The sequence below is a fragment of the Balaenoptera musculus genome, chromosome 7 (assembly GCF_009873245.2).
Source record: "Balaenoptera musculus isolate JJ_BM4_2016_0621 chromosome 7, mBalMus1.pri.v3, whole genome shotgun sequence".
Lineage (NCBI taxonomy): Eukaryota > Metazoa > Chordata > Mammalia > Artiodactyla > Balaenopteridae > Balaenoptera > Balaenoptera musculus.
In genome coordinates, this window is record NC_045791.1 from 60,507,799 (window position 1) to 60,651,977 (window position 144,179).

The window sequence follows — 144,179 nt, forward strand, 5'->3', positions numbered from 1 at the left end:
TCTTCCTCTGCATAAATGTAGGAGGTTTCTGCATCACCCCTACTCCCATGCTACCCAGTCTGTCACTAGGTTATCACAATCCTACCCTAGTAAAATCTAGAAACCACCCCCTCTTTCCATTCCCATTTCCCCTACACAATTCAGGGCCTCCTTTCCTCCTCATTAGGCAAATGCAAACGTCTTCTGTTTGATCTCCAACACTCCAGTTTCTGCCCCTTCCAATCGTACAAACCGGTATAAGAGTTATCTTCCTTAAACAGAATGGTCCATGCTCAAAACCTTTCCCCAGCTACCTATTGCCAGTTAGGCAAGTTCAGTCTTGTCTTATTTTGCCAAATGCCATAATCCTGGTCTCAAACCATATTTCCAAATACCACAGCAAATTCCCATAGCCTAGGTTTTAGTCCCACAGGACATTTCACAATTCTCTAAAGATGTCTTGTGTTTTCCTGCCTCTGTATTCTTCCTTCAGAAAATTAACCCTCCGTCATTTTTGCCTATCAAAAACTTCCTCATCCTTTAAGGCCAGCCTTAAAAGCTACACTTTCCACAAAGCCTTCTCAGTTAGAACAAATCACTCCACTTGCTTTATACCCATGGAATTTTGTTTAGACATGGCTTTCAGAGCATATCACATTATAAGTTTTAATATGTTATTATTTAGTGTTCCTCACTAGATCATAAACCCCACGAGACTAGAGACTCGGTAATCTCAGCATCTAGCATAGTTGCTAAGAACTCAGTACTTTTGAGTTGAATTGAATAAGCATTATGAAGTAGTTATTGGCTTTCAACCTTTAGCCAAAGAGTCATGTAAAAGGAGAGAGGTTTCCTTCAATACATGTGATTTAATCGCCAGCTTAGAACAAAGGCTCTCATGGGCAGAGATGCTAAAATTCTGCCCCACTCAAATCACTCAGTGGTGTAAATATTAAATTATAGAGGGATATTTTAAAAATATCTAGAAATATCAAGCAAAGCAAGTCTGCATTTTCCCAGATTACCTAGATAATTGCCTTACTTCACCATCTTGTTTTACGTTATCGCTCTAAGATTTATCACTAACTGATGCTCATTAAATTTTAACAACTCTCTGGGATATATGTGACAGTGACACTGCACTTTCACAAGCAACATGCAGATATATAAACATTTCAATTAAGTGTGTCAAATAGTATGCAGATAAATCAATAGGATGGAATAAGGAAATAATGGTAAATACTTCATGTTGTAAGAAGGACATACTTGATTACTCCTTGTAACAACTACAACAAAATTATGCTATGTGCCTGGTGAGCAGCAATTAAGGCTCTATCTCACTTTCAAAAATAGATTTATTCCTAAGATGTATAGATCAATAAATCAGTTCTATTTACCTATCTCCCTATAATTTATTTAACACTCATTTCTCATCCATCTTTGTCTAACAATTCCCAACTTTTGTACATTAGGCTGCTTAACCCACCCATAGAGTCTCTGTCAAGTAGTTAATGGTCTGGAAACAAACAGTAAAGAAATTCCTATTTTAAAGGAATCCTAGGGTGAATGCTTCTGAAAACTGAGTGATTGGATTCTAATTTGTACTTTGAAAATTCAACTTTGCATAAACAGCTCATAAGACAGTTTGATAGTTTCAAAGACAGTGTGAAAATTGATTAATGAAAAATTAGAATAAAATTTTATCTTAAATTTATTTAACAAATCATTTTAGTTAAATTTCCCAAAACGATACATTTTAACTCTAATGCTGGTGACCTGTAGCACATTAGCACCATTCATAAGTAGTTCAATTTCAGGATTCTGGGACCAGAGAGCATTGGATGTCATAGGAAGAAAGAAGAGAATGGAGAAGAGTTTCCTCTTTCAGTCCTGGTTGTTCAAAGCACTATTTCAAACCTGCAAGCTTTGCTATTGGTATTCTTTCACTTCTAATTTTCTTCTTCTTTCCTATCTATTTCTATCCTCAGGGTCTTGCTCTAAGGTTTTTTTTTTTGTAGCCTCCTGCTTGAATGGCATTAAAATGTATATTTCAGGCTTCAAAATGACTTAAACCCATCTTATCTCATCCAAAGTTCTCCCCATCCAGGTGGACCAAGAATGTAGGGAGCAGGGACCCTGACGGGGAGGAGAGAGAGAGAGTGCCAGTCTCATGCAGCCCATCTAAAACAGGCCTAAAGGTGACAGAATTGGGTTCACATTTTTTAAAACAGTATCTGGACATTCCTTGACAGCATTAATAACATAGTGAAACAAGCATGAGAAGGAAATGAGGAGAAGAGATGATGTTACAGCCCCTGCAAAGACAGGAATGGCATAGATCTACCAGCAGCAATGAGTATAAAGGAAAAGGTGGTGGTAGGTGGGGCGGAATCTTTAGTCAGGTCAGACAAGATAGGAGAGCCATTTGTATGTCAGGGACATTCATTAGTTGGAAACTTTGTGCCTTTTAAGAGACCCTCCTATTGGCAGCAAAAGCAAATAAACCACAAGATCAATATTTTCCACTTTTTCAAATATATTAGGAGTAAATAAATACCCAGCTTGGAAACTAAAAGAAAAATAATGAGGTTGAGTACTTTTCTTAACAATCTATGGAAAATCCCCAAAGTTTAGTGTTTTGCTAGTCATATATTTTGTGATTTCTTGACTGTGGAAGTTATTTATAGAAAAACAAAAGTGTTCAACATATTTGCTGATTGAGGAAATTACTAGCTGAATTTTATACCTATAAGTGTAGAGTTTACAAGTGGGAAATGTGGCACTTAACCCAGAATCGTAAAGGCAAAGTTTTATTTCCTAATCATCCATGTGGCTCCTATATTTCCACAGCATTTTGCTTTGCCCAATGTACCATTACAATGAATTAACTGTTCCAGTCTAAGACGAAGCTATCCACCTACCCCATCCCTTCTTACCTAATCAAAGATTGTGCTCCTGCAGTTATCTCCTCTCATCCAGGTTATCCCCATTCGTGTACGAATACGCTTCAATGTATCACATTTAAAATAAAATTTCTTCTCCTTGGAGAAATGGCTGATTCCAACGTAAGATAGAAATTGTACAAGATGAGCCTACAATACCATGTTATACCAGATAGCAAGGAAACTATTAAAAAAAACAAAACTACCAGGGCATGGCAAAAGAATTCTGGGGTCAACTGAAGAACCTCCCCTTGGGTACAAATGGGAACAATTTGAGCATCAATAAGGATAATAACTGCAATGTATTAAAACACATTAAATATATTTAAATCCATGAGTTCATATTATTTTAAAAATTATTCATTGTTAGAGGATACTAAACAACTTATTATATTTAAAACTGTTAAAGAGAAAGAATCAAACATTTATTCTCTTTCCTATACAAACTGTAACAGTAGGTAACCAAATAAGGGATGAGGGAAGTATTCCAGCTAATAAATACAGAAGCAAGGATAGAACTAGAATGTCACCATTTTGCAATCCCTAATGAATTAACAAATCTAGGCACAGAGCATCAATGGCTGCTAACATCACAAAAAGAGACAACCAGGCATTATATTCTTCCTGATGGATAAGCATACTATGAGGTAATCTTGCCAAAAAATTTAAACCCGAATCTGATAAAGCTTTTGGATCTAACTATCAATTTTTGTAAAATACAAAAGAAGAATATGTTAAACAAAACCACAGAAGTTCAATCAAACTGTAGGAAACTCTACAAGACAAACAACCCGGTTTCTTTGAAAATAAATTGCAAGAGGGATAAAAGATGGAGAGAGAATCTTTAGACTAAAAGAAATATAAAAAACATGACAATGCTGAACCAAAAGAAATTGTAAAGTGTGAATCTTGTTTGGAAACTAATTCAAACAAATCATACAAAAATATGACATTCATGACATAATTAGAACTTGGAACACTGGATATTTGATATCTGATATTAAGGGATAATGATCAGTTGTTTTTAGGTATCATAAAGCTATTCTGATTACATTTCTTTGCAAAGTCCTCATCTTTTAGAGATACACTCTCAAATATTATAGATGAAATAATGATATCTAGGATTTGCTTACAAATAATACAGGGGTAGGTAAATACACAGCAGTACAGATTAACAAGATTGTTAATTTTTAAAGCTGTTGATAGGTATAGGAGGTCTATTGCACTATTGGGTTTACCTTTTTATATGTTTAAAATTTTCCATCATAAAAATATTTTTAAAAATTGTCTCTTGAACCTGCATCTCTTTTTAGGTACATTCTCATTCCTCTGCTCCCCATTGGAGCAAAATTCCACATAAGACTCATTTCTACTTCTTTACCTCCTATGCTCTTCTTTCAGCCTTTTAGCTCTTTGCTTCCCACTACTCCACTGAACCTCCTATCATCCAGATGCCCTATGGCCTCCATCTGCCAATCGAACCTTCAACCTCTGTTCTCATCTCACTTGACCTCCTTGACAGTAATGCGACCACCCTTGGTTTCTGGTGCTCTCCCTGTCTCACATGAAATTAGAAGACTAATTTCACTGGTTTCTCTGTCTCCAAATCCCCTCAAACTGTTGCAATGCCTCCGGGCTCCCTATTAACACATTTTGCTAGGTCATCTCACTCAGTTCCACAGCTTTAAACCCAGTCTAAATGCTGGTGATGCCCAACTTGGTGTTCCCATCCCTGAGCCCCAGCTTGTATGTCCAACTCCATCGCAATGTCTAACAGGCAGAGATCTTAAAATTAGTAAGTGTACAATGAAACTCCTGGTCCTGCTTCCTCCCCCTCACATAATCGCCTGGCCCTACTCCAAATTCTCATCTTAACTATTGCATCACCATTCCCCCTAACAAATTCTCCCTCAGGCAAAGAGACCCAAAATTATCTTTGATTTTTTTCCCCTACTCTGTGCATTCAACTTGTCAGGAAGTCCTGTAAGCTCCAATTTAAACTTATCCTAAACATGATGTCTTAGCTTGGGCTGCCATAACAAAATACCATATACTAAGTGGACTAAATGACAGAAATTTATTTCTTCATAGTCCTGGAGGCTGGGAAGTCCAAGATCAAGGTGCTGGCCACTTTGGTTTCTAGTGAGAGTTCTCTTCCTGGCTTACAGAAAACCACCTTCTCACATAGCTGGGAAAGAGAGGGAAAGCATTAATAAGGACACTAACCCCAGCCTATCAGGGCCTCACCCTTATGACTTCACTTAACCGTAATTACCTCCTTCTAGGCCTTGGCTTCAAATTCAGTCACATTGAGGGTTAGGGCTTCAAATATGAATTTGGGGGAGGGAGGGGGCACAATTCAGTCCATATCATCCAACTACAACAATTTCAGGACTCTTACATTTTTCCTTCTGCCTAGAATGCTCTTCTCTCCTATCTTCTCAGGGCTAGCTACTTCCCAAGAAGTCCTTTCCTCCCTAAAATACTCATTTTTCCCTCTTTCTTAATGACTGTATAACTTCCAGCCTTCCAGATCTCAATGATTCTAAAGATGATTTAAAGAGTAAGTGACTAGAAACTTACATTAAAAGTATACGAAAACACGGACTTCCCAGGTGGTCCACTGGTAAAGAATCCGCCTTCCAACGCAGGGGACCGGGGTACGATCCGTTGTCAGGGAACTAAGATCCCACATGTCACAGGGCAACTGAGCCTGCATGACACAACTAGAGAGCCTGCATGCCACGAACTACAGAGCCCACACACCCTGGAGCCCGTGCGCCACAACTAGAGAGAGAAAAAAACCCGCAAGCCACAACTAGAGAGAAGCCCGTGCGCCGCAACAAAGAGCCCGTGTGCTGCAACTAAGACCTGACAAAGCCAAAAAAAGAAAAGAAAGAGAAAAAGTATAAGAAAACATATGATCTTCTAATAATCACTATATCAAATTAGCCATGTGCTCTGAATTATTTCTATTTCTCTAACATCGAAATTGAAAAGTGTAAATAGAGTACTCTAACAAAATAAAAATTGAAAGGAGCTGTACTATCCCAATCTTCCACTGCTTTTCACCTTTATACCTATACACTTACACACACACACACACACACACACACACACACTTATACATATACATGAACACCCTCTTTTTTCTAATAAAAAACAGGATTGTTCTATACACATATTGCTTCATAATTAATTTTCTCACATAGAAGTATACCCTGACCATTCTTTCTGGGCTATGTAGATCTACCTTGTTCTTTAAAGGCTGAATTATATTCCATTGTCTGAACCACAGTTTCCTTATTCGTGCTTCTACAGATAGCATTGAGATTGGTTAAAATTATTCATTAATACAAAGTCCTTTGTACATGTGTATTTACAGACTTGTGCAATTATTTTTGTAGGGTAGATTCCCAATATTGAGATGACTTTCTAAAGTGAAATGAACATTTTCATTCCTGAATTCATGTACCTATTTCAATTCTCATCAACAATGTATGGCATTGCTCTCATCAGCTCAAAATGCTCAAAATGTTATCAGACTTTTACGTGCATGCCAGATAAAATTATCTTGCAGTTTTAATTTGTATTTATTTAATTATCAATGAGATAGAACATCTTTACATGTATTCATTGGTCATTTGTACTCTGCAACTTTTATATTTGTGTTGTTTTGTGTATGTATAACAAAAATACCCTACTAAGATTTGAGAAGGCTTATAATAAAACACATATAGAACTATTAAAAATGGATAAAATAAAATGTTGGGAGAGATTAAACTTCTGTGTTTTATATAAGGCACAAACCCACTTTGCATATGTGCATTTCAATAAACATTTACGGGATACTTACTATGAAGCAGGCACTCCTCTAAGCACTCCAGTGAGGCAAAGATTAATATGATTCTGCCCCTGAACTTGTACTCTTTCTATACAATTAACTAAGCATCCTAACAGGAGAAATTAAAATATAAAAATGACCAGTTTGGTAACTCCATATAAAAAAAACCTTTAGGATACAGACCCACAAATTAGATCATCAATGGATATGTTAAGGCAAAACTGCTAATGAAGAAAAAGGACGAGGTTTTCACCATCATGGGTAAATTAATTGCACGTTAGCATTAAACACAGATTTATATAATAAAAATGTGCTGAGGTTTCAGGAGGTGAAAACAAATTTAATTTCCTTGGCAGTCAGGAGAATATGCATGAAGAGTTGATGAATCACCTCTCTCACTTCTTAAAACCTCTGCTTATAGAATCTCTGACGGTTTTACAAATGGCTGCGTCCACTGGGAGACTGCGTTCGGTTTCTCAGAGGTATTCACTCATAAAGAAGTCATAGCTTATAATAAAATCATTCCAAATATTAAAAGAAAATGAGAGTGAGAACCATGAGTGCAATTCTCTGCAAAGCCGAGAAACATAATGCTTTCACTTTAGACACCTTATCAAATGTGACAAAACTGAAAATAATTCAGCTCAGGATTTTACACTCAACATCCCAGATGCCTGCGCAGTTGGAAAAGTGGGGCTGCCCTGATTCTGGCACGTAGTGGAGGTATTTATGAGACAAAAAGCAACTTTCTTCCTCCCAAACTGCCCAAAGATTATACAGGGTCTGGAGGGATTGACCATTAGGGATGGACCTTTTTGATCCAAACAGGACAGTAAATTAGCTGAAGAGTGAGACAGCCTGGTAAGGAGCCCTCTTATCTTACCACAGGCAGCCACGACCTCTTCCATGAGAAGGAGGCTTATTTTGTTGTTGTTTTCTTTCCAAGAAGACTTGAAATCACCATGCGGCAGTGTGGACCAAGATTAGATGAGGTAAGTTTAAGCAAGGAGACAGGGAGAGAGGACATCATGGAAGCATGGTCAGTTTGGAGCTCTACCCGGGATGCAGTAGGCACTATCAGTAGAGTTACTACTTCCAATGATTGGAGCTTTTTGCCCCAGACACTTCCATCCTAGAGCAGCCTCAGTGCCCTGTGCTCTGGAAGATCCTTTTATCATGGGAGAGAAAACATGCATGTGCTCTACTCTGGGCATCTCTGTGGCATCTTGGAGGGTCTTGGCACTACTTCATTAGCTCCAAGTCAGCCTCAAATCCATCTTAGGGACTAGACTTTGTTCCAGAGTCCATTACAGATGGACTAAAAAGTCAGACAGTCTCTTTGGCCTGAGGCAAGGATTTATGTGGCCACTTTGGTAATCTGATTCCAGTGCAAGTCCAGTTCTAGCCTTCATCCTAACAAATTGAGTTTTGGTATATGCTGAACTCTTAACTCACAGTGGAACTGATTACAATCTGGAAGACCAACAGAAAACTCCCTGTAATGGGATGTATGTGCCCCCGCCTGCCTCCCCACCCCCTGCCAAATATGTCCAACTCCTAACCCTAGGTACCTGTGGATGTGACCTTATTTGAAAAAGGGGTCTTTGCATATATAATAGAGTTAAGATTCTCAAGATGAAATCATCCTGGATTCAGGGTAGGTCCTAAATCAAGTGACCAGTGTCCTTATAGGAGACAGAAGGAGAGAAGACACAAAGACACAGAGGGAAGGGTCATGTGAAGATGGAGGCAGAGACTGGAGTGATGCATCTACAAGCCAAGGAAGGCCAAGGGTTGCCAGCTGCCACCAGGAGCTAAGAGAGGGGCACGGAAGGGATTCTCAGAGCATCCAGGAGGAGCCAACCCTGCAAATGTCTTGATTGTAGACTTCTGTCCTCTAGAAATGTGAGAGACTAAATTTCTATTGTTTTAAGCCATCCAGTTTATGGTAATTTGTTATTACCATAAGAATATGGCAGCCCTAGAAAACTAATATACCCCACAATCCAGATCCAATGAGTCAGTGTGATCTGTTCTGGCAGATTGCATTGAGAATCCTGTGAAAATCACTCTTTAGGGCACAGTTGGGTGACAGTGGACAGAACACAGTGTTTGGAGTTGGACAGACCTTTGTTAATTACTGCTGTGTGTACTTGGCAAGTCCCTCTAGGCTTTTGTCTCTTCGTGTGAGATCAGGAAGGCAGCCTGAGGATATGAGACAGAAGTCAGGTAGCATAAGCCAAGAATGTATTAGAGGTTATCGACCCCGGCTGCATGTTAATATCACCTGGGGAAGTTCTAAAAAATATTGTTTACAAGGCCTCACCTCAATTAAATCAGAATCTCTGGGACTGAGCCATGGGCAATGGTAATTTTTTAAGCTCCCTGGGCACCATTTTACACCCACTAGCATAACTATTGTCAAAAAAAACCCCGGAAAATAATAAGTGTTGGCAAGGATGTGGAGAAACTGGAAACCTTGTGCATTGCTGGCGGGACTGTAAAATGATGCAGCTGCTGTGCAAAACAGTATGGCACTTCTTAAAACTACGACACAGAATTACCACATGATCCAGTGATTCCACTTCTAGTTACATACACAAAAGAACTGAAAGCTGGAACTCAAACAGATATCTGTACACCTATGTTCATAGCAGCATTACTCACAATAGCCAAAAAGGGGAAACAATACAAATGTCCATCAGTGGATAAACAAAATGTGGTAGATACATAGAATGGAATATTACTCAGCCTTAAAAAAGGAAATTCTGACACGTGCTACAACATGGATGGACCTTGAAGACATTATGCTAAGTGAAAAAACACCAGACACAAAAGGACAAATATTGTATGATTCCACTTATATGAGGTACCTACAATAGTCAAATTCATAGAGACAGAAAGTAAAATGGTGGTTTGCAGGGGCTGGGGAGAGGAGAAAAAGAAGAGTTAGTGTTTAATGGGCACAGAATTTCAGTTCGGGAAGATGAAAAAACTCTGGAGATAGGTGCTGGTGATGGTTGCACAACAACGTATTTGATGTCCCTGAATAGTACACTTAAAAGTGGCTAAAATGGTAAATCTTACATTATATACATTGCCATCATAAAAAAAAAAAGGATGTTAATTACATCTATTGTGGTAAATCATTTCACAATATATGTAAATCAAGCCATCATGCTGTACACCTTAAATTTATACAGTGATATATGTCAATTATTTCTCAATAAACCAGGGGGAAAAATACAAAAAGAACAAAAACAAAAACCCTTCCTGGGCAATGCTGATAAGCAACAGAGTTGAGAAACAGGATAAGCAATGTCCAAGTTCAAGAGGCTAAGGCAGGTCAGGCAAGTCATGGAAGAGACCAACTTGTCAGTGGCTGGGCAGGAAACTCTGGGAGACCCAGGACAGAGACTCACACCTAGGACTGAGATGCTGAGACTCCGTGGCGGGAACTCAGTCACTGCAAGGCTGGGTCACTGAACTCAGATAAGGACCAATAGCATCACTGACGTGGTGCTGAGTCAGCATTATTTAAATGGGGTTCCTTCCCAACATTCTGTATAGGACAAAATGGGTCCCACCTGTGGGACAAAGTTTGTTGGGGGGAGGCAGTAAGGGAACACACCTGACAGGGGACTCAGGAAATGGAAAACCCAGAGACTGTTACAGTCCCAGATCTGCTTTGTTTTTTAACATCTCAACTTTATAGATTTTCTTCTGTACAGAGAAACCCTGTGAAACCTCAACTCTTAACCCCTTGGGTAAACTCCCACTCTGCCCACCAGTCTGAGAGTGGTCTGAGAGCCTGTGTGCCTTGCATAAGTCTGACAGAGCAGTCTATTGATCTATTTCCAGTGCAGAGTGGGCTGCAGGGAAGAGTTGAGCAAAGGTGCCTGGTTGTGGGGTGAGGGCGTATGTGAATAGATGCTGATTCTGTTCATTTCAGTCTCAGAGGCAGCCGTTTCTGACCTGGTCCCCGAGTCTGAGCATGCACTCGCTTAGCACTGTCTTTGGACACGCTTCTTTCAAAAAGTGATAATAATACTGTCAAAACCAAATTTCAGTCCTTTCATTTGAAAAGTTTTCAGTAATCTTGTTAGCGACAAAAGAAAACACAGCTTTAGTTTTAGCTATTGTACCCATTTACTCTAACCTAGACCCGTTCCTCCCCAGCATAACGGCTGTATTTGTGGTCTCTCTGCCTTGCCTCTGCTCAGTTATGCTGCATCTCTGAGAGGATGTAGTTCCTTAGCACACCTCAGGAAGGAAGCATATGAGTGGGAAGTGGGGTTTCACCTGTCAAATGCCATCCTGCCAGCTTCCCAATAGCAGCTCGTGTGTAGAAGGAAAGTATTTCACCTCTCGTATTTTAATGGAGTTACTTAGAACGATCAACACTTCCTTCGGATAAACTAAGAGGAAACAAAAGCGTGATATGTAGCCTTCTGTGTTTCCGATACCTTTACAGTTCTGTTTGTTCATAAATGGGTTTAATTCAGTTAGTCCTGTGCTCAGGGGTGGAGTGAGGGCAGACCGCAACAGCTGGTCCAGGTTTGAGGGCTGGGCGAATGCTGACTCAGCCCCATTAAGGCTGTTTTCCCCTTGTTTTAGGAACAAACAAACAGGCTGGGCAAGATGAAAGACGCACGATGGTGTGAGTAGATTTGGCTCCCAGCGCTCCTTTGTTCGTTAGGACGTGTTCCCAAAATCTGGAGTCCTGAGAGCCGTGCAGAGTGAGGAGTCCTCCAGGTCAGAATTTCCCATAGGTGAGCTCACTGCCTTCATACTTTCAATAAAAGGGTGTGGGTTGCGTGGCAGCTGCAGGGCCTAGCAGCCTACATCACCCAGGCCTCATGTCCAGGCTCCGGGGTCAGGGTTTCTGGATGCATTGCAACTGCATTATCACCTATGCGCTCCTTTGCTCCCTGTTAAGCCATAGGGTTACTTGGGACTTCAGTGCAACTGGCCTGGCCACGGCCTATCGTGACTGTGAAGAACAAATAATATGATAAATAACTGACTCCAAATTCTTTGGCATTTCCACCAAAGACATTCTAAGGTGAAGAGTAGCAATCTGTTCAGTAAACACCTTGGTTCAGTGTCCCCTGTGAAAACATTTAGAGGCAAGGCTTATTTGATGGCTAATTCAGAGATGGAATTCAGAGATCTGTCTTGATAATCTAAACACTCTGGTTTTTCTGAAGGCTATTTGATCCCACCACTCCCTCATCTACATCACAAAGTAGGCTTTTTGAGGGACTTTTGGAATAATAATGTATGCCAGAGGGAGCCTTGGCTAGTCCTGGATGACACCTACAATTCTAATTATCTGCCTTATCTTCTTTTCTAGATTCCATGCAGACCCTGGCTCATTTATGTAGCTTCTCACATTCTCCTGAATCAAGACTTCACCCTGTGGTTTGGATATTTTAAATTTATCCCTTGGATCATATTCATTCACATATTTATTAATTCACTTCTTCAAGAACATGTATGAAATGGTTATAATTTACCAAGCAGTGTTCTAGGCACTGAGGAAGACAACAGAGAAAAAAGACATCATTTTTACCTTAAAGGTATCCACATTTCAGTTGGGAAGGTAGACATAGAAATCCTTGATAGACATCTGCAAATGTGTCCAAACCCAACTATATTGTATATTATTTTTAAAATTATGTTTTGAATCACATATCTGTGTAAAACCTGATTTTTCAAATTGTTATATATTTAAAATCATCCTCATTTTGGGTAGTGTTGTATCAATCTCCAAGATGACTTCCAGTGTCCTCACCTCCTGATCTTTATCCTCTTATAAGGCCCCTTCCCACATTAAATCAGTGCCAGTCTGTGTGACCAATACAATATAACAGAAGTGACTTCTGAGGTTATAAAATGTATTACTGCTTCCACCTTGGTCTCTTGGATTGCTCACTAGACAGCCACATATAAAGTGGCCCATGGAAAGACTACTCGAAGAGGAATTAAGAACCCTGGCCATAGCTAGCTAGCATCAACCTACCAGTCACATGATTTGACCACATTGCAAGCAAATATACTTTAGCCCTAGTAAAACCTGCAGGTGAGTGCAACCCTGGCCAGGATGTGACTACAACCTCATGAGAGACCCCAAACCAGAACCAGCCAGCCAAGCCAGTCCCAAGTTCCTCACCCATAAATACCATGAGACATATAAGCAAGTAAGTTTGGGGGAAATTTGTTACACAGCATTAGATAACTAATACAGATAGGCTATACTTTTGTCTTTTGTTATGAGCTTTCCTTCTGTGTAGACAGACTCCCTCTGTATATGTTCTCCCATTGTAGCTCCCTTACATTTTAAGGCACAGCACAAATATCACCTATTCTAATGATTTTCTTAGTTATATCAATCTCAGATCTGTTCCAATTACTTGATACATTTCAAGTATTACAATTACTTGTCTATTTGTCACAATTATTCCTAGATTATGAGCAATTACAACATCATAGCACTAGTCTAGGGTCTTATACATCATATGTGTACAATAAATATTTGTTAAATGAATGATAGAATGTGGTACATACACAAAATGTGCTACATTAATTTTTACATTTTAATGTTTCATTTCAAGAGCTCTTTTGTCTTTTACATTTCCTGTTGAAATTAGACCAGAGAATGAACCTCATCTATGATATCTTTTCTGCCTGCCTACAGTATCTAATATAGTGCTGGATACACGATGTGTGCTCAATAAAGGTTGACTAAGCACTTAATACCTTAAAACAGAAATTCAATAAATGTAGTACCAGTGACCTGAAAGAGTGATGTTTCTCCTTGTGTGTCTAATGGATTACCAAGGAGTATCTTAGAACTAGGATTTTAGAAACAATTGTCAATGCCAAACTCAAGGACACAACTATCACCTGAAAGGGTCTGCCTCAGAGAAAGATAATTCCCAAAGAATAATAAAGAGCTTAAGAAATCAGCCTGTACTTGGTCCATAAAAACTTAGATTCCTTAGATGTAAAAGACTCCCTCTGGGAGACACATAGTTTTTCGAGGCAGAAGCCCGGTGTGTCTCCCTTTGCCTGGCAAAGCAATAAAGCCATCCTTTTCTACTTCACCCAAAACTCTGTCTCTGGGATTTAATTTGGCACCGGTATACAGAGAGGCCGAGCTTTCGAGGGAAGTGTAGCTGTAGATTCAGTGTGTCCACTGAAAGAGGTGAATTCAGGAACCTCCTATGTTGCCATCTTGGACCAGAACTTTGCTTTATATATCTTGAAACTCAGAAATTAGATGTGTATATTTTTAATTTTGAGGAACTATTGATGAGAACGACCTGAAGACTAGCAGAAAAGATATTCCTCAACTGAACATATAAAGAAGGAACTAAAACAAAACAGATTGCTTATTTTTTCATCAACATTTGCATAACATAGTTGGCAGGATATCGGAGATACCCACCAGAGGACACCTGGATTCTACCCTGAACCGGTGTTTGGTACCAGCATGGGCCGTTTGAGCCCCACTGACTTCTCGGTACTCCTCAGATGTTCCGACAGTTGCTTTACTCTGATACCTTTGCAAAAATGCTTCATCTTCAAGAAGATTCATAGAAAGGACTTTTTGACAAGTACAGGTCTCTGATAGCTTTCAGATCGTACTGCTGAAATGGATCAGATACCCCATGACCTGCAACCAGGAGATTATGCATATTGGAAAAGATGTCAAATAAAGATACATTGTATGTTTCTGCCATACAATGAAGTGAATCAGCTATATGTATACCTATGTCTCCTCCCTCTTGGACCTCCCTCCCAACCCACCCCCATCCTACCCATCTAGGTCATCACAGAGCACTGAGCTGAGCTTCCTGTGCTTTATAGCATATTCCTGCTAGCTATTTTATGCATGGTAGTGTATATATGTCAATCCTAGTCTCCCAATTTGTCCCACCCTCCCTTCCCCTGCCCCATGCACACTGTCCATTCTCTATGTCTGTGTCTCTATTCCTGCCCTGCAAATAGGTTCATCTGTACCATTTTTCTAGATTCCATAAATATGCATTAATATATGATATTTGCTTTTTAAAAAAAAAAAAAAAAAAAGACTCCCTCTGACCTATACACCCACACAGAAATCAAAGATTTCCTTTGAGGAGAGTGAATATGCCATCCTAGGTGAGCCTAGAAGTCAACATTAATGATGAGGGTTTTTGAGCTTCAAGATGGCGGAGGAGTAAGACATGGAGATCACCTTCCTCCCCACAAATACATCAAAAATACAACTACATGAGGAATAGCTCCTACAGAACACCTACTGAATGCTGGCAGAAGACCTCAGTCTTCCCAAAAGACACCCTCAGGCAACCTACACGCAGAGGTGGGGCCAAATCCAAAGCTGAACCCCAGGAGCTGTGTGAACAAAGAAGACAAAGGGAAATCTCTCCCAGCAGCCTCAGGAGCAGTGGATTAAATCTCCATAATCAACTGATGTACCCTGCATCTGTGGAATACCTGAAGAGACAACGAATCATCCCAAAATTGAGGCAGTGGACTTTGGGAGCAACTGTAGACTTGGGGTTTGCTTTCTGCATCTAATTTGTTTCTAGTTTTATGTTTATCTTAGTTTAGTATTTAGAGCTTATTATCATTGGTAGATTTGTTTATTGATTTGGTTGCTCTCTTCCTTTTTTTTTTTAATATATATATTTTTCCTTCTTCTCCTTTTGTGAGTGTGTATGTGTATGCTTCTTTGTGTGATTTTTGTCTGTATAGCTTTGCTTTTACCATTTGTCCTAGGGTTCTGTTGGTCCATTTTTGTTGTTGTCGTTGTTGTTTTCTAGTACAGTTTTTAGCACTTGTTATCATTGGTGGATTTGTTTTTTGGTTTGGTTGTTCTCTTCTTTCTTTCTATCTTTTTTCTTATTACTTTTTTATTTTTAATAATATATTTTTTATTTTAATAACTTTTTTTTTTCTTTCTTTTCTTTTCTCCCTTTTCTCCTGAGCTGTGTGGCTGACAGGGTCTTGGTGCTCCAGCCAGGTGTCAGACCTGAGCCTCTGAGGTGGGAGAGCAGAGTTCAGGACATTGGTCCACCAGAGACCTCCCAGCCCCATGTAATATCAAACAGCAAAAGCTCTCTCAGAGATCTCCATCTCAAGGCAAAGACCCAGCTCCACTCAACGACCAGCAACCTACAGTGCTGGACACCCTATGCCAAACAACTAGCAAGACAGGAACACAACACCACCCATTAGCAGAGAGGCTGCCTAAAATCATAATAAGGTCACAGACACCCCGAAACACACCACCGGATGTAGTCCTGCCCACCAGAAAGACAAGATCCAGCCTCATCCACCAGAACACAGGCACCAGTCCACTCTACCAGGAAGCCTACACAACCCATTGAGCCAACATTAGCCACTGGGAGCAGACACCAAAAACAACGGGAACTACGAACCTGCAGCCTGTGAAAAGGAGACCACAAACACAGTAAGTTAAGAAAATGAGAAGACAGAGAAACATACAGCAGATGAAGGAGCAAGGTAAAAACCCACCAAACCAAACAAATGAAGACGAAATAGACAGTATACCTGAAAAAGAATTCAGAGTAATGAGAGTCAAAATGATCCAAAATCTTGGAAACAGAATGCAGAAAATATAAGAAACGTTTAACAAGGACCTGGAAGAACTAAAGAACAAACAAACAATGATGAACAACACAATCAATGAAATTAAAAATTCTCTGGAAGGAATCAATAGCAGAATAACTGAGGCAGAAGAACGGATAAGTGACCTGGAAGGTAAAATAGTGGAAATAACTACTGCAGAGCAGAATAAAGAAAAAAGAATAAAAAGAATTCAGGACAGTCTCAGAGACCTCTGGGACAACATTAAACACACCAACATTCGAAGTATAGGGGTCCCAGAAGAAGAAGAGGAGAAGAAAGGGACTGAGAAAATATTTGAAGAGATTATAGTTGAACACTTCCTTAATATGTCAGAGGAAATAGTCAGTCAAGTCCAGGAAGAACAGAGAGTTCCATACAGGATAAATCCAAGGAGAAACACTCCAAGACACATATTAATGAAGCTATCAAAAATTAAATACAAAGAAAAACTATTAAAAGCAGCAAGGGAAAAACAACAAATAACATACAAGGGAGTCCCCATAAGGTTAACAGCTGATCTTTCAGCAGAAACTCTGCAAGCCAGAAGGGAGCAGCAGGACATATTTAAAGTGATGAAAGGGAAAAACCTACAACCAAGATTACTCCACCCAGCAAGGATCTCATTCAGATTTGACAGAGAAATCAAAACCTTTACAGACAAGCAAAAGCTAAGAGAATTCAGCACCACCAAACCAGCTTTACAACAAATGCTAAAGGAACTTCTCTAGGCAGGAAACACAACAGAAGGAAAACACCTACAATAACAAACGCAAAACAATTAAGAAAATGGAAAGAAGAACATACATATCGATAATTACCTTAAATGTAAATGGATTAAATGATCCAACCAAAAGACATAGACTGGCTGAATGGATACAAAAACAAAACCCATATATATGCGGTCTACAAGAGACCCACTTCAGACCTAGGGAGACATACAGACTGAAAGTGAGGGGATGGAAAAAGATATTCCATGCAAATGGAAATCAAAGGAAAGCTGGAGTAGCAATTCTCATATCAGACAAAATAGACTTTAAAATAAAGACTATTACAAGAGACAAAGAAGAACACTACTAATGACCAAGGGATCAAACCAAGAAGAAGGTATAACAACTGTAAATATTTATGCATCCAACACAGGAGCACCTCAACACATAAGGTAAATGTTAACAGCCATAAAATGGGAAATCAACAGTAACACAATCATAGTAGGGGACTTTAACATCCCACTTTCACCAATAGACAGATCATCCAAAATGAAAATAAATAAGGAAACACAAGCTTTAAATGATACATTAAACAAGATGGACTTAATTGATATTTATAGGACATACCATCCAAAAACAACAGAATACACTTTCTTCTCAAGTGCTCATGGAACATTCTCCAGCATAGGTCATATCTTAGGTCACAAATCAAGCCTTGGTAAATTTAAGAAAATTGAAATCGTATCAAGTATCTTTTCCAACCACAATGTTGTGAGAGTAGATATCAATTACAGGAAAAAATCTGTAAAAAATACAAACACATGGAGGCTAAACAATACACTACTAAATAACCAAGAGATCACTGAAGAAATCAAAGAGGAAATCAAAAACTACCTAGAACAAATGACAATGAAAACATGATGACCCAAAACCTAGGGAATGCAGCAAAAGCAGTTCTAATAGGGAAGTTTATAGCAATACAATCCTACCTCAAGAAACAAGAAACATTTCAAATAAACAACCTGACCTTATACCTAAAGCAATTAGAGAAAGAAGAACAAAAAACCCCAAAGTTAGCAGAAGGAAAGAAATCGTAAAGATCAGATCAGAAATAAATGAAAAAGAAATGAAGGAAACAAGAGCTAAGATCAATAAAACTAAAAGCTGGTTCTTTGAGAAGATAAACAAAATTGATAAACCACTAGCCAGACTCATCAAGAAAAAAAGAGAGAAGACTCAAGTCAACAGAATTAGAAATAAAAAGGAGAAGTAACAATTGACACTGCAGAAATACAAAGGATCATGAGAGATTACTACAAGCAACTATATGCCAATAAAATGGACAACCTGGAAGAAATGGACAAATTCTTAGAAAAACACAACCTCCCAAGATTGAACCAGGAGAAATAGAAAATATAAACATTCACTGAAATTGAAACTGGAGTAAAAGTCTTCCATCAAACAAAAGCTCAGGACCAGATGGCTTCACAGGCAAATTCTATCAAACATTTAGAGAAGAGTTAACACCCATCTTTCTCAAACTCTTCCAAAATATAGCAGAGGGAGGAAAACTCCCAAACGAGGCCACCATCACCTGATACCAAAACCAGACAAAGATGTCACAAAAAAAGAAAACTACAGGCCAATATCACTGATGAACATAGATGCAAAAATCCTCAACAAAATACTAGCAAACAAAATGCAACAGCACATTAAAAGGATCATACACCATGATCAAGTGGGGTTTATCCCAGGAATGCAAGGATTCTTCAATATACGCAAATCAATCAATGTGATACACCATATTAACAAATTGAAGGAGAAAAACCATATGATCATCTCAATAGGTGCAGAAAAAGCTCTCAACAAAATTCAACACTCATTTTTGATAAAAACTCTCCAGAGAGTAGGCATAGAGGGAACTTACCTCAACATAATAAAGGCCATATATGACAAACCCACAGCCAACTTCGTTCTCAGTGGTGAAAAACTGAAACCATTTCCTGTAAGATCAGGAACAAGACAAGGTTGCCCACTCTCACCACTATTATTCAACATAGTTTTGGAAGTTTTAGCCACAGCAATCAGAGAAGAAAAAGAAATAAAAGGAATCCAAATCAGAAAACAACAAGTAAAACTGTCACTGTTTGCAGATGACATGATACTATACATAGAGAATCCCAAAGATGATACCAGAAAACTACTAGAGGTAATCAATGAATTTGGTAAAGTAGCAAGATATAAAATTAATGCACAGAAATCTCTTGCATTCCTATACATTAATGATGAAAAATCTGAAAGAGAAATTAAGGAATCACTCCCGTTTACCACTGCAACAAAAGAATAAAATACCTAGGAATAAACCTACCTAAGGAGACAAAAGACCTGTATGCAGAAAATTATAAGACACTGATGAAGGAAATCAAAGATGATACAAATAGATGGAGAGATATACCATGTTCTTGGATTAGAAGAATCAACATTGTGAAAAAGACTATACTACCCAAAGCAATCTACGGATTCAATGCAATCCCTATCAAACTACCAATGCCATTTTTCACAGAACTAGAACAAAAAAATTCGTAATTTGTATGGAAACACAAAGACCCGGAATAGGCAAAGCAGTCTTGAGGGAAAAAACGGAGCTGGGGGAATCAGACTCCCTGACTTCAGACTATACTACCAAGTTACAGTAATCGAGACAGTATGGTACTGGCACAAAAACAGAAATATAGATCAATGGAACAGGATAGAAAGCCCAGAGATAAATCCACGCACATATGGTCACCTTATGTTTGATAAAGGAGGCAAGAATATACAATGGAGAAAAGACAGCCTCTTCAATAAGTGGTGCTGGGAAAACTGGACAGCTACAGGTAAAAGAATGAAATTAGAACACTCCCTAACACCATACACAAAAATAAACTCAAAATCGATTAAAGACCTAAATGTAAGACCAGACACTATGAAACTCTTAGAGGAAAACATAGGCAGAACACTCTATGACTTAAATCACAGCAAGATCCTTTTTGACCCACCTTCTAGAGAAATGGAAATAAAAACAAAAATAAACAAATGGGACCTAATGAAACTTAAAAGCTTTTGCACAACAAAGGAAACCATAAACAAGATGAAAACACAACCCTCAGAATGGGAGAAAATATTTGCCAACGAAGTAACTGACAAAGGATTAATCTCGAAAATATACAAGCAGCTCATGCAGGTCAATATCAAAAAAACAAACAACCTAATCCAAAAATGGGCAGAAGACCTAAACAGACATGTCTCCACAGAAGATATACAGATTGCCAACAAACACATGAAAGGATGCTCAACATCACTAATCATTAGAGAAATGAATAGCAAAACTACAATGAGGTATCACCTCACACCAGTCAGAATGGCCATCATCAAAAAATCTACAAACAATAAATGCTGGAGAGGGTGTGGAGAAAGGGGAACCCTCTTGCACTGCTGGTGGGAATGTAAAGTGATACAGCCACTATGGAGAACAGTATGGAGGTTCCTTAAAAAACTACAAATAGAACTACCATACAACCCAGCAATCCCACTACTGGGCATATACTCTGAGAAAACCATAATTCAAAAAGAGTCATGTACCACAATGTTCATTGCAGCTCTATTTACAATAGCCAGGACATGGAAGCAACCTAAGTGTCCATCGACAGATGAATGGGTAGAGAAGATGTGGCACATATATACAATGGAATATTACTCAGCCATAAAAAGAAACGAAATTGAGTTATTTGTAGTGAGGTGGATGGACCTAGAGTCTGTCATACAGAGTGAAGTAAGTCAGAAAGAGAAAAACAAATACCGTATGCTAACACATATATATGGGGGAAAAAAATGTTTCTGAAGAACCTAAGGGCAGGGCAGAAATAAAAACGCAGATGTAGAGAATGGACTTGAGGACACAGGGAAGGGGAAGGGGAAGCTGGGATGAAGTGAGAGGATGGCATGGACTTATATATACTACCAAATATAAAATGGATAACTAGTGGGAAGCAGCCACATAGCACAGGGAGATCAGCTCGGTGCTTTGTGACCACCTAGAGCGGTGGGATAGGGAGGGTGGGAGGGAGACGCAAGAGGGAGGACATATGGGGATATATGTCTATGTACAGCTGATTCACTTTGTTATACAGCAGAAACTAACATACCATTGTAAAGCAATTATACTCCAATAAAGATGTTAAAAAAAAAATGATGAGGCTACCTAAAAAATATCTGGACTGCCACAGTGAAAGGGGAGCTCTCCACTGTGAATTCCTGTCGAAGCAACACCTACAAGGTCCAGCTACAGTCTGCTTGATGGTCAGTGCTGACTCTGCTCCCCAAGACGGCTCCATGCATCTTGCTCATGATGTTCCCTGTCTGCACGCTGACGTGAAGAGTGTCACGTGAAGAGTGTCACCTTTACCCTCTAGGATACAAACCTCTTAGCTCCAGCCCTGCCCATGACTGGCTTAATTCTCTTCATTTTCCTTTACCCATGCTGTGTCTTAACCCTGACTGACTGGTTTATGTCTCCTGGATGAATTTCCTTTCATCCATTTAAGTATCACTAATGAACTTGTGATTAATTAATTCCTTCTCAGTTTCCAAAGCAGGAGTTTTATTAGTAGGAAAGTAAATGTTGATATTACCCACACTTTCAAAAGAGGAATTCACTGATTTTTTTTTTTGAGATAAATGTAGCTTTACTTACCACTGTTCTTTTTAAAAGAAAGGAGCCAAAATTCTGATGATGAAATTATTCTTCAAAACTACTTCTTTATGATATTTGATATATCCAGGGTTATGGAAATGATAACATTTTTGTCAAGTGAGAGGAAAATACAAAAGTGGAAGGAATATAATGAATATTCAAGTCTTTTAATACACTAACATTTACCATTTGGATTTTCAATAATTTAATGGAACACCAAAGCAGGTTTTTATTATTCAACATGTTTGCCTCTGGATAATCCATCAGAGATGTAAATGCCTCTAATTCAATCATGTTTATCTTTTAAGTATATTAATAACTGTACTGTTGATGGCTTTTGTGTTCTGTATTCAACTGTATATTTGTTATTATGATAACAATAATTTGAGAAAAGACACAAAATTATATAAAGTAGAATGGTATCTAAAGGGAATGGAATAAAGTAAAAATTAATAGAAACAGAGCTTTAGGAAATAAATTGATTTTAAAATTAACATTATGGTACAGAAGGTTTTTAAAAATTTGTATACCCTACAAAGAATTAAGATGATTCATGGATGGCTTTTGGCTCTGAAACTTATTTAAATTTAATAATTTAGCCTGAAAAACCCTTGGTATTTTATTTAAAAGTTCAATAAAGAATAACAAATAAAGTATGATCATCACAATCTTCAAGTGGTATTTATTAAGCTCCTGTCTTCTTCCTTTAAAATAATATCCAGTACATAAATTAAAAAATAGGGGCTCATTAAAAATTGATCTTCGTGCAGCTTCTATGTTCATTCTCCTGTTTTTATTTACAGCATTTTCTATACCACCACAACATTTATTAGGTACCCACCACAGGTCAAGTACTGAACTCATCACTGTAATGCACAATCTCGCTTACCATACCAGACAATCCTATGGCTAATTACTCAACATGGCACAGAAGGGGAAACCGAGGCACAAAGAAGTTAAGTAATTTGTCCTAGTTCACACAGTTAGAGGTGGTAGAGCCAGAATTCAAATCGTATCTCTTTGACTCCAAAGCCTGAGCTCTTAGCATTCTACTATGAGAGTGATTAAGAAAGTTAAATCTCCTTCAAAAGACCTGCTGCTTCTCCAGCCCACACAAATTTCACTCCCTTTTCTAAGTCAAACTTTTTTCCATGTACACCATGTTTTGATTATATACTGCTTTATATTGTTATGTACATGTTTAAAGTGTGTAAAATTTGTTCTTCAACTAGACTGTAGACTTCATGAAGGTAGGCTTATGTCTAGTATGTGCCATACTACTATCAGAAAACAAAAGACAACAAGTGTTGATGAGGATATGGAGAGAAGAGAACCCTTGTACACTGTTGGTGGGTATGTAAATGGGTAAAGCTATTAAGGAACAGTACGGTAGTTCCTTAAGAAACTAAAATTAGAACTGTCATATGATCCAGCAATCCCTCCTTTGGATATACACCCAAAGGAAATGAAATTGACACCTCAAAGAGATATCTGCACTCCCATGTTCATTGCAGTATAATTCACAATAGGCAAGATATGGAAACAACCTAAGCATCGATGAATGAATGGATAAAGAAATTGAGATTATCTATCCTACTTAACCTAATGAATATTATTCAGCTTTAAAAAAAGAAAGAGAGCCTACCATTTGTAATGAACCTGGAAAATGTTATACTAAGTGAAATAAGCCAGGGATTTACTCATATGCAATCTTAAAAAGTCAAATACATAGAAGCAGTGAATAGGATGGTGTTTACCAGGGACGGTGGGATGGAGAAATAGGGGGACGCTAGTCAGTGAGTACAAAGTTGCAATTATTTAGGATGGATACGTTTAGAAGTCTAATGTACAGAATGATGAGTATAGTTAATAATAATGTATTGAAAATAGAAATTTCTAAGACAGTAGATTTCAGGCACTCTCAACACACACAAAGAGTAACTATGTGAGGGGATATGTTAATTAGCTTGACTGTGGTAATCATTTCACTATGTATGTGTTTACCATCATGTTGTACACCTTCAATGTATACAACTTTTATTAAAAATAAATATATTAAAAATGTGCCCTATACTCTTCCAATTTACCAAATAAGCACTAAATAAGTACTAGATGAATTTAATTGAGTGTGACTATTTAAAGTAGGTGTTGATGGTTAATAAGGTATTTAGCACATTTATCTTAGTATTGTACTAGGTACTTTACATATATTATCTCATTGAATCCTAGAGGTAACCTGGAAAGTAGGCTTCATCATGCCCACTTTACAAATAAAGAAATGGAAAAAATATTAAATAATTTGGCCATGGTCACAAAGATAACTAGTGGTAGTGTGGGATTCAAATCCAAAGCATCTAAAAAAAAAAACTATATTCTTATCATCTACTACACTGTTACATTAGGACTTGGCTAGGGAAAGTGATATTAACAAAATTATTTTTGCTTCTGGGTACAGGTGAACAAGAATTGATCAAATAGACAATATACATCATTTTTACATATTATGTGTCTGAGTACATGGGACTGAATATCAGCGATATGACTGACTGATAATTTAATACTTACTATGGAATAAGGGAGAAGGAGGTGGGTAGAAAGAGAGCATTTCTAGATATCTCACTCACTTGGGGGACAGAAAATTGAATTTAGTCAAAAATATTATCTGTAATCCTTCTAGAACTAAAGCGTGACATTTAAATAGCTTCTGATTTCATGTGAGATTGCCAACTATTTCTATCGGAGAAGTAAATCTACTTTTATTTTATTTCCACAACTTGACTTTTTGAGACAAATTAGCTTTAATATAAGAGATATCCCACAGTCCATTGTTATTGTATTATTAAAGAAAACAATCTCGAATATTCTCCTTTCACCACAAATCTCTTGGGAAACATCACCTGCTTTCCCTACTTCAAGTTTGTGTTATGTTAACTATTTTATTTTCTTAGCAGGGGTCAGTCTGGAGTCGTTCCTTCACTTCCTCTTGCTTTTGTCCTTTCCCGATGGATGATTCATCCAGAAAGAGAGTCAGTTAAAACCAGTATCAGGGCAGCAGGAGAGACAAAGTGTGTTCAGCAAGCAAGCACTGACCTCCATTGTAATTTCTCATCAAGTGATGACTCACTTCTTTTGCGAACACTGGCTTCACTGATTGCTTCTGCTCTGCTGTCTCTATATCTTTGCCAAAGATGGCCATAATAGACTGGCAATATCTTTATGTGCTGGAAAGTAATACTTCTGATAGTTGATAAGGTGGCCATATCAATAGTTAACAGCATCATCAATATCCAGGAGCAAAATTGATTTTAGTGAATACAGAAATAGAAAAAAGATTTAGCAGAGTTTTCCTTCAGCCTTCTTAAAAACTGCATTTAACTATATATCCCTTCATGGTACTATTTTTTTAATGGTTAATATGTTGGCTGACCAAGCAAAAATATAGATCTTTAAAGAATTAGTAATGATGAAGAAGTAGAGATACACTAGGAAAAAGTGAGTCACTGCAGAATGAGGTACACCTGAGGAAGGTAGAAATTAAAAAAAGAGAAAAATGGCTTAACATCACCAACATTGAGAGGAAGATTGTCTCAATTCCAAGATGGGAAAAACAAATTCATTGCCCAGGAGAACTAACCAGAAGCACACCTCTATGTTCACTTCAGCTCTGTTTATAATGGTGAAGATTTAGAAACAACATAAATGATCCACCATTATGGCTCACTCTCATGTGAGAGAACACTATGCAGCCATAAAAATAGATTGCAGAGGTATATTTAAAGACATGAGAAAAATTCATTAAATATTATAAAGAAATAAAAACCAGATGACAAAATGGTAGGTACAGCATGATGGGAATTAGATAGAATCACACAGATATACACATGCTCATACATAATATAAAGACGGGAAAGACAAGCACCAAAATGTTATCAGTACTGAGCTCTGGGTCATGAACTTGTGGATGGTTTTAATATTTTTCTCGGTACTTTTGTATACTTTTCAAATTCTCTATAATTAACATGTGCTATCTTTACAATTCCAGGATAAAAATAATACATTGTATTTTTTAAAAGGAAGAAAACAAAGAGAAGGAATTCTTTTTTGGGCAATAAAGCTGACCAGGTACCCTAAATAGCACTTTTATTGAAAACAAGAAATTCTGGGTTAAAATAAAAATAAAACAAACAAATAAAACCCCTCCTTTTAAAACATATTGCCAAGCTGGTAGAGATACACAGAAGCCTAAAACAAAGTCAAAGAGGAACTCCAAGGAGGTAAGCAATTAATTCAAATGTCTTTCACTTTGAGGGATATGCCAAACTCTGGTGAATTGAGCTTGTTTTCAGAGCCATGTAGCAGTGGTGTGACATAGCTACCTACCACCAGCCCAGAGAACTGACTGTATACACCTCTTCCCAACTTCAATTCAATGATACCACCTTGGTATCTTGACATCGGCCATGTGAGTATTTATAACACAGAAACTAGCAAATGCTACACATCAGGGAACTTTTTTCCAGAAAGCCAGTCCTTAAGCATTTACCAACACATCACTGAGCATAAAGTTCAGGAGACAAATCCCAGGGTCTAGAGAACTTAGGGAATCCAATTGTAGACCCCACGTAAAGCTGGGATCCCAAAGAACAGCATATTTAGCATAAAAGAGAAGTAGAAATAAGCCTATTCCACAGAAGGAATCATCAAGAAAACAAACTTGATGCTAGGTGGGGGATAAAATATCTTCCCTGAAAATTTAACCACAAGCTTACCCTCACAAAAATTTTAGGGCCTGAAACTCATACTACCTATTTTGAACCAAAATTCAAAAGTGGTCCCAGTTGGTAGTATACCCAGGCTTCTGGTTGATACAAATACAAACCCTTTCTGTAGGAATACACTTACAACTAAGTCTCAAAAATTAGCACAAGAAAAAAATATTAGCCCACAATTTTAAACACCCAAGAAAATAAGGCAGAAAGAAACAACAGAGAGCAAAATCAGATCTGCAAAAATTTAAAATATGTAAGCTAGGCACAAAATAGAAAAGAAGTTTAACATTTTAAAGAGATTAAACAGAGAATTGTAAAGATGAGAACAGAGTGAGAGTCTATTAAAATAGAAGAAAGAAAAAGTCTATTAAAATAGAAGAAAGAAACAAATAGAACTTCTAGAAATAAAAAAATCAAGTAATGGAAATCAAAAACCCAGTGAACAAGTTAAACAGAATGTTAGAGCTGAATAAAACATTAGAAAAATCAAAAGGCAGATCTAAAGAAAGTATCCAGAATGCAGCAAGAAGTGTCAAAGAAGTGACAAATATGTAAGAGAGGTTAAGCAATGTGGTAGAATGATGGGGACGGGGAGACACACATGTGGTAAATCCATAAATAAAGGCAGGGGAATAATAAATATTAAATTCAGGATAACAGTTACCTGTGGGATGGAGTGAAGCATTGGTTCATGTGGGGTACATAGGGCTTTAAAAATACAATTGACCCTTGAACAACAGGGGGTTAATTCACATATGAATTATAGTCCGCCCTCCATATCCAGGGTTCTTCTACATCTAGGGTCAACCAACCACCGACTGTGTAGTACTGTAGTATTTACTACTGAAAAATATTTTTGTATAAGTGGACCCCATGCAGTTCAAATCCACATTGTTCAAGGGTTAATTGTGCTAGCAACATTCTATTTCTTAAGATTAGCAGTGGATACACAGGTGTTCCTTTTTATTGTTATTCTTTATGCCTGAAAATACATTATAAGTGCTCTTTTTTATGTTGCCAATATTTAGTACAAATATTTTATTAAGCTATTTTTAAATAGCCTAAAAGGAAATACCCCATGTTGTTAACTATAATTGCATTTGAATCATGCAACTATGGGTATTTTTATTTTCCCAACTTTTCTGATACTTTCATTTTTTTTTTCTTGAAACTGTATTAAATTTATAATAAAAATATAATGATGAACACACTTAATACAAAAAAAGAAGCATATGGTTTCACAACATGATAAATCTCTTTGCATACAATGCCAAGCTCAGATAATCTTATTATCTAGAATCTTGTCTTTTATTTATAGATAAATAGACAAATTTCTAAAATACTATAGAGTGGGAAGGCTCCTTTGGGTTCTGTTTTTTCTGAGTAAAAAACATAATATCAAGTTTCCAATGAATTAAGGAAGCTTTATTATTCTTTGGAACTTATGAAGGTTTTTAAACTGAATTACTTCAGTTTCTTGATTATATTTAATGACAAATTAATTAGAGATCTGGGACTGATAAAATTATGACTGCTGAGAATTAAACTTGTTTCAAACAGTCTGTGACAAAGATAAGATTGATTTAATTTTGACTTAATGTGTTTATAGAAAGAAAATGTTAGAATAAGGCCCATTGGTAAGAGAAGCACTGACACCGGTAGGTTTTTAGATAGAGAATTTGCTTAGGCTTCAAAGCATTTTTAATAACTAGTTGAATAATCAAATCCTAAAGAGAAAAAGACTTTTTTTAATGTGCTGAATTCAACTTACTATAGAAATTACAGTTTGCAAAATCATGTAAGGGAGAAAATGAGATTTTAAAAATCTCAATGGAAGCTGCTTCAGTTTTTCTAACATAAAAAAAAAAACGCTAACTTATGCTTAAGGGTGAATACTGTTTCCTATTTGAAAAGCATAGCTTTGCCTGCAATTTTTATTTTAAGTGGCCTAAATTGTTTTTAGTTCTCTTTTAATTTCCAGCCATATTTATTGAAGTATAATCATATACAGTGAAATGCACAGATATTAAATGTATAGTTCAATCCAATTTAACAAATGAATACACCTGAGTAACCCAAACACCTATATAGACTACTACCATCACCCCAGAACTTTTCCTTGTGCCTATACCCTATCAACTTATAACCCCATGCAACCACTTCCCTGATATCTATTACCACTGACTGGATTTGATTTTTCAAGAATCATGTAGTATTCACTCTTTTGTGTCTGGCTTCTTTTGTTCAGCATAATGTTTTTAAAATTGTTTCATGCTTTTTGTTCTATTGTATACCACAATCTGTTTATCCATTTTCCTGCTGATGGCCACCTGGGTTGTTTCTAGATTTTAGCTATTACAAATAAAGCTGCTATGAATATTTTTGTATAAGGCATTGGTGAACAATATGTTTTAAATTTTGGATTAAATACTTAGGTGTGGGACTGCTGGATTATACAGTAAATATATGTTGCTTTTTTCTTTAACTGCCAAAGCATTCTCCAAAGTAGTTATCCCACATTATACTCCCACCATGAATGTATGAGAGTTTTGGTTGATCCACTCCTTGCCAACTTTGGTATGGCCAGCCACCTTCATTTTAGCCATTCTAGTGGGTGTGTAGTGGACTATAATGTTCTCTTCTTGAATATTCTTGTCTGATCTTGATTGATTTCAGGGAAATCGGGCCTCATAAAACAAGCTGGGAAGCGTTTCCTCTTTCTGTATTTTCTGAAATTTTGGGAAGCTTTATATGATGGTTTTGAGTTCTTTACCAGATATAAGTCTATCAAGATTTTCTTCAAATTGTCATGTTAGTTTTTGTAATTTGTATCTACATTGAATTTGCCTATTTCATCTAAGTTTTAACTTATTGGTGTAAGATTGTTTATAATATCCCTTTAATATCTGCAGAATTTGTAATGATATCCCATCTATCATTCCTAGTATTGGCTATTTGTGCTTTATCTCTTTCTTGATCAGTTCTGTTAGATATTTAACAATTTTATTAATCTTTTAAAAGAACCAAATTTTGACATCATTCATTTTTTGGTTTTTGTCCATTTTCCATTTCACTGATTTCAACTCCTGTTTTATTAGATCATTTCTTTTACTTATATTTGGCTTAATTTGCTCTGATTTTTCAAGCTTCATAAGTTAGAAACCTAGGTCATTTAATCTACAGCTTTCTTTCCTAATATAAGCTTATATTGAAGCTTATATTATAAAAATATAAAAATAAACTATAAAAAATTAAGAAAAAAAATGTAAGCTTATAATACAAAAAATATATCTTACAAGTTTATATTATTTTCTAGTGTAAGAATTTATATTTGAAATATAAATTTACCTCTAGGCACAGCTTTAGCTGCATGCCACACATTTTAAAATGCTGTGTTTTAATTGTTATTCAGTTCTAAATATTTTAAATTTCTCTTGTGATTTCTTCCTTGGTCCATGAGTTGTTTAGAAATGTGTTGTTTATTTTCCAAATATTTGGGGATTTTCTAGACATCTTAATGTTATTAATTTCTAATTTAATTCTAGTGTGAAATAACAAATGTTGGTGAGGATATGGAGAAAAGGGAACCCTTGAAATGTTGATGGAAATATAAATTGGTGTAGCCACTATGGAAATTAGTATGGAGGTTCCTCAAAAAACTAACAATAGAACTACCATATAATCCAGCAATTCCACTCCTGGGTATATATGTGAAAAAAATGAAAACACTAATTCAAAAAGATACATGCACCCCAATGTTCATAGCAGCATTATTTACAATAGCCAAATTATGGAAGCAACTAAGTGTCCAACAACAGATGAATGGATAAAGAATATGTGGTATATATACAAAATGGAACATTACCCAGCCATAAAAAGTTATATTTGGCCATTTGCAACAACATGGATGGATCTAGAGGGTGTTATGCTAAGTGAAATAAGTCAGAAAGAGAAAGTCAAATACTGTATCTTATCACTAATATGTGGAATCTAAAAAATGAACAAACAAATGAATATAACAAAAGGTAAACAAATTTACAGATATAGCGAACAAACTAGTGGTTACCAGTGGGGAGAGGCATGGGGAGAAGGGCAAGACAGGGTAGGAGATTAAGAGATGCAAACTACTATGTGTAAAATAAATGAGCAAAAAGGATATATTATACAGTACAGGGAAATATAGTTATTATTTTGTAATAACTTTAAATGGAGTATAATCTATAAAAATATTGAATCACTATATTGTACACCTGAAACTAATACAATATTGTAAATCAACTATCCTTCAATTAAGAAAAATACTATTGTGGTCAGAAAACATAACCCAAAGATTTCAACCTTTGGAATTTATTGAGACTTGTTTTATGGCCCAATATACAGTCTACCTTGATAAATTTTCCATGTGTAATTGAGAAGAATTTATATTCTCTTGTTTTGGGCTGTACTGTTTTGAAAGGGACAATTAGATCAAGTTAGTTGATCCAGTTTTTCCAGTCTTCTATATCTTTACTGATTTTTATTGTCTACTTGCTGTATCATTTACTGAGGTGCTAAAATCTCCCACTAGGTTTGTCTATTTCATACTAATAACTTCAAGCATTTAAGAGCTTTATTAGATGCATACATATTGTTTTCTGTTTTATTATTAAGAAATGTCCCTCTTCCATCTAGGAATATTCTTTGTCTTGAAGAGTCTGATATTTTAAAGAGTCTCACTCTGATGAGTGAGAGCAAATTGTCTTTGAGTATGAGGATCTCAGGATTTCTGAAACATCACACTAGCCTTTACTCAGATTTTCAAAATGTGTTTAAAAAGCCCAGCCATTTTCTTCTTACCCACTTTTGTGGCATCTTCCTCTTCCTCCAGCTGTTCCACCAAGAATGGAGCATGTGCGGATCTCCTCTCTCACTTTCTGAATTGTAGTTTATTAGGTTTTTTTGCATCCTCAGCTCTCTTCTGTGCTCCCCCAAAACAAAACAAAACTATGAATTTGTACATTATCCAGATTGTTCTTGTTGTTTAGGTAGGAACAATGCTTTCTTGTGACTTTCTATAGCCTACACCATAACTGGATGCAAAAGGGCCAACATAAGTATTTAAATAGCATAGGACTCTCTCTCTTAAATCCTATACAATATTAAGTTCTTCAGATTAGTTTGTTACTTCTCCTTTCCCCAAGCAGGACCATGATTACATTAACCTAGACTTGATAGCAGGGGTCCTCAATCTTTTCTTGATGATGTTACTTTCAATATAATAGAAGTTTCATGTACCATCACAGAGATTATATCTAATATAAGTGAATCTTACCCTAAGCAAGTCCCTCAACTATGGTGTCTCCTCTTATTGGTGCCTCTCCACCATCCTTCTTTGTCACCAAGGCTCCCTCCTCTAATCTTGCTTGTTCTCATGTGCACTCTGTACACTGCTGAGAGATAATTCCTAACACACAGAAGTGGTCCTGTAGCCAGTTTTGAAGCCCTTCAATGGTTCCCCACAGCACAGGTTACAATGCTCCTTATGATCTGGCCCTGCATCAAATCTACAGCCTCTTCATTTTAGATCACAAGAAACGTGGTTTTAGTTTCATCCAACAACCCTCTGTTTTGAACTCTATTTAGTGACAGTAAAGTTAATCTAGCCAATCTGGGGTAAATCCAGTGAAGCCATGGTTTCCTTGTTCCCTCTTTTTTCCCCTAGATTGGGCCTCTCATTCTTTAGTGTTTGGGTCCATCTTGGAACATTGTGGTTATCACCACTCTTCTACACTGGCAAATCCTGTGATGTCTGAGTGCTCATGAACCCACAGTGTGAAACAGTTGTGGGTTTCACAGTGTATCTGCTGCTGTGCCTTCTCCCTCTTATGATGCCCCAAACCACAAATCCACAGGTTCTCAGTGTCATATTCACAAGAAAGTCTTTTGGCTAGTTCCCTCTCCTAGTTGAGTTTTTTGAGGAATCTGTAAGTCTTCCTAAGATTCTTTTGCCTATTTATTGTATTTAGACATTTCTAATGTATTCTCCAGTGCTATGATGATATAAAGAATTCTTCAGGGCTTGTCACCTTCCCAGGAAACCCAAAAGGGCAGCAGGTTACAGGACTCTTTAACTCTGAGAATTTCAAATTTATACCGGGTCATCTGTTCTCCCTTCGGATTCAGAGAATCTTTATCTTAGATGGGAGTGATAAAAAACGAAGTCCTCCTCATCACATATTCTTCCAAATATCTCTGCCTTACTCTTTTGAAATTCAAAAGCGAAGACATCTTTGTTCTCTGATTCTACTGGGGCAACTCCCACTGAGGACAATAAGTCACCTGCCTAATGATTTAAATGCTGAAAAGGGTAATAGAAAGTAGAAATAGCAAGAATAGAGATAGCATTCTCTGCCATACTCCTGAACAGTCGTTTAATGATGGTGTTATTGAGCCCCTATCAGTAGAGCATATACTTGGGGAGGTTTTCTTATTGTGGCCACACAGTTGTGTTAATTATTCACCAGTCTCCCTCATCCTGCACCTCTGATTAGTAATACACATCAGAAAGACAGTGGCTAAGAGATAGGGACTACCATGCACAGCTAAGAGAACTGATTTATTATATAGAAGTCTCCTAAAAACTCAAATTACAAGCCACAAGGCTCTCAGAGTGAGGAAAATTATAAAAATTACTGGCTGTCCTACCACACTGCAAAGAGATGAATGCCAACTTTTCCTGAGCTTGCTTCATGTTGCATTTGTGGCATAAACTAAAATCATGGGTTTGGTAGGGATCAAAAGATTACTTTTAGATATGTCCAAAAAGGAGAGAAGTCTTTCTTTCGAAAGCTTAAAGTAGATTCCACAACCCTCCATGGTAAATTTGTTCAACATTTCTCTGACAGGAAACATATCCCTTTAAAAAAAAAGTCATGTAGTTGCTAAAGAACAGTTTTGACCATTAGTTTCTAAACAGATAGGAAACAGTGATCAGCATGGTTTTGTGGGGAAAACCTTACTATATCTGTAGGTCATTCCTGGAGTTTTCAAAGAGGCTGGTATAGTAAAACAAAATAATGATAAAAACAATGCAATAGATATTTTAAATATTTTAATATTTGTAAAGCTAAATATTGGAGGTTTACGTTGTAAAACTGACCACCTAGGAGAAAAGACTAGAAGAACAAGGAGAAATCTCCATCATTATTAAAACATTTGTTAACTGTGTAATAGTATGTGAAAGGTATTATACTAGTTGCTGTGCGAAAAGTTCAGAGATCATTGTTGTATGTATCTGTTAGGTTTTGTTGTATAGCAAAATACTCTTAAATCAGTGGTTGAAAAGAGCAAACATTTATTAGTTCTTAAAGTTCTGAGGGTTGATTGGGTGGTTCTTCTGGTCTGTGACAGCCAGGTCACGGCTCACTCATGTTTGCTGCTTGGCAGGCTGGTTGGTCTGGGGGCCTCATTTATATGTGTGGCAGTTGTCTCAGTGCAGGCTAGGGAAATGGGACTATTGGGGTACTGGTATTGTTCAAATGGGACAATTGGGGTACTGGTATTGTTCTATTTCCAGACATTAGTTATTAGTTACAAAACTAATTTTGTAATCAGTTTTGTAATTACAAAACTAATCATCACCCAGCAAGCTAGCCTGGGCTCATGCACTTGGTGGGAAAAGGATTTCCAGCATCACGATATGCCATGCCCCAATGACAAGACTACTCAAGCCTCCCTGTGCATGTTTGCTAATAGTCCATCGGCCAAAGCCAGTCACATACCTAGATTTAAACCTCTCACAGAGGTGTAAATTATATATTCTTGTTGTAAAAAGGCTGAAATTCTAACTAGGGTTCAGATAAATACTCAGTTTCAGTATTGGGTATCTCTGTGGGTCCCAACAGTGGAGTGATAGAGTATAACTCAGTGATAAGGGGTGTGCAGAGAGAGATTAGATAAATTTGTGGCCATGAATCTCCTTCATCGTGCATCTTTTTTAATAGTTATCATGAGGCAATAATTCCAGCTGTATTTGAGTTGGAAAGAAGGTCAAAAGCACCTATAGATTTTACACATCTGTATCGTTTTTTTGCTTTGCTACTGAACAGAAAGTGTACAAATCCAAAGCATTTACAAGTCAATGCATTAGCTCAAAATGAAGACAATTTTGTAACTAATACCTGGAATGTATTAGTTTTAGTAAATAGTTTTAGTAACTAGTTACAAAATTAGTTTTGTAACTAATAACTAATGTCTGGAAATAGAACAATACCAGTACCCCAATAGTCCCATTTGTCTCTTCTCCCAACATCATCCCACTCTCCTCCCCAAAGGTAACCACTATCCTGATTAGGTCAGTTTTACTGTTTTCCTATTTCATATAGTTGGGATCATATAGCATGTGTTCCTCTGAGTCCTTTCATCAACATTTATGTTCTTTACATTTATCCATGTTGTTGAACACAGCTGTGGTTTTATCATTTTCATTTCTGTATAGCATTCCACTGCATGAATACATCACAAGTTTATTTATCCATTCTATTGTTGATGAATGTTGGGTTGTTTCCAATTTTTGGCTATTATGAATAATGATATTCTGAATATTCTTGTACTCGTCTTTTGGTGCATATTTGTACACATTTCTGTTGAGAAGAAAGGAGATTGAAATGTTTGTAGTGTTCTTACTGTTCAAGTACCTAAGTACATAACATGTAGTGTTTTGTGTTTTTTTTTAACAGCTTTACTGAGGTATAATTGACAAATAAAATTGTAAGACATTTAAAGTGTACAAAGTGATGATTTGATATACGTTTACATTGTATAAGAATATCCCCCCATGGAGTTATCTCTTACCTCACATATTTATCATTTTTGTTTGTTTGTTTGGTTTGTTTTTTTTGGTGAGAACATTTAAGTTCTGTTCTCTTAGCAAATTTTATTTATATAATACAATGTTATCAACTATAGCCACCATGTTATACATTAGGTTCTTAGACCTTATTCATCTTATAATTGAAAGTTTGTACCCTTTTACCACCCTCCCCCTATTCAACATGCAGTATTCCACTGCCCTGTTGAGCACTTAGGAGTGAAATTACTGGCTCATAGGAAACATGTATGCTCAAATTTAGCTGATATTGTCAAACAATTTTCAAAACTGACTTTACTCATTTACATTCCCATCACTTCTGCACTTTTTTTCCCTTTAACACACTTTTATGCATACATCTTTATCTTCATTTTGGTGTCCTAGGTTTGAAGCTAAGGCATTCTTACCTTCTATTTTCTCTTGCTCTACTACAAAATACTTACATTTGGACTCCAATTAGATTAACAATAATTGATCCTGCATTTAAAATTTCATAAAACCCAGGGGATCCCAAAGTGTATCAAATCATTCTGCCTAGCAATAAACCAAAATAATCTGTTTGCCCATTCACTCATCAAATGCTTATTGACTACCTATAAGAGATAGATTTGAACCTGGGGACACAAAGGAATGTAAAATTGAACATCTGACCTCCAAGGAGTGTCTACAGTAGTAGAAGACTCTTTTTCATTAGTACTGCTTGTTCCTCTCCAGTGCCTCCCGTCTCTCCTATCGATTCTCCAATACTTGCCTCCAGCCTAGGAGAGAAATGCAGCATCTTTCATTAACCACAAACACAACTTTCCCTCCTCTCGCTTTTCCCTCTTTGGACAACTATAATTAAGAATTTTGTTTCTTCCTTTTTGGACAGAAAATAATATTAAGGACATAAGGAAAATTGTTCTCAAAACTTGAGGAATGGCAATATTTACTTTCTGCGTTTTTTCTATATTTTGAGGAAGCATCTCTGTGTATCATGGGGTTTTCAGGCTGCATTTATATTCTGTAAGAAGATTGCAGATGTTTGAAGTCTTCTTACTGTTTACTATTTCATACTGTAAAATGATCAGGAGAATACATTAGTTGTAAAGGTAATGAGCTCAAGTATCTTTGTGGTTTAAAGGAGGCATTACAGCTCCCAAAATAGCTGCAGTTAGTCCTTTTCACTGGTAATATGAAACCAATTTTTGTTTGTGAACTGACTTGTTACATCTGTGCAATACATTTCAAAGCCCAGGAAGAGTGCTGTAGGAAAAGTGAGGTTCTGTTATAAAAATAGAGCACTAGTAATAAAATTAACCTCATTTAAAATCACTCATTTAGATATTTCTGTGAAGTATTAAGAGCCACCCAAAGGTCCTTTTTTATATTTTTCACAGGTTATCTTTATGGAGTGTATATTTATTTTCATCTATACTCAAAAGTAAAGGCTACATGCAGAAGTATGTAAGCAAAAGTGTAGGGTGGTGGGAAGAGCTGTCCTTGTCACCCGAAACTGCCGAACAACAGGAATCACCCTGAATTAATACAGATGCTTTTAGGGCAAGTGGTACAAATCCAAAGCAAAGTAGCTTAAATAGAAAAGCGAATTCATTGGTTCATATAACTTGGAAGTCTAGCGCCAGCCACACTTAAATTTATTTAGGGACTCAAAATTGTTAGGACTCCTCCTCTACCTGGGCACTGCTTGCTTTTGAGCTGTACTCATCCTCTGTACTGCAGATTGGCTTTTTCCATGGGGCGGTGGATGCTCTAGCTTCAATAAACACCTTCCTTGCTCTGTGTGCCCTTAGATATGGCCCTGTGTTTCATGTTCCAAACTGAAAAACTATTGGAGAGGCTCTGAGTGGCCCAGCTTAGATCACATGCTCACTCATGAACCAATGGCATTGCCCAGGGGGATCAGGTACTTTGTATGGCCAGGCCAGGGAGTTCTTTCTTTGGCAGGTTTACCAGAATTATCTGATCAGAGAGAAGGAATAATCCTCATACAAAAACAGTGAATGTTCAGTACAGCCCTCATAAGGCTTTTATGACCATATATCGGTCGTAAAAACAGTGTTAGAGGGCCTTCCCTGGTGGCGCAGTGGTTATGAATCTGCCTGCCAATGCAGGGGACACGGGTTCGAGCCCTGGTCCAGGAAGATCTCACATGACGCGGAGCAACTAAGCCCGTGTGCCACAACTACTGAGCCTGTGCTCCAGAGCCCGTGAGCCACAACTACTGAAGCCTGTGCACCTAGAGCCCGTGCTCCACAATAAGAGAAGCCACTGCAATGAGAAGCCTGCACACCGCAACGAAGAGTAGCCCCCGCTCTCCACAACTAGAGAAAGCCCGCGCGCAGCAATGAAGACCCAACACAGCCAAAAATAAAATAAAATAAATTAAATTTATATTTTAAAAAAAGTGTTAGAGAAGGGTAGCTCTCTGATTAAGCAAAATGGGTGCTATATAAAGTATGGGACTCATAAGGACTCCTAATTCATACCAGATACTGTTCCAGGATTTTTTCTAGGAGGGAAACCGACTCACAGGAGATTCAATCCCATTTGCCCAATCATTTAGGTCTTGTAATGCACGAAATTACTGATTAAATGACTAGTTAATTCACTTTAACAACCATTTGACTGTCACTGAAGTGTTTGATCAAAAATTAAGGTATTTGGATATTGGATAATCGAATTCTCTAATATGGGATTAAAAATAATACAATAGTCACAGCTGGTTGTTTTCCATTCCCAAAATGTGTTGGTTATAATAAACAGCTACGACAGGAAACCAGAACCTATATGAGACAATCATTTTAACAGGCTAATCATGCTTCCATTTGCAGAAAATCTACCTTTTAAAATATCAACCAGAATGTGTTCTGTTCTCTATTAAATGGTGAGTTCCTCATTTAAAACAAATCTCGCCCTCACAAAAACAAGAGGGCTGTATAAGTAGACACAGCTTCATATGAGTGGAAGACAGTGAAGTTCCCACAATAAACACTATCATTGTGATCCACTGAAGAGTATTTCCTAAGTGCTACATCTATGGCCGTGGTCATCAACTAAAGATGATTTTGCCTCCAAGGGCCTGTTTGGCAATGTCTGGAGACATTTTTCATTTTCAGGACTAGGAGGCTGGTACTACTGGCATCTAATAGGTAAGGCCAGGGATACTGCTAAACATTCTACGATGTACAGGACAGGCCCCCAAACCAAAGAATTAACTAACCCAAAATATCAATAGTGCTGAGGTTGAGAAACCCTGGTCTATAGCAAGGTACAGACAGAAAGGCAATGTTTAAGACCAAACTCCTGCCACTGACAAATGTATAATCTACTTAGGTGGGGTAAGACAAAAAATAAAAACGATCTCATTGTATGATATACAAGTGCTAATTACAAGGCGTTTACTATGTGTGCCTTGAATTGCATCAAGCGCTATAGAAGGAAAAGCCATTGTTGGGCTCTACAGCAGAGCAACCTTCAAGTTAGTAGCAAGGTGGATGTGTGTTGAATCTTGAAAGATTTGGATGGGCAAACAGAAAAGGATATTTTAGGAGGAGGGTAGGAGGGAGGCAGAAATCCAGAGAGGAGAAAGGGTAGTTATCTTTCCAGGGCAGTAAATAACCAGCTCAGCTATAGCAGTGTTTGTGTGACAGGGTAACCTTAAGAAAAAACCGATTTCACCTGTCATGTGTGATCACGTGGTGGATAGAGTTCTGGCTTTGCCATGTCTTAGCTGGGCAGACATGAGCGTGTGAGCTGTAAAATTGGGATAGCTCTTACTTTTTGGTTGTCGTTGTAAAAATTAGGTACTCTAAAATGTCTGCCACAAGGTAGTGCTCAAAGGATGGTCAGCTGCTAGAACCAACATTAAGAAAGACAAATGGAACTTGAACTTTAAAGAAATGCTAGAGGAGTCATTGGACTTCAGTGGATAAGGTGAGGACTGGACGAAAATAATGCTTTAGATTAACCTGAATCTAGGTAGATGGTATATAGGTGGTCACTGCACTGATTTTTCTGGATAGCTAACATTTTTCAAAGTATAAGTTTTTATTTTTTAAACTTGATCTGGTTTTCCCACAAAAATTTAGGCTCAATTGAAAACAGGTCCCCTGTTTGTGTGTCCTCTTTGCTATATCCTCAGAACAGTACCTGGCACACAGTAGATGACCAATAAGCTATTGTCCAAGTCCAGCCATAAGTAAAAAGGGCCAAGACTATGGTGGTGTCAGAGTGGGAAGATAGGGACATTCGTAAAGACTTGCAAAAGCAACATGGATAGAATTTGGCAATTTGAGGATAGGGGAACAGCTCTGAAAATGCAAAAGTGACAGGAGATTGGTGGAAGCATTTCAGAGTTAAGTTGGAAAAGATGCAGATATGAGGAAAAATGAATTGTATTTTGGATCCATGACATTATGGCGAATAGGCCAGTGAAATGCAGAACTGAAACTTGACACAAGTTTTGGAGTAATTTAGCTAGAGGGGATTGCTGAGATTAGCAAAGTAAATGAGGTTTCTCAAGAAGGATGAAGGGCCTATTCTCCCACTTATAATGAGAGCAGAAACTAAAGCTAAGATCTTTTGTATAATAAAAGTGTTATTTCAAAATTAAGTGAAAGATCGTTTTTGAGGGTTTAGAGTGGAATCACAAACCAGCTACTCGAAAGCTAATTTACCTGTACAGACTGCTTTCTTTGGACCTTCAATAAACTTTGGGCTGTTTTAAACTTACTCAAAGTCATTGTCAACATTAACCAATCAAAAGCTACATACAAATTCTTATTCTTTAATCCTCTTGAAAACCAGGCAGATTTGTCAACCTCAGCTTACGGCACAATTGGGTGGAGCTGGGCACCTATTGCTGCCTTTAAATGACTCCAGTTTACCGCTGCATTTGATTGTTTCAGCTGTGTGATCCACCTGGCCCCTGTAGGTATTTGAGTTTGCAGTTCTTGGTCTAGTGGCACCATGTCAGTACACTGAGAGTACAAACTGTAACGATGAGCACTTAGCGCCAGGCACTGTTTGAAGCATGCCACAGAGATCATTTACTATTTGAGGGAGTTACAATTATTAAACCATATTACAGATGAGAAAACTGAGACATAGAGGTTAAAGGACCTGTCTGAAAAGTTAAAAAAAAAAAAAAAAAAAAAAAAAAGGACTGCCTGAATGAAGGTCAACAACCAGCAAGTGGTAAAAAGTCAGACTTACATGTGCAGTTAGCCAAATAGTATTCAATTTAAATGGTCATAAATTACTCTATATGAACCTGAGTCTTTTTCTAAAAGAAAGCCTGTGCTCTTCTGTACGTACACACAGACATGCACACCCTATGTGACTTTGGCTAGCTGAGTATCTCCTTTCTTCTTCTACCTGTGCAAAGTTGGCCTAAGGTGAACTCGACAGCTTCATCCCTCCCCACAAAGCATGGTCTTGTGTGGTGAGAAGGTTGAGTCATAGTGGTAAGGAGATGTCCACACATTTATCTGTAGAAAACATACAATGCATAGATAGTACTAACTTCAAGAAACATATGTTCTAACTGGAGATACGCAACGTGCTCAAAAGTTTTTAAGGACATTTAAAAAGAAACACATGGGTGGGTATAAATAGAAGTTGTAGAACATATCCAAGGCTGAAAGGCTGAGGGGACACAAGAGATCAGAATAAGGAGAGCCAGGAAAACCACTTGCAAGTGTTTCAGTTAGGGTTTGGAAGTGTGCACACGAAGATGTCCACATGAAGGGAACAGAGGTTTCCTAAAGGTCACACCAGGCACTCTGGGTTCTCTCCTAAAATATCAGCGGACATTAAAGTTTGCTTGACTGTAGAAACATCCAGTGGAATAAACATGGAACAGAATGAAAGAATTTGAAAGGTCAGAAAGGACATCTGACTACATTGGAAAAAGTGAGAAAGGGATTAGGAAAAAAGGATCAGGGTTCTAAAAGATCTTGATGAATGAAAGCATATAATTATAAGGTAGACATGAATTAGGGGAAATAAAAACACACCAGTTGAGTCAAAATGACAGTGGCATAAACAAAGTATTAAAAACAAGGACAAAAAATTCCCTCATAAAAAAAATTCACTCATAACTATCAAAGATAACGAAAACTTTTTTTCCCCTTTCTGACAACACATTTGGGAAATGTGAAATCAGGGGTATAAGAAGCTGGTCGCTTAAATTAAAAGAATATATACATCTGGAAAAGAAGTACTATAATAGGAGAGAAATGATAGAGAATTACTCTTTGTCACACATTGACTCTAGAAAAATCCATTAATTTTCTGTGTAGCTATTTTAACACAATCCTTTTTTAACACTGTATCACAGATGACATATAACAGAGCAGTCATGAGTCAGTCAATGAACCTCAGTTTTCTCCTAAGTCTTTGCTAGATGCTGGGGAAAAAGAAAACCAGTATTTGTTAAATGCCCACTTTGTGCTATGTATTACTACAGGCCTTTGACTGCTTTATTTCATTTAATCATCACTATAACTGTGTAAGGTGGGCACAGTAAACTTAAAAAAAATTTTTTTTGAGGTATAGTTGATTTACAATGTTGTGTTATCTCTGCTGTACAGCAAAGTGACTCAGTTTTACACATATATACATTCTTTTTTATATATTTTCATTATGGTTTATCCCAGGATATTGAATATAGTTCCCTGTGGGCACAATAAACATTTTAAAGATGAATGTGAAGGTTGGAGAGATGAAATAATTTGCCCAAGCCCACACAGCTGGTAGGTGGCAGAGCTGGTACTCAAATATTACTTCTCTCAAGCTGGAATAAAGCTTATCTGGGTTAAAATCTGGTCCTGCTACATACCAGCTTTGTGGCCTGAACCTAATTAACCTCTCTGGATTTCACTCTTTTCTTCTGCAATACAGGAAGACAAAACCAATTCTCAAAGGGTTATTTTGTGGAAATTAGTTTATTCATTTGTTCATCTATCAAATGATGGACCACAGAACAAGGAAGTGAAGAAATGAGGGAGGGGGTAACATTAGAACAAAGTCAATAGCTCTAAAGTTGTGATGAAGTAGAAAAGATTGCTAGAATAGCAGCATTAAAGCAGATGAGCTGGATGGGCAGGGGTCAAAGTATAGTGCCTGAAGGAGAGTTTTCAGAGGTTGTATGGATTTTGATGTCAACATGAAGGAGATGACCACAGGAGTGGGTGGCTAAGGATGTGAAAGGTAGGGATGGGGGAAGAGAACCTTGGAGGCAAGGAAGTTGCGAAACTGAAAAACAATGAGCAACGCATGCAAAGTATCTAGAACTCAGGTGATCCTTACAAAATGCTAATCCTGAAAAGTAAAAAATTAGACATAGCAAACATATTTCTTGTCTGCATATTAAAAAGGATGAAAGTGAGAAACCTGCCTGAGTGGCAGGCAGTGGACGGGAACACATATTTGATGCTATAGAAATGCATCGAGAAGGCAAACAGTGCAATTTCCCACCCAGGCTCTTATTTATTATGTCCTGATATGACTCCCTTACACTTTAAATACTTCTGCTTGTAGGTACTTAAGTGTTCCGTTAACTGCTTTTGTAAGAGTAAATAAAATCGTGAAGAAGAGTAAAAAAAGCTGAATTAAGTACAACAGGAAACAGTTAACAGTATGCAACAATGGTATGTTATTTTAAGAATATTAAGCAACCTCCTTACAACTTTATTTATATTATTAATTCACTTAGCAGTTCCTTTCCTGTTTTAAAATACAGGAACGTATCCAATCCATGTTGAATGATATCTATTATCATCTCTTGATAATTATTATGTTATCAGTTTATTGGGATTCCAATTAAAGAGGCTTAACTATATTTATAGAGAAAAAAATAAATAATTTTAACAATTAGAAAAAAAAGTACAACAGGAAATGTTAACAAAACTTTCCAGGCAATATTTATTATAAATAAATATCTACGCCTCAGCAGTTCCTTCTGCCTTGGTTCTTCCCACAGCAAACACCACCTTATGAGATATCTTCTCTGTCCTTCCTATGTAAAATCATCACCCCCCGCCCCCCTCCATTATCACACACTCTCTCTTCTTCACATCATTTATTACCACTGGGTACACTTACATTTCTTTGTTCATTGTCTTTCACCATTCTCTCTCCCAACTCTAAGAGTTGAGACTTCGTTTCTTTCATTGTTTTACCTCTAATTCCTAGAACAGACTTGGGCACATAGAAGCTCATAAAAGTTACATTAAAAAAAATAATCCACTTTAATAACTCTTTAAGGTCTTAAGTACTCAGTAAAAAGAATGGTTTCCCATTTTTACATTTAGAAAAGAAATTATGAACTAAGGTTAAAGTGAAGAAAATAAAATTTCTAGTCCACTGTTTTTTCCTTGTTACCACCTCTAAAGATCAATGTTTAGTTAAAAAAAAAAAATTAACACTTATTTATTTCCTTTAGGGCTTACAGCCTATGTGTTCCTTAAATCCAATTTGCTGAGGTGAGCTTCACAGTTCTGTGAAATGTACTATGTCTGTGATGGTCCATTGTAATCACAACCCACCACCTTCTAACCACCACAGATGGAGAAAGTGTTGAAAAGAATTTTTCCAAGCTGCCATATTCGATTTAATACTTTGGGGGACAGAGGGAGAGGAGGAGGAGAGCATAATATTTCTTTACTGACATGGACTTTATTGTTACTTATACTCAAGTTTTTAAATAACAAAAATAGAAGACATTTTGAATCAAGAGTACGTCTCAAAGCGAAACATTTAAATGGTGGTCCCATTACTCTTGAACCTGGATACTGGCTAAAATGGATTTTATGTACTTTTAAGGTGAACAAGTACAAGTAGTCTATTTAGTAAATAAGGTTAAATGTCTGTCAGCAGATCTAAAATTTCAGAGGCAATATTTTATTTCAAAAGTAATAAATAATACAGTCACATATGAAATGGTGAGAGTTACAATGATAGAAACCCTTAAAATTCTTATTAAAAAAACTAGAATTATTTCACAGTTAGTCTTGCCCACATTTCTCATGACTGTATGTCTTCCGGTGATCTATTAATCCAAATTAAAAATTAAATACATATTAACTTACCAACAGTGATATAACTTCAAGGCTGAGAAAAAGCACTAATCACAAAGAATTTCAATTAAACGTTCATCTAACAGTCCAGAAAGAGATGTTATCGAGAGAAGTCCTAATTATAAATCAGATAGCTGTGTATCTGTTTAAAGACTAACATACACCTAGCTTCACCAAAACACTTCCGGAAAAAACTACACATACCTATTTTGTTCAAGACATAATATGAAACTTAAAATAATTCCTCTACTTTAAAAAAAGCATGACTCCTAAGAAAGGTTCATAGCATCTTATTGACAAAGCAAAAATGTTAACCTGAAATGGTTCATCTATTTTGGTCTTCAGTTACAAATAAAAAGTCACTAACAATTTATTATAATAATTCTATAAACAATTGGAAACATTATCAGAAAAAAAATTTTGTCAATGAAAAAAATCACTGATTCAATGAGCATTTGATCATTTTATTAACAAAATATTGGCAAGAATTACATCCCTCTCTGGTGAAACTTTTCAAATAATTTTATGTGGAGGGCCTTGAGATGCATCAATTACAAAACATTTTTTTAAATGAAAACATTTTTTAAACGTACAAATACAAACCAGTACTTTATACAAGAATTCTCTACAAAGTTTGTCAATCAATGTAAAAAATAATTTGTTTCAACTGAATATAAGGCATGTTCAGTTTCTGTAATTTTGCAGAATTATTTTTTTTGCTTTGTTGGAGACTTTTCTCTTCGCCGGTCCTGATTTTGCTTTGATTCTCTGGATTGTTCAGAGTATTGGCTAGATTTTTCCCATCGCCTCTCAGCACCATTCTGATACCTATCTTCATCACTTCTAGAGGCTGAATGTTTTTTATCTTTTTCTCTTGACTTGGACCTATCCTTTCTTCTAAAATTCTCACTGTCCTTATTTCGGTATTTGCGCTCATTTTCAGAGAAAGAATTTCTTCTCTCTCCTCTTTTCTTTTTGGGATCCCCAAGGTTATGTTCCAAATCCATGTACATTTCTTGCTCTCTGTCCTTCATGGCTCTGCTGTAGCTGTTTCGCTCAGAAGGAAGCCCTCTGTCTGAAGTGTACTTTGTTACGGGATCTCTTGAATCTCTGTCTCTGGGTTTCTCTGACCTCCTTTCTCTCTCGGTCCTCGTTTCCTGGTGCCGTTGCTCTGGTCTCCTTTCTTCTTGTTTCCTATCATTCGTGTGTTGTTTCCTGATCAATTTATTTACTTCTTTCCTTCTGTGGTTCCCTTGCCCCTTCTTTCTTACATCTTTATCTGCACGTGTAAAATGAAATATAGTTAGCTTTCATTTTAGTCTTAATTTCACAACTGAAAAATCACACTTATTGACGCATTATAGGTTTACTAATTCAGACAAACTGGATGCAGAGCCAAATTGATCGAATGCAAAGTCTGATGACAGAACATTATACAAATAGTGTAATTTTTAAGAATATACAATATATTAACTGAAGTACTGCTTTGACCCTTAACTCAAAAGAGTAAACAAGAACTTTAAATAAACTATAGCAAATGTAAAAGTTTTAATGAAGTGACTAAAGTGGTACATTTCCGCTCACAAATTTTATCCAAAACATAAATTCCAGCCCACATGCATTATGTCATATGAAATATTATGTCAGATCTCGTACATAACTAAAATGCAATGATCATACATGCCAGCAACATCACCTCCTAAAAGGTGGGTTGAGCAGGATGACTGGGTTTGTGTAATGATATGAATATGTATTTTTCAAGTGAAAACCTCTGCCTACAGAAACGATAGTTCTGCTATTAGAGAAGGACTAACTGTACTAGCAAAGAGAAGCTATATTGAGATATAATCATAGGCTTTATGAGAGCCACAAAGGCTTGATTTCTGAGAAAACTCTTCTAAGAAGGCCTTGAAACTTCTAATTTTATTGATATGATCACAAATATAAGTATTAATTACAATGAAATATCTTACCATTTTAAGCTATAAAACACATTTAATCACTATATCTGTGTTATTTAGTTTGGGTACATAATCAAAGGTACTGAGATGACCACAATTTCTGTCAAATTCATATGAATACAAAAAGAAGAAAATATGGTGGAAAGTTGCCTACCCTTGTCCTACCTCCACCCAAACCTCAGTGTACCAGTCTCTGTTTCTCCTGCCAAATGCCTACCCCTGGCACAGTCAGTTGGTTTGCCACTAAGGACCTATTTCTCTGGTTCCTATCAAGCAGCTCAGCTGAGCTGCAGCTACCCAAGCAGAAACCATATGGCTCTGTGCAGAATCGACGTCTCTCTGACCCTGGTGTATGCCACTCTTGGTGCTTCTTGACACTAAAACCTGAGCCCTATATTAATATGCACTCTTCTCTCTCTTTGGTGTTTGCTTTAAAATTTTCTAATTTGGGGTAAGTTCATATTGCTTTTATGCTATTTAATATTTTACTGATAAAACTGAAAGCTCTCTACTGAAATAGTATGATGAGGCAAATTAATTTTGAATCAGCAAGCTTCCTTATTGCAGCAGTTCATGCTGTGTTATCATCTGTTCTCAAAACAGATACCATGAAATAACAAATTCTTTAGAGGTGAATGGTAAATGAACAATGTTAGTGTATTTCAATTCAAGAATAACATTTCCTGTGAGCAAGTGGAATCTTGCTCTAATAATATAAAACACTGAAAGTCCCCTAATTCTGCATGCCACTTAGTGTGTAAAACAGTGAAACAAGCGTGTAAAGACTAGCCTTCCAACCTACTAATAAGGCTGTGGGGAAAAGTGCTGCCTCTCTGAAATACGCATTAAAAGATACAAGAAATGACATGCATTTTAGACAATCACACTATCTCTTATTCAAACTAAGATACAATGATGAAAGAAAGCAGAACTGGCCCTGGGGAAAACAACATAGACCTTTTCAGAAAATGGCATATTTGAAAAAATCCTTTACTATAGCACTTCCCCTTCCCAAGGAGGACAGAGAAAATTGTGAAAGACTAGTAATGCTGCTGAAAACAACTAGAAATGCCAGATAAAATTTTAACATCTTCTGTTGAAAGGCACTAAAGATCTGGAGCAACTTAAGATGCTATAAGGAAGGAAGTGCTCAAAAAAAGGGATGGGGGGGCTTCCCTGGTGGCGCACTGGTTAAGAATCTGCCTGCCAATGCAGGGGACACGGGTTCGAGCCCTGGTCTGGGAAGATCCCACATGCCGCAGAGCGGCTGGGCCCGTGAGCCACAATTACTGAGCCTGCGCGTCTGGAGCCTGTGCTCTGCAACAAGAGAGGCCGCGATAATGAGAGGCCCGCGCACTGCGATGAAGAGTGGCCCCCGCTTGCCACAACTAGAGAAAGCCCTCGCACAGAAACGAAGACCCAACACAGCCATAAATAAATAAACCTTTAAAAAAAAAAAAAGGGATGGGAGTATGTCAAAAGAACACAGGAGTCAACTTGAAGGAACTCCTAATTGCCAAAGTTGAAATGATCTGAACAAGAAAATAAATGATAGCATTGGACTTTAACCCACAGAATAAGATAAATATCCATGAGTCCACACTGATATAAATATATAGTTGAATTAATAAATAAATGGAGGAGGGCACAACTCTTTCTTACAGGAGAAATTCAATTACCAAATGTGGAAAAAAAGAGACAAACAGGAAAACCACCATTTGGCAAACACTACAGTAGTAAGTGTTGCAGATAAGATCCAAAGATGGATGTGAAAATAGAAGACGGAAAGAGGAGATTTGCATAGTATTGAATTATCTCCCTACAAGATATTAATTTATAAAGAAAAACAGTTTCCATGAGAAAACCCAATAGATACCACCTTAACCAAGTGATCAAACTTAACGTCACCAATATCAATATCATCAACTCCTCAATAAGGCACAGTAAGAACAACACATCGTTTCTATGGTATTCTGGCCAAAAATGAATAACCTCATTCTAATCATGAGAAAACATCAGACAGATCTCCATACTGCGGGACATTCTGCAGAATAAGTGACCAGAGGACTTAAAAAGGGTCAAAGCCATTCAAAACAAGGAAAGCCTGAGAAGAACTACCACAGGTTGTAGAAGATTAAAGAGAAATACAATTAAAGGCAAGGAGGACCCTGGAAAAAGAAAAAGAACCTTAGTGGGAAAACTGGTGAAATTCAAATAAGACCTGTTGTTTGGTGAATAGCATTTTCCCGATGTTAATCTCCTGGTTTTGATAAGTGAACTACAGTTATGGAAGATGCTAACATTCCTTCCAGGGGAAGTTGGGTGAAGGCTATATGGAAATTCTCTGTACTATTTTTGCAACTTTCTTATAAGTCAAAAATTAGTTCAAGATAAAAAGTAAAAAATAAAGACACCAGAGAGCTGGCGGAAAAAAAAAAAAATGAGGACTAGAAGGGCCAAGATTCAAGAGAAGGCAGAACCACAGAGAGGTAAGGTAATGTCACTTTCTCCCTGCGAGTATCTGCTGATTCAGGGCTGCTGCTGAGGGACACAGACCAGCAGACATAGACTGGCAGCCTTGCAGGGCTCCAGAGATAAGAGCAGGACTAGTTATTTGCAATACATACATGTGACAAAAGATACATATCTGAAATACATAAAGGCACTTACAAATCAACAGATAAGCCAACTTAATGAAAAGGGTGGGAGGAGGCAAAAAATCTGAACAGCCACTTAACAAAAAGAAAATATCCAAATGGCCAATAATACACAAAACAATGCTCAACTTCACTACTGATCAAGGAAATGCAAATTAAAGCCACAATGCACTACCATTACACACCCACCAAAATGGCTAAAATGAAAAAGATAGTCAGTTAAGGTGTTAGTGAAGATGGGAGCTACGGGAACTCTCATACATGGCTGGTGGGAGTGTAAACTAGAATAACCACTTGGAAAGCTGTTTGGCAGTATCTACACACACCCTACAACCCAGTGATTCCACCTCTAGGTATATATCCAACAGAAATGTGCATATATATATATGTATGTCGCCAAAAGATATGTACAAGAGCTTTCATGGCAACACTATTTATAAACTTAAATTTCCACTGAGTAAAAGGGATAAATGTTAAATATACTGTGGAATATCTGCATAGTGAAAAACTATACAGCAATGAGAATGAATGAAGTATAACTAAATGCAGTAGTGCGAACGTATCTCACAAACGTAAAGTTGAAAGATAAACCAAACATAAAGGAATTCATAATATGTAATTCTAAAGTTAAAAGCAGGCAAAACTAATTTATAGAATTACAAATCAGAACAGGAGCTGCCATGAGGCAGTGGATGGGAGGAGTGGTAGTAAGTACAAGAGGGAAAAAGGAAGATTTCTGGGGTACCGGTCGTTCTCGTTCTGGGTCCTGGCTACACGGATGTGGTCTGTTTATGAAAATTTATACAGCTGTTCACTTAAAATGTGTGCACTGAATGTGTGGTATGCGTCAATTACTAATATAAAGCTTCACTATTATACGTAAAAAATTAAAATTTCTTTAAAATATAACCATCAGGAAAGCTCCTGTAAACTAGATTACAGACATTATGAATGGCATTTCAGTCAGCACTCAAATAAATATTTGCCAATGGAATATCTTCATTTCGTTGAAGAGGATTCCAAAAGATCACCTTAGCATTATAAATGCTGAATTCAGTAGAGACTGCAACAGTGATAGGTGATCATTTATATTATTAACTGTGGCTTTTAAACAACTGAACTCTAAAATAAATAAGCAATCAAATTATTCTCTTCCCTTGTAAACAACACCAGCAATATACTTGTTAGAAAAGAGCACGATCAATTATAAATGAGTTTCAATACCTGAGGCTGAGCTCTGACTGCCGGTGGATGAAGAATCGCTTTCTTCACTAGAAGACTCTGAGCTGCTGTCACTGCTGTCCGAACCAGAGGCAGAGGAGTCAGACTCCGAGGAGGAGGACGCAGAGGAGGAAGAGGAGGGGGAGGACTTATTTGGTTCAACATCTGGCTTTTGTGCCACGATGACCTTTGGTGTATTTTTGAGATGCTCACGCAATTCATCCCTAATTAGAAACATAATCTCTGTTAGATTCTGCCTTGAAGGCAACTGTGAGATAATTCTGTAAGTTGAATAAAATTCTGATAATAATTCTTACGTTAAACCTCCAAGACCTATAGAAGTAAAGAAGTTGATGGCAAACCGAGTGTTTCTTGGGTTATCTCGGGGTAATAATCCTTCAAAGAATGGCTGTAGAGTTCTAAAAAAGAAAAAGAAAATGAACAAAAGAGGACAGATTGCTTAAATATAAAAAGGCAAAATCCTTATACAGTCATTTTTCAGATTTTCTATATATTAAATTAGTAAATGAAATACAAGCAAGTGATTTAAAAATCATTTATCTGGTCAGGCTGCATGCTATCTAAATGAGTAGGGTCAAGTCATAATTTACTAAAATTAATTTCTAGGGATTTCTCTGGCAGTTCAGTGGTTAGGACTCAGCGCTTTCACTGCCATGGGCCCTGGTGGGGGAACTAAGATCCCACAAGCCGCGAGGAGAGGTCAAAAAAAAAAAAAAAAAAAAAAATTAAATTGATTTCTAGAATTATACAAGAGGAGGTTTTTAAAAAACTTTCTTATACACACACAACACTCAGAATAGATATACGTATATAACACACATAAACCTACATATACATATGTATATTTATTACATGTGAGTGTATGTACAGAAGAGTAAAAAACAAAACAAGCCTCCTCTGTTGTACACGCAAACACGCATGTATACACAGCACTGTGGAAGGTACTGGAGGAGGGGAAGAGCAGTCAACAAAAGAGAAATCAAGGATGAAGACTGCAGGAATCACTGTTTCTAAGGAGGGGGAAAAATAGAGAAACATTAACAATATAATGTGGTTTTGGACATGTGGTTTTGAGTGCTACATTCAATGCACTAAGCTGCAGAGTTAGGAAACACCATTCTTCATAGAAAAAGGTAACTTAATGTAAGAGGAACGATTAATACGAGTTTGCTGGATACAACAAGAGAAGGAATGCCCAGCTCTGGAAACAGAGGTAAGGAGGCATGAACGAGCCAGACTTGCTTAACAAGCGGGGCAGCGTTGGTGCAGTGCAGCCGCAGTGCGGCTTGCTGGAGAGGGAGTGCGTGAGCCTGGCCAAGTGGATAAGGACCAATAAGTAAGTATACGAAGCTAAGAGAAGCGGATGGATCAGCCCAGAGCACGCAGAATCCAGGACAGACCTTTAGCGAACACCGGAGAGGCAGGTTGAAGGGGAGAGACAGGTTGGGAGGAGCAAGGCAGAATGAGAAGAAAGTGAGGAGCCCATGAGCAAGTGGGCAACGGTTTATAAGTGAGACCAAGAGGTCAAGAGGCATGAGGACTGAGAATGACTGCGGGACTCGGCAGGTGGTCACTGAAAAAAATCTGGAAGGATTTCAGGAGTGTGAATGGAGTAGAAGCCAATGTGCGTGGCAATGGGCAATCTGAATACACAGGAAGTAAGGAAGCTGGGACAGGGATTCCATAATAGTCCTGGAACAAAGCCCTAGTTCAGTGTAATAATTTCCACAGTTACAGGACTGATATTCACTGGTATATGTTCTCAATCATCCACTGATAATACAAAAAATTATCATTCTTTGGCTCAATATTAGGGTAAAAATGAAAATAAAACTACAAATACTCATTACTGGGAAACTCCAGTGAGCATGCAAAAAAATTTTGTATGTCCTAACTAAACTAAAAGAGGCGTTAATTCTGCATTTTCTCTACTTGAACTAAACGATCGTTAAAAGTTTCACATTGTCCTGTGCCACACAGAACATCAGAGTCAGAGCAGTGTAACGGACAAAGAATGTCCTAAGGACTTAACTTGTATTTTTACAACTAAGGGTGAACTTACGGCTGCTGAAGTAGGGGAAAACCTCCGAGGGCAGTAAGAATAAAAAGTGCTTAATAATAAACTTACTCATCCTTTAATCTTCCATTAAGTTTAGGAAGACCCATGTATTCACACAGTTCTTGGAAAAATATTTTCACAAAAATTCTACTGGAGGACGTAGTGGTTTCTTCACTCAGCTTTATGCATTCAAGAACCTGAAAATTAAAATTAGAAAACGATAATTTTATTTTGGTGTTCAAAAGATGAGACAAAGTGACCAATAGCTGTAACTTTTAGTGTCCCTTGAAATTAACGATTGTTCTCATTTGCAGTTAGAATTATCTCTAAATATCTTCCCTTATGCTGATACGCATTATTACTTGGGAAAGTTTAAGACTGCTTCTCTATACAAATTTCCAAAATGTTAAGATGCTACAGAAATAGAGTTCATTCTCTTTCCTGAGTAATGTGCTTTTTATAGCAGGGAGGAATACTGTCTTGAGCATATAATGCTAAGATTACTAGCTCCTAAAACTCACTCATCAAAACATGGGTGTATGAGGGTTGGGGGCAAAATGCCACTTAAAGCATCAAGCTACAGTTCTGTCCAGCACTAGAGTACACAAGAAGAGTAAAGACGAAGAGTGATGGCTTGTTCTGAATAGTTAAGATTGTGATAGTGAGCTTACTGAAGCTCACAGAGAGAAATTTTAGGGTAAATAAAAATAAAAGCAACCTCCAGTTTTTTAGGGATGTGTTCCAGGAGCTCACTTATTTCAATTGTTTAAAACTTTGATTTCATTTTCCCAGAGAAGGGAGTAAAAACAAAGTAAAAGTTATGATTAGCCTGCTGGGTTATTAGCTTATAAATGCCTATTAAAGTAGCTGGACACACTTAGTATTTAAAGTATTACAAAAATCTATCCAACATTTATAAGCTCAATGATGCTGCTTCATTCTACCACTGGGTTGTGGTATTCTACAATATGATCCTCTTTTTTCTTCCTTCTTGGATATAATTTCTTTCCGATTTTTCAGTTCCTTCAGCCTAACCTGCCACTTTGTATTTTGCATTATTACCTTGGGCATCTTACCTCTTCTGTTATATGGTACTAAGCTTCTTGAAAGCAGGGACCATATACAATTCATTTTGGATGCCCAGTGTCTCTTTCTGGGCACAGAGTTGGTGACTAAACAAATGGCTGTTGAGTGAATAGTAATTGTACAATTAAGTGCCAGCTTAATGAATGCAGTTCAAATTCCAACCCAGTGTACATTTCCCCATCGAGAATATCTTTCCTTGCTCTAACTATGACTACAGAAGCTCCTCCCTATCACTTACCCAACTTCAATGCCTGCTAAGAGAAACACATCTTGCCCGAACAGTCATTTCTCTCATGTCCTTACCAGAGGAACTATTGAGTTACTCCGTCAGGAAACAGGCAGTAACTCAGAGGCTTAGGTGCCACCAAACTATTGGTGTACGTGAATATGAGCGTGCACACACGTGTGTACACAGAGAAGATGAAAATCTATATCTTCTCTGAAAACACTCCTAGCCATCACTATCAAAAAGCACTGTAATGTTTGGACTGTTAATATCATCCAGGATGGTATTTTTTACACTCACACATTATTTACTTAGGTTTTCTTTTTTTAAAAAAATTAATTAATCAATTTATTTATTTTTGGCTGCATTGGGTCTTCGTTCTTGTGTGCGGGCTTTCTCTAGTTGCGGCGAGAGGGGGCTACTCTTCGTTGCGGTGCACGGGCTTCTCATTGCGGTGGCTTCTCTTGTTGCGGAGCACGGGCTCTAGGTGTGCGGGCTTCAGCAGTTGTGGCGTGCGGGCTCAGTAGCTGTGGAGCACAGGCTTGATTGCTCAGCGGCATGTGGGACCTTCCTGGACCAGGGATCAAACCTGTGTCCCCTGCATTGGCAGGCGGATTCTTAACCACTGCAGCACCAGGGGAGTCCCTACTTAGTTTTTTGATCCCATGTTATATGAACACAACCTCAAAGATGCCATTATAGTAAAAGTTTGCTCCACATTTCATTTTAAAGTACATTTCCTACATAGGAAAAGTATGGCTATGTTATACTTAATATCTATTTCATAATAACAGGGGATTAGGAAAGAAGTACAAATATTGACCCATCTACTTACGCTCCATGGAAGTGAATCGGTGTATAAGAGGTGAGCAAACATCTTAGCAACATTTCTCAATTTGTTTGTTTCCAAGCGATGGATGGTATCATATTGTTCTTTGAATATACTTTCAAAGGATTCCATGTATTCTTTTTTTAGCATGCAAAATCGCTAATAAATTAAAAATAAAAATGTCAATACCATTATGAGCATATTAAATACTAATTTTATTCAATCAAAAGTTAATAAATATTTGTATATCATATCACTCAGTCTTCTTGTGCTGTATAATGGGATGCTCAAAAAAGAAGTTAATATATATCACCCCTATCTACCTGGGATTTATATGCTAAAACAAAGTTATACATGTAGCTGACCACAGACACAAACATTTGTATAAGATAAATATACTTCTCTGTGGGTTGAGTTTGGACTCAAAAAATTATTTTAGCTCATGCTTTATTTGTGCTGCCTGAGCATGTATTTGACTTCAGAAACTGCTGTGAAATTTTGAAAAGACAGCATTTAACTGTCCTCTTTGGGAAATTTTACAAAGCATGTGGAATTTCTCAAAGTTCTGGAAGAGTAATACGTAACGTTAAGGCACTACAAAAATGAAGTGGGAAAGGAGGAAGCTGCAGAGAGTGGGAAACCTGTGGAAGGGAAGAACAATTTGCTTTCAGCAAAGATATGTTATTATATTAGACCAGGCAACAAAGCAGACACATTAATTCACAATACTCATGTTAAGAATTACCCTTGTGATTTCATCAAAATCCAACAAGAAAAATGAGGTTGGAACTCACCCCAGCTAATAAGCCAAAAAATTTCTCATATGTCCTTTGTTGGGCACAGCAGTCAAGTATCATGTTGCAGAGTTCTTTCTGTTTGGAAAACAATTACATTAATGATTCAAAACACAGTGAATCCATGCTATATGATAATTTATCAATATGATAGAGACAGCCTGAATTTTTAAATAAGGTTTTAAAAACACAAAACTCTGTGAACTTTAGCTGTGAAGACAAAACAAAAAATTCAATCTATTCAAGCCTATAGTTTTTTTAAAGTCTTCTGTTTGCCTGACAGAAATTCCATAGTCATTTATGCTAATTAGATTGATTATAAAATTCTAAATTCATATAAGTGTGAACCACTTCATGAAAACCTAGTATAGGAAACAGATACATCAAAAAGAGACTGAATATACTGTATTCTAAAAAGATTCTACACAGAAGTCTTTTAAATATAGATCACCAATATGACATATAACAATTCAGTTATACATCTTCCAAAGATTTAAACCCAATTATCAAGGAATATATTTTGTTAGTATGGAAAAGGCAGAACATGGTGAGTCTTGACAGAAGCATACATGGGAACAGCTTCAATGTTAATGTAAATGACCCTCTGGCTGATAAAGAAGAAAATATATTTAAAAGAGCAACAACAAAAAAAGACATTTGTGGCTAAGTTTTTTAGCCTCAAAATAAATGTTATACATATAGATCTGTCAATAGATGAATCTCTATAAATAGATGGAATCATTTCATAACTGCTATAATAACACACTGTCCAATCAGTTATTTATGTGCCTTGAAAACTCCTTTGTGAAAATTCTGTTGAACTAAGAAATGCAAGAATAAATCTAGGATCAGGAAATACCATCATCACAAATGACTTATAACAAATAAATATTATTTACTAATTCCTGAAATAACCTTAATGAAATATGTGTTGATTACAGAAATTTCATAAATGAAGAAACTCAGGAAATATGGACAAATCAATGGAGACAAAATGAAAAAAGACATAACCCTACCCCTAACCCTGAGCACTGCTGTGGAATTAACTAAATATATTTCTCAACAAAACATTTCTTATCAGAAAGTTTAAAATTAGTTTTTTTAAATACAGTAACTGCAGTGTATTTGCTTTCTATAAACAGAAAGCAAGCCTATAAAATACAATGTATACATTTCAGTTCATTTTTACTTTTATTTAATTTTACCTTTATATCTTCAATTAGGAATTTTGACACTTTTGTCACTTGGTAACATTTTGTAGCATTTTGTCACTTGATATAATAATTACTAAGATACAACCTAAGCAATTATTGTAAATAATTTTTAAAATGAGGTCAATATGCATTTACTGCAAATATCTATGTGCAAGAGGAAGCAAGGGGACCCTGAAGCACAGAACAGACACTCTAGAACTGTGCTGTCCAGTATGGTAGGTCCTAGCAACACATAGCTATTTAAATTTAAATTGCTTAACATTACATAAAATTCAAATTTTAGTTTCTCAGTCACACTAGTCACATTTTAAGTACTCAAAAGTGACATGTGACGAGTATAGTGGCCACTGTACTAAACAGTGCAGAATATGAATATTTTCATCACTGAAGAAAGTTGTATTGGACAGTGCTGTTCTAGAAGCTGATAATTCACTTATAAAACTATCTACTCAAAGGCCTCCCTTCACAATATAAGATTATTTTTAGATGTAATTATATAGCTAGATTATTATTATTTTTTTAAAGATTAGTCACGAGTTGCCTCAATTAAAATGTTTATAAATGTCTAAGTTCTGAAGAGATGTACTTTGTCAAAATTTAATATAGTACTAAAAACTTAAATGAGGCTTTTCTGAGTTCTGCCATATAATGTTAATTTGATATATTAAAATGCATTTTCAACTTCTTCTACCAACACTGTATTTTACAATAACATAACAGGTAATCAGGTTTTAAACAATATAACATGGTAATATGCTGAGAGCATTGCTAATAAAGTCAGCACTACCTGAAAAGCAAATTACTTTCTTCCCTAGACTAAGTGCAATTACAAGAGTTATTCCCTGTGGCATAAAATAATTAAATATTTTAACATTTTAATTAAATATCATAGTGATTTTAGGAGAGTCTTTGGAGTGCATGAAAATAGATGCACTAAGACACTCTTCCAAATGTTATCAAAATATGTTGAAGTTAAGTTCTAGAACAACTATCCTCTAGATTAATATTAATAAAATTTATAATGACTTAATTGTATTCCTCAAATAATGTGACAAGATCATACTATAACTTCAGTTTCAATTATAATTTTAAAGGTTAATTCACTAATTTATTCTCTTCCAATGACAACACATCAAGTGCCCCATAATACAAATAGGTACATTATTATTAATATACCAATAAATAAACTTTAAGAGGGAAAAAATAATTTTTTTAATTTGAAAAGAATAATCTCTTCTCAAAATTCCATACCATGGCATTTCAAGAACTAATCTATAGTCTTGAACAAAGGCTGGGAAACTTTTTCTGTAAAAAGCCAGACAGTAAATATTTTAGGCTTTAGTAGCCATATAGTCTCTGTTGCAACTAGTCAATTCTGCTGCTATAGGGCAAAAGCAGCCACACACAATACATCAACCAATGGGCACGGCTGTACTCCAATAAAACTTTATTTACAAAAAATGGGCAGTGAGCCTGGGCCACAGTGTGCCCATCCCTGTAACAGAACATATTTAAAGCCTTAAGACAAAGGACTTCCACTTAACGTTAACTTAGCTCAGATAGTCAAGAAGATCTTTTAGAAGAACTGGAAACCAAACAGCCTAGTAGAGCTGACACATTCACTCTGCACCTGTCTACTACATGTAAAGGTAGGTGTGAAAAACAAAACCCTGAAAGCCTTGGCTCAGGTTCCAAGGATCTAAAATCCAGATGGACCGGGAATAATATACATAAGAATACAACTAGAAAAAAACACCCATCTAGTCGTTATTATCCTTGGTATTAGGGTTCCATGATACTTTGAATAGTGAAGTATACTGAGTTATAAGAGCAACTAGTTGTAAGACTAATGGGCTAAGAGGGGGCTAAAATGTACTTTACGGCCAGCTGAATCCCTGACATACAGTATATGCTGAATACATTTTGTTAAATGAATTAATGAATGAAAAAAATGGTACAGATTCTTCTGTATGCAATTAAAGAAATGTAACAACATGTATGGTGATCTTCACAACTTCTACGACAAAAGAATGCTTTAGTGCATAAAGTAGACGGACCAGGTAATTCATTAGAGAACAAACTTCCTATTGTATTTATTAAATCACCACTTGATTTATAGGCAACCACTCAGAAATTTGTGTAAAGTGTGGTGGTTCAGAGAGACTTCCTCCTTTTCCCAAAGCCAAATCAAACAGCCAATTTAAGTTACTGGAATGAGTAGCATATATGAAGCACCTCGGAACTCCTAAGTTTTGAGTTACTTTAAAATTTTAGAAAACCTACATTTTAAAAAATGAGTATTCAGTACTGAGTTACTGTTCCAATTCATGAAACCTATTAACTGTCTTAACCATTTTTATAATCAATATGTATTTCCTAATAGAAAAAAAAGTATTAACTTACTGTTTGACCTTCAGGAAACTCCATTTTCAGCAACTTGTGAGCACACTCTTCAAAATCTAAACTGTAGAGATAAAATGGTCACAATAGTTAGGTTAAAAACCTGCAGCATATTTAAACTGTAGCACTCTTTCATATGTAAGAATCTTACCTTAATAATTGTTTTAAGTATTTTTTTTACTATAATTTCATATTACTGTATTGTATATATAAAAAAGACATAGTTCTTAACTCTGCAAAGAATGAAGTACTGATACATACTACAGTATAAAATGGATGGACTTTGACTTATGCTAAGTGAAAGAAGTCAGACATAAAGACCACATACAGTATAATTCCATTTATATACAATGTCCAGAATGTGCAAATCCATAGACACAGAAAGCAAGCAAATTTTTATTACACTACTAAATATTTCCACTTCTCCTGATCCAAGTCAGGAAGAGGTAAAAGATGTTCCAGGAGCCCAGCATGACATCCAGTGCTTAATCACCACCTTTACAAGTTATCTTGATTCATACCCAAACACAGGGCTTCTATTGTACATTATATAAAAACTAAGTATAAAAATAGTAAATAACCAAAATCACTTACAAAGAAAAAAATTTGTTTTTATACGACACTTATATAAATTACATGAAAAATATTTCAATATGCTTCACTTAAGAGAATTATCAAACTCAGTGTGAACTTGATTCAGGAAAAATGCTAATATCTTTTGATAACAGCAGTATAAAATAATCACCCACTGAAATATAATGATTATGAATTTAGTTTTATAGTTCATCTCTATTCCTCAGCTTCTGTTACTTATTGGGTTTCATAAACACAAAAGGGGTAATAATTCAAGATGGTAGAATGGAATTTCAAAAAAACTGAAAAGAAAAAAAGAAATCTATCAAGAAAGAGCTTTCATAACAGATAATATTAAACAATATCTAGCCCTAAGATTAAAATAGTTCACTGTAGTTGATAAACTTCAATAATATAGCAATACCAAAAAGTATTTTAAAAGATGTGACATTTTCTAGTTTTTATTTTTTTAAAAACAGAATTAGTACTCAGGAAGAAAATCCTGTAATTTCTGAAAAACAAGTCAAGTAGGTCATGGAAAAATTCTGCAACTTTCCTTTTATATAGTAAGTGAAGAATAAGGGAGAAGGTATGACAGTCTATTTCCCTTGTTCCTGTTTTACTTTAAAAGTATTTGGTGACTCCTTAGCATGACTGTTTTGAAGTTGCACTAAATGTAAATATTAAATGAATTAAATTTGCTTGATATTTTAAACCAAATGAATTCCAGGTTTAACACAATTAATAGTGACTGAGGGAAGGGGAAAGAAAAAAGACTTTACACAATGCCAGTTTTCAAGCCATGCTTACAAATGGTTTGTTGATGTCTCTAATCTAAGGAACTTCAAATTGTTGAGGACATTATAGTCCCACCTCCCTCTGATGCTACAGCTTCAACATCACTTAAAAGCAAGAACCACCAGGAAAGTCTAATTTTTAATAGCAAAGCTAGTTGTGTTGTTTTATGTTTCCATAAATAAAAGAAGACTGTTTAAGGAGCCAGAACATTAAGAAGAAGATCAGAGTACTATTGAGGTCAGTCAACAAGTCTAAAAGGAAAGAAAGTAAAAAAATAAAATCCCCAAATAGTTCAGTTGCCAGAACTTGGTTTTGTTCAGAAGATTTCCAAAAGTGAACAGTTTATATAAATAATCCAACCTCTCAAGATAACCACTGGTGTTATGTTAATGTATTATTTCTAGAATCTGCCTACCTATTTGTATACTTAAGATAATGCTACCAGCATGGTATTATATAGTCTATATTATTAGTTTTTATCCCCACCTAACAATAAATCAGACCACTTGCGCACATCAGTACCAATGCTCCATTAACTTAATTTTCAATGGTGGCATAAATTGAACATTTTGATTATTCATACTGGGCAATAAGATTCTCTCTCTCTCTCTCCCCCTCTCTTTTTGCTTTGAACAATTCTGTGTATAATTCTCTGTCAATATGTATTTCTTTAAGAAATATAATGAAAAACAAGGGTCAAATGGCAATCAAACTAAGCCATTGATTCATGCTACCAAAAGGCTTTCCATAAAGAATGCACCAATTTAAATTTCCACTAGTAATCTTTCCGTGTATCTAACTGAACTCATCATTACTACTGAGTACTGTTGCTTTAAAAAGATAAAGTAAACCACTTTAGCTGTTTTAATGACCAACATTACTTATTCATCTAGAATAATATTTGTTTGGTAACTTTTTTACATCTTATAATCCCATTACATGAGTCTCCCAACCAAGTCCTCTAAACACCTTTTTATCAGAGTTGTGTTTACTTCCTAAAATTATTTTTACTAGGCATTTAGGGGCTGAGACTCTTAACAAATAACACATAAGACAGTACTTATTGTACTGTTACTGGAATTGGTGCCGCTATATAATAGTGGCTGTCACTTGTCTAATGTTTTAGTTTTTCAAATCTTTTTGTGTGATTCAGAGGTTATCAAGGTTAGATCGCTTAAAAAACAAAGTTTCTTTTAAATAATAATTCAAAGAGCTCCACTGTGACTCTTCAAAGTTAGTGTTAATAGCAATATTAAAGCAGGGAATCTGCTCTTTACAACTGATTACTATTGAATTCCTAAAAAAAAAGGACAAATAAAAGGTCAAACTCTAAGAATAGCTACTTAAAACAAAAATTTCTCACTTTTAAGTTTGTATAAAAAAACATTTAATAGTTTTTCCTTTCATGTGAAAGGCAAGGAAACATGTAAGGGTAAACCAAAAAAATTTCTTAGCAATGTTTTGCTGTTTAAAGACGAATTTCTCTTTTTGAAGACGAATCTAAGCCAAAAAGTTTTCAGACAGACTGAAAACAAGACGACTCCTACTTATGAATCATTTTTGCTATTACATCATACTAAATGGAAATATACAAAACCTAGTAACAAAACAAAACAGAGAAAATATTCCTTCTCCACTGTAAAATATACACGGTGCCCACTAAATCAATAGGCTGATTACCATTCGAAACAACAGATGTACTAAGCATTTAATATTTCCATTTATTTCTCTTTAAAACCAAAGTCACTGCCTTCAAAGGGAATGGTTGTTTTCATGACATCATAGTAGTTCTTGCTTAACATTACTTCAAAGGGTCCTTAAAACCTTCCTAATGCCTACTTCCGTTCATATTCATTTCCATCTGCACAACAAATCAGTGTCCAAACGTCATCATAACAGTGTTTCTCTGCTTAGAGCCAGAGTTAGAAACCAAATTAAAAAAAATAAAACATTAAACTTCCACTACACAATTAAATACTCTGCTAACTCTGTAACGTAGAATTGTTTTCAGGTTATTAGTGATATTTAAATATAAGAAATGACATAGCTTTAAAAAGAAAAACATTTAATTACGTAACAGATAAGTAAAGACAATTTACTCTTGAGGTGAAGAACCAACAGTAGGCATCTATTAACTGGGGCTTGGGATGGGGGTAGAGGCAAGTAGTTTGAGAATCCCTGCAATAGTATCTAGTTTTCTGTTATCAGATTCTAAAAATCCCATCTGCTTGCCCATCCCCTGTCAAAAATAAGGATCAACTGATCTACAGTATCTTACCTTGACTGAATAGCAAGATAAATTGTACGACGAAATGAGACTAGATTAATTTCTGTTTTGTCATGAATAGTCACCGTTTGTCCTGAAATTAAACATAACCAAATTATAAAACTACACAAATAAATGTGAACTGAAAATGTATCCCTGTATAATAATATTTTCATAATCTATTTAGAATCTATGAGTTTAATAATAATAATAACACTCTCTTCTACAGTATAAGTTAGTATTTACAGAATTCAAAGTAACTATTTCTAGTCTTTTGCCATATCTTAGAGTATTTTAATAAGTTTATTCAGCTCAAAGAAGTCCAGAACCAAGCCAGGAAAACTATTTTTGTTTCTGTGTCACCTGCTCATTTAGACATTATAAAAGGCTGCACTCATGCTGTTGTTTGGTAAAACATTATTTCCATATTTATAAACCGTTATCTTGATAATTTGAAAGAACTGTAACTTATGGGTAGAAATTCAGTTTCAGAGAACACTGGATCATCATGACAGGTTTAATGGGTCCAATAGAAATATGAATATTTGTTAAAATTTTCTCTTACCTAATGCATGAAAACTTTCCTTATAAACATTTAATAGTTTTTATTTGAATAGTATTTTCACATTAAATCAAAGAAATGCTAAAGTTAAATGTAGTACATGGTTAGGAGATGTTTTAAAAGAGGAAGACAATGGAAAAAATCAAACTCATTTTTATAAACTATGTTGTAGAAGAGCTACTATACTCTAAGACAGAACAATACGCCCTAAAAGGGAAAGATACACTTTTAATATTTTCAAATATGTAACGTAAGTAAATATTGACCAGTGTATGTGCTGATGTTTTAACTGAGACTTAACCAAAGTAAAGTTCTGAGCTTATTTTCCTGTGAAATAATATAATCAAAGCTGAGGAGGAAGAACATCATGCCTGCTTCTGTTCAAATATAGCTTTGGGCCTCTCCACTCTATTTTTCCAACATAAAGAGCAAACATCTAGTCACTCTCATCTGTTACATTCATGCCAGGGTAACATAAATCACATGCCCTCAACATGAATGTACCTTTTTCAGAGTTTATAATCAAAGTCATAAAGTGTCAAGTTAAAATTATGTTAATATTAAAAAATGAATTTCCTTGTTTAATGCTTTCCGAGCAGGTTCTTCCAACCTTGGCAATACTGGTACTTTGCTGTTGGGGGCAGTCTTATGACTCACAGGATGTTTCACAGCATCTCCAGCCTTCACCCATTAGATGCCAGCAGCATTGCTTGCAACCCTCCACAGATTAAGAGCCACTGTTTTAGAGGACTACAGTAGATTACCTTGGGAGTATTTTACAGTCTTATTTGAATAAGCTATACTTTTACCTTCTTCATCTTCTTCTCCCTCTTCCTCCTCTTCTTCCTCCTCCTCTTCACTACTCCCAGCATCTTGGTCTGTGTTTGAGTCACTATCTCCTTCATCAAGAATTTCTAAAAGAACAAAGATAGGTTTAGGAAAATATGAATGAGCAAGGGATACAAATGCATCTCATTCCAAGAAGATAATTCTCAGTTCACTGCAACCCATAGTGGTGTTAACAGTTTATCAACCAGCGAAGATGATCACACAGGCCTCATGTTATTCCCTGAGTATTCAGAGAGCATTGTAACTAATTTGACTAGAGAAAGCCGTATGTGTAATTCTTCTGCCAGATAGAAAGTGGCCATGAAACAAGCAAGGGATGAGAAGAACAAAGAAAAAGCAGATGAAGGTTTTCCAAAAGAGTAAGAGCACTGGAACAATAAACTAGGCAGAGAAGTTAGCATATTGGAGTCAAAATATTATTAGTTCATCATCAGAAAGAAGATAATCTATCGTAAGAAGCTAAGGCTAGCTATAGAAAACAAGAATTTAGGCTAAGAGTGTTTTTTGAAAGACAAAGAAGGGAGAAGAAAAAATCGTGTAATTTAGCATTCACTTTACATAAATAGTGGTGAGATTTGTATTAAAATGTATACTTATTAAATAGAACATTACAATCAATCCATAGACTTTCCATATGTACAACAGAAATGGAAGTTTAAAGGCCTTTAAGAAAAACTGGTAAGATGAGCACTTCATTGGAATATCATTTCTTAAAATACATGTCACATTAAGAACTGGGCGAAAACAGTGATGTAAATAAGAGACTACATAAGGCCAGTCATCATGTTAATAGTAATAAATGACAAAAACTAGAATCGTATTTTGCCCAATGGTATGTGCTCTATCTGTCTGACAAAGATTTTACAAACCTAGACAACAATTCACTTTTGCATTTTTATTATAATCAGACAGGACTTAATATAGTTTGGGGGTCAACTAAGTTTTAGGAAAATTCTAATTTCCTTATATTTAACCAAGTAGTATACATCAGGAGCCACATGTAATACTTAATGTTAGCAGAGAACTTCCTACTGTGAGAAACAAATCATTTTACAAAAATGGAGAGTTGTCATTCAGCCCTTAGCTGGCACACAAGTCTCCTTGAGAATATTTCTAATAAATTGTGACTTCAAGAAATGATCTGAAGTGTCTAGTTTATTATGACATAATGTGGCTTAGACAGACCTTTAAAAGAGGAAACTGTTTAGTATTCAATAGTAGGAAGACAGGCACTCCTGCTGTTTTCCCAAATGCTGTAAGACCTAAAACACAAGTACACCTGGGTCACTCTAAGGTGCTAATTACTAAAGCTGTGCCCACTTCCTCCTGCAGCTATTTTTTAATGCCAACTCTAGAACATTTTCTGAAAGAATTAAGGTCAAATGGATTGTCTAGTCATTTACATCATCCTCTCCTTATCTCTTCACTTTAAGATCTACTTACTGAAATCACTTAGGCCATGACAACTGGATTTTATTAACTGAATCAAGCAGTGGTTTCCAAGCATGGTCTGTGAGTCCTGGGGGGAATCACTGAGACCTGTCAGGTAGTCTGTGAGGTCAAACTATTTTCATAATAATACCAAGGTATTATCTGCCTTTTCACTGTGCTGACATCTGAAATGATGATGCAAAAGCAAGAGGGGTTAAAACTTGCTGCATCCTGAGCAAAATCAAGGTATCGAACTGCACTAGCAGTCATTGTACTCTTTACTGCCACACTATTGTAGTAGGGGAAAAAACACACACACACACACACACAGAGTTTCATTTAAGAATGCCCTTGAAGAAAAAATATAAAATTATTAATTTTGTTAAATCTTAGCCCTTGAGTATTGGCATTTATAATAGTCTGAGTAAGAAAATATGGAGTTCATATATAGCACTTCTGTTAAAGACAAATGTACAATGGTGGTGGCTCTCTCGAGGAAAAGCACTTGTGTGACTGAGTTGCAAGATGAATTAGCCATATTTTTCATTTTTACTTGAAAGAATGGCAGACAAACTAGAGTTGTTAGGTATTTACCAGACATTTTCTCAAACATAAACAAAGTGAGACTATCATTTCAAGGAAAATGAACACAGGTATTTTCAGGTATTTGCCACCATGATCAAATTAAGAGTTTTCAAGAGGAAATTAGAATTTTGGAAAACTTGTATCCATCCCTGTGAGCTTGACAGCTTCCCAATACTTAGACTTTTCTGATAAGATAGGTGGTAATATGAATAAATGTGATTTCTTGACATTGTATTAATGTGTCAATTTAATTTTGAAAATGTTAACATGTTAATACTTGGAAGATGTCAATAATTCAGTGAATCAGTATTTTCCAAATGACCAATGCAACATGTTATGAAATCACACATGAGTAAAAGATCCATTCAAAGTGACAGGCCAATGGATTTTAATGTTAACAAAGTATGAAAATTCGTGGATATTGTTTCAGGTTTCACAATGCAATTAAATCATTAAGAAGCTACTAGCTATTAAATATTAATTGGAATAGTATTAAACAGAAATATACACAATTATAATTCTGAAAAGGCTATTAAAATACTCCTCCCTTTCCAACGACGTATCTGTGGTTAGGCTAAATTTCTATCATATATTTCAATCAAAACAACCTGCTGCAACAGACTGAAATCAGAAACAATATGAGAATCCAACTGTTTCCTATTAGGCCAGACATTAAACTGCACAAAATATATAAAACATGCCATTCTTTTTCTTAAATTTCTTTTTGTAGTTATTTTCATAAAAACATGTAACTTATGCAAATATGTACTAGGTTTATTATTATTTTGAAATGATCTAATATTTTTTATATTCTCAGTTTTAATTTCTAATAAGTAAATGTCAATAGATACAACTCACATAAACAAAAGCTCTTTGGAGTCCTCAATAATTTTTAAGAGTGTAAAGGGATCTTGAGACCACAGAATTTAAGAAATGTTGTAATAAAGTACAACTTTCTTGGCCAACTGCCAAGAACCTAAAGAAATGGATGGGGAATTCCCAAGTTCAAAAAAAATAAATAAATAAACAAAACCATACCAGGTATAATAAGAATCCACAAAATCATTTGCCGTCTTTTAGGGAGACAGTAGAAAAAGAAGTTCATAAGAAAAGAAGAAAATGGGTTTAAGGGGTTTCTCCATGTTTGGAAACTAAATTTATTAGAGAAAAAGGAATCTGGCTGTTGCAGTGAAACCCCCCTAGGAAAACAGCAACTAAAGAGAGAAACCTATTTGCTGTACCAGATTTTTAGGATAACGTATAAAATTGGAAGCTTCTTACACCTTTACCCTTCAACATTTCACTTCTAAGCGTGACTAAAGCATAGATTGCAGCAATGACAGTTCTACGTCTCTGCTCTCTCTTCCTAGGAGCTTTCACAGCTGCAAGTATTTGTCAGGTAAAATCACAACTCAAGGGAAATAAACCCATGAAATTATTATATAATTATAATATATAATATATATAATTATGTAACAGAATATAATAGAATGATATAAGTAACTCCGGATATTAGCTTTAGAAGAAAAATAATGACACACATGAAAAAAACCCCAAAAGACCCCGCAGTACCAGTGTCTAAATACATGGTCTGTGGCAATATAAAACACTGTGTTTTATTTATCCTTACACAAACAAGTAACATTTACTCTTACATCAAACAAGTAATTTGTTCTAGGTGACTAAGCTAGTAATGGCAAAAACAAAATACAAACCAGTATCTGTACAAAGTTAGTGCTTACAATATACTAATGATGTACAAATGATAAAATAACCAATTTACCCATTTATTAAGTATATTAAATACCAATACCATATCTAGCACTGTGACTGATTTTATCAGAAAAATATCAACCTGCCCTCAACAAATAATGAAGTATAGAACTTTATAATAAAGTACAGCACTGAATTGAATATTAAATTGGGTGGCAATTTAAGTTAAATAAAGGCCATTGGTAATACATGAATATTTCTTAAGAGGGATGAAGCTTAAGAGCTGCATAATTAAATAGAAAGAGGAGAGGGAAAATGAGTTAAATAATTTAGAATGAACTAATACCATGGATAAGCACTAGAGAGAAAAATAATGCATGGGCAAACAGTGAAGAGAATGGCTTCATAGAGCAAAGATTTCAATAGGTGGCGGTCAGTGATCTATACCATTCTATCAGTACTATATCGTTACATAAATTGCTTCTACTTATCCAAAGGAAATTATTTTGTAAAATTCTACATACCCTTCTTAATAGTTTTGTACTTCTCTTCATTCTCCATAAAATTAGGATCCATCTTGAAAACATCTCAAAAAAAAAATTAAAAGTTAAGTTAGTGTTTATTTTCTATATTTACATTTGTTTGTACTCCACTTCCCAACACCCACCCCTGACTTACTAAGAACATCTTCTGGATTATAGTCATCTTCCAGAGGGAGCATATGGGTGAACTGATCATCTTCTTCAACTAAGTCAAGTCCTTCTAGGACAACAGGGTGGTCCTTGAATCCATCCTTCCTTACAGCAAACATCACTTCAATCATATACTGAACTCTTTTGTCAATTTCAGACTCATGGAGAATGTTTCGAAGGCGTTCAAATATAGCTAAGTTAAGCAGAAAGAAAAGAAAATAAGCAATACATATTACAATACTCAAATAAAAGCTCAATATCAAACCAAGGATATATACTTACCATTGATTCCTCTTGGTGACACTTGTGTTAATTTGAGACCACATTCCTTAAGAAAACCAATAGCTACTTCAACACTATCATCTGTTGGTCTTTCCAGGAGCAAAGTGAGCATTTCTAAGCATAAAACTTCATGAGCCTTGAACAGAATGAAGACACATAGATCAGAGAAAATGCTTTTACATAGATTAATCTACTACTGATGGTCATTTTAAAAATTAGTAAATCTAGCTTTTGCAGTGATAATATTGTACATATGATGAGCAAAGATTTATAATGTACATAAAAATACTCCAAATATGGGATACAATTTTTCTTTCACTTCCATTATGCATCTGTTAAGAATTTTCTGATGATTTTTCCAAAAGTCTTAATTTACTACACTGAATACAATTATATGATTTATCACCAGAAGAAATATTCTTCTTATACTCTCTATATAGGAAATATATATTAGCTATAGGAAATGCCATAATTAACCTCAAAATATAAGTTAAAAAGTCATTTACTAATTTTTAATCTGAGATATTTTCATAATTACTATATGAAGAACAGTAACATGATTCTTTTTATATCCTTCTCCATGACCACAACTCTATATCCATTTCCCAATTCATTCTCTCAGCAACTCTGTTAGCAAATAGTTCTTAAGTTACATAAATACTAATTTTCTCAGAAAATATCTTTCCAGTAATTTATAGCATACAACAACAGTTTTGAACACTTCTATTTTTAATTAAATCAAACTCTACACTGGCCATGGTCAAAATTTAGAATTTTATAAACAATGCCAGGTAGAGAGGGAATAAAGTTCTACTGACGAGCTTTGCTGTAAAAGAAAATGGACTTAGGAAGCATGTTCAAAAGACCATATATATGCCTTTTTAAAACTAGACTCTTATTTGAGATGGAGAGAGACAAAGTCCAAATCTCAACTCAGGAAAATATCCTCTTACATTTAGCACAACATCAAAAATACATACTGCTTTTATTTTGGGAAGGCAGGCGAGGCTGAAGTCTTACGTTAGGGACAGAAAACACTGCCCAGTACCACAGTTTGGAAGATGTAAAATATTTATCATTTTAACTGGTTTATGTCAATGCCAAAAATATCTCCAATATAAGTGTAATATATACTCAAACACTGAAACATAATATCTGTGCTGTTACAGATTATGAAATTAGGTTTACAGACATCTGAAATTAAGTTTCCACGGTCTTAAGTAGAAAATTATCACTGTAATAATATGACTAGGTTAAAATCTAAAAGGTTTCTTTAAGTGAATAGTGGAAAGAATTTCATATAGGAAAAAATTAAAATATTATTAAATGTTAGAGAATAAGATTAAGTGTGACTTCAAAATTCTTCCTTATGTATAGATATAATTTAAAAAAACAACAGTATATATCTGAAGGAAAACTGTGAGTATGCACAAGAGCAATTTTACTATTTTCACGTTTAAAATGAAGCTAAATCAAAACTCTCAAACAGTGGAAGAATATAAAATAAACACAAAAACTAAATAATAAAAAGATAAATTTCTGCATTTAAAACAGATTAAAATTATTTAATCTACAATATTTTATAAACTGATTCTAAGAATATATGAATATATGCATATACTATGTAGTTATATATATGAATATACACATATACTATGCAGTTCTGGGGAATAGCATTCTTTTTAAAGAATATCAGCTATTAGGTTTTCATGAACACTTAGGTACAGGGAAAAGAAGAAATAGCAACTTTTTAAATAAAAACACATTACATGGGCTTCCCTGGTGGCACAGTGGACAAGAATCTGCCTGACAATGCAGGGGACACAGGTTCAATCCCTGGTCCGGGAAGATCCCACACGCCACAGAGCAACTAAGCCCGTGCGCTACAACTACTGAGCCTGTGCTCTAGAGCCTGCGAGCCACAACTACTGAAGCCTGTGCACCTAGAGCCCGTGCTCCGCAACAAGAAAAGACACTGCAGTGAGAAGCCCGCGCACCACAACAAAGAGTAGCCCGCACTTGCCGCAACTAGAGAAAGCCCGCACGCAGCAACAAAGACCCAATGCAGCCAAAAATAAATAAATAAATAAATAAAAATTTTAAAAAACAAAAAACAAAAAAACACATTACACTCTTTGAAGGAAAAATGTGTAGTAAAGTAACCATGTACAGTATTAAGAGTTAGATAAATTTGATAAAACACTTGTTCTGGGTTCCTCTTTATATTAAAAAATGCACTTATTATAGTTCTAAAATTAAAATATTCAACATACTTTTCCAAAGGACTATAAATCAAAACAAAGATGTCACTGAAGTGGCATCAAGCCTGCGGTCTAATGCCACTGAATGGAACCAAATTTTGAAAATAATTACTTACCACATTTTGGTTAATAAGATGTGCCACAAATTTTGAAGCCGTCAGACAAAGTGGCTGAAAAGAGAAAGTAGGGACAAAGTTAATCTATAAACTAAAACCAATTTTCATTTATCTACAGAGTCTCCAGTTCACTTACATACTCTCCTTAAAATATGTAACAGGCAAGGTAATTTTAACTTGTAAGAAAGTTATAAAATAAAAACTAACACATATGAAAAAGTGCCATTTCTGGATCAACAGTTACAATTCAACAGTTAAATGCCATCATTTTTGCTGCTCATTCATTATCAGAGGCCAGGAATATTTACTAGAAAAAAGTTCTCATGAAACATGCAATTTTAAAAAGAATTCCTACATAGAAATCAACATTGCTCACTACAGTTGATACTGGTTTATTAGTCTGCCATGTGTAGCAGTCTACTTACAAGTCCATTATATATACCTTATCATTTCTCCGATAGCCTTTTCGAAAATTAAGAATTAGCCTTTTGAGGATTAATTCTCCAATTTGCGGAAATTTTGAGTTGATAATTGCCACTAATGCTGCATAAACATGGGTGAAGATTGGAGAAGCACTCTGTGCTTGCAAAACGGACCTGGATAGCAGGCCTCTGATTAAAAGAGAAAAGAAAAGGAGTCAATAAGAATCACCAGTTTAATGAGAAGGAAAAAAACTCAGTTAAAATCCAGCTATATTACTCCTCTGTAAATCATCATAAAAGCTAAATCAGGACTAAATTTTCACCGCTCTTATCTAGGGGAAGAGTTTGTCTTACTAATAAATAAAAACTGATTTTGAGGAAACAATTTTCAATTTGTACATATATAAAACAGATAGATTTAATACAATATTTTTTTCAAAAAATTTTCTAAGTATAATTTCTCTTTTCCAGCTCCTGTTCATTACACCTAATCATGAATTTGAGTTTTTAACTTCTTGTATTAATTTGCTTAACTTTATCCAAAAAATGAAGGGAGAAAAAACCTGCTTCAAAAGTACCGAACTTAAAGTAAAATTTCCACTATGGGCCCATCATTCATATAAGTTAATTCTGGGATTAAAGACAAATCTGGGCGGTTTCCATCTTTAAAGATAGGTGTAAGTCTATTGTTCTTGAAAATAAAAGTGGAAATATGGAATTCTCCTAAGAGAGATAAAGACATAATCAAAGCCCTGCAAAAATAACGCTAAAACAAGGACAGGAAAATAAAAGGTTCTACCTTCTAACTCATTTTGAAATGGGCATGTTTCTACATATATTTGATAAGAGGAGAGATACAAAGTGGGCTAAATGAAGAGTTATTTTTAGAAATGTAATGACAAATAATTAATTATTGGATTGTCAAAAGGCACAAAAACAGTGTCTTTATAGTTATCAGGTTTAGGTATGACATCTGAATCACTAGAGTAGAAAATGAGAAAAGAGAATTCAGCTTATAAACTGTAAGATCTTAATCTACCCTTCTCTGAGTCTGTTCTTTCTGAGTAAAATGTGAGAGCTCTTCCCTACCTCGGAGGACAGTGGCTGCCTCCTGGCCACCTTACTAACTCCCACAACCTGCTACACCTTACTTTATATCCCCAATGTTTTGAGATGATGAATCAAGGTCATATGAAATGACATGGGAAAACAGCCCTCAGATTTTAAAATAATAAATAGAATATAGAATATGTCTATTTCCTGACCCTTTAAAATATCACAACTACTTAAAAACCACACAGAAAATGGTTGTTACTCCCTTCTGCTTTTCTAAAATTTATTACTAATCTTTCTCATTTCGTTCACATTCCCACTTTGCTTTCATTAGAGATTAAACTGGTCTGAGGTAGCACTTTACATATATATAAAAAAATTAAACGTTTATTATTCCTCATGAGTTTAAAATTTTATTGGAAGTATTCAGTAAACAAATATATGTGTAAAAATTATGTGACATCAAAGCTTCTCAAAAAGTAAAAATTCCACATAATCTCTAACAGTGGAGTATAAGTTATTTGTTAGTAGCTTACATTTTTACAGGAACTGTATTTTAAATATTCCTTGAAACTTCCTTTGAAATGAAGTAGCATAATAAATCAATGATTATTATTCGTGTAGATATTATGTTCCTTTGAAAAAGTGTTTTGAAATTCTACAAATAAAATAGCTGATGCTTACCTTCCTCTAACTATATTTTCTTGAAGAAGTTCTTGAATAATAATACCAATATTGGAAATGTTGACTTTGTTGATCAGACCATTGATGGACTTCTTTAGGGCTTCCCAGCTCATCCTCTGGTATGCTAAGCTAAAAAGAATTGATTTTAATAAAGAGGAAAACTTACTCAACAATTACAATAACAAGAGGTTATAATAACATAAAAAATACTTAGTGTTCCTTTACTTTCAACATTTTCACAAAGTGACCCCAAAGTGCAGTAAAATATATGACCATGTGGATACACAGATTATATCCTAAACCATATTTTACTCTCTGTACATGTGATACTCAGGTACAGACTAATTTCTTTTAATAACATAATAAAGTAATACAAGGATATGTAAGGATAACATTTTGTTCTTATGTCCATGAATATTGCAGTTTATAATATTTATTAGTTAGATTCAGTACATGCTTATTTTACATTATAACAAGTTACTTAAACTTGTCTTCAAAGGAAATGTTTTAAAATAAAAGCAACTATTTTTTATTTTAAATTACAATACGAAATACCTAAATATAAGCCATGAAAAAGAAATTATTATTATGTCCCTTCTCAAAAGCATGACAAGAAAACAAAATTAAGTGTTTTAAACCATAAAGAAATAGAATTAATTACAGGAAAAGGGAGAGTCATACGAAATCATGGGGCTGAAAGACTGTTCAAAGTATCTTAAAGAACATCTCTATATTTAGGCAGTACGTACAGGTTTATCAGCTGAATCTTAGATGGCTACACTGTTTTTTAACTTAGAGCTTAGGTAAATTATTTAGTCTAACTGGGTTTCTTTACGATGAACTTGGTAATATCTAACGTCTTTCAAAGCTCTAAAGTTCTATGGTTTTTATAATTATTTCTCTGTGGAATATGATTTCAACTTAAGAAAGTCTTAACTTTTCTTTTTTCTTATACTTCTCTGGCAGTCTGGTGAAGGTAATGAACTTCTTAGAGTAATATATATAAATACATAGGATTACAAAGGATACCAATCATATTGAAACAGAGTTTTCAAAGCATGAAAAGGACAAAAGTTTGATATAGTATTCTACGTGCTTCTTAACACATTAATAACAAAAAGTGGTGGTAGGCATGATAACTTCTTTAATTTGCAAGTAGCATAAACAGTATTTTGAGGTATCTGCAACAAATAGTCTATTAATACTATGGTCTGTTGCCTACATTCCTGATAGAAAGAAATGCTAAATTAGATCAATTTTTAAAAATGCAATTTTCTTCCCATTCACATTCATGGACTGTCTGAATTCTATCCATGGACCTCTTGAAAGTTTGTAGGTTAAGAATCCCTGTTCTGAACCCTCCTACACTGTTGATGGGAATGTAAACTGGTACAGCCACTATGGAGAACAGTATGGAGGTTCCTTAAAAAACTAAAAATGGAGTTACCATATGATCCAGCAATCCCACTCCTGGACATATATACAGAAAAGATGAAAACTCTAATTCGAAAAGACACATGCACCCCAATGTTCATAGCAGCACTATTTACAATAGTCAAGACATGGAAGCAACTTAAATGTCCATCCACAGATGAATGTATAAAAAAGATGTAGTGTATCTATACCATGGAATATTACTCAGCCATAAAAAAGAATGAAACATTGCCATTTCCAGCAACATGGATGGACCTAGAGATTATCATACTAAGTGAAGTAAGTCAGACTGAGAAAGACAAATAAGATATTATTATCGAAATATTATATCACTTACACATGGAATCTAAAAAATAATGCAAATAAACTTATCTACAAAACAGAAACAGATTCACAGACATGGAAAACACACTTATGGTTACCAAGGGGAAGGCGGGAAATGGATAAATTAGGATTATGGGATTAACAGATACACACTACTGTATACTAAATAGATAAACAACAAGGATTTACTGTATAGCACAGGGAACTATATTCAATAACTTGTAATACATAATGGAGAAGAATCTGAAAAAGAATATATAACTGAATGACTTTGCTGTATACCTGAAACTAACACAATTTATATTTAATCAACCATACTTCAATGGAAAAAAAAAAAAAAGAAAAAAAATAAAGAATCCCTGTTCTGGAGTGGTATACCAGGTATACCAAGGAGGGGTGGTGAGGAAGAGTATTTTATCACTGACATTGTCCTCAGCAGACACTGAAGATAAAAAGCAGACTGACTTGCAGTTAATTTAATTACTGTTTCTAAATTCTCTATAGATTACACACTCCCTTACTGCCTGCATCCAAGGTGGAAGACTCCTCCGGCCCCCTAACCCCAACCGTTTAGTATGCTACTGTCTAGAGTAATAAGATCTATGGCTTAACAATTAGCCTGATCAATAAGATATTGCTGATACATAATCACAAACTCTCCTATTAAATTTTGGTCAACAGATGATAATCAAGTATACTTGTACTTCTTAATTAGGAAACCTACACTTAACCTGATTTAGTATCTGCTGAAAGCAACGACTACACTTCTACTTCTCCTGTCCCTTTTATAGCCTATAAGCAGAGTTCAACTGTATATAAAATTATCTTCCAAGAATCTGTTTAAAATTGCATATACTGTGGACTCTTCTCTGCCCACTTTATAAGGAAGTCAGACTTCGGGATTAACAACAATGTATCCGGTCTTTTACAATTAGGATTGCTTTGGACTGGATTGGAGACAGTGAACACTTCTCACTAATGCCGCCACTACTGCCTCCAGTAAGAGCAGAATTCCGACATGATCATGAAACTCCCACAAACCACAGAAGGCATTTCCCAATCCCTTCTCAACATACCACTCCAGGCATCACTACCAAGTGCCAGAATATGACGCATAGAGAAAAACTTACTTATTAGTTTTAAATTTAATGTCATTTAAATGTCCCCCTTCTAGCTCATAAATTTTTTTAAAAATTTATTTATTTATTTATTTATTTTTGGCTGTGTTGGGTCTTCGTTTCTGTGCGAGGGCTTTCTCTAGTTGTGGCAAGCGGGGGCCACTCTTCATCGCGGTGAGCAGGCCCCTCACTATTGCGGCCTGTCTTGTTGCGGAGCACAGGCTCCAGACGCGCAGGCTCAGTAGTTGTGGCTCACGGGCCTAGTTGCTCCGCGGTATGTGGGATCTTCCCAGACCAGGGCTCGAACTCGTGTCCCCTGCATTAGCAGGCAGATTCTCAACCACTGTGCCACCAGGGAAGCCCTGCTCATAGATTTTTTAAACTTTAATTTATTTCAAATATTTATACTTTATTTTATATAAATGACATTTCTATTTCAAGCTAATTCTTGCAACAAATTTAGATTTCATTTATATAAGGTTCTCAAGTACTTTCAAGTTGCCATGAAAATACCCAAGAAAGATGTGGGAAGACTTTCTTGACTCACCTGGAATCTGTTTTTCTTAAAGCATAGCTATCTTCTATCCCAATCTTTTTCCTGACTACCTGGCAATTGAATGATCACTTCAATCTTGGACCACAGTTTTCCTGGTTATCTCATTCCACTACAGGAAAAGGCCTTGAAAACTTAGCTGCACTTTCCTACATAGTTCCTCTTCATCCCAATTATTTTGCAAAGGGAAGAAAAGGTACTTAAAGGTTGAATGGTCATATATGAATTTTGATTGTTTGCCTTAGTGTAGCAAAAAACTATAGTCTAAGATGTTATGGCCTAAGAAAAGGAGGGAAAAGAGAAAACTGTCAACTGTTTCAGAGGTTAGTACAGGTGTTGGCAAACTACACCCATGAGCCACATTTAGCCTACAGCCTGTTTTTTGCAAATAAAGCTTTATTGGAACAAAGCCATTCTCATTTGTTTACATATTTTATCTATGACTGTATTCACTACAACGGCGAAGGGGAGTAGCTATAACAGACAGAATAATGCACAAAGCCTAAAATATTTACTATCTGGCCTTATACACAAAGCCTAAAATACTTATTGATATTATCTGGCCTTTTATGGAAAAGTTTGCCAACTCCTGGTTTGGTACAACTGGAAAGATCCATTTTAGTTCTGAAATATCAATATTACTCTTGATTATCGACGAAAAATGGATACTACTAATAGGCATGCATGCAACTACAAAAGGAATAGCTTGAAAACAGGAAAGAAAAAAAAGATAAGTGATCTTTCCTCAAACTTTTCCATTCATTCATGCAAAAAATAAAGAGCTTATGAGCTAATGTCAGGGAAAATAGTAAGCAGAGCTCCAGTGGAGCTTCTGAAGGTAGGAAGGAAAGAAGTCTAATTTGAGGTCTCTATCATTGTGGACTCATGCAAATTCTCAGCAGCCAAGGTTAATTAGAGCACAGATGATTTTTTTAAAATGAGGGTATCACTGCCTTGTATACTTAGTGATATTGACATGCCTGTTTTTATCTGTAATCTGTTCTTGCATCATCCTGAGCTTTGCAGGAGGAATATATGCTCCACCAGTGCGAGTAAGAAGAGGATCCAGCTCCTCTTTCTTCTTCTTTGCAGTAGGTTCATCCTGAGCAGAGGAACTCTGGGTTACCAATGGTTCTGGGCTTCTTCTCCCAGGAGATGGAGATTTCCGGGACCTTTTCCGATCCACATCTCTTTCTCTGCGTTTTTCTCGGTCTCTACTTCTGTAATATATTTTGTTAATGGAGAAAAGACAATACAAATTACATTCTTAACTGAACTGCATACCAAATGAGTGAGACCATTTGGGGGCCACAAATTCAGACAAGGAAAAGTGGTTAAGGAAGTGCCTCACAGAGAAAATGTAACAAACTAGGTCATCAAGGCTTAACAGGATTTACATTGGGGGCAAGGTAGGAAGGTGGGAGGGGGAATGGAGGATGGCATTCTGCAACTAGTAGAAGACAGAATAACTACTGAAAAGCTGAGCAAGGGTATTTGGGCCAGAATAAGTAGAAACAATAAAGAATCATATATAACAGTAGTTGGAAAGATAAGTTCAAGTCAGACTATGAAATCTTAAAAGACAAGCAAAGACTTTAAGTTGTTTATCCTGGAACTGACGAGGAATCTTTAATGTTAGTTTCTGAGTGGAAGAGTGACGTGAAAATAGTGTTTTAAGATGACCAATTGGCCTGTGATGTACATGATAAGTTGTATAAAGGAGAAACCAGAGTTTATCTCCAATAATGGCAATTTAGGAGTAAGAATGTTATAATAAACTGTAACATTTGAAATTGTTTCTTGATAGAACTCGTAATTTATTATAAATCTCAAAATATCAGAAGCTTCTGGTTGAGACAATGTGAAAAAATAAACCATTTTCTAGCACAATAACTTTTCCCTACTAATGCAGGTGACTATCCTTTTTTAAGTTAGCACTTTTAAAATGATTAGGGTATTTAATGTTCCCAAACTATCAAGAATGAGCAAGAAATAATGCGTTGCCTTGCTTTTTGCTATCTTTCCCCAGAGAAGAGTCTGTCCACTTGGCTGTTTATTACTTATGCTGCCTGGAAGCTCAGATTATTCTGCTCATGCTTTGTGCAACCATGAGTTATATGAATACAATAAATAAAAACAAGTTTCATATTATCACTGCATTACCAGGAAACCACTCAACAGAATTTAGCTAAATCTAGAGGGTATATCTGAGATAATATGTCTTAATAAATGGAGAGACAGAAGCAGTCACCTACCCAGGCAGCTGTGGAGGAACTCTTTAAAACCGAAGTATAAAGAGACCTCAGTGATTGCCCCATGAAGACAGAGTCTGTACCTACTAAGACAATGTGAACAGTGGGGGGGGAAAAAGTGGTTCCAAACAGAAACCCCAATTAGTCAAAAGCAGGTGCTCTGAAATCTAGCCAGAGATTTGTAATTGAGTTGCTTCTTACTGTAGATGTAAAATGTTCCAAGAGAAGAGCAACAGAAGGGATTTACTGACACTGGTTATGATTCTTCTGAGAAACGCCAGGTAAGACTGCTCACTGGCTGGTGAAATCATGTCCTTACATGATTATAGTGTTTGTTCCTTTAGAGTGCAGAAGTAATATTCTTCTGAGTCCAAACAGAAGTATTTCTCTTCAAGTGTTTTTGTACTACAGCCTTTATATTCTACATAATACACAACCTGCTTACTTCACGGTGTGACTGTGTGGATCAAATGAGACTTTATATACATACAGTGGACCAAACACAGAGTTAGAGTGAAGTAATACAGTTAGGGCATATGGAAATAAACATGGGCTTTGGAGCCAGAATTGAGCTCAAACCTCAGTTTCATCATCTACTAGATGGGTAATGGCAACCTCAGGTTAGTTAATCAGTTCAGACCCCAATCCCTTACATGTTAAATTGTGAGATACAGTACCTAGTGTGTAAGAGTTTTGACAGTATTTGAGAAGATATAGGAATACCTAGCTCACCAATTATGGTGGTAGTAGCTGCTCTTATTAAGGTGTCATTAGGGTAACAGCAGATGAACCTGGCTTTTGAGGTTAATCTGACATTTAAGGATTGGTTACATATTAGAAAGTAAGTAGTGAGAAGGAAATTTTGGCTGCAGATATCAAATAATGTGTTTGATATCTCCAAACTGGAGATATTACTTCTCTACTCCAAACTGTGGAGAAATTTGATCAAAATTCTAGTGGGTTATAGTCTCAATAGTCATGGAGTGGATAATGTGAGAGAGACATCAAAAAGGATATAGAACTAGGTGAACAATAAAACATGGTAGGCAAGTTTTTGAAACTGTTTGACTAATAAGGTGGGAAATCAAGTTCTTCAAGACTCAAGTAAGAATAATTTATACTTAGAATAAAAACTGCAGACTGGTAACTTCATTCTCAATGTCCCTCTGCCATTATGTAGGAAAGTATATTAAGATCACTCTATGTCATATAATATAAATGGCTTTCATTCAGTAAACAGTCTCAAAAACTCACATAAGCCAATTCCTCATGTAGTACAGTATAATGAATAAAAGCTTGGGCTCTAGAGTCAGACAGACCAGGACTTGCCACTGATACACTTCTAAAACACAAACAAATGACTTAACTTCTCTAAGGCTCATTTTCTTCATCTATAAGAGACATATATTTACTGCAATTAGGAGTTAATTCACATTAAGTCCTTATTAGAAAGCCTGGCACCTAAAAACATCCATTTAATGCTAGCTGCGATTATTATTAAGCATAAAGAAAATTTAAACAAATGTATGTTTCTATAGTTAAAATATCCAATACTAACCGTGACTCCATGCTATCATCATAAGAACGTCCTCTTCTTGAATGCTCGTAGTCTGACCTGCTGTAATCAAAGTAATCTCTATCCCGAGGGGATCTTTCTTGTTCCGTGTATCTAACACATAAAAGAAGAAAACCAAAGTTTTAAGTTGAAAATAATGATGTTATACTTAGGAAAGTCATATATTGGTAATGGCAACATAACTCTATGACTGAACAAAGTCTTATCAAGTGGATTTCAACAAACAGCTTATTTTGTTGACACCTATTCATTTAGTCGTGATGATTATAAAAGCTTTCAGCTGGTGTGCAACAAAACAACTCCTGGAATTCACTTAACCAAACCTGACACCCTGATTCGTACTGTCCTTAGTAAAAGATATATATCTGCATATCATATATAGTTTAACATGAAAAAGGCTATCCTCCAAATGATTCCTTTTGCTGAGTCGGCTCATTTTACCAAAGTACTGAACAAATGACATCAGTGTCATTGGTTGGCCTCCATAAAGACCAGTTTAACTCTACTACAAAAGACTATTTTTATCAGCTGCTATTCTTGAAATTATATTATTAGATATCTGTAAGAATGGATTGAAATTATTAGCAAACAGGGATAGAGAGTATAAATCTGCTATTTGAATCTTAGAAGTAATAAAATCAGAGAACCTTAAGAGAAGTTAAATACATACACACACGATAAATAGACACAGTAACATAATCCATGTTTTATATACATATCTACAATTAATTTATACACACACACACATACATGTGTGTATGTCTGTAGAGAGATTTAAAAATATATATACACAGGGAGGAGGTGATCGTAGATGCATACCACAGTGATTAACGTGATGCCCATAAAGCAAAGGTTTTTAGAGACAGCAGAGTGGAATATGAACAATGTACATAGGGAATAAGGAATTAGACAAATGAAACAAAGTTTAGAGGGTGCTTCTCCTTTCATAAGTTATTTTAATGGTTATAGCTTACTAAGTGAAATAACTAAAGTCCTACTATGAATGCATGATGAACATTAATGGTAATATTTCTGGATCTTTGATCTTAACACAATTATGGTAAGATATATATAAAAACATTTTGAAAACTTATAGAAAGAGCTATGTAAATATAAAGGATAGTATTAACAGTAAAAGCACTTCAAAATAATGTGATTTCAACTCACCTTTCCATTTTATAAACTTTCATTCTATTTAGTATCTGAGATATTAAAATTATTCCCTTTCACCTAAAAAATTTCATAAAATCTAGATTTACTAGAAATTGCTAGAACAGCCATTCAAGGATGATCTGTTCTCAAGCTCACTCAATAATATTGCCTGTAAAACCATCAAAAAGAAGTTGTTTACCCTAAAATTAGAAATCTAAGCGCTAGATAATTTCTTAAACTCATTATAAAAAATTTAAATGGTATTTGGAACACATAAAACTGTTTACCTGTCTTCTGGAGAGGAGGTCCTCTGATATGAATTATAGTTTTCCCTTCTGTCATGACTAGAAGAATGCTTTCAAAGGAACAAAAGAGGGGGAGGGGGCATTTAAAAATTCTGTTAAAAAACATATAGACAATGACAAATGTATCTTGGAAAGTTGGAAGTGCTTTAAAAAATTACTTCAAAATATTTTTTTAACCATAAGAATAATTTGTATTACCTAAATAGTATATAAGATAAAACAAAATTTTCAGGTCATCCAAGGTAAATGTTTGTGGTTTTCACTATAGATCAAATACTGTTTTTAACAAAAAAACTCAAGGTAGAAGAAAATTCTCTAATTTTTGATGCCACTTAGTTAATATTTTATTCCTGTGTAATAAGATATAAATTTACAGAACATCATTTTTTTTTTTATTAATTTATTTTATTTATTTATTTTTGGCTGCGTTGGGTCTTCGTTGCTGTGCGCGGGCTTTCTCTAGTTGCGGTGAGCGGGGACTACTCTTTGTTGTGGTGCAGGGGCTTCTCATTGCGGTGGCTTCTCTTGCTGCGGAGCATGGGCTCTAGGTGCGCGGGCTTCAGTAGTTGTGGCTCACAGGCTTTAGACTGCAGGCTCAGTAGTTGTGGCACACGGGCTTAGTTGCTCCATGGCATGTGGGATCTTCGCGGACCAGGGCTCGAACCCGTGTCCCCTGCACTGGCAGGCGGATTCTTAACCACTGCACCACCAGGGAAGTCCCTAGAACATCATTTTTATAAAGGCCTTTCCTGGTGAAAAACAAGACCAAAGCTTTCCTTTGGTGAAAAACATGACCAAGGGCCAGAGATTTTCTAGCAAGAGGTCACTTCTGTAGTTATGCCCAAGTCTTTTGTAACATTGCACTTACTTTCTTATCTCCATTAGCTTATAGAAACCACAACATTAGTCCAGGTTACTAAATCTGGATAAAATAAATAGCTAGAAGAAACTGACTCTAATGTATTTATGAAAATTCATTTTTGTTTTCAGCAAACAATATTTGTGTGTCTGATATGGCATGTATGGCAATATGGTAGGCTGTAAGGATTTAAAAAATATGACTTGTAAAATATAGCTCCTAAGCCAAATCCTCTGAAAAATAAGACATACAAATAAGTAACTTCAGTGTAACATGAGATTGAAGATATGTCACACTGAGACAGAGATATGAACCATCCAGTTTAAGAACAAATCCTAATTTAAAAGTCCAAATATAGTTAAGAAGCCAAAATATTTATCTCTATAAACAGGTAAATTTTTTAAACCACTGGTATAAAAACATTCATATTGACAAGCTTATTTTTAAGAATTAAAGTACTTTTAATTAACTGAACTGTAAGAAAGGAAAAACAGTATGTTTTCAAAGTATCTTAATCTTGAAATCTAAGGAAAAATAATTCAAATAATGAGTAACTTGTTCCGCATACTTACATGCTTCCCTCCTTAATGGGAAAAAAATACATTTAAAAATTGAAAATTATACTGCAAAGAAATGTAAACAAGCTCCAACTTCCTCTTATGTTATGACTATCTAATTACCAGCAGTGTGAGTATAACATTATCACAAGTAAACTGCCAATATAATCTTCTTAAGTATTGCATTTTTTGAATGGCATACACTAATTAGACTAATGCATGTTGGTGAATAAACATGTGATCAAATTTATAATTTAAAGTAGCCAGTCTGGCTGTATTTCACACTGAATGCAAACATCTTAAAATCCTGTTTCCAATGTGTATAACTTTTAAGAATTATTTCACTGGGCAGCTTAATTAAATAGAACTGTTCAATATATATGATAATAGGTTTCCATAACACTTGACATCTAGATCCTAAACCAAATATAGAGCACAAGATTCATTCAATTCATGGTAACACTAAACACGATATTTACTTATTTATTATAAGACACAGCCCTTCCTGTCTAGACACTCTGGCGGATACAAAAGATAGGAAAAACCTTCAAGGAACTTAAGATCTTATGGGAGAGAGACGGTTAAAAAGATTTCTACAATTAAACACATCAGATTATATATGAGACAGAGAAGGGGAAGGAGGGAAGGGAGGGGAGAGAGAAAGAACAATAAAATTGCACTGTCTACTTTTTCTTGTACAAGGCATGACAATTATTTTAACTACATTAGGGAGCAGGCCTCAATTCTGTGCTAATGATTTTTAACACGTCTACGCAGTATCTCTTGTGGGTAAGAGGGAGAAACCAAAAATACTGAGGTCGTGAATCAGGATTTTGTAAATATGATCAAGTTAACAAATGACTGGCACACTGATAAAATGACTGGCATAACTGATAGTTATGTTCACACACAACTGCCATTCAAGTATTTTATTGGAATTGCATATCTAAATAGTTTATAGTTTATGGTATGGTATAAGGTAACGAAATCACTACTCAGTGCTAACAGGAGATCTTGAGTAGGAACAAGCACTGTGGTACAGAGTACTGAGGGTGACAGTGAGTAAAGGGGAACCTGAACTGGGCTTCGGTAGGTTTTACTAAGTGCAAAATAATTTCGAAGTGTGATCCAAATAATAATAACCTAATTTCCCTATTTCCCTTATCACAGAGTTTAGATTCTAAGAGCAGTAGTTGAAAGTAACATATTGTTGAAATTACCTTTAAAAATTCTCTAAATTGTTCATTAAGCGAAGCAAATATGGTACACAGTGCAGTCACCTGTAGTCTCTGACGATGTAGAGAGAGCAATATGAGGAGGTGAATGGAGCAGACAGCCTGTGTTCAGAGGCTCTGAGCATCCGTTAGGCTCAGGGAACAAGTCTTCAAGAGCCAGAGGGAGGAGGGGCTGGAAGAGTTAGGGAGCTTGCTTCCAGCTGGCTAAGGAAGCTACGGGAAGGCTCAATAGAAAAATAAGGGATCCTCAGCTAAAGCCTCCTGAACCTTACAGATGAGGTCTCAGAATGTCAAGAGAGGATCTGAGCTTCACCTGAGGTAAGAATGGGCCCAAACCAGCTAGTGGACCTGCTTATAGCCAACAAGATGGAGAGAAGGAGACAAACTAAACTGGCTGGAGGGCTGAGCCACCAAGTGTGAAGGGCTTGCTGATTGAGGACATCCCTTCCTAAGCTGGGGGAATGCCCCAGAGGACCACAAGAGGGAAACGTGGAGAAGCAAAGTCTAGGAGAAACAGGACGAGGATTCTGAGAAAGACTAAACACTTCTCCTTTGGTGTAAATGTTACAGAGTCTAAATCTCTGTGCTCTTGCCTAACACGGCTCAGTTGAGAGCCAGTTCCGCACAAGCTCTCCTTTCTCCTTATGTCCCCAGCTCCTAACACAGTCTGCCACCTACTCGGCCCACAATTAATTGTTTAATTAACTGTCATTGGACCAATCAGTACAAGTCCCAAAGAGGCGGATTTCAGAACACTATATGAAAGTATCTACTGACAGATGGGGCCAGCTTCAGGGACAGTGAGCCCCCTGCCAAAGGCGCTATGCAAGCACAGCCTGGATGTCTACCCAGGAGGGAGGCTGGAGAGTGGCTTCTCACACTCAAAAGAAGTTCAAAGAGATGGCAGCAGAGCCTGCCTCGGCCTGTAAGCATATCGACTCAGTTTATTAAGCATTTACCACACCCCAGGCCTGGTACCTGGTGCCTGCTGTTAAGGAGCTCCCATCTACTCACACTCTTTAAAGTAGGTTTAGGGGTGCAGAGGTGGTGGAGGAGGGGAAGGGACAAGTGCCGGTCTTTACAATCAAATAAAAATCCACCTTTCCCTTTACTGACTCCAAGACCCAGGAAGTGATGTGCCTGCTTGTATGAGCAGATCTGTGGACTACATAGATTGGCTGGCAGATCTAGCATTTAACACTCTAATATACTATATAATTCACTTACATATTTAAGTTTATGATTTTTCTTTCTCTCCCACTAGAATGCAAACCCCGTAAGATTCCTGTTTTATTCACCATTTTACCCAAAGTGCTTAGAATAATCACTGGGACATAGTAAGAATTCAGTGAATATCTGATGAATAAATGAATGTATAATGTCTAAAGTAAAGTACAGCACAGAATAAGGAGCTCATTTACGCATATGCAATATGCAACAAGAGGTTCACTTGTAGACAGACATGTAGGAACTGTGACCAACCGCGGAAGACGATACTCATCTTCCATTTCATGCTCACGCAGGAAACAATGCTCTTTGAGAAGAATGGTGGAATTTCCTGCTGTTTATTTTTCTTTTGCATGTGCTCACTCACATGCACTTTCTTGATTCACACACACACACACCCTGTATGTTCTCTCAACTGCCCACTTGCACATCTGGCCAAGTATCTACATTTGACACTGTGTTAAGTTAAATGTGCGTATGATGCAATTCTACTGTCTGGTTCTAATGTCTTAATTATATAAATGCATTTTTGTTTAAAGGGTAGATAACTGACTACAAGTTTATGTTCTTTATTATAAGTTTCAAACACTTACCTTTATTTGTGCCACGCTACTTTTCATTTTCTGTTGCCAGCTGATCTGATATGTCAAAGACTCCTTAAGCTGGTCCAAATAACAAGTACTGAACGGTATGAATTCCTTGACAGTTTAGTTTTACTGTCTGCAAATGACACCTATAAAATATGCCAAACAAACCTTTGTTAACACTTATAAAATGTGTGTAAAATAACAACATATTATTTCCACACAATGGACATTTGACCACCTTACTTTTCTTAATAGGCAAAGATATAATCAATAATTAAATGTAAGTTCAAAAACTCTTTAAATAGTTCCATTTAACAATGTATAAAAAACATGTATTAGTAGAAAAGACTCTGAACAAAAGAGCAATAACAAAGGCTTATTAAACACCATAAAGTATTCTAATACAAAACATCCAATGTTTCGATTTAAACTAAGAATGAAATAGCCAGTGTTCTTGTAGTAATGATCATTCAGAAATATACACCACATGGAAATATAAGGTGCTAATGCAGATGGGGATGTACACAAATCACTAAGTCAAGAAAGATTTCCATTACAATGCTTAGCATGCTATCTAGGTTAGTAAAAATAATATACACCAGATTAACTTGTCAATCTATAAAATATAACTGCAATGTAAAGCACATCATTGCTCAGGGACTCCCAAAGTGGAGAGAGCCAAAGAAAGGAAGGCCCACGGGCTAGATATACTCTCCCAAATCTCTGACCACCGCTGAACCAATACGTGTACTAAATAGTGTCCTCCGGAGCTGCCCTCTGCCCGCCGGGGCCAAGTCCCGGAGAGCCCTGGCCCGGCCGGGCCGAGCTGCGGCCCAGGGCCCATTGTCCGCCGGTCCATCTGTCCGGAGGCGGGGCCCAGGGACCCGGAGCGCCGAGGCGCCGGATACCTGGGATTCAGGTGAGTTTACTTTGCTCCGTGGGAACTGCACCAGAGCTGGAGATATGATAGAAGACTGCCTGAAAGCTGCTTCCTTTGCCACTTCCTGTGGAGGCCTGTCTTTGCCATTTGCGGTTTCTTTCTTCTTTGGTCAGCACCTTGCAAGGAGGTAGTAACATCCAGTCGTGAAACTGGGAAAAGCCAGAGCTCTTGGATCAGGGAAACATGTCCCGTCGGAAACAGACAAATCCAAATAAAGTCCACTGGGATCAAGTATTTGCTGGGCTAGAAGAGCAAGCCCGCCAGGCGATGATGAAAACTGATTTTCCTGGAGACCTTGGCAGTCAGCGACAAGCTATCCAACAACTAAGAGATCAGGACTCCAGTAGCAGTGACAGTGAGGGTGATGAAGAGGAGACCACACAAGATGAAGTCTCTTCCCACACATCAGAGGAAGACGGAGGGGTGGTCAAAGTGGAAAAAGTTAGAAAATGCAGAACAGCCTGTTGGTGGGAACAATGTGGTAGAGCATGAGGTCACGGAGAATTTGAATTCTGACCCCTTACTTGGACTCTGCCAGTGTCCCCTCTGCCAGCTAGACTGTGGGAGTCGGGGGCAGCTGATTGCACATGTGTACCAGCACACTGCAGCAGTGGTGAGCGCCAAGAGCTACATGTGTCCTGTCTGTGGCCGGGCCCTTAGCTCCCCCGGGTCACTGGGTCGCCACCTCCTAATCCACTCGGAGGACCAGCGGTCTAACTGTGCTGTGTGTGGAGCCCGTTTTACTAGCCATGCCACGTTTAACAGTGAGAAATTTCTGAAGTCCTTAATATGGAATCCCTACCTCCAGCCCACAGAGAGGGCCCCTCCAGTGCTGAGGGGAAGGGCATTGCCTTTAGTCCTCCAGTGTACCCTGCTGGAATTCTGCTTGTGTGCAACAACTGTGCTGCCTACCGGAAACTGCTAGAAGCCCAAACCCCCAGTGTACGCAAGTGGGGCCCTGCGTCGACAGAACGAGCCTTTGGAAGTCCGGCTGCAGCGGCTGGAACGAGAGCGCACAGCCAAGAAGAGCCGGCGGGACAATGAGACCCCCGAGGAGCGGGAGGTAAGGCGTATGAGGGACTGAGAAGCCAAGCGCCTGCAGCGCATGCAGGAGACAGACGAGCAGCGGGCATGCCGGCTGCAGCGAGATCGGGAGGCCATGAGGCTGAAGCGGGCCAATGAAACCCCGGAGAAGCGGCAGGCCCGGCTCATCCGGGAGCGGGAGGCCAAGCGGCTCAAGAGGAGGCTGGAGAAAATGGACATGATGTTGCGAGCTCAGTTTGGCCAGGACCCTTCTGCCATGGCAGCCTTAGCAGCCGAAATGAACTTCTTCCAGCTACCTGTAGGTGGGGTGGAGTTGGACAGCCAGCTCCTGGGCAAGATGGCCTTTGAAGAGCAGAATAGCAGCTCTCCGCACTGAACCACACCCTCCTGCCTGCCTTCCCACTCAGCCGTCCCCAGGGTCCTGTCCTTGCTGCCGGAGGCAGGTCCGAGTTTGTTGCAGGTGGACCTGTGTACCCCTTGCGTATGGGAGCAGGATGATGGGGTCAGGAGGGACCCAGCTCAAGGCAGCTCTGGATGAGGGAGCAGGCACTCCGAACACGATTCCCCAGCCCACTGCTGCAGGGCATGTGCATAGGACTCTGGGGCCCCAGTATGGCCCTGGCCCACGCCCACCCCATGGAGTTTTGAGGGCAAATAAATTAATTTTATCTTTAAAAAAAAAAAAAATAGTGTCCTACTCAGGATCACAGGACTGAACTGAGATGTGAACAACTGCTTAAGAGACAGAATTTGCAATTTAAACCTAATCAAATTAATTGCCTGAAGGGTCACCATTCCTCAGAGGAATGTACCAGAATCCAAAGCCTTAACATAATAGTAAAATGTCCAGGATACAATTAAAAAATAACTCAACTTATCAGAAGGCTGTGGCCCAATCTTAAGAAAAAAGACAAAGGAAACCAACACTGAGACACCAACCCAAATGCTGAAACTAGTATACGAGGTTTTTAAAGCATACTCAAAAGTGCAAAGGAAAACATGCTTGCAAGGAATAAAAATATAGAAAATTTCACGAAAAAAAACCCAAACAAACACAAAACAAAAAATGAACCAAACTGAAATCCTAGAACTGAAAAATATATGAAGCAAAAAATTCAAAATGGAGATAAAGGAAAGCCAGAAAGCTTGATGTAAGATCATTAGAAATTATCCAATCTAAAGAACAGATAAAAAATTTTAATGAACAGTATCAGGGACATGTGGGACAATTATCAAAAGGCCTAGTGCATGTGTAATTAAAGTCCAAGAAGGAAAGAGAGAAAGAATGGGATAGAAAAAATATTTCAGGAAATTACAGCCAAAATTTCCCCAAATTTGATGAAAGGCACAAATTTACAGATTCACAAAGCTTGGAGAATCCCCAGCAGGATACACGTAAAGAAAACCACACTTACACACATAGTCATATATAGTAGTCAGTAGTCAACCACAATGCGAATTTGCAACAGGGGAGAAAAAAGAACCAAAACTTCCAAGGCCCTGACTTTTTTCTTAAAGTACTTAAAAAGGAAAATTTGTTTGTATTTTTTATTTACATTTTATATTTTTGTACATATTGTTAGGGGGTCAGCCATTTTTAATGATCTCAGATGACCAAACCAGCCTTCAGAGTGTTCTCTGTCCTACTTCTGACTTTACTTGTGGTGTGACCATGTTCATTATAATCTCAAAAGAGAAAAAAAACCTTGTAAAAAAAACAAAAACCACCACAACAAAAAATCTTATTCCGAGCATTCCAGTAACCTTTTTGTGTATGTACTTAGCTGTACTGTAAGAAGTTCGTTTGTATGAGATGGTTAAAAAGGCCAAAGATAAAAGGTTTCTTTTTTTTCCTTTTTTCATCTATGAAGTTGCTATTTATTTTTTTTGGCCTGTTTGATGTATGTGTGAAACAATGTTGCTGAAAATCAAAGATAAAGAGAAAATCCTGAAAGCAGCAAGAGGAAAAAAACAACACATTATGTAAAAGGAAATAATTCAAATTACTGATGACTTCTTATCAGAAACTAAGGAGACCAGAAGACAGCAGAATAATTTTTAAAGTGCTGAAAGAGTAAGAAACTGAATTAATCTAGAATTCCAGCAAAAATAATCTTAAGAATGAAGATGAAATAAAGACATTTACTGATTGAACAAAGCAAACAAAAACAACGAAGAGAAACTAAGAGAATGTATCACCAGCAGACCTGCACTGTAAGAAATGCTAAAGGAAGCTCCTCAGGCTTATCGGAAATGATATGAGATGGAAGTCTGGATTTTCAAAAAGGAATGAATAACACTGGAAATGGTAACTTTCTCGAGAAATATAAATGACAACTTTTTCCTTTATCTAAAATACACAGGTTTGTTTTAAAGCAAAAACTACAATGTCTAGAGAGGGCATAGTGTATGCAGATGGGATATATATGGACTAAAATGGACCTACATGAGGCAAGGTTTCTGTATTTTTTTTCTGAAGCAGAACAATATGAACTCTAAGAGGCCTGTGAAAAGTTAAGGCTATATAGTGTGTTCTCTAGAGCAATGACCAAAAAAATAACATAAATAAATATAGCTAAAAAGTCTACAGACAAATTGAAATGGAATTTAAAAAAATATTTAACTTATAAAGGCAGGAGAGAAGGAACAGAAGAACAAAAAACAAAGGGGACAAAATGAAATAAAATAAGATGGCAAACCTAAATCTAACTCTATTAATTATATCAAATATTAATGCACAAACATTTCTAATTAAAAAACAGAAGCTACTCCTCCCTCACCTCAGGTGATACAACCCTGAAGGCACAACCTTGTCTTGGATGGATTTTATGCCCCAGTTGCCTCAAGATGACTTACACAATGTGTATGTGCCATACACAAATCACATGATTCTTTTCAAAGATCCTGTTTTTATGGCTAAAAATGTATAGAGCTATAAAACTCAGAATTTTACTCAACTAACTTTTGCTCAAAGGCAATGGTATTTTTGTTTTTTACTTCTACTAGCACAATTGTTATATTCTAGCATATCCTTATCACCTAGTATTACTTATACATACACTTGTTCAACAACAACAAATATTTATTACACTTGTATTATTTTGCCAGGCATTTTTCTAGGAACTGGGCAGACAGCAATGAACAACCATAACAAAATCCCCTGCCCACATGGAGCTTATGTTCTGCTTATAAAAAGTAAATCTATAATGATAAGCAAAGCATTAAGCTACTAATAAAGCAAAGTGGCTGGTTGGGCTTTTTTCACACACGCCAGTTTCAGATCATTACTTAATATTGTAAAACCTGACCCCTAAGTCACTATTTAAATAAATAATAAATCAAATTAATAAATTAATTATTTATTAATTAATAAATTAATTAATAAATTAAAAATAATTTGAAATAAGAAAACTTGCATGATCAGAAAATTACCTGTACATCTATTGGGGCCCACCTGACTTACTACAGCAGAAGATATGTATGTGGGGGTGGGGGGAATACCTAGGCACACTGGTTTTATGAAAGCATCCCCAAGGTAATTCCAACATTTAACTCTTCCTCAAGACTGCTCAGCTTTCAAATTCTGGATGAGAAACTGGTTCTCAATTTGTCTTAAACCATGAGCCACTTAAGGTAAAATATAGAGAGACTCCACAGCTTACCTACTTTATAATGAAGAACTTAGTCATAAATCATTTGGAAAGGGAAACATAAATTCCAAATATTAATCCTTAACTCACTGGTAAGAAGCACATTCATGCGTGTAAAAAAAAAATCAGTATCAGTGCTTTTAAATCTGAGAAATTCTGGGCACAATTTATAGGGAGAAAATTCTCACTCGTAATGCACTGACGGCCACAGCGCAGGTTTTCTGGAGCTTAAGATATCAGCCATGGGACTTCCCTGGTGGCGCAGTGGTTGAGAATCTGCTTGCCAATGCAGGGGACACGGGTTCGATCCCTGGTCTGGGAAGATCCCACATGCCTCGGAGCAACTAAGCCCGTGTGCCACAACTACTGAGCCTGTGCTCTAGAGCCCGTGAGCCACAACTACTGAGCCCGCGTGCTGCAACTACTGAGCCTGCGTGCCTAGAGCCCGTGCTCCACAACAAGAGAAGCCACCGCAATGAGAAGCCCGTGCACTGCAACAAAGCGTAGCCCCCGCTCGCCACAACTAGAGAAAGCCGGCGCGCAGCAACGAAGACCCAATGCAGACCCCAAAAAAAAAAAAATCAGGGCTTCCCTGGTGGCACAGTGGTTGAGAATCTGCCTGCCAATGCAGGGGACACGGGTTCGAGCCCTGGTCTGGGAAGATCCCACATGCCGCGGAGCAACTAGGCCCGTGAGCCACAACTACTGAGCCTGCGCGCCTGGAGCCTGTGCTCCGCAACAAGAGAGGCCGCGATAGTGAGAGGCCCGCGCACCGCGACGAAGAGTGGCCCCCGCTTGCCGCAGCTAGAGGAAGCCCTCGCACAGAAACGAAGACCCAACACAGCCAAAATAAATAAATAAATAAATAAATAATAATTAAAGGTGCTAATAATTAAAAAAAAAAAAGATTAAAAAAAAAAAATCAGCCATGATAATTAAAGTAACACTATCTACTATAACATGATCACAAACACAAATTTAAGCACCGAAATGCAGTCATCCAGATGATAAAATATGTTCATAAAACACTTTTATTATCCTTAAAATGAAAACAAAACATGAAAAATTGAGAAAGGAAAAGAGGAAAAAAACCTGCATTGAGTTCAGCCTTCCTATATAAACGAGATATGTATCTGATAACAATAAATGTTTCAATGATTATGTACTTCTCAAGTTAAAAAAAATTCATATACATAGACTGAAATAAACTCTATAAATTTTATTTTGCCTGTAGGCTTAAATATGCTTGTTAACTGGTGAGATCTAGAACATACTTTATGTAAAAATTAAAAGCCTAGATAACTGTCAATGTCCTTACTATCCATAATTTGTTCTTACTCCCAGGATGATACTGTATTATACCTCAATAAAGGATTCCTCTCTCCTCTAATAATGTTGTTATATAAATTAATATTTTTTGCTCGTTCCTTACATTCACTCCTCTATGAATGAGCCTCAGGAATTGAATCGTCCAGAAGGAACCTCAAAAGAATCCAAGTAAAAGCCTCTACCTAGTACTCTTTACTTTTTTCAGGGAATATGCTGATGGATACTGCTGCCATCATCACCTGTGACTGATTTCCAGGACTTTTCTGATCCTGAAGGAGAAAACACTGAAGACAGAACAAGGGCCTCCTTCCCCTGATGCTAGACAGCAGTGACTGCCATGCACTTCTTTGCATATTTTTGTCCGTGATCCTCTTGGTTGTTCTTTTCCCTCTCTGCTGGCTGACACTTCTAAATCAGCACTGTATAACAGAACTTTCTGCACTGACAGAAAGGTTCATATTCTGCCCTGTCAGTAGCCACCATACCAATACAATAGTCACTGCCCACGTGTGGCTACTGAGCACTTCAAATGTACCTAATGGGACTGAGAAAATTAATTTTATTTGATTTTAATTAAGTTTATATTTAAACATGAATAGCCACATGTGGCTACTGGTTACCATACTGAACAACACAATTCTAAATAATTAGCAGACACTGGGGCCTTTTAGTCATGGTACTCCCAAGATCCTTGTTTTTGACAATCTCCAGATAGGATACTAATTAATTCTTCAGATACTGTCAAAGTTAAAAAAAAACTCATATCCAAATTAATGGGAAGAGTTGTTTGGTTATTTTCCATGGCAGATTCAGATTATGGGAAATAAGGGATAATATAATAATGCTCATCCTAGAGTTTGTCTATGTTGCAATCATCAATGTGTGATCTCCAGAGACTTAAATGCTGCTCTGCAGCTACTATGATGCCAAATGATCATTTTACATAAACAACAAGAAAAACCTGGCACTAGAGATACTACTACCATCACAAACTTGATATACAATCATGACCCACTGAATAACAGTGCAGATAGGGATTGACCACATCTCCAGAAGATAATGGTCTATCCTTCAGCTTAGGCTGAGTAACCAGAAGGGGTAGTAATAAAATGAAAAAAACAAAACAAAAAAAGAGACTTGATGACAGCCAAGAATTGACAACTGACACAGAAACCACAATTTGTAAAATGGATTTCCACTAATTTGCAAAAGAGAAAAATTAAACCAATCTAAGTCATGATACACAACATGGATTATTTAGGGTCAAATTCTTATTTCTAGTTAGTCCAGACCCATCTGACCCACACAAAATGCTGTCCGCATGGACTCGCGTGTTCTAAAGATACGACCACTTACTGTTCCAGCAACTCTTTAGTTTACAAATTTTCTCTAGTCTACAAATTCCTGCCAAGACCATCTGATGACTACTAGGTACGTTACTGGGGATTTTTCATTGATGGGCTTTAACATACAAGACAACTGAAGCACTTTCTCCAACAATTCAATAGCATGGGGGACAAAAAAAGAAACGAATGGCACAGCTGTTACAGAATAAAAGAGGCCTAACAGACTTAACATATGTAATATGTAGACCTTGCTTAGATCCGAAGTTGAACAATTTGCCCTACTCTAAAATGGGATGCGTTTATATAGCAGGACTCATGCTAACTTGAATTCAGCACTAACTCCTCTATGGAGCCTTTCTTCTAAAAAAGGAGATGGACTGAAGGTCTTTTCTCTTCATGGGAGACAAAATAATGGAAGAGAACACTTTCTAGTCCAGTAAGACTGTGAACTTGCTGACAATTATTATATTCACATCATGGTTTTCTGGGTAGAAGAATGAGAAGAGGGTGGGATCTGGACTCTCAGAATTACTTAAATCCTTAGATACATATTTTCTACCCAAGAGAACTTATCTTAGCATGCACCCGAAATAAGACTCATTTCAAAATCAGCTGTTACCTATATAGTGTGCCCAAATTGATAATAAAGGAGATAGTTTAAGCTTTAGTGCCAATAATATACAAACTTTAAAATAGCATTTTCCTCAACTATATTACAGTTCTCCAATGAGACAAGTCATTTTAAAATAATATGATCATGGGACTGCCCTGGTGGTCCAGCGGTTAAGACTCCGTGTTCCCAATGCAGAGGGCCTGGGTTCAATCCCTGGTTGGGGAACTAGATCCCACATGCCACAACTAAGAGCCCGCATGCCGCAATGAAGATCCTGCGTGCTGCAACTAAGACCCGGTGCAGCCAAATAAATAAATTAAATAAAAAAATAAATAAATAAATAAATATTTAAAATAATGTGATGATCAGTGTCCCAAAGCTGATAGGAATGGTGCAATGGTGTATGCAGGCGGCCCAACACTGTTCAAAACCAGCCAATGGAAGAAATGCCAATGTATACAGTAGCTCCCAACAAACGAATTTGCCATCCACACTAACAGATTCTATAGCACATTACAGTGATGTTTCTGAGATATCCAGAGATGAACAAATTACATTTCCTGTGTTAGAAGTCAGAAACATGTAATTTAGAGTAAGATAACAACAGCAACAATAACAAATAATAATACATTATTATAGCCACAAAGACACTATGCCAGGCACTTCATTTATATATTCTTAATTCAACCTTCATGATTACCCTGCTTTTGTGATGTTTTAAGTCTTATTTTTCAGTGAGAGAATTGAGGTACAGAGAGTTGAAGCAATGTGTACAAGTAAATCACAGTTAGTAAACAGCATTAAAATTCAAAAAAGTTTATCTGATGCTAAAACCATCTGATATTGCATCCCAATGAAAATGCCAACATTAATAAACTGATGCCAAATTGGTAAATTATAAATTGTAAACAGATATGATCTCTATTATCCAGAACATTTTTCTATTCTAAACTGATCCATTCTTCTAAAGTTCCAGATAGTAAAGGTTTTGATGTTAATATAATGAGGCACTACTTCTTTTTAAACATGAATAATTTTAAGGATTCCCTTATTTAATTTACATACCTAGAATTCACTGTGACCAGGTACAATATGAAAAAATAAATCACTTGACTCTATTGTGCAAGACCTAGTATTTTCCTTGACTATCCCTCTTGCGTCTTAAACCTGGTTTCTCTTCTCAACCTACCTACACACAGACACAGGGCAATTTTTAATGCTTTTTATTTCAAATTATCTCATCCATTTAAATTTAATGACTTTTCTTTCTGATCGGTGTCATCTTTCACCTTTCTACCCTTTAACCATCATCATCAAACATTTTTCTGGCAATCAAGTACAACCTGTTACATTTCTACCTCCCAAAACTTAAGTGTGAAATTGACAATACTGCAGACTGCTACCGCAGTTCTAACAAAAAATGCATGAAGTACTATCATCATCCGGATTTACAAAGAATATGCCTGTAGGGAAATAAGGGGAGTTCAACATGTGCATGCTTGATACTTAGACTAACTGGAAATTCCTGCAATGAGAGCGATTTATCTAGAGTTTACAGTTCTCACTGCTCTTCTTAGCATCGCTGTGTGGATTTTATGATGAATTATTAAATTTCTCTCTCCTTGTCACAAGTAAGCAACTCAGCAAAACCACACCTGCTCTCCTGAGCAAGGAGGATATTTTATAATAGGGAGATGTAGTTTCAGCAAGCATCAGAGAGCAAAATATTCAATAAGATTTGTAAGAAGTGCTTTAGACTGTTAACTGGAAACTGTGAAATTATAAATTCCACAGTTATCTCAAAAATTCAGAAAATGAGAAAATATTCAACTAATGGCTGAAATGCAATGCTTTCTCAATCATTTCAGTATAACACATCTATCATTGTCCCTTAGGTGTCCTCAACCCATGCTGGAGGAACTTGTGGAAGCATACTGTCCTAAAATTGTTAAAAGAAGTCAAAGAAGGACTTCCCTGGTGGCGCAGTGGTTAAGAATCTGCCTGCCAGTGCAGGGGACACGGGTTCGAGCCCTGGTCCAGGAAGATCCCACATGCCTTGTAGCAACTAAGCCCGTGTGCCACAACTACTGAGCCTGTGCTCTAGAGCCCCTGAGCCACAACTACTGAAGCCTGTGCACCTAGAAGCCCGTGTTCCGCAACAAGAGAAGCCACTGCAATGAGAAGCCCACGCACCACAACAAAGAGTAGCCCCCACTCGCCACAACTAGAGAAAGCCCACGCGCAGTAACAAAGACCTACTGCAGCCAAAAATAAATTTAAAAAAAAGTCAAAGAAGTGGATTTCCTTTAGTTTGCTCTTCTGCATTCTAAATAGTAACAGTAGGTGTGGCAAACTCCAAACATTATAACAGACTTAAAAACAAACTTTAGCTGCCCAGTGGGGAAAATGGAATATTAAATAGTATTCAAAATAAAAGCTAGTTTAAATCTGTTCTTAATACAAAAAGGTGATGGTATCCTTGGGAAAAACAAATAGGACCCAAGCCCCTGACCCTTCCAAATAGTGATTTTCCTGTTCAGGGAACAGATAGGAGTAACAGATGGGCCACAGTTCTTTGTTTTTTGTTTTTTTGGCCGCACAGCATGGCTTGTGGGATCTTAGTTTCCCGACCAGGGATTGAACCCACGCCCTCCACAGTGAAAGTGCAGAGTCCTAATCACTGGACCGCCAGGGAATTCCCTGGCCACAGTTCTTAAGCATTAATGACAAAATTGCTATGGCTTTTCCCTATGTGTACTGAAGGAAAACTCCATTGTTTAAGAAAACTGCTTCCTTATTTTTTCTTGCTGTTTTTTTGGATATATACATATTAGTGAGAAATTTGCCCCATGATATGCCACATAAGAAAAAAATGATACTGTAATTTGAATTCAGCACAGGTTCACAATTTCAAGAAAATAAAAGGGCCAAAACTTTTTTTTTTTTTTTTTAAAGAGCAGGTGATATACAAGCTGGCTTTTTATTTTTATTTTTATTTATTTAAACACTATTTTATTTATTTATGGCTGTGTTGGGTCTTCGTTTCTGTGCGAGGGCTTTCTCTAGTTGTGGCAAGTGGGGGCCACTCTTCATCGCGGTGCGCGGGACCTCTCATTATCGCGGCCTCTCCAGAAGCGCAGGCTCAGTAATTGTGGCTCATGGGCCTAGTTGCTCCGCAGCATGTGGGATCCTCCCAGACCAGGGCTCGAACCCATGTCCCCTGCATTGGCAGGCAGATTCTCAACCACTGCGCCACCAGGGAAGCTCCAGGGCCAAAACTTTTTAGGAAAAGTCACCAGGGTGACAATCCCTTATCTGCAATTCTGAAATCTGAAAAGCCTTGAAATTCAGATTTTTCTTTAGCTTGTGGCAAACTCATTTGGCAGCAAAATCTGACATGCACTAACTTGAGACTTAATGTGATTCTTCACTTGCTGCACTGTGGAAATATTACATGTATTTGATTAGAGGATGTTACCCTGGATCCCCAAAGGGGAACAACTTAATAAATACATCTGCACTGTATTTATTCTCTAAAATCTGAACAGAATTCTGAATGTCAAATCAGAATTACAAATAAAGAACTGCAGACCTGCCCTCCCTGTTTGCTTCCTGGTACACCATCGTACATCAGACGTGCACTCTGATGCATAACCATTTGACTAACTGAAGGTTACCATGTTGAAGTACAGGGTTAAAAACTGTGCAGACAGTATTGGATATTGTTTGCATTTTTAAGTGATGAGGAATAAACAATATAAAAACCTTTGACTGGTCTCTGACCCTACGTAGGGGAGACAGGACCAACTTGGGGACATCTTAAGACAGTAAGACTCAGATGAGTAAAAAGTATGACAAAAATCTAAAAGTTCTTATCATTTTAAGGAATCAGTGACACCAATATTCATACCGAAAATTACTCATTATAAACTGGGAGGAGGTATTAACCCCCCATTCATTTCCTACACGATGAAACCAGTCCAAATTAGTCTGTGTTTAAGTTATCAAAGAAATTAAAGTGATATGATCATTTGGATATGCCACTTAAACATTTTTTAAGTAGCATTCTTTTGTTGGTACATAGGAAGATCCATCCTGTAATACGCTCCTTTTCACCAGAATGCAGGCTCTATGAGAGCAGGGAAGTTGTCAATTTTTGTTTGTTTCCAAATTTCTATCAGCTATTTCTTGATTTATAGTATTCATTTCAACATGAGTTGGTTTTAAAGAAAAATTCTATATGTTGAACTTCTTTACTGATTCATTTAAATATAAATTATGTCATTTATGGGGCAAATTCCCTGCATCCTACCCCCTTTCTACTTCCAGTATCTTTCTCTACACAACCAGGTTTTTTTTGGTAGATGAGTCCACACTGGCTGCCGCTAATTCTTAAATCTCCCATTAAGCCCTCTTACGCACCACAATTTGGTTTTCCACTCCCACTATTACATAGTACTTGTCAAGGTTACATAATGACCTCCTTGTTGCTAAATCCAGGGGCCACTTCCTTATTTTATGACGTTGTTTCTAGCACTTGGTACTGCTAACCCCCTTCCTGAAGTTTTCACTTCTCAACTTACAGGGTGCTAAGTTCATCTGGTGTTGCTCTCGTCTCTTCTTCTGTCCACCCCTCTAACATTTTACTATCCCATAGAATTTAATCTTTGCTCATGGATTTTTATCTGTTTTGTTCATTGCTGTAATCCCAAAATAGAAGTCTCTCAATATTTGTTAAATGAGCAAATGAATAGTGCTTATCTTTTCTTTTTCCATATTCTCTCTGGAAGACCATCTCCACCCTCACATCTTCAACTCATATTCATAAGAAAGACTTTATTCCAGCCCAATCTTTTCTACAGTGTTCCAAATCTTTATCGCCAAATGCCTACAGAAACCTCCATGTGGATGTCCCAAAGGCCCTCTGAACTAGGGCAGTCCAAACTGGAACTCATTTCCTCCTCTCCTCAAACCAGCACTTCCTCTAAGATATTACCTGTAAAGCTAGCCAAGTGACAGTTTCCTTTTCCTCACTCCCAGTCAGTCATCAAATCCCACTGATTTTGCTTTCTCAGTTAACAGGAGATAAAATCAAATCTGCCCATTCTCTCTGCCATTGTATACATGAGAAAGTAGGGGGAAGGCTCCATTTAGGGAAGATCCCATAATAAGATACTCCTCGTTTCATTTTAGAAGAAGGCAAGTTGGTTTTGACCTCTCTAACAAAATTTCTCACAAGGTCTTCATCTCTTGGCTACAAGAACTTGCCCAACTTGCCTCTAAAAACATATGCATACTACTAACCTGTAGGGTTCCACTGCATTCTACCCATGCAGGGTAAAAAGATCCTTTAAATATCTGCAAAGCTAGCCACAGAGAAACCAGGCCTTAAATTAAAAGCACATCCCACTATGATAAAAACTGTAAAAAGTACAAACACGTGAGGGCTAAACAATACACTACTAGATAACCAAGAGCTCACTGAAGAAATCAAAGAGGAAATCGAAAAATACCTAGAAACAAATGACAATGAAAACATGATGACCCAAAACCTATGGGATGCACCAAAAGCAGTTCTAAGAGGTAACTTTATAGCAATACAATCCTACCTCAAGAAACAAGAAACATCTCAAATAAACAACCTAACCTTACACCTAAAGCGATTAGAGAAAGAAGAACAAAAAAACCCCAAAGTTAGCAGAAGGAAAGAAATCATAAAGATCAGATCAGAAATAGAAAAAGAAATGAAAGAAACAATAGCAAAGACCAGTATAACTAAAAGCTGGTTCTTTGAGAAGATAAACAAAATTGACAAACCATTAGTCAGGCTCATCAAGAAAAAAAGGGAGAAGACTCATATCAACAGAATTAGAAATGAAAAAGGTGAAGTAACAACTGACACTGCAGAAATACAAAGGATCATGAGAGATTACTACAAGCAACTATATGCCAATAAAATGGGCAACCTGGAAGAAATGGAAAAATTCTTAGAAAAGCACAATCTTCCGAGACTGAACCAGGAAGAAATAGAAAATATAAATAGACCAATCACAAGCACTGAAATTGAAACTGTGATTAAAAATCTTCCAACAAACAAAAGCCCAGGACCAGATGGCTTCACAGGCAAATACTATCAAACATCTAGAGAAGAGCTAACACCTATCCTTCTCAAACTCTTCCAAAATATAGCAGAAGGAGGAACACTCCCTAACTCATTCTACGAGGCCACCATCACCTTGATACCAAAACCAGACAAAGATGTCACAAAAAAAGAAAACTATAGGCCAATATCTCTGATGAACATAGATGCAAAAATCCTCAACAAAATATTAGCAAACAGAATCCAACAGCACATTAAAAGGATCATACACCATGATCAAGTGGGGTTTATCCCAGGAATGCAAGGATTCTTCAATATACGCAAATCAATCAATGTGATACACCATATTAACAAACTGCATGAGAAAAACCATATGATAATTTCAACAGATGTAGAAAAAGCTTTTGACAAAGTTCAATACCCATTTATGATAAAAACTCTCTCAGAAAGTAGGCATAGAGAGAACCTGCCTCAACATACTATGAAAAACCCACAGCCAACATCATTCTCAACAGTGAAAAACTGAAACCATTTCCCCTAAGATCATGAACAAGGTTGCCCACTCTCACCACTACTATTCAACATAGTTTTGTAAGTTTTAGCCACGGCAACCAGAGAAGAAAAAGAAATAAAAGGAATCCAAATCAGAAAACAAGAAGTAAAACTGTCACTGTTTGCAGATGACATGATACCATACACAAAGAATCCTAAAGATGCTATCAGAAAACTACTAGAGCTAATCAATGAATCTGGTAAAGTAGCAGGATACAAAACTAATGCACAGAAATCTCTTGCATTCCTGTACTCTAATGATGAAAAATCTGAAAGAGAAATTAAGGAAACACTCCCATTTACCACTGCAACAAAAAGAATAAAATACCTAGGAATAAACCTACCTAAGGAAACAAAAGACCCATATGCAGAAAATTATAAGACACTGATGAAAGAAATTAAAGATGATACAAACAGATGGAGAGATATACTATGTTCTTGGACTGGAAGAATCAACTTTGTGAAAATGACTGTACTACCCAAAGCAATCTACAGATTCAGTGCAATCCCTATCAAACTACCAACGGCATTTTTCACAGAACTAGAAAAAAAAAATTGCACAATTTGTATGGAAACACAAAGGACCCCAAATAGCCAAAGCAATCTTGAGAAAGAAAAGCAGAACTGTAGGAATCAGGCTCCCCGACTTCAGACTATACTACAAAGCTACAGTAATCAAGACAGTATGGTACTGGCACAAAAACAGAAATATAGATCAATGGAACAGGACAGAAAGCCCAGAGATAAACCCACGCACATATGGTCACCTTATCTTTGATAAAGGAGGCAAAAGTATACAATGGAGAAAAGACAGCCTCTTCAATAAGTGGTGCTGGGAAAACTGGACAGCTACATGTAAAAGAATGAAATTAGAACACTCCCTAACATCATACACAAAAATAAACTCAAAATGGATTAAAGACCTAAATGTAAGGCCAGACACTATAAAACTCTTAGAAGAAAACATAGGCAGAACACTCTATGAATAAATCACAGCAAGATCCTTTTTGACCCACCTCCTAGAGAAATGGAAATAAAAACAAAAATAAACAAATGGGACCTAATGAAACTTAAAAGTTTTTGCACAGCAAAGGAAACCATAAACAAGTCGAAAAGACAACCTTCAGAATGGGAGAAAATATTTGCAAATGAAGCAATGGACAAGGGATTAATCTCCAAAATATACAAGCAGCTCATGCAGCTCAATATCAAAAAAACAAACAACCCAATCCAAAAATGGGCAGACCTAAACAGACATTTCTCCAAAGAAGATATACAGATTGCCAACAAACACATGAAAAGATGCTCAACATCACCAATCATTAGAGAAATGCAAATCAAAACTACAATGAGGTATCACCGCACACTGGTCAGAATGGCCATGATCAAAAAATCTACAAACAATAAATGCTGGAGAGGGTGTGGAGAAAAGGGAACCCTCTTGCACTGCTGGTGGGAATGTAAATTGATACAGCCACTATGGAGAACAGTATGGAGGTTCCTTAAAAAATTAAAAATAGAACTACCATACGACCCAGCAATCCCACTACTGGGCATATACCCTGAGAAAACCATAATTCAAAAAGAGTCATGTACCACAATGTTCACTGCAGCTCTCTTTACAATAGCCAGGACATGGAAGGAACCTAAGTGTCCATCGACAGATGAATGGATAAAGAAGATATGGCACATATGTACAATGGAATATTACTCAGCCATCAAAAGAAACGAAATTGAGTTATTTGTAGTGAGGTGGATGGACCTAGAGTCTGTCATACAGAGTGAAGTAAGTCAGAAAAACAAATACTGTAGGGTAACACATATATATGGAATCTAAAAAAAAAAAAAGCATCTGATGAACCTGGGGCAGGACAGGAATAAAGACACAGACGTAGAGAATGGGCTTGAAGACACCGGGAAGGGGAAGGGTAAGCTGGGATGAAGTAAGAGAGTAGCATTGACATATATACACTACCAAAGGTAAAATAGATAGCTAGTGTGAAGCAGCTGCATAGCACAGGGAGATCAGTTTGGTACTTTTTGACCACCTAGAGGGGTGGGATAGGGAGGGTGGGAGGGAGACGCAAGAGGGAGGGGATATGGTGATATACGTATGCATATAGCTGATTCACTTTGTTATACAGCAGAAACTAATACAACACTGTAAAGCAATTATACTCCAATCAAGATGCTAAAAGAAAAAAGAAAAAGATCTCACTATGATATATTCAATCATTCCACACTTTCTAAATTTCCTTCTAAATTTCAAAAATGAAAATTCTGTCTCAATGTATCAACAATCTATCTCCTTATATTACTCTTTGATAGAAAAGAGTTCTTGGGGTAGCAGTCCCTCTAATTGCTGAATAAAATAAACCCTAAGGGACATCGTTACTGCTACTGTACCCTCAATCACTTGTACTTAACCACACCCCCACAAGCCCACCTCGTCTCCCCTCAGTTTCCCCACACTTCACTTGGTTCACAGCTCAACTGGCTGGCAACAGAATTTAACTTTTCTCATTAACCCCAGCACCTCATTCACTGGACAAATATTACCATTATGGGTTTTACTGGTCTGCGATTAAGCTAAATTTATACCCATTTTCAAGATAACAAAGACACAAAACCTTACATTTCAAACGTATACCACAACCCTCACCACTTTACTTAATATATATCTTATGGCAAAGAAGTAGCTCTAGTGCTTCTAATCACACACTGAATAGCTCCTTTTTCATTTTGTCTTAAAGTTTGTATTTGTGCAGGAGAGTCTCCTTTGTGAGGTCATAAAAAGTGAAAAATTTTGTACAGGACAAATGAGAAAACAGAACTAAAAAAAATAATAATAACGAGGCTGGTGTCATAATTGATAATTATATTAAAAAGTGGTTCACTCTGTAATGACCTATATGGGAACAGAATCTAAAAAAGAGTGGATATATGTATAACTGATTCACTTTGCTGTACAGCAGAAACAACACTGTAAATCAACTATACTCCAATAAAAGTTAAAAAAGAAAAAGAGTTTACAAACTCCTAAAAAAAAAAAGTGGTTCAGTAAAGCACTTGCAGAGAAAATGAAGAAGTATAAGGTTAAGAGAAAAAGCCAGATGGTCTTTTTCTACTTTCTTACCTTACCCCCTATTCTTCGGAAACAAATTAAGAATAGAGGGTTAAAGGCAGTGTCTGTGTATAGTGAGGGGAGATATACGTTAAGCTGCACAGGAGGCAGTGAGGTCTGACAGATGAGAGTTCCTATCATCAGGCAGAGCAGAGAAGTCCAAGTGCTATAGCAAGGTTATAAACTCAATACTACTGGAAAAAAGGAAGTGGGTTTGGGGCATATAGAAAGAAATGGGTTTAGAAGCTGAATTTTGAAGGACAAGTAGGAAAGGGGGAAAAGGTCATTCCAGCAATGAGACAGCATCAGTAAGCACTCAGAGAGATGAAAGACCTTGTAGAAGAACACTGGATCCTTGAAGCTCTTGGTCACTGTTATATATCCAGAACTTAGGACAATGCCTGCTACTTAATAGGTTCCAATTCTAAAATCAAATATAAAAAGAGGTGTGTGGACTTTTGATTATTGTTCCTATTTCTTAACTCCCTATAATGATATTCTGACAACTTCTTTACCAAGGAATACCACAGCAGCCTTGTCCCACATATCAACCCCTATTTCTAGGAACCGCCAAGCTATATGTCATCAATTGTATTATGACAGTCCTATCAGGTGCCATTCCTTATCTGTCTTCATCCCACGTTAACCTGGAGAGCAGCTTGAATATACCTCCCTATTGCCGAGAAAAAAAGAAACAAGAACAAAAACAAACAAAACAAAACAAAACAAAAAAACCCAGTTCTTTTGAAGGCATTGCAAGAGGAAATCTGATCCTGGAGGTGCAGTTACTTCAACTTACCAAAACAAGTCTAATTATTGAGGATGCTGCATGCTTTCAAACATTCATACCACTTTGTCTCCCCTCACCCCAAATCTGTTCATCAGCTTGCCTAATTAAGTATATGGGCCGGATATGTTCCACCAACTCTCACAGCACAGCTTTGAAAGTGGGCTTGCTGAAGATTTAATGAAAGCGCCATTCAGTAAATCACATTCTAAGTTTTAAAGAAAACTTGGATGCCGTGTCCTCCACAGAGAAGTTTATGAACTATCCCCTCGACACACAGCACTACGTTCTACTCCAGAGGCTCCTGTCCCCAGGTTTAGAATAAAGCTGTCCTGGTAAACTAATTCAGGAAAGGACTCACAGAGTAGCTTCTGAGATGGAAGTACTGAATTCTAGTCTGATCCATTTATGAGTTAGGATCAAAGTCAAGTTAAACATGAACCTCCACTGGGTCTCTCCCTCCCATTAGCCAAACTATTCGATAATTCCAGGAGCCCTTATGTCCCCTGGCCAAGTCAGCTCACACCATCTTTTTGGTATCTGTTCACTGGGAAAGATTAATTAACTTAGCTACAAATAGCAAAGGCTTGCTTTAATCATTGCTTCCTCTCCAGATATATTATTTCTAAAGAAAATGCTTTGAAAGTTTGTACTCTGTTGTAGGCCTTGAAATGTCTCTTCCAATGTCCACTTGGGAAATGTATATACTGAGATAAAATATTCAGGCTACAGGTTTATTACATCTGGAAGTTTGCTAAAGATAACATGCCAGAGGCCTTTTTGTTCCATTATCCTCCCACGCTAGGATTCTCAGATTTAAACAGAGAAGTAGAGAACTGCAGCAAGGAAGCCCTCCAAGTCATTAGTGGGATCAGCTATATTACCAACAGCCACTTCTTTCTTGAACTAGCTCTAGGCCCGCCATGACTTATATCAAGTTAGGGATATACCAGGTAGTACAAGATTCAGTCCAAATACAAGTGAACCAGAAACAGAAAATAATGTTCAAGTTAAGGCATGGGCATTATAAATAAACAATGTATCACTGTGTACTCTCTTAGGTGGTCTCAGATACAACAAGCTACTGCAGAACTCTCGGCAATGCACAATCATCAGGGAGGAGACTTAACCTCTAACAATTCAGCAGCTGGGAAAAAGGACAGAGCTAAGAAGACTGGTTTAGGAAAGACAGTTGAGCAATCTAGGAAGTGTCAGAACTCCAGAAGTGATTGGAACTAAGCTATGCAACATGAGGAAGGATGTGGCGGCATAATAAGGAAAATACTGGCTGGCCACAGATCAAACACTTTGGAGCAAAGAAGGCAGCAAACCTGATTCTGGGGTAGGGGTGAACCACAGCCGATATCTAGGAGATGGGCTAGAACAGTGGCTCTCAAACTAACTGGCATGAGAATCTCGGGAATGCTCTGGCAAAAAAGAGAGTGAAGGGTCCCTCATTCCCCAGCTTCTGATTCAACAGGATTGGGGTGAAGCTCAATAATTTACATTTCTAACAAGTTCCATGGAGATACTGATTCTACTGATTCAGGACACCACATTTTCAGAACCACTGGGTCAGGCAGGATATTAAAGGTTCTTGGCCTCTGAAGTCTCAGTGCCTTACATGCATTATTTTTCTTCAACTTCAAAACAACCTGTAATTTTTAGATGAGGAAGCTGAGACTAGAGATGTTAGGTAATCTGCCCCAAGTGACAGACCTAATAAGTTCTGGACCAAGACTGGAATCTTTAGTTTACTAGTCCTTCATCCAGTACTAATTCAAGTAGGCCTCCTACTCCTACACGTACTAAATGCTTCTTGTAATCAAGATCACACTTTTAATGCCAATTCTAAACCCACTTTTCCACATTAGGATGTTAACTGAGGTGAACTAGCAATCCTAAAACAAGTTTAAATACAGATAAGGAAGAGGCAGGTTAACTGGTTTTCTGAAGCCCAAGTTTGCTTGTTTATTTATCTGCTATTCCCAGTCTGTGGAAACCTAAAAAAGCATACTCTTACCCGACTTTCAATCACTTAATTCTTGCATCTGGAATAGGCTTTCCGAATTTTTTTCGTTCTCCATTTATCTCAAAGAATTGTTTTAAGAATTAAGCGAAAATCGGTAAACTGGTGATTGCAGTTGGAGTCAGTAAAATTAACTATGATATTATATTACCGTTACGTGCAAATGTACTGTAGGATTGGAGCTCGATAGAGATGTGGAGACTGGAGACTCAAGTTTGGGAGTTATCACCTTATTGGTGATAGTTCAGGTTATGCCAGGATAAAGGATGACAGAGGAAGAACACTTGTAATGAGTAACAACAGTCCCCAGGAATAAACACTAGTAAGCGTCAGAAATTACGTGGCAAATGAATGAAAAAGAAACGACTAATGAAATTTTAAAGAATCAGTCACATTACGCCGCAAAGAGGAATGAGAGTGAAACTTCCACTATTTTTTAATTAACTACCATTCATTGATCCCGCAACCGTGGCCCGGGGCCGGGGCACTAAGAAAAGGGCCTTGGGAAGCCCAAACGACTCGGGAGGCTCTACGTAATCCGCGCCCAAAACACACGCACACGAAAGGCGAGAGTACCAGCACTGGTGCTGGATTCCACAATAAAGCCACTGCGGAGAGACAGGCCCAGGAACCTCTCGAGGAAGCTACTCTGTCCGCGCAGGCGGGACGGGAGTTCACCGCTGCCCCCTCCCCACCCCAACCGCTGGGACTCCTCGGCCCGACCGACACTCACAGCCCAACCTCGCGGGCCAGCGCGCGGCGGGAGACCCAAGAGCACCCGAGTCGCCCACGGCCGTACCAGCGAGCCCGCACCCACTCCCGGTTCCCCTTCACTTCCCACCTGGTCTGGCAACCCACCACCCCCACTTCAGTTCCCTGCCTGTAGCGAGTCTACGGAGTTCAGTAATTACCTGGCGCTCCACCGCGCCGCCATTACACCGGACGTACGTCACTTCCCCTTCCCGCCCCGGCGGTAAGAGGAAGGCGGAACGTGAAATACATAAAAACCTGACGCTAAACTGACTTTGATACGTTATCCTATTAATTTGTTTAAAATACCATCTTGTAATACCAGATACAGAGCTGTCGATCCGGCCACATTTTTCCCTTCCCAAGACGCCGACAAAAGAGAAGTTGACACAAACTACAAAATCCAGAACCCACCGCCAATGAGGACGGAAATGACGCGAGCAATTGTAGACTGAGAAGGCAGCAACGCACGACGGGAATTGTAGTTCTTCTGGATAAGCGCCAGAGAGTGCGTGCTGTAGGCCCGCCAGAAACCTGGTTGTGTTTAAGAGTTTTTAAAATTTACTTTAATCTGTAATTATTTCTCTGCAGTTGGCAAAAAAGTAGACCTTAGTGTAGTCACTTTTTTGTGAAAATCTTAAGGAGAGCAGACACCTTCTTCAGACTTTTTACGATAGTTAAACCAGGAACCAAAAAAAGCAAAAATGTTACCAAAGGTTAAGTGCCTACTAAATTCCAAGATTTCCAGCCCAAGTGAATGGGAGAATATTGGACCACAGAGTGAAGTCATGAGGAGAAACTAATTCTGTAGAGAAGATGGTGCCTCTATTTTAGGTTAAGGTACCAGCTGGCGAGACATGCTGAGGAGAAGGAGATTGCCTGACCGACTTGGAAATCGCAGTCTGTACGCAAATCAGAGGTAATCAATCGAAGTATTTTCTTAAACATTACTTTTCAACAGTAACAAAACCTAAAAGTTAACTGCTTGTTACTGTTTTGAAACGATCTTTTCCTAAAACTGTATCTTTATGTTCCTCAAAACAAGTGTATAAACCAGTCCTGGTTTCTCCAAACACTGATTTATTACAATGTTAGGGTACTGCTAAACCCTTCCTAGAGGCAGAAGAGTAAAGTGATTTCGGGTAAAGACACTGGAGCACAACAACTTATGTTTAAATCATGAATCTATTGATATGGACGATTGACCTTAGGCAGGTTACTTCACACTGTGTGCCCATTTCCTGATCCGTTAGATAGGACTGATAATAGTACCCACCCCACAGAATAGTTTTTAAGACTGAATTAGTTTTGATACCCTTGATGCATTTGTGATAATTCCTACCATATGATAGTATTATCTATCCTTTTTCATATGTAAGATATTTGGCCATAGCTTAAGGTGCATTTTGGTGTCTTAAAATATTTAAGTGGATAGATTTTAGTTGTAATAATAGGAGATGAATCTGGTAACCATTTGTATCCATATCTGAAAAAAGCACAATACCACGTCTACAATTATCAACAGAAATAGGAAAGTTGGAGTTGAACCTAGGGGAACTGGGTGGAACTGGGAGAGACTAGGTTTGTCATTTGGGTCCTCGAGGAAGTAAACAGTGATAAAATTAAGAATGTAAAAAAGATGAAAGGAAAAGGGAGAAAACTAGATGGGGTAGGGGTAGCTCCAGAGCAAAGATGAAGAGTCCCTCTCTGGGATACAATGGCGAAGCCTTTACAACACTGTCTTGCTCAGTCATTGGCCAGAGCCTCCCTGAGAAGCGTGTGGCCTCAACTCAAAACCTGAGGTGAACTTGAAAGTGGTAACAGTTAAAGGCTGTCACCTAACCACACTCCCTGTAACCAGGCAAAAAGCCATTTATTGAGGAGGTATCTGAGCAGCACATCTCTGTGTTTGTCCCAGCCCACCCATTGCACCAGGTAGATTCACTCTCCATACACATTCAGGGAACTGTTGTCTTCCTGTAGAGACACTTCAAAGACAGAAGTTAGTGGGACAAACTACGGTCCCCATCTTTGCAGTTGGTCTTGAGCCACAACTGAACTCATTGACTCTCTCCTCCACTATTCATCCTAAATTTTCCTCTCTCTCTCAGCTACCACGTCTGCTGGTCTCAGTAATTAAACGTGTGGTGTGAAAACCCTGATTCCTGAGAAATTTGAGCCCCTGGTAACAGTCCCCTTCTCAGGCAGGTGTTGCTGCATTTGTCCATTTACAGTCACTATTGGAGAAGGTAGAGGGGTACAAGTGGATCACCTGAGTACCACATGTATTCCTACTTGCCTCCATCGAATAACATCAGGCCTGCCTCCTCCTGATGATCAGAATTAGCTTCCCTGACAGGGTGTTGACTCCTTGCCTACTTGTCCCTGAACTCAAGAATTCCAAAGTTCCTAGGCAGCAGATGAAGCTTAGTTCAGTGGGACCCTTCCTGTGTCCCCTAGCAAGAATATACCACCTCTGGGGACTAGAACCTCTAATTCCACAAAGTTCAGAGTTGCAGGAATGGGAAGTACTAGGTCCCTTAGTGGGTCATTGGGAATGATGGTAAATGGGGCTATTCCTGTTTTAAGCCATTGTTTATGGCCCCACCTATTGTTTCTATCTGGGATCCTGAGCCATATCAAGGTCTACTGCATCCTGGGGAACATTACCTCATTCTTGCAGAGTACTGTCTCTTAGAAAGTACTTGAACTTCACCCTGAGCAGACCATTCCAGTGCTATACTAGGCCACCAGATTCTGGGACGTGCAGCATGTGGTGCAAACAGTGGAACCCATGGCCACAGGCCCCTTCCTGCACCTGAAAACTGTAAATCAGTTCCTGTAAACTGATTTCCCTGGTTGGATGCTATTGTATTGTATTCCATCCCTGTGGCTCAGGCATTGTGTAAGTCCCCAGATGGTTGTGCTAGGTGAAGATTGGTGGGCTGCAAATGCATACCCAAAATAAGTAATCTATTCCTATGCTGCGTCTTCCAGGATGGAATGATCTCAATGTAGTCAACTTGCTGCCAAGGGCTACTTGATCTTCTGTAGGAGTGATGACATATTAGGAGCTCAACATTGGTCTCTCCTGCTGGCAGGTTGAGTTTTCAGATGAGGCAGTAGGCAGGTCAGCTCTGGTAAGTGGGCTCCATGCTGATAGGCCCATTTCATAGATTCCATTCTTGTCACCATGACCATTTCATTCATGTGTCCATTATGCCAGCACTGGGGTGGCCGCTAACAAAGACAGGCTAACATCAACTAGCTGAGTAGTTTTGTCTACTTGCCTGTTTAGTTCTTCTTCTATAATGTATACTTTCTGGTGGACATTGACATGCGACAAAAAGATCTTCACACTTTTTGCCCACACCAGTATTTATAGCCACATATCTCTAAGCCTCTAAGACCTCCTTGTCTGCAACCTTCTAAATCTCTTTCTTTTCAGACCTCTGACCAGCCAGCCAGGCTATTTGCCACTGCCTATTAGATAATATTCGAAAGTCAGGCCACTTTTCCCTCCATACCATGTGTACCACCCGAAGCTCTGCCCATTAGGAAGATTTTCCCTCTCCTCTGTCTTCAAGGCCCTTCCTGACTAAGGCTTTAATGTAGCTGTTGTCCAGTTTAAGCCTTCATCCACATACTTAGCCAACCCACCTGTGAACTATGTTTGGCCATTTTTTCTTCCTTCAGCTTGTTGTTCAAGACCCCACCTCCTACCCCACATGGCCATCAACATGAGCTGAGAGAAGAGTATCGATACAACTGTGATGGGTGATGTCAAGGTCTGCACTATGTCTGGTCTTCTTCATGCTTTATCCCAAATATAATACTTTCATCTTGTGACTGGGCCCCCAGAATTTATGACATGGTGGGTTCAGTAAGACACGTTTCATTTTGTACCACTAAGTGTCTCGTGATCAAGCATTCCCTTTTTAGCAGTAGCATGCCAAGAGCTATTTTTCAAAAGTTGTACAACCTTGATCCAGAACTCTAGGAAGCTGAACTGTGATTCTCCTACTAAGATTTCCATAAACTCCATACTGCATCTTTCCCCAAAACTGACAACTCTAACACCACAGGATCTGCCAGATCCTTTAGCCCAAGTATCAAGGCTGCTTGCACTATAGCTCATACCTGGTGCAGAGCCCTTTCTTGTGCCAGGTTGCACCTGGTATTATAGGCCAGAAATATATTCCTAGGTCTGGAGTACGTTGTTTACAGAACCCAAAGCATCCTCTTGGCCGTGTGCTTTCTTCCTTCTTGCAGGGCATGCAAGAGGCAGCAATTTGCCTTTTACTTTGAAGAGGATGTTCTATCACTTCCCAGAACACCGCACTCTAAAACCTTTACTGAAGGGACAGGTCCCTGATCTTTTATAGGGTTCATTTCCTCCAGCATGCTATCCACCTCTTGCTCAACCTGTTTGATCAGCATGATGTCATTGTTATAATGGATCTATATGACCTGCGACAATATTTCCAGATGATCTAGATCTCTCTGGACTGTATTATGAAAGAGGAGAGTTAACATAGCCCTGGGGCTAGAGTGTCAGTGCAAGTTGTTGTCAGTTTATTTCATGTGGACATTAACTATTTCTAATTGTCTTTCTTGACTGGGATAGAAAAGTATGCTTACTCCAAATCAGTGGCTACATACCATGTACCTGAAGTCCTATTATCCTGCTTTAGCCATGATACTATGCTTGGCATGGCAGCTGCAACTGGGGCTGCTTCTTGGTTGAACTTGCAGTAGTCTACAGTCATTCTGCTAATTCATCTGATTTCTGCAGGTGCCAGACTGTCAAATTAAATGGAGATATGATGGGAACTATTACTCCTGTATCCTTTATCTCCACCATACCCCAGGCATTGTGATTTAATGCTTTAGATTTGCTCTCTTGTCTGGGAGAGACGGGTTCAAAGACTTCTGCTTGACTTTCCCCCACTATGATACCTCTCACTCCACAGGCCAAGGACAATATATGGAAACGGCTCCAACTGTGAAGTATGTCAATCCCAATTATACACTTGGGACTGGGTAAAGGACTACCAAGTTAATCTGTGAATACAGGGGACCACTGTGGGCCAGACTCTGGCCATAGCTCCATTTATTACCTGGCCTCCATATACCTCCGTTCCGATAGCAGAGCCATGATGTTGCTTCAGATCTTCAGGTATCAATGTCAACTCTGACTTGCATCTAATAGTGTTCAAATATGTGGATACTCCCCTTTCCCTGTGTACAGTCATTCAGATAAGTACAAGTGGGTCCCTTTGGGAAAGGGTCAGGGGAATCTCTACAATATATACTTGATATGGTGTTGCAGGGTGCTTCTTCCTGAGACCCAGCTAAGTCTTCAGCCAATGGTTTGAAAACTGGTACAGGTTCAGGCACTGGGCAAGAGACTGTGACTTTTTCTTGGGGCAACCGCCTTCAGCCTCCTGCTCATCCATTCCTTCTTCTTTCAATCATGTATAGTGAGCAACAGTCTCATTGGCTGCCCATATATTTTGCCCCTAGTGACACCCTGTTCTGTCAGCCATCTTCACAACTCCCTCTTGGCTACTGCTCCTATATTCTGGTCACTATAATTATGACCTCCTAGCTTCTGGGGGTTAAGTGTTGCTCATCCTCTATTGCTTCAGGGCCCCATTATCCTCACTGCTACTAATAAACCAAGCTCCATGGCAGGCTCTCCCATAGTCAGCCCTTGAGGAGTCAGCATTGGATGTCTTTCTTTGTGATGCTGGTGCCCCTCTTACTAGCACATTCCTGTTGGCCTTGAGGAATGATATGTCCTCTGGGTCCTCCTGTGCAAAATAAATTTGTGGTAGGTTTTCTGGCCTCACATAATATATTTACTCCAGCATGTCCACTTTCCTGAGCTTTTTGTGTCTTCTCTCCAGGGTCAGCTATGGCAATTCAGGCATTTCATTTTTCTCGCCATGAGCCATTACTTTCTCCAGATGTCTGGGAATCACCCTACCAGCACATTCGCCCTACCCACTCAGATTCTTTCCAGAGTGTTTAATTCTATATTCCAAGAGAGTGCCCCAAAGTCAATAAACTCTCCCTATCTAGTATTATATGCCAGTGCTCTCTATCAGTGAAAAGTTTTAGCAATCACACTCCCATATTGTGCCACGTACTAATTGTTCCCCATATACCACCTGAGATGGGCTTTTCTTTGCCAGTCAGGAAGTGAGGGATCCAGTTTCAAGCTCCCAACTTATCACTTGCTTTTTTGGGTCTTTCCTGGAACCACTGTGTCAGTTGGGTCCTCTGAGAAGTGGCCTTTGAGATGGAGACAGGAGAATAAAGGTTTGTTGGGGAGTAACACCTGTGAAAGGAAAGGGCAGGAAAAAAGATTGAGCAGGAAGAGTCAACAGACCATAATGCAGATCTGACAAAGTACCTGAAAGCCCAACAGAGAGGCCCAGAGTGAGGATTAGCTCTTAGAAGAGTCTTGCATTGGATGAAAGTCTAGACCCTTGTAGCACATCTTGCTTGGTCTTTGGCTGAGGCCACCCCAAGAAGAGCATGACCTGGACTCAGAAGCTGAGGCCAAAACTGAAGGAGTTAATAGCTGGAGGCCACAAGTCCTTTCTTGAAGAAGGATCTGAACATATGAAGGTTGCATTTCTGTATCTGCCACAGTAGGTACTAGCACTAGAAATAATTAGGTTTGTTTGGTATGTTCTGTATTTCTTAATTAGCTCACTGCTATTATAAGAATTGCATTGGAGGAACTGACAAATCAGAAGAGATCTCAGCCTTCCCTGAGTTAAGTTCATATAAGAATTTCAGAGATTGTAGGTTTTAAGGGAAAGACCTGGAAATTTGCCCTCACTGTCCATGATAGGTTCTTAGTTCATGGGAAACATTGATTAAATCCTTACAAAAGAGCAAATAGAGAATTTTACTGTCCTTCATTTTGATATTATTGGTACTGTACTAAACTGACCACAGCAATTCAGTCTCATTATTAAACAGGTTTCTGCTTCTCTCTGAAGCTTGCCTGAGACTCCAGTTTAGGCAACAGGCTAGTGATTGTGTCATTAACAAAAAAACTGTCTCAGAGCCCTCAAGATTGCACTAGGTACTCTGAACTATGGTTATTCCAAAGAACAGAGTCTTGGGTGCAATCTTCCAAGGTAAAATTGCTTAGGAAACTTTTAGACTGTACAGTGTACCAAGTCAGGATTCCCAGGACTCTTTTCTGTCCAAAAGCAGAAATACTTCAACAAAACTAACTACTTGATCCAAGGCCCAATGAAATATGAATTAATTTCAATGGACTTAATAAACTATTAAGGGAAATTTTAATGTGGTAATTTATTCAGAATATTTTTGGTATTATTTTAATGTTCTGTTTTTCGTAGATATATGAAAGAGCCTTTTCCTTTTCTTCTGAAGCTATTTCAAATCTTCAATTTAATAAACTCTGCCTTTGGGATCTGATTCTTACTGATACATAAACATTGAGAAACAGATATTTTCACTGAGTCTCCTTACTTTCAGAACTTTTTTTCAATAAGAATATTTTCTCCTTTTTACCAGGGTGTAATTGGACAAATCAGTGGTGCAAGAGTCACACCTGAAGTGTCACATTTGAGAATAATTCTCATTTAATTGTGTATCAACCAGGGTTAACTTTATATGTCAAGATCAGCTCATGAATGACACCAGCTGTTGACTTTAGCTGTGAAGGCCAGCCAGCTGAGTAATGACCATTGCCTTGGAGACCAGAGGACCTGGGAACATTGCACTAATCTAAGGATCCTCACTAATCCTTTTTCCTATAAAGACCAGATGCCACCTTGGAGAGGAGGTGGGGGAGGGATGGATCTGGCATGCTAAAAGATTTACCTAAATACACTACCATTACTTAGGTTTCTTTTTTTTTCTTTCTTTCTTTTTTTTAGGGACATGGGCCATACTTACCTGCAAGGGGCTGTTTGGAAATGTGTAAGGGTGGTGAAGTTTGTCATCATGCCAGGAAAGTCTGCTTTGGCATTTTGTAGAAGAAGGAAGTAGGGATGAGGAGGGGCAGGGGTTCTAAATGTCTGCAGAGCTCTAGGAAGAACTGTCTCCCCAGCATACCACTTGAGTTATCATGAGAAACACAGAGAGGGGGTGTTTAAATCATACTATCCGTTTGGGTTTAGAGGAGTGGCTTAACAGTTTTGTTTGGTTTGGTTTCTCCACACAATCCAGTGGGGAGAGCTCTTGAGGAAGGTAGGATTAGTTTGAAGCAAATAAAGAATTACTTTTCCTTCCCATATTTGTAATGTGATTGGTCCTGTTACAGCTATACTTAAAACAGAGTTAATCCAAATGCAAAGTAATTATAGCCATATTTTTAAAAGGTAGGAGTATAGATTCGTGAAAGGAACAAAAGATATTCTTTAATTGATTTTCTTTAAGATATGTTTCTGTCCAGAGTGCCTAATTCTCAGATGATCGTGTTAGTCACACTAAAAAGCCAAAGCTTTGACCCATTGTTGTGTGACTCAATTCATATCATATTCTGAAAGTTTTAACAAGCCTCTTGTGCTTATGTAACCCACATGTAATAACTTAAAAGTGCTCTTGGAACTATTTCTGACAGTTTCTACAAAAACACTTTAATTGGGGTGGCCAACAGCTTTTAACTGCCACAGGGGATGTTTTGATATGGGAAGTGGATGGGAACAAAAACCCACTAAAGAAGAGGGTTCCCTTGCCCACACCCCCCAACCTGTGTTTTTCTTTCTGATGATGTTTCCAGAAAGCTGTCCTTTTTAGACAAATGTTAAAGTTTCCAGAAGGCAAATAGTGCCTTTTTCTGTAAGTGAAAGCAGAGGCAGGAGAAAACTGTTTACAGGAGAAAGTGGAGATGCAGAGGAAAATTGGTTCTAAGAGTAAAGAAGAACAAAAAGAAGCATAGAAGCAGTGAAAAAAGAGAAAGTAGAGAAACACAGAGAAATACATGAAATGGCAATAAGAGTGGGTATTTTTGAGTCATAATCCAACAGGACTGATCGATAATGACCTTGTGGTGCAAGCGAGAGGACACAGACTCTTCTTTAGTATAAGAGAAGGAGCTGATTATGGCCTGTGCTCTGTGCTGGAATCTCAGCACTACCTGGGGGCCATTGGGAAGCAGGAAGGAGCACACTGAGCCTGGCTGCAAATGCTGGCCTCTGAGAGGGAAGCTGAGAGAACCAATCCCAAGTACCAGGGAGCAGTAGAGCATACTGGCTAGAACATGATGACCAGAGCCAGATCGTCCAAGTTTAAATTTACCAGATGTATTATTTATTGTCACATAACAAATTACTCTAAAGCTTAGTGCTTAAAAAGTACACTTATTATCTCACATTTTCTGGGAGTTAGGAATCAAGGGCAGCTTAGCCTAGTCCTGGGGTTCAGGGTCCCTCACAAGGTTTCAGTCAAGGTGCTGGTCAGGGCTTCAGTCATCTCAGAGGCCAACTGGGAGAGGATCCACTTCCATGCTCACTCACATGGCTGTTGGTGGCCTCAGGTCCTTGCTGTCCATTGGCCGGAGACATCAGTTCCTTGCCACTGATGTGGACCTCTCCATAGGGCAGCTCACAATATGGCACCTGGCTTCCATCAGAGCGAACAAGTGAGAAGGCATCAGAGAGGGCACAGTCTAATCTTGAAAGTGACATCTCATCACTTTGTCTATTCCTTTTGTTAGAATCAAGTCACTAGGATCATTCCACACTCAGGGGGAGGGGATGACCCAAGGACATGAAGACCAGGAGGTCATCTGAGAGGCTGGTTTATCATACCACTAAGTAACCCAACCTACCTTCAATTTCCTTCACTCTAAAATGAGGATGAATGATAACGTTTACAACATTAAACAACACAATAAAGAACATTTTTTTGGCCTACGTTGTTTGAGAATGGACAGAGATAATGTATGTAAGATGCCAAATGTGGTGCCTTACACACTTACTTTTGAAATAGTGACCATTTTTCCTCCTAGGGATTTCCTTTTCCTTTCTCCCATGCAAGTAATTGCTCATTCCTCCAGAGGGAGATACGGCCACATGGGAAGCTGAGGCCTGCTGGTCTTCCCAATTTGGTTTCCAAAAGCCTAGAACCTTGTGGAAACAGAAGGTTTGGGATGGAGACCAAATAGCTGGGAAAATCATTAGGGAAAGAGCAGGTCCCGGGAAGGAAGAGTGGAGCGAGTGCTGAGCTTTCTCTTTCTTCAATCAGGCATCACATGTTATCGATAGAAAGGTCTTTGTTTTCTAATTCTTTGAATAAGCAATCTGATGAAAATTATGGACATTTGAATAAGCAATTCAGTGAAGGAAAATGACCAGCCTATATTATGCAGAGGGAAGGTCTCTACAATCTTATTGAATCCTGCAGCATGTGTTCTGTAATCTTTGGATTAAATAAAATGACAGTACCCTGAAAAAGCAATAAGGGGGATTTCACTGCCTGGAGTTTAGGTTTAGATTGAGTTGGTATTTAATACCACTTGGCAGTATTTTAAAAGTTGCATATCTGTAGTCAGCAAATTAGTTAACACTATTTTTGAATACTATAAATATTCTATCATACAATCAAACCTGTGCTAAGAAAAATGCTGACAATCTGGATGGCTTAAAAGTAAGTGTTCAATATATTGAGACGTTTAGGGATAAAAAGAAATAAAGGACATTTCTCATATTGGTATGTTTGATCAATAAATAGGAATTATTACCAAGCACAGGTTACAGTAAGAAGTACTGTGAGAAATATGAAGTTTGTGAAATATTTTCTCTACTTTCAAATTTTCTATCTAGTTGAGAGCTTTCGTCAAAGCTGATTTTTTAAAATCTAGTTGAGAGCCTCTGCAAAAGGCCTGACATACAGTGTCTTTTATCAGGTTTCCCATCTGACTTTCAGAAATCCCCAGAGAATAGGTCCTTGTTCCATAAACCTGTCACAAGAGACAGGATATCATAGTGGTTAAGGTGACTGGCCCTGAAGCAAAGGTGACTGCCAGAATTTGTACCTTGGCTCTGCCACTTGGTAGCTGTGTGATCTCAATCAAGTTACTTAAGCATCTCTGTACCTCAGTTTTCCTACCTATAAAGCAGTAATAATGTGACTCATGTCATATGGTTATCGTGAGAACAAAATGAGATAATCTGCGAAAATACTTAGAACATGTTAGTCCAAGTGTGTCTGGCTCAATAAACAGCATATTCTTACTAGGTGGTTGTTGTTCACTTTTCTCCATGAAATGACTGCTTCAGGCTTTTCTACTCACTGGCTATTGCCATCTTTTTTTTTTTTTTTTTTAATTTTATTTATTTATTTATTTTTGGCTGTGTTGGGTCTTCGTTTCTGTGCGAGGGCTTTCTCTAGTCGCGGCGAGCGGGGACCACTCTTCATCGCGGTGCGCGGGCCTCTCACGGTCGCGGCCTCTCGTTGCGAGGCACGGCTCCAGACGCGCAGGCTCAGTAGTTTGTGGCTCCGCGGCATGTGGGATCTTTCCAGACCAGGGCTCGATCCCGTGTCTCCTGCATCGGCAGGCAGACTCTCAACCACTGCGCCACCAGGGAAGCCTGGCTATTGCCATCTTATAAGCACTTCATCTAGTTGCTATTTTCTTCCCATTCTAGTTATGCCCCAAAGACAGACATGGCTCCTAATCCTTAATTGTTCAAAGCACAGCTGTGGCATTTTGTAAAACTTCACTGACGCATATATGGGTAGATAATACAATTAGAAAATGAAAACCTAAGACAAAGCATTGAGTGCCATTTCTCCTGGAATCTGTTAGTCATGCCCTTCCAAAGGGGCTCCTTGGCAAGCTGACTCTGTCCTTTACTCTGCCTTGCTACCATGATCTGGGGCTTGACTCATTTTCTCCAGGTGGATATCCCCTCAATCCTGCCCTTCTTCTCAGGGTCCAGGGCCTACACCCACTCTATCTCTAGCTTTCTCAAGAGAAAGCAAAAACCAGCCAACACATCATAATCTCTGCAGAGAGAACAACATGCCCACAAAGAAAACAGAGCACTTCCTTTCTCGTTGTCTCAAGTATCTCCGTTTCCACTTTCTCCTTTGCTTTGTACAACCCAAAGGTCCATAAAAACGTATTTTACCAAAGGGCTGCCTTCTCCCAAATATAAATTTTCTGCCACCCCTAGAACAACAGGCACAAATTTCAATCTGATTTTACCTTCACCAAATTCCATCCAAAAAAACCTCTTTAGAATCTCTCTCACAATTCCTAAATTAATGTTTTTAGGATGGAGGAAAGTAAGGAAAGTATTGAATCAAAATGATCAGGCTGTTCGTGTGGGCAATTGCAGCTCATTTCTGCTGGAGATCCTTTAATAAACTATATACAATGTTGTCCCACAGAAATGTAATGCAAGCCACATATGTAATTTTAAACTTTCTAATAAGTAAAATTTTAAAAAGTAAGTAAAATTAATTTTGATGTTATATTTTACTTAACAAAATATGTCTAAAATATTATAATTTCAATATATAATCAATAAAAATATTAATGAGATAGTTTATCCTTTTTTTCATACTATGTTTTTGAAGTGCAATGTGTATTTTTCACTTAAGGTGCATATCTGTTTGGACCAGCTGCTTTCAGGTGCTCAATAGTTACATTTGCTAGTAGCCGTATTAGACAGCATGGAGAGCATACCTAGGAATTGCCCCTAACAGGACAGTGATCCTTCGTTGACTGGGAGCTGCTCCTGGGGAGGTTGACTTCTTCTGGCCAGACTGGCGTTCCAGCCAAGCTTGCTTCTGCAGCCAGAGAAAGTTTTCAGGCAAAGAATCCTTATGCTAGAGAGCCATTAGGGGAAGTGTCCATCAAACTGCAGGTAACCTCTGCAGAGACTAGGGGATATGGTCAAGTTATCAACAGTGTTCACTACAACCACCTAAAACAGTAGCTGGCACCATTCCATTCCAGTGCTAACTAAAAATGGCCAACTAGTTACAAAATTAGGACACTGTATTAGGAAAATTACTAAACAAATGTTCCTTTTTTCTCTTCAACAAAAGAGATTCTTCTCTCCTGAATGTGAAATGATGTCTCAAGTTTTTTGGGTTTTTTTTTTTCCCCCTATACTTTCTATTTCCTCCAGGAAATATGCTCTGGGTGAGACTCTTGCACATTTGCAGGGCCCTAGGTCCTAGCAAATTTGCTTTTTTTTTTTTTAATGGATTGGTTTCTTAAAATTGTCAACATTATCTCTAAAAAGCTTTCAGTTGATTTTCTGGAAGTATGGGTGGGATTTTTAAAAACCTCAGATTTCATGAATTGAGCACAAAATTTTCACTTTTCACACTCTAAGACTGTGTCTATGTATCTGTCTTTCTGGCTTCCTGAGAAAAAAAAAGAGCATTTGTATTTTAAATAGTTGATATTCTTCTTACATGCACATATTTATAAGATATCAAATCATGCATTCCAAAAATAATAATTAAACCTTGAAGCAGTAGCCAAAAAATGACATATGCATTTTAAGCAAATTGAATATTTTAATAGAAACATCTTCATTATTGCTGCTATTTATGGATTCTGAAATTTTATTTTATTTTACTTTAATTTTAAGTAAATATACTTTCAGGCTTACAGGAAAATTATAAGAATACACAATGAATTCTTACACCCTTAAGCAAGATTTCCTGAATTTGACATTTTACCACATCTGCTTTATCATTCTCTTTCTCTCGCTTTCTCTGTCTCTCTCTTCCTCCCCCTCAATTCACCCCCCCCACATATCCACTCTCATACGTGAGTGTGTGTGTATATATATATATATATATATATATATATATATATATATACACACACATACGAGATTGTAAGGAAGCTGTAAAAATGTCTCCTTACCTTTAAATACTTTAGCATTTATTTTCTAAAAGCAAAGACATTCTCTTACATAACCACAACACGGTTAAAATCAGGAAATTAACACTGACGGAATACTATGACCTAAACTACAGATCTTAGGCAAATTTTGCCAATTTACAAGTCCTCAGTGGCAAAAGGAAATCCTAGATCACACATTGCTTTCAGTTGTCATGTCTCTTTTGTTTCCCTTATATATATATATATATATATATATATATATATATATATATATATTTATTCATTTTTGGCTAGATCACACATTGCTTTCAGTTGTCATGTCTCTTTTGTTTCCCTTATATATATATATATATATATATATATATATATATATATATTTATTCATTTTTGGCTAGATCACACATTGCTTTCAGTTGTCATGTCTCTTTTGTTTCCCATATATATATATATATATATATATATATATATATATATATTTATTCATTTTTGGCTGTGTTGGGTCTTCGTTGCTGTTCTTTAAATATGTGGTAGAGTTCACCCAGTGAAGCCACCTGGTGCTGGATTTGTCTTTGTTGGGAGGTTTTTGATTACTGATCCAATCTTCTTCCTGGTAATCAGTTTATTCAGATTTTCTATTTCTTCATGATTCAGTCTTGGTAGGTTGTAAATTCTGGAGTTAATCCATTTCCAATGTGTTGTCTAATTTGTTGGTGTATAATTTTTCATAGTAATCTCTTCTGATACTCCTCTGATACTTTGTATTTCTGTGGTTATTGGTTGTGATTTGTCCTCTTTCATTTCTAATTGTATGTATTTGAATACTCTTTCTTTTTTTCTTGATAAGTCTACCTTTTAGATAGGCCTAACCTATGATCCATCCTGGGTAATATTCCAAATGTGCTTGAGAGAAGGTATATGGTACTGTTAGTGGTTGGAATGTTCTGTGTATGTGTGTTAGGTTCATCTGATCTAATGTGTAGTTTAATGTTTACTTGTTGCTTTTTTGTTTGGATGATCTATTCATTTTAGAAAGTGGAGTATTGAAGTCCCTTGCTATTATTGTATTACTGTCTATTTCTCCCTTAATATCTGTTAATATATGCTTAATATATTTAGATGCTTCTATGTTGGGTGCATAAATACTTACTAATGAATTGACCCCTTTATCTGTATATGATGACCTTCTTTGTCTCTTGTTGCAGTCTTTGGCTTAAAGTCTAGTTTGTCTGATATAAGAATAGCTACCCCTGCTTTCTTTTGAAATATCTTTTTCCATCCTTTCAGTTTCAGGCTCTGAATGTCCATAAACCTGAAGTGAATCTCTTGTAGACAGCGTATAGTTGGATCTTATTTTATTTTTTTTCCATTCATTCAGCCACTCTATATATTTTTCTTGGAGAATGTTAGTCCATTTTTATTTAAAGTAATTGTTGACAGGTATGGGCTTACTATTGCCATGTTGTTGTTTTCTGGTTGTTTTGTAAATCCTTTGTTTTTTTCTTCCTCTCTTACTCTCTTCCTTTGTGGCTTGATGATTTTCTCTAATGGTATGCTTTGATTTCTTTCTCTTTATCTTTTGTGTATTTACTATGACTTTTGCTTTGTGGTTACCATAAGGCTTACATTAAAATATTATATTTGTAGCAGTCTATTTTAAGCTGATAACAGCTTAGCTTCGAATGCATATGAAAGCTCTACATTTTTATACCCACCCATTTTATGTTTTTGATCTTTTTATATTCTGTATCCATGAACAAATTATTGTAGTTGCAGTTATTTTTAAATACTTTTGTCCTGTAACCTTCATACTAGATTTATAAATGATTTACCTACCTATTACAATATTAGAATATTGTAATAACTAAATAGTATCCTTACCATTGAGTTTAATCTTTCATGTTTTCGTGTAACTAATTAGCATCTGTTTGTTTCAGCTTGAGGAAGTCACTTTAGCATTTCTTGTAAGGCTGGTCTAGTGATGATAAACTCTGTCATCTTTTGTTAGTCTGGGGAACTCATTATCTCTCCTTCAATTCTACAGGACAACTTTGCCAGGTAGAGTATTCTTGGTTGGCAGTTTTTTTTTCTTTTCCAGTACTTTGAATATATCATCTCACTCTGTTCTGACCTGCAAAGTTTCTGCTGAAAAATCTGCCGATTGTCTTATGGTCGGGGTGGGGGGAGTCCCCTGTACATAACAATTTACTTTTCTCTTGCTGCTTTTAAGATTCTCTCCTTCTGTTTAAGTTTTGACATTTTAATTCTAATGTGTCTCAGTGTGGATCTCTTTGGATTCTTCTTATTTTGAACTCTCTGAGCTTCCTGGATCTGAATGTCTGTTTCTTTTCCCAGATTAAGGAAGTTTTTGGCCATTATTTCTTTGAAGAAGCTTTCTGCCCCTTTATCTCTCCCTCTTCTCCTTCTGTGACCACTATAATGTGAATATTGGTCCACTTGATGGTGTCGCATAAGTCCCTTAAGTTATTGTCACTTTTTTACATTCTTTTATCTGTTTGCTCCTCTAATTGGATGAATTCCACTGCCCTGTCTTTGACTTTGCTGATCCTTTCTTCTGCTTCATCTAGTCTGCCATTGAGCTTCTCTATTGAAATTTTCAATTCAATTATTATATTCTTCAGCTCTGTGATTTCTTATTGGTACTCTATTATATTTTTAATCTACTTACTGAATTCTCACTGAATTGTTCTTCTGACCTTAGGGAGCAGCTTTATGACCAGTGTTTTGAACTCTTTATCTGGTTAATCATTTATCTCCATTTTATTAACATCTGTTTCTGGAGTTTTATCATGTTCTTTTGTTTGGAACATATTCCTCTGTTTCTTCATTTTCCTTGACTCTCTGTGTTGGTTTCTGTACACTAGATAAAATAGCTTTTTCTTCCAGTCTTGATGTAGTGGCCTTGTATAGGAAATCAACCTTATTAATCAGTCCAGCCAAGCTCTTGTTTTTCTCTCACACCATTTTGATTATCCAAGCTGCATTCTTTATTCTTGTTGCCTCCCTGTAGTTGAAAATGTGCCAGGACCCATCAGTGTCCCAAAGGGGAGGATCACAGTTGGCACCTAGATGTAGGCTGATTAGAACCTGGACCCTCAGGCAGCAGCTGGGAAAGTATGTACTTATGTCCCTTCCAGGGAGAAACTGGGAAATAGGTGTTTTTGTCTGCTCTGTCTGTGCTGGGCCTGGTTGTATAGTCAAGGAGACGGGGTGGTCCTGTGCCCATTAAGAACTGTTTCTTTGTTTGCTACTGTGGGACTTGTGAATGCAAACCCCATTGGCTATCAGAGCCAAGCAATCTGGAGGCCCATCTCCCTGGCAGCAGATGAAAAAGCTTGGGTGCCATATGTGTGTATAAGCTCTTTCCAGGGAGATACTAGCTACTTGGTTTTATTGTTGGAGCAGGATGTAGGGAGAAGGCAGGAGATGTCTGCCAGCTTCCCCAGTCTCTGAGGGAAGACCTAAGATCAGCCAGGCCTAAGATCTATACTAAGGTTAGAAGCCTGACCCTCAGGCATCTGCTTTTAAATAAGGCATGTAAATCTCTTTCAGGGAAAGACTGGGAGATGAGACGAGCTCTAGGGGGATAGCTGGTTAAAAACTCTTCTTTGTTTGCTACAGTTCTGTGGAACTTGTGAATGGAAGCCCCATTGGCTTTGAGTGCCAGGTGATCTGGGAACCCATCCCTCAAGTGGCATCTGTAAAAGCTGGAATGCAGACATATGTACAAGCTTCTTCCAGGGAGATACTGGTGACTTGGAGCAGACTGGAGAGAGAAGGTGGGAGAGCTGTCTGCCAGCTTTCCCAGTCTCTGGAGATGATCACAGCCAGCCCCTAGATTCATGATAAATTAGAAGGCTGGCTGTCAGGCAACAGCTTTTTAAAGTATGCAGATAAACCCCTTCCAGGGAAAGAATGGGAGATGGGCATTTTTTGCCTGCTCCCTCTGTGCTGATCCCTGGGGAATAGCCAGTTACGAACTGCTTCTTTGTTTGCTATAGTCTTGTGGGTCTCATGGATGCAAGCCTTATTGGCTTTCAGAGCTAGGTGTTTTAGGGGCTCGTCCCTCAGCTGAGAGTTTTAAAAGTTGGAGTGCTAGATGTTACTCAGCATAATGTATTCAAGGTCATCCATATTGTAGCATGTATCTGTAGTTCATCATTTGTTGTGGTTGAATAATATATCAACTGTATGGATATATCAAATTCTATCTTTCTATATTCATCCGTTGATGGACATGTGGATTATTTCTGCCTTTTGCCTATTATGAACATTGTTGCTTAAATATTTGTGTATAACTATTTATTTGAATACCTATTTTCAATTCTTTTGGGTATATAGAAGGAGTGGAATTGCTGGGTCATATGGTAACTCTATGTTTAAATGTTTTAGGAACTGCTAGACTCTTTTCCAAAGTGGCTGCACCATTTTGCATCCTTACCAGAAGTGTATGAGGGTTCTAATTTCTCCACATCCTTGTCAACACTTGTTATTATCTGACTTTTGATTTTAAACTCTTAGTAGGTATGAAGTGGTATCTCATTGTGGTTTTAATTTACATTTCTCTGATGACTAATGGTGTTGAGCATCTTTTTATGTGTTTATTGGACATTTGTATATCTTCCTTGGAGAAATATCTATTCAATTCTTTTGCCTATTTAAAAAAAATTGGGTACTTTCCTTTTTATTATTGAGTTGTAAAAGTTCTTTTTGTATTTGGGATACAAGTCCCTTATCAGATATATGATTTGCAAATATTTTTCCCCATTTTGTGACTTGTCTTTTTATTTTCTCAGTGATATCCTTTGAAGCACAAATGTTTCTGATTCTGTTGAATTTCAATTTATCTATTTTTCCCTTTGCTGCTTGTGCTTTTATTATCATATCTGAGAATTTTTTGTCAGATCCAAGGTCATGAGACTTACCCTTTGGTTTCTTCTAAGAGTTTTATAGTTTTAGCTCCTATAATTACGTCTTTGATTTATTTTGAGTTAATTTTTTAATATGGTGTGGAGAAAGAGTTCAGCCTCAATCTTTTGCATTTGTCTATCCAGTAATTTCAGCACCATCTGTTGAAAGACTCCCCATTAAATGGTCTTGGCACCCTTATGCAAAAGCAGTTAGCCATAAACATGTGATTTTACTTCTTGACTCTCAATGCTATTCCCTTCACCTTTATATCTATCTTTTTGCCAGTACCACACAATCTTCATTACTTCTGCTTTGTAGTAAGTTTCAAAATAGGGAAGTATAAGTCCTCTTACTTTGCTTTTTTTTTCAAGATTGTTTTGTCTATTCTGGGCCCCATGCAATTCCATATAAATATTAGAATCAGTCTGTCAATTTCCACAATAAAGTCAGTTGAGATTCTTATAGGCATTGTGTTGAATCTGTAGATCAATTTGGGGAGTATTGCCTCTTAGCAATATTAAGTCTTCCAATCCATGATCATGGATTTTTTTCCATTTATTTAGATCTTCTTTAATTTCTTTCAATAATGTTTTGTAGGTTTCAAAAATGTAAGTTTTGCACTTCTTTTATTAAATTTATTCCTAAGTATTTTATTCTTTTTAATGCTATTGTGAGTGGAGTAGTTTTCTTTTTTTTATTTTCAGACTGTTTATTGCTAGTGTATAGAAATACAATTGATTTTAATATATTGACCTTGTATCCTGCAATCTTGCTGAATTTATTCTTCAGTTCTAATAGTTTTTTAGTGGATTCCTTAGGATTTCCTGTATACGGTATCATGTCATCTGTGAATAGAGATAGTTTTACTTCTTCCTTTTCAATCTGGATGTCTTTTATTTCTTTTTCTTGCCTAATTGTCCAGGTTTGAACCTCTACTACAATCTCAAATGTACTGAAAGAGGCCATTTTTGTCTAATTCCTGATCTTAGGGGGAAGGGTCTAGTCTTTTACCATTATGTGAAATGGCACAAGCTGAAAGATCTCCACTGACAAGGTCTGGATGTTTCAACAGTTATAAATTTATTTTGTGAAGATTATTTGGTACTGAAACCTCTGGATTTCCAGTGATCTTATTTCCCGTGGTCAAACAGGTTTGGGGGGCAGAATTCTGGTTGCAAAAAGAAGAGAAGTAGAAAAGTTTTTTTAGCTTATCTAAAACTAAAACAAGGAGAAATTCAATTTGTGAACTGGGGTAAAAAGAGAGACTGATTTCTTGCTTAGGTATTGTGTGTGGAAGCAACAAAATAAGAAAGGAGAAAGAAACAGTTACAGAACAATGTAATTTATAGTTAGGGGAAAAAAAAAACTGGGTAATTCACTCAAAAACCTTTTTGCTTCCATCAAACCCACATACCTTCTAGTCACTATTGCTGTAATTAGATTCTCAAGAGATACAATAATGAAAACAATTCTGGTTGAATGCACCCTTTATTCTTAGACAGGTCTTCCATCCTGAATCTTTTCCCACTTTTCTCCCCAGATGAATTAGATATAGATATCTCTTTTATGAGAATCTTTTAAAATTACTACAAGACCCAAGTCTAGGCATCCAGATTAGTCTTCTCTGTCTTTAGGGTAGAACCCTGGTCCCCTGAGATAACTATAGTCAGAGGTATCCTGAAACAAAAGTCTGGATCACCAGAAGTTTTCAAAAAGAGAAGAAAAAAAGGCAGAATGTAATATTATATTTCTGTGATCCTTTAATTCCATCCATAAAATGTTCCATCTGCTTATACTGGGAAAAAAGGGTGAATTCAAGGCATCATTCCATGGTGGCCTTACTGTGTGCCCTTACCAAGGCATTGTGCCATGAAGCCAGAAGCTTTTAGGCATTCGAAGTGGAGATACTGCTGAAGATTGCTTTGTCACTCATTCTGACAAAAGGTTTTGTGGAAAAATTACTGTGGCTCTTATGAATTTATTCTTAATATATTAATATTTAATAATGTAATTAGAACCAATGACTAATAATGCTTAATGGACTTTAACTTCTTGGTAATAAACAGTTTTTAAAGCTAAAAAAAGAAGAGTATAGTAAGAGTAGACTATATGACAAGTTAAGTTTTGATTAGAAGCTAGTATGAAGTAAGGGCCTAGTTAATGAGGCCCTGCTTGGGATGGGCCAGTCAGAGGATACTACATGGGAGTACCCAGCCCACTGGGAGACACTAAGGGGAATTTGAGTGCTGAGGGGGCTTCGTAAAGAGACAGAGTGCAGAGTAAATGATATTTGGAGGGTGCCAAAGAAAACTTTCAAAATGTTATGTATTAGCTAATTAATTTTTAAATAACACCATTTATTATTTTGGGATTACTTTCTCAGATTGCATCAACCCATTACAGCAAGTAATGGTGGGCATTTATCACTTCTAATGATCCAAATGAGCACTCCCTGTCCCTCCCATACCATTCCCAGAGTTATTCAGAATCAGTACTTGGGAATGCAGAGATTCTATGGAACCCTCACTTTAAGTTGCTCATAGGACTCCTTGGTTTGAGAAATAAGCCTTTAGAAACTTAATAATTTTTTATAAACACTTTTAGTGCCCCCAACTGAAGCAACAATTCTAGAAGGGAGTATCCTTCTGGGGACTCTAAGTGCACCAAAGAGGTGGTATTGATCATGGAGGTAAAAATAATCCTTAGAGCTCTGTTCTTAAAGCCCCAAACTCTTGTTAGATCAAGTTGTCCCACAGCTAGAGGCCCCAAGGAATGAAAGACCAGGCTCCTGGGCATTGCCCCCGAAGTCCTAATTTACATTAAGACTGAAGGAGTTCAAGATTATCACAGGAAGTGTATGTGGAAGTATAGTATTATGTGTGTGTATGTTTTGGAGGAAGAAGTGAGAAAGGAAGAAAGAAGGGAGCCAATTCCAGATCTTGCGTGACTTCAAAGCTTGAACCTTTTTACTGAGCAAATTAGCACCAAATCTTCAACCTAAAAATCTCAAATGCCCTTTGAGTCACTTGGGACCATGCTTAGAACATCAAGAACAAGTCATGGCACATCTTCAACCCCTGTACCTCCTCATAGTTCATTCCTCTTTCCCCATATCCAAGATCTGAGGGCTTATTTTTATGCTAGATTAAGGTGAAGGATGGATTTAGGCCTGAACTTTCCTCCATCTCCCACTCCCAAGCTTCCCATTGTCTTTCTTGATTTTGTTCTTCCAGGAGGAGTAAAGAGAGACCTGATTCCTCTGGCTTGATTTGTAATCCCTTTGTTTCTCCTTGTAAAGATCAAATGGAGAGAAAGAACTTTGATCCCCTTTAAAAATCATACCCTTTTCCCTCTCTCAACCCTCTCTTCCCTCCCAGCCCTTCCCCACGATGATGACAATATTGAATACTGGAGGATCTGGTTTGAGCACTGATCCAGAGAAGGTCCTTCCCCTTCTTAGACTTAGAAGACATCAAGGGAGGCCTCGGCAAGGCCATATCTCTATTGCCGTAGAAAATGAGAGGAGAAAGTTGTTTCAAAAATTGAAAACAGCAATTTGGTGGTGATATATTTTCCCCATATTATGATTTCAGCAAATCATAGTAGTCTTATGTTACATATGAGAAAATTGAGGCTCAGCCAGGTTAAGAGACTTGCCTGAGGTCTCAAAATGGCAGGGCTCAGCCTTCCTGACTGGACTAGTTCTCTTTCCACTACAACATGGTGACTACTTAACAGTTTATTATTTTATGCTTTATTTATTCTCTTAAAAGTTTGTGGCTAAGGGAATTTCCCCACCATAATTTATGAAGTTAGTCTGATTCAGGTTAAAAGAAAGAAATCTTGGGAACATTTCCCAACAGAAAAAGAAAATTGAGAGGAAGAAAAAAAATGCCGATTAAATATTATATATGAAAGACTATTTACAATAGTCAATAGATACCACATGGTTGTTTTATTAAATATAGGTTCAATTTAAAGATCTACAGGGATTTACTGAAAGAAAAGTGTTGTCCATCATTGGATTAGAAAAGAACACTTCCACAAATATGCAATGGCTTTTTGTATTCAGTTTATTTATTTATTAAAATAAATAAATTTATTTATTTATTTATTTTTGGCTGCGTTGGGTCTTTGTTGCTGCGCGTGGGCTTTCTCTAGTTGCAGCGAGCGGGGGCTACTCTTCGTTGTGGTGCTCGGGCCTCTCATTGCTGTGGCTTCTCTTGTTGCAGTGCACGGGCTCTAGGCGCACGGGCTTCAGTAGTTGTGGCTCGTGGGCTCTAGAGCGCAGGCTCAGTAGTTGTGGCGCACGGGCTTAGTTGCTCCGCTGCATGTGGGATCTTCCCGGACCAGGGCTCAAACCCGTGTCCCCTGCATTGGCAGGCGGATTCGTAACCACTGCACCACCAGGGAAGTCCCTGTATTCAGTTTGTTTTGATCTTATCTTGGTTTGTCAAATACAATACCTAAATGAACAACTTCCAGAAAACGCCTTGCAAAGAGTAGAGTGTAACAAGTGAAGAGAATGATTTAAAATATCCCCTAGTAAGGTGGTTTTGGAACACTGCATATACATATTTTGCCTCTCTTTTCTCCTACAGCCCACTTCTGCCTTCACCTTCAGTTGCTTTCCAGAGAGGAAGAACCAATATGTATTCCCACTAACTGTGTATACATGTACCACTTTCTTGACTCTCTTGCCAACACTGTGTACTACCAATCCCTTTACAAAATTTTGCCACTCTAGTATGGTACAATGAAATCTTATTTTAATTTGTGGTTTCCTGATTACTAATGAGGTTGAGTCTATTTCCTTACAATAGTAATAATAGCCAACACTTATTAAGTGCATATACCACAGCGATTATTTGCTAAGTCCCTTAAGTGGATTGTCTCCTTCACTCCTGACAGTATCCCTATAAGGCATGATATCTGATTATATTTACAGGTGAAACTAAGGCATAGATCAGTGACTTGTCCAAGGTCACAGCTTGGAATAACAGCCTAGACTTGAATGTAGATAACCTGAGTCTAGAGCCCCATGCTCATAAGGGCTATGAGTTATGCTATCTTTTTTCCGTATGTTTATTGTCCATCTGCATTTCTTCTTATGTGAGTAATCTACACATACCTTTTTCTTTGTTTTATTTACACAGCGACTTGATGCAATTTTATTACCTAAATCCGATTGATACTTCTTGATTGTTTCCACTGCCTCGGACTTGTAGCAGATCGAAAGACCAACTTGTAGTAGATCAACAGGAATAGCTCTAATGATTTTTAGAAATTCTCAGGCTTATAAAAGTATTATGTAGCAAAATATTAGGAACTCTTTAATATGTTTTACTCTTTGATAGTGGAGAAATTTCTTCATTCTCAATGTCCCCAAATAGTAATTTAGAAAATGTTTATGATATTTAAAAAGTGAATATGTAGTGATTAGGCCTACTTAAAACATTATTAAATTAAGAACTTAAAAAAACCCAACTCTTTATTTTTTTCCAAGAAGATGTAATTGCTGAGAATATTTTAATCTGTGAGAATATTGCACAATTTTAATCGGCAGAAAACAGTTGTACCAACCAAGTTAAAAATTGCTAAGAGAGGTTTCCAAACAAAATTGTCAATTTGAGATGTTGACTTCTTTTTTCCCTATTGAAATAGTGAAGGTCACAGGTTCCAGTTAATATGTTTTGGTTAGTTTTACAAAAATGAATACTAGGACCAACTTCTGCCCTCCCTTTCTCTTCTTTTTTTCTGGATTCATTTGTTCATTGGCTAACAGAGTTTTTGCCTTTCAGTTAATTTCATTATTTAATTGGGTTTTTTTTAAAGAATACAGAAAAGTTTTCTTCTTGACTTCAGTAACATAAACCAGCCAGAAATCACACACACACACACACACACACACACACACGCACACAGCCTTTTATTTGAAACCAAGTGAATATTTAAAATATTTTTCTCAGTTGTTTGAGTTTAGTATTATATGACACTGAAATTATGCTATTAAGGCAGGAAGTAGGATGAAACTGTCGGTAAAATAGTGGCTAACCATGGATATTTCTTTGGAAATGCTTAGTTCACATCACTGCTATGGTGTTTACAGAGCACCCACCATGAATACAGGTGAAAGGCTTGCTTGGCTGACATTTGGCCCAAACAGATGATGGATCTCCCATTCATCAGAATGGCCACGCAGACATAGTCCCCCGGCCTCAGGCTGCACCCTTCCTTCTATCTACTTCAGCCTAGGATCTTCTCACCCTTGTGTGTTTCCTTTCCTCTTGCTACCTCAAAACTGTCTCATCCACTGCTCATTCTCCCACTATCTTTTAATATAGATTCTACAGAAACAGGAGGGTAAAGGTTGAAGAGAGGTGGGGAGAATAAGGCTATAAGCCACGGAGGCAGCTGCTGTTCTCTTTTCTACCCTTGTCCTCTCTCAGCCTCAGGGCTAATCTCAGATTGTTTGAATATTTTCCACCATTTCCCCAAACATACCCCTTTCCCTGTTCAGCTTCCTACTAAGAGACTGTGCCCCATGTACTCTTATGAAATGCTTCAGGATTCTTCTGAACACAAGGCAAATTTTACTACATAAACCTGCCCTATCACTTATGTCATCTTTATCTTTTCTTTTTAAAATGTATTTTATTGAAGTATAGTTGCTTTACAGTGTTGTGTTAATTTTTACTGTACAGCAAAGTGATTCAGAGATATATATATATATATATATATATATACGCACACACACACACATTCTTTTTCATATTCTTCTCCATTATGGTTTATCACAGGATATTGAATATAGTTCCCTGTGCTATACAGTAGGACCTTGTTTATCCATTCTGTATATAATAGTTTGCATCTGCTAGTCCTAAACTCCCAGTCCATCCCCTGCCTCCCCCTTCTTGGCAACCACAAGTCTGTTCTCTATGTCTGTGAATCTGTTTCTGTTTTGTAGATAAGTTCATTTGTGTCATATTTTCGATTCCACATATAAGTGACATCATATGGTATTTTCTTTCTCTTTCTGACTTACTTCACTTAGCATGATAATCTCTAGGTCCATCCATGTTGCTGCAAATGGCACTATTTCATTCTTTTTTATGGCTGAGTAATATTCCATTTCATATATATATAATATATATATTATATATATAATATATATATTATATATATTTTTATATATATAATATATACACACACACATATATATATATGGCACATCTTCTTTATCCATTCATCTGTCGATGGACATCTAGGTTGCTTCCATGTCTTGGCTATTGTAAATAGTGCTGCAGTGAACATCAGGGTGCATGTATCTTTTCAAATTAGAGTTTCGTCTGGATATATGCCCAGGAGTGGGATTGCTGGATCATGTGGCAACTCTATTTTTACTTTTTTGAGGAACCTCCATACTGTTTTCTGTAGTGGCTGCACCAATTTACATTCCCACCAACAGTGTAGGAGGGTTCCCTTTTCGCCACACCCTCTCCAGCATTTGTTATTTGTAGACTTTTTAATGATGGCCATTCTGACCCGTGTGAGGTGGTACCTATCTTTGCTACCAGAATTGAAGCAGAAGGATGAATTAAAAAACTAGATACATAGTGATCAATCTTTTAAGTCACATTTTTATTCATTCATTTTTTTCAGTTTTATTGATGTATAAATGATAAAATTGTAAGACATTTAAAGTGTACCTCAGGATGATTTGATATACATATACATTGTGAAAGTCACATTTTATCTTTAAATAACATTTTGTCTTTAACTTTAAAAGTAGAACTGTGAGAAAAACCACAAAAATAGGTCCATACTTGCTTAAGGCCAAGAGAATAGGGTAAATGCTGTAAGATCACTATGTTTCTCATTTGTCCAGAGAAGAGCCCTAGACAGACACAAAAGATGTGGTACTAAAATAGAAGTAGCTTGGCTGATTCTTGAGGCTTTTAGGAGGTAAGGACGGTGGTGACAGGGCTGTTGACTGAAAAAAAAAAAGCACAACCTAAAAGTTGAGATTTGTGTGTCATTTGTCAGACTTGCTGAGGACTTAAGCCCTGGAGGCAGCCTCTCAGATAGCTCTAAGGGACTGCTCTGAAGAGGTAAGGGAGGAGCCGTATATAGGAGTTTTTGCAAAAAAACCCAGTTAGTCGGAACATCAAAAGATTTCTGTTCATTAAAGGAAAAGAGACGGCTCAAGTTAATGAATTTAGTGCTTTTCTATCTATATATGGGAAGATGCAAGAGTCTGGGCTCATTGAATTCATTCCTTTGATATGTACCCTTTGATATCTAGGGCCAGTATCCTGCTTTTCTCCATCCTGAATCCCCTCAGGGTACATACATAGTCAGGGCATTGGCCAAGATGGTGGCCTTATTTATCCTCACTCCCAGGAACCCCTGACTCCAGTTCCCCAAGTCCCCATCAGACTATATTTTTTTGGAGCCCCTCCCCAGGCCATGATAACTGCATCAGAAACTGGGATTTGGGAGTGTGAAGAGGAACCTTAGGGAGCCAACTGATGGAACCACAGCTGAGTTTACTCTGTTGATGTATTTTCATTGCCCAACATGGTGTTTCACTTTTTGTCTTTAAATTTGAAGGCTTTCAGGTGTGGAGTCTTTAGTATGCCACTGTTTCCACCCCTCCCTGTTACTAAATACACAACAGCTTCAGTTATTTACGTAGTTGCCCAATCTTGAAGACATTTACGATCCTGATTACAATTCCATAGCTGGAAATGGAGTATGGGGAGGTATGTTCTTACTTCTTCCCAGGACTTATGTAGGGTGAGGCCTTTTATGGCCAGACCTTGGGGAGAAGGGGAAGGGGTTGCTCTGAAGCTCTGTGTTTTATTTGTTTTGTTTTTAATTTTTTTAAAGCTTCATTTCTAAAGCTAGCCCCATAGACTTGCATTCCCCATCACTCTTTACCTTGTTTCACACAGAAGCCTCCGTTTTGCTCTGTACTGACAGTGTTCATGCCAAAATGCTGAACAATTCCCTACAGGAGTATAAATGTATGTGTTTATATTTATTATTCTTTTGAAAAACCAATAATAACAAAATAGAGCAAAATTCTGTTACACGCAACCACATACCCCTGACCTTTGTATTTTTTTTTATCCAGCAAAAATAGCTCAATTGAGAAGAAATTCATTTGTTGAAAGTTGTAGTTTTAAATTCAATTTAAATGAAAAGGCAATATTTATTAATTAGGATTTCAAATACATTATGTCTTACCTTAATGCATTGCCTATAATTTTTGATGAAACAGAAAAGTATTATTGTAAGGAATTTCAAACCTCAACCTCATTACTAGCAATGCAGTCTATTTTCTTTTTGCTGCTGGATTTTACTGGTAGATTCTGTGGATAGTTTGACTCTCTGGCTATAAAGAATCAAAAACAGAAAGAAAAAAAAAGAACTTAGAAGGGGTTAAAGAGAAGAATTTTTCTTCTTTCTTGGTAATTTCCCCGCAGAATCAACCAAACAGGGAGCTGTGTTAACTTCATCTCCAGGGAGGAGTGGGGGAGAGCTGGACACAGACTGAAGAAAAATGTCAGATAAAAATAAATCAACAGCTTTATTATTTGAGATGAAAATGAAATCTAATGGAAAATAGTGTGTTTTTTTGTACCTGTGAATGATATCCTATAGAAACCAGTAAGAACTGAAAAATGGTCAAGATAGTAAATTTTAGTTATGTGTATTTTACTGTAATAAAAAACGTGGCAGAAAAAAAAAAAGTCAGTGAAAAATGAGACAAGCCATGAATTGTAATTTGATAGGAGAGCTTTTATTTCAGATCACAAACTCAGTATGAGAATGGCTATTCAAATAAAGAAGCTAATTAGCATGCGTTTAAGTTCTTCAGTGTCAGCTGTGATTAAGTTTGGATTTTACCCCTTTAAACTATGATAGCTGAATCCAAACAGTAGCAACAGTAAAGCGAAGGAAAAGAAACTTAAAACTTGTGGCAGAGAATATTCTTGGAAACTAATACCCTCCACTGGCATCCAGTGCAATTTGAATGAGTGTTTTAATTGGATGAAAATCAATTAAATATCCATTAAGGAGCTGTCTTAGAATATTGTATCATTAAGTAATAGAGTTGCTAATTTTTCTTAATCACAACTGGGAAATGTGAAGAAAAAATTGGAGTAAAGAGGACATTTTGGAATGCTGTAGTTGACCTGTAAAACCTGCTCTGAAGTAGTTATAATTCTGTCTGGCTCATTCATTGTACTTTTCAGGATTTCAGTGGTGCTTATCGGTAGCGAGAAGCAAGAAACTAAAACTATGAGGGACCAGAACAGGAAGAATGGACCTCTCTTCTGGATGGTGGATCTTAAGCTTCTTCTGGGCTATGGATCCTTTGAAACTTGGAAGAAAACTCATTTGCATATATCCAAAACTATCTGTAATAAAATTAATGTTGAGGGTTCATAGATTGTCAGAAACTCATCCATGTGTTATCCAGAGTTCTGTGGACATAGCATTAGGAATCTTTTCTCTTAGGTTTGCCTTCAAGTTGGATAATCAGCAATAATGCCCGGAGTCAACTTTGGCCGGATGGTGGCCCAGTCTGGAAGATGGTAGATAGAAGTAAGAGAATTTAGGCAAGGCTGACATGCAAAGCTAGGGAGGCATCATATCAAATTCTCCAGATCATCACATTATTCCAAATCAGACTCCAGACTGCAGCTGAGACTACAGGGGACAGGGCTCAGTGTCTCCATAAATGAGCAGTTTCAAATAATTAACCAGGATCACAATCCTTGTTAAACAAAACAGCCCTAATAACAGAGTAGAGTACTGAGTGAGAAATTGAGGCATATCTTGTAGCTTGGACTAGCTAACCCAGTAGGGATTTGGAGAGTATATGCTACTTGGAGGGTCCACTGGTTTGCCAAACACCATACCTTTAGCATCAAACTAAATTTACAAGCATCAAGGAGATTCTTTTTGTACTTCATGCCCTGGTTATAATTGTTTTAGGAATTTCTGAACTCAAACTTGTGGGTAAACACTATCAGAGACTGTAGTTAGGTATGGCTAAGAATGTGAAGCGTTACCTGTGCCTGTACATTTTATTCTGGACATGAACTTGGACTGAAGTATGTAGACGGTATGGCAGTGGCATTAACCCTTTATATGCAAGACCACACATAAAGCCCCTTCGTATAGAAATGATATCTCAAGCACTGACATTCTCCTTGGGTGAACAGCAGATTAGATCTCATTATATTATGTTGTTTCCTAGCGGACTTTCTGTATCAACCCAGTTCTTAACCATTACTTTATTTTTTCTCTTCTAAGTCAGTAATTGAGGCTGTGCTTTTAGGAGAACATATCTATTATTTGGTATTCTTTCCTCCCTCCAAATGTTTTGCATCATCAGACTCATCCCTCTGAGCACAGTCTGACTCAGTGTGTCATCTGGCATATCCACACCTGCCACATTTCAGCCCTGCTCTGTCATGCATAAAAGTACAAGCAACATGCTGTTTAAATGGAGCCACCCTGACGGTTTCCATTCATTCAAATAACATCTGTGAGGTTTGCATGGATTAACATTCAGATGACAGAAATCTAGTTCTTATTCAAATAAAGAGATAAGGATTGGTTCATTTTAACCATGGGGAGGCACTAGAGAAGACTCACATCTCATTGGAATGAATTGGTGACTATTATTTTACCAAAGGTTTTCCATCTAACGTACCATGTGTTTAGGCCAGGGTCCTGGTACCTTTATAAAGAAAACATCACTGGACATGCAAATAATACTATGTTTCTTATTACTGGGAAATTGCTCTCAAGAATTAAAAACTTCAGTAAGTGTCTTCTCTGCTCACTGCAAAGGAAGAATATCTTTTTGAAAATTGTTAGGTTTGCCCAAACTCATCCACGTAGCTGCTTCATTCTTCAAGAGATGTAAAAGACTGTGTAAGTTAGAATGACAGACACCCTTCAGGGATTGATTTTGGTCAGTCAGATAGCTATTATGTGCTCTGTGACCTGAATGAGACTGAGGAGGATTGGTGGAGGGGATGGTAGGGATCAGGATGTAGAACACAGCGGTGCCTATAGATTCTGTATATTGTGGGAGCTGATGGCCTTATCTCCGTGTTGGAGTACAGATGCCTTGCAAAGAGCTGCCCATCAGCAAGTGTAGACCTAAGGACAGTTTACAGAACACCAATCATAAGGAAAGTGACTTTATGTAAGCTTCTTATTTGTGTATCATAGGCCAGGTTGTGTTATCATAGGCCAGAGTGAGGAGTTGCTTTTTTATTGTTATAAATGCTGAATCATAAATATAAGCCTAGACATAGCCCTAGAGTCTACAGTTTCTTGAAATCTTTTCCCCAGGCCATCCCTAGGAAACATTGGAAGGTAGAGTAGATTAATGTCTGATGCCTCCCTGTTCTTGGTTTCCACCAATGCTGTCTTCCCCTCAGACACTCCCTCAGGTCGCCTTTCTTTCTTATCCCCATCAAAGTTTGGATCTTGTTAAAAAAAAAAAAGTCGGAATCATATTCACCTCCACATTAAGCTTAAAAAAACTGAGTGCTGACTTTTGCTTTGCCTGAAGCAAATAAAAAACTGGACAAAATATATGAAACAATGGTTTTCAAGACATCAGATGATGAAGGACACTAATTCCTGAGAAACAGGAATAAATGAGGTGAGCCCTATGTTGGCCCCAACTGACTGCACTGAGAGAGCCCCCAGACCGTGGTGTGCTGGCAGGGGAAACCCAGGTGTAACCTGGTGGACTAAATTGAGAAAAATGAGTATGTTTTTAGTTGTTTCTATGACTGGAGAGGCTGTAGACATCTAGTGGACAGCAGTTGATGGGAAGTTCCTGAATAACAAAGAACCTTCCCAGCCAATTTGTACAAGTGCCCTTGAGGAGAAATACTGGTGGATGATCTCTGCCAAGAATGCTGAGGAGGTGAGGGAATATCCATGACTCTCTACTGGAAGGACACTGGGATGGTGAGGATAGAACAATTTCTAAAAACATGAACAGCATACAATTAACTCTTTAGCTCAAGAGTTATTTGAAGAAGAAAATATTATGACATTGTATGTATTTCAGCCAGTCTGAAGGCTTCAGGGAGAATTTTCTTTGTTTAGGATGTTGTAAAAACCCATGATCCTGAAGCACTCTTTCATTAGTCATACATTCTGATCTCTTGTGAATTTCAGTTTTATCCTGGCATGGCCTTTGGTGAACAATTGTCTTTAAATAAAGAAACATATGGTTTTATTGTGGCTTCATGAACTGAGAGTCGCATTCCTGCGGATGAAACGGCACTTCAGGCAAAGTGCAGGCTGCCTGCCTCAGAGCATCCTGGTCATTAATTATAAGTAAACATCTGCCCTCTTGGTGATAAATGAAAAGAATCAACTCTTCCTATTTAATGACTACATTCATTATGAAAGCAAAACACAATTATGCTGGAAAAATAAATCTTTGGTTTCAAAGGATAAGATTATTTTGTCTTAGAGCTCATTAACGTAGGTAGAAATCACTACTTGTGTGCTAATAGATGATTGATATATTCAACAGAATTACTTTTATAAATACTGTAGCTTGCCTTTGCCAAGGAGAGGTGGAGATAACTGTTGGCTAATATGCATTTCCCTTTCTTCCCTTGATCAGTGCTCCTTGAGTGTGCTCTGTGGAGAGGGATGGTGCCAGATGCTGAGACACAGGGGAACAAGACAGACACTGCTTTGGCTCTCTTCCGTCTTTGAGTTGCTGTCAGTTCATAAAAGTGAAGGGATTGGAGCTGAAGAGGGTGCTTCTCAAGTGGGTTTGGTGTGGAAAGGATACAGGGAAAGAATTACTCTGGAGTAGAGTAGGACTTAGGGTCTGGGAGACAGCTCTGGCATAAATACATGACCCTGAGCAAATCATATTAGCCACTGGGTGTCAGTTCCTTCATCTGTGAAATGAAGGTATTACTCTTTGATCTCAAAGGTTTTTTTTTTTTTTCAGCTTTAATTTGTAAATGAAGGAGATCTGCTCTTTGCCCCAAGTAATGGGTTTTCCTCCCAAAGCAAAGTTTATGTGCTAAGCAGAGACCTTACTTGACCCTCCCCTGATGATTCTTTCCCTGCTACACCCAGTTGTACAGAGCAAGACGACAGAGTGCCTGAAATCATGGAGTATACATTCTTTTCTCCTGACCGTTTTCCCTTAGGTTTCCCTTAGACCGTCATGGTTGTCTCAGATCCCTTAGGAGAATTTTCAGAAGGCTGAAGGCTTTTCAATTCCAATGATTATTTATTCAATACAATGCATGGACAGGCCCAATGTTTTTATATATGTAATTCAACTTAGTGACCTCAGACAGTCTGACCTGGCCTAACTTAATACATGTGTAGCTTTATTGTGTATCTTTCCTATTATTCTGGTTTAGCATTAATGCCCTATAAATATTACTATAAAAGCTTAGAAAATTACTTTCAGATTTTCGTCTGGAAGCATGAAGTATAATAGCATTATTTATTTGTCATGACAATACTTCGAACAATGCCTAAGACAGTGTAAGCCTTCAGTAAATGATAGCTGCTATTCTTTTCTGATTACTAAAGTTTAGGGATGCTTCAATGTTTGGTAGCGCAAGTATTCCCTCATTATTTTAGTTTTAAAAAAATTATTGGCTATTATCACTGACTATTCATAAAGATGACCTTAAGATGCTTTTATTAAGGCCCGAAGGAGGTGAAGAGAAAAGAATAACACTGTCATCTTTGCAGTGTAAGTTTCCCCCTCTGTCTCAGTTACCTGTTGCTGTGCAACAAGCCGCCATAAAACTTAGTGCTTTGAAACAGGAACAATTAATTATTTCTCACAATTTGGTAGGTTGATTAGGTTGAGTTGGGCAGTTCTTCTGCTCCATGTAGTATAGGTTGAGGTTGCTTATGTTGTCCTATTCAACTAGGAGATCTGCTGCAGCTGGGCTAGAAAGTCTGAGAAGGTCTCTCACATGTTTGGAAACTTAGTGCTCACTGTTGCTTGGATGCCTCAGGTCTTCTCCACATCGCCTTTCACTCCAGGTAGATAGCTTGGACTTCCTTCCAGCATGGCAGCATGCTTCTAAGAGTGCAAAGGTGGAAGCCACAGGTGTCTTAAAACCTGCGCTCAGGGCTGCACAGTTTCACTTCCACTGCATTCTATTAGTCAAGTCAAGTCACAAGTCTAGCCTAGTTTCAAGGGGAGGAGAAACAAATTCCACCTCTTGGTGGAAAGGGCAACATGTACATCCAGGGAGGGGAGAATTTGATGGTGTCTGGTAATGGGCTGGAACCCATGTTGGTTAGCATGGACAGCAGTCAGGAAGAAGTGCTGGACATGGAACAAAAGAGAGGGAAGACAAGCTGGAACTCATTAAACCTCTGTATCTGTCACTGCAAATAACCATTATTAGCAATAGCTGCTGCTTCACTTCTACCTCCCAATTCCCATTCAAATATTTCTTTTAGCCAATCCTAACTCAGGACCGACCATACAGAGATGAGGCATCTGGGAACATAGCTCTAGCTTAACCAAGTTGAAAATATAATGATCTAGTACACTATTTAAGATCATGGTTTATCTCTCCATTTATTTAAGTCCTCTTTTAGTGGTGTTTTATAGTTTTGTTCACATAAGTCTCTTCATACTATTCACATGTGTTTAGGGAGGTTTCATTGTCTTAACAGCTTTTCGTTGTCTTAGCAGCATGTCTTTTTCTTATTTTTTGTTGATGTTAATATTTATGTAGTGCTTTTCAAAACATGTTTATAACTGGACAGGTTATTGATATAATTAGTTCCCATAGCCTTTTCACCAGTACAATTGTATTTTTTAGACAATCATGTGAAGACATTCAGAGTTACACTTTCTTCTTTCCAAAATTTATAACTTACATGTTTTTAAGACTGGATACATTGGTTAGCACTGACAAGGAGGCCCTCTGATTGAAATTCATACTTTATAGGGCTCCACGTATCTCAGGAAAATACAAAAATAAATTTATTAAAGAGCTTATGAGTGTCACTGCCGTTTGAGATTGTATACTCAATCCTGATATAGTACAGCCTGTAACCTTAAACATCCACTTTTCTGACTAGCACTGTTCAGGATCCAAAAGAAATGCTTCTCCCCAACTCTTGCCCAATATCCTTGAAACAAAAACCAATAACATATTTTGGAGATTGTGCCAGTGTGAATGTTTGTGGATTGTGCCTCTGCAGACATTGGTGATGGGCTCTGTTTTGAAATGCAAGGAGTCTTTGAACCATGTAAGTGCTTGGGTCATAGAAAAGACATATTCATTAACTCAAAAAAATCCTTTCTGTCATATAGCATGGATAGAATAGGATTTTGTAAGCATCTGTTTTCTTGCTTTTCTTCATGTTCTAACTCACAGTTCTGGAGGTGCTTATAGATTAGCACAACCTTTGCCACAGATACACTTGGCAGCTGAGGAATATTTTGCAATATTAAACAATTCTTATTACTCTAAATTTTGTATATATGTAAATATGAATATAATGTATGAAAACTAATACAATTCTTTACATTACTCTATGGATCTGATGT

The 144,179-nt window shown here is 37.3% G+C and overlaps 1 protein-coding gene and 1 pseudogene across 2 annotated transcripts; one reads left to right on the top strand and one right to left on the bottom strand.

Annotated features, from left to right (window-relative positions):
• Positions 1-44,376: 44,376 nt before the first annotated feature.
• CWC22 (CWC22 spliceosome associated protein homolog) lies at positions 44,377-109,031 on the bottom strand. Of its 2 annotated transcripts, none has more exons than XM_036858001.1 (20): positions 108,927-109,031; positions 86,508-86,647; positions 82,019-82,086; positions 80,562-80,672; positions 77,732-77,971; positions 73,323-73,451; positions 71,606-71,774; positions 71,164-71,217; positions 68,787-68,922; positions 68,491-68,697; positions 68,337-68,399; positions 64,044-64,148; positions 62,685-62,766; positions 59,039-59,099; positions 55,422-55,499; positions 54,634-54,786; positions 52,556-52,683; positions 50,724-50,825; positions 50,410-50,630; positions 44,377-45,846 (listed from the first exon to the last, which is right to left on the bottom strand). In XM_036858001.1, exons 2-20 carry the CDS (start codon positions 86,532-86,534, stop codon positions 45,275-45,277), a joined length of 2,706 nt encoding a protein of 901 aa, XP_036713896.1. In that variant the 5' UTR covers positions 86,535-86,647; positions 108,927-109,031; the 3' UTR covers positions 44,377-45,274. The 2 variants fall into 2 exon arrangements, with proteins under 2 accessions (XP_036713896.1, XP_036713897.1); XM_036858002.1 differs by lacking the exon at positions 108,927-109,031 and adding an exon at positions 87,410-87,491 and having other exon boundaries at positions 44,401-45,846.
• Positions 87,602-89,032, top strand: LOC118898080 (annotated as a pseudogene).
• Positions 109,032-144,179: the final 35,148 nt, after the last annotated feature.

Coding starts and splice junctions, on each gene's coding strand:
- CWC22 (XM_036858001.1), bottom strand. CDS start 86,534: ATGAAAAGTAGCGTGGCACAAATAAAG. Junction 71,218..71,605: donor GCTATCGGAGAAATGATAAG/GTATATATAATG, acceptor TTCTCTTTTCAG/CCACTTTGTCTGACGGCTTC. Junction 68,698..68,786: donor GTCACCAAGAGGAATCAATG/GTAAGTATATAT, acceptor TGCTTAACTTAG/CTATATTTGAACGCCTTCGA.